At 33.0% G+C, this 122,436-nt stretch overlaps 1 protein-coding gene and 1 long non-coding RNA gene across 2 annotated transcripts; both read left to right on the forward strand.

Moving 5' to 3' along the window:
* Positions 1-11,571: 11,571 nt before the first annotated feature.
* On the forward strand, positions 11,572-121,598 carry LOC145291982 (uncharacterized). The gene is made up of 4 exons (XR_013869518.1): positions 11,572-12,144; positions 98,899-98,980; positions 102,519-102,771; positions 121,414-121,598. It is a non-coding gene; the product is annotated as an uncharacterized LOC145291982 (long non-coding RNA).
* LOC145291981 (headcase protein homolog) lies at positions 20,266-23,476 on the forward strand. Its single transcript, XM_080137936.1, has one exon. The coding sequence runs from the start codon at positions 20,876-20,878 to the stop codon at positions 22,382-22,384; it is 1,509 nt and encodes a 502-aa protein (XP_079994062.1). The 5' UTR covers positions 20,266-20,875; the 3' UTR covers positions 22,385-23,476.
* Positions 121,599-122,436: the final 838 nt, after the last annotated feature.

The raw sequence follows: 122,436 nt of genomic DNA on the forward strand, positions 1-122,436 counted from the left end.
ACAAACAAGTCGGACGAGATATATTTATGGGACAAAAACATGATGGCATACATGTCATTCAAGGAATTTTACTAAAGAGTTAATGGAATAAACATAAACAACTTTTTGGTGTTTTATGAATTCTTCTAGCAGAAATTAAATAAATGCAGAATTTTTCTGTCGGAAGGAGTCCAAGCATTTTTTGTTTTAAATGCAGCGAATGTATCGGAAGAACCAGAACGGAAGTAAAAGAGAACAAAAGTTCTATCGAAGAAGCAAAACAAATCCAATGGTCAGAAAAGTTAGGACAACGTGTTGTTTCAAATTTGGTTCTATTACGAATTTTGCCAAACACTGTACTTGGTTTAGTCCTAAAAATATTAACACTGTTGTGGATTCAAACCAGGTACACCTCTCATTAATTAATTCTGAGTCCTGTTATCGAACATTGATAAATGATTCTAATATAAAAAATGTCTAGTCTTGTAAAAGAGAAACTGGTTATGGCAGTTCTAGAACTGTTACTGGGGAACTTTGGTTTAATGTATTTTTTGGTACATTAAATGACCGAGATAAGCAGTGGTTAGTGAAAACTTTTAAATCCAACAGTTCATTTTGTTTTGCCGATGAAAAGGAAGTAAAGGAGAAGTGCTTTCCAACACCCTGGAAAATCTCATCAGTTTGCCCTGTATTTAAGAACTCAGGTGATAAGTCACCTCCCTCTCACTACAGACCAATAAGTCTCCTGTGTGTCATGAGTAAGTTGCTTGAATCCATATTAAATAGAGAAGTAGTCAACCACCTCAGCTGAAATAACCTTCTTAATGACATGCGATATGGTTTCCGTTCTGCTAGATCTATTGCAGATGTGCTAGCGGTTATATCTCATAGGATTAGTGAATCTCTTGACAAAGGCTTCCTTTCTAGGGCAATTGCTCTTGACATATCAAAAGCCTTCGACAAGGCATGGCATAAAGGCCTACTTCACAAGATTTTCAGCTATGGTATAACTGGAAATGTTTTCTCTATCATTAAATCATTTCTCTCTGATAAGCTCATAAGAGTAGTGGTTGATGGACAGAAATCAGAGGCCCACAGTATTAATGCTGGAGTCCCTCAGGAGTTCATCTTGGGCCCAACTCTCTTCTTGATCTACATCAATGATCTCCCAAAACACATACTTAAATCATTCGTTGACATCTATGTTGATGATACGACCATCTATGGCAACACATCAAAGGCCGTAAATGACAAAGTTCTCTCTGATTCTCTCTCCTCTGATCTTGAGCACATGGTACAGTGGGGGAAGAGGTGGTTGGTTACTTTTAATGCATCTAAAACCAAACTCCTATCTTTACATCATCAACGCTCTGATCCCCATCTGGCATCAATTGAAATGGATGGCTCTCGTCTTGTGGAGGCTCCATGTTTTGACAAGCTTCTGGGATTGACTTTTACTCCTGATCTGAAATGAAACACATCCATCATGTCTGTTGCCAAGGTCGCTAGAACAAGGGTGGGATCCTTCTACCGCTTCAGAAGATATCTCACTGCTGATGCAATTCTTTATCTATATAAAAGCCAAGTACGTCCAAGGATGAAGTACTGTTGCCACATCTGGGCAGGAGCTGCTAAAAATAGCCTATCCTTCCTTGACAGAGTACAAAATAGACTTCATGTCTTAGTGGGGAATCCCCTTTTCTCTTTCCTGCACCCTCTCTCCCACAGAGAGACGTTGCGAGCTTGTCTTTGTTTTAGCGTTATTTCCATGGCAAGTGCTCATCCGAGCTCCAATCTCTGGTCCCACCCTCGCCAATCTTTCATGAAAAACACCCGTCAAGCTGAAACTACTATCAATAATTTTCCCCACTCTTTATCTGAGCCTAAATCAAAACGTGGATTCCATGAACAAAGCTTCTTTCTTAGAAGTGCACACCTGTGGAATTCTGTTCCATTTGCCTGTTTCCCACCTAACTACAACTTGGATGTCTTCAAGTCCAACATAAGCAAATTCCTGATAAACCGCCCCCTTAAGTAAGAAACTTTATCAAATCTCCATTACTAACGATTACTGCGATATTATCCCATTGATTACTGTACATGCAATAACCCTTATCCCAGAGTGGCTTCCAGGCCTTAATAAGTGGTGACTGCCATGTATAAAAGAAAAAGAAGAAAAAAGGCAATTAAAGCAGTTAAATTTCCGATGACTATAGGAGGCGTAAAAGGTGTCAGAGCATACATAGAGGCTGAAATTGTCAAAAATGATTCACACTTGTTATTAAGTCATAAATCAATGAAAACTGCTTGCATGGTACTAGATTCTATAAGTGACAGTTATAAGATTGTAGGCAGATGTATAAAATTGCAAAAGACAATTTCTGGACATTATAGTTTTCCATTGACAAACATGCTTTGAAGGCTGAAAAGTCACCAAACTTTGTGTTACACTGTCAAACTTTTAAAAAAATGCTCTAGAATGGATGAAAGAATGAAGGCTGAAAAATTACATAAACAGTTTGCTTATGTATCAAAATAGAAATTGGTATCATTGGTGAGAGGCAGTAGAGCCTTTCATGATAAGGAGTTTCTCGCTGTTATTAAGGATGTTTGTGATTTGTGTTCAGTTTATTTAAGGCCTAGTAGACCTGCTCTTCGTCCAGTGGTGGGATTGGCTCTTGAAAACCAGTTTAATGACACTGTATGTATGAACTTCAAAGAATTCAGACAGAACCAATGTTGAAATTTACACCTAATTGACAGCTCCACTAGGAACTTTACTGCCCGGCTGATTAAAACCAAGAGGGGTGACGAAATTATTTGCAGCATATTTTTAATGTAGAGAGCATATTTTGAAGTTCCCAAATGCTTCTAAAGTGATAACAATGGTTACAGAGAAATGAATGAAAAACTGAATATTGAAATCTACACTACAGCCGCTGAAAGTCCATTCACTAATGGCACTGTGGAACGTCACAATCTAATATTGGCTGAAGCAATGGAGAAAACATTGGAAGATGAGAAATGTGAACTAAAAATAGCTTTGGCTTGGGCTGTTAGTGCCAAAAATGCTCTTCAGAATCATTCTGGACATAGCCCAAATGAGCTTGTTTTTGGATCCAACATAAACATGCTGTCATTTTTTATAGACCTGTTGCTCACATTATCTGCTTCAACAACCAGTGATATGGTTAGAATAAATTTAAATGCCTTACATTCTGTGAGAAAAAGGGTTTATGGAGGCTGAATCAAGTGAAAAATTCAGAGAGCACCGCGATTTAATATAAGACATTATGCAGATGAACAATTTGTGGCAGGGGACAACGTTTATTATAGAAGACAAAATTATAAAGGATGGTGTGATTCTGCCAAAGTTTTGGGTAAAGATGGTCAATGTGTATTGATTCAACATGGAGGAGCATCCTACAGGATGCATCCATGTCAATTAATGAGAGTAAAAAAGAAGCTTGGAAGGCCAAGGAATAAAGAAAATATAATTCCTTTAAATAAAATGAATGAAGTCTTGGAAGAGGAAGTTGAAGATTAACATGATGAAAATTCCAATATTAACATGGAGGAACTGAAAGACAATATTACAAGGTCGAGTAAAAGGGAAATCGTGGAATATAAAATTATTGGAAGTAATGAGTGGAAAAAAAGGAAAGATTTGAGTACATAACTAAAATCAACTGGAAATTATGGCCATTGGCAGAATATAGAACCAGCATGTATCAATTGGGATAAGGTTGATGAGTGGTGAGAATTTCCCTGAGTAACACAAGGAGATCATGAAGAACATGTTTTCATCACAATTGGACAAGAACAAAATATGTGAAAGATGCAAATAGAAAGAAATAAAAAACATGAAAACTCATGAAGTGTATGAATGTGTCCCTAACATAGGTCAAAAACGCATCTCAACAAGATGGGTGATAACAGAGAAAGTCAAGGATAACAAAAAAATAATGAAGGCTCATCTTGTAACATATAGTTTTGAAGAAAATTCACATAACCTAAATCTAAACTTTCCAAGATGCAGCCCTGAAGTTATGCATCTTGTAATTTTAACAGCCTCTGTTAAGAATTGGCAGGTGGAGACCCTTGATTTCACCTTAACATTTTGCAACGTTATATGCTAGAGAGAGAAGTATTTGTCAGACCATCATCTGAGGCATTTGAATATGCCACAGATGGTGGTCTGAGAAATAGTCACAAATGTGGAAGCTGAAAAGATGTATTTATGGATTGAATGATGCACCCCGTTCATGGTACAAGAGAATTACTCAGGAATGAACTAAACTAAAAAGGAATGATAAGTGCATTTGACAAAGCATTGTTTCTTTGCCATGATTTGATTGGTATTCTGGCAATGCATGTAGATGGTTTTATATTTTGTTGAAATGATTATTTTTTTTTTAAATGTGATTTCATATTTAAAGAAAATATTCAAGGTTGGAAATGCATGAAAATGGGACCTTCAAGTTTCTGGGATTGTGTGCTAGACAAACGGAAGATCATTATAAAACAAAACAATTATGTGCCATCTATTTCTCCAATAGATATAAAGAAAGGAAGATCCTTAAGGAAATATGGTGAGCTGAGTGAAGAGAAGACAGACTTAAAAAGACTAACAGGTCAAATTCAACCTGATGTATCATTTGATGAGTGTAGGATGAGTAATAAATACCAGAAAATCCCATAAAGTGAAGTTACTTTTTGAAGCCAACAAGTTACTATTAAAGCTTAAATCAAAGACAGGTTCCATATCTTTTGCACAGCTGAGAAATATTTCAGATTTGAGCGTGGTTTGCTATTCTGATATTACCTATGCCAACTTGGAGGATGGTTCCTCACAGAGTGGATTTATCATCTTTATTTATGGTTAGATGAATAGATTCGCTCCTATATGCTGGTCATCAAAAACCTGACTGAGTAACAAAGAACCCATTCGCATCTGAGACTCTTGCACTCATTGAAGCTGTTGATGCAGGTGCTGCAGAAGATTTTCAGACTACTCAAGTTGTCTGAAGGACTTTGACAACCCATCTTTGGTAGAGACCTTAAAATCATCAAATCTTGTAAGTGACAGAGGTTTGAGAGTTGATGTGGCCAGAGTAAAGGAAATGTTGGTAAAGAAGAAATCCAAATTGAATGGATCAGAAGACAAGAACAGGTCACAAACTCTTTGACAAAAATGGGAGCCTCTATTGAAATTCTAAGAGACTTGTGTTAATAACCTGTTTTGTTTGTGTTTTTTAGTTTTTGTTCAAACTTTGGCTTACACCTGAGACCAGAAGACACCGGCAATGTTAAAGTTGGATTTATCAAACTTAGTGGCTTTCTTATGTCCTATGTCTCAAGTGGATATTCAATATGGACAACAGTAACAGGTTTATCCTACATCATAGGAAGTACTAAGTGAACTAATTAACATAGATTACCGCAAAGCATATTATCTGGTTCTAAGGAATATATGGAAATATTTGGAATAGCTGCGAATGTGCTAGATTCATAAAACAATGCAAAGTGTCATTAGCATCAAATGGAGAATATCTTGGAGAAGTTCATGTGAAGAGAGGGATTTTTCAGGATGACAGATTGTCATCATTGTAATTTGTTTTAAGTATGGTACCCTTGTCGTTCATATTACAAAAGGTAAATGCATGTTAGGAGTGGGGAAAGAAGGAATACCAGGTAAACTATTTATTATTTGTGGATGACTTAAAGTTGTACGCAAAGAACGAAGACCAGCAAATATTAAAAAAAAATTTTTTAAGCGAATTTGAGTTTTTTTCTACACCTCCTGATATTAAGAATGGCTTTCTAAGATCTCGATTTGAGATATCTCCTTTGTTCCTTAAGACTATTTTTGAGATGTAATCACAAGATTGTCACTCGTAGTTTAGCCATAAAGTTTGATTTTCTTATTTAAAAAGAAAACTTCTTGATCAATTTATGTGATTTTTGGTGTATGATATTTTCTTTTTATCACATCATGCAGATTTTGGTTTATTTGTGATTTTTCATGAGGGAAGGGATTTTCTTCCTGTATATCACGTTTCTTAATTTTTGAGATGACGATTAATTATTCGTATTATTTGGATTCTTCGAATGTTATTTTCATTTTTCGTCCAACTCGTGCATAGTGGTTAAAGTATTTAGTAAAACTCAGTTGTAAAAGTTACACTTTACTGGGCGTCTGAAGATCCAATCTTCAGTGCAGGCAACACTCAAAATACAATTACAAATTACTTAGGGTTTCTACCCAGTCGTGGTTGACGGAATGAAAGCATGCTACCTTCGTGGATTAAATAAAAAGTTAAAAGTTCCATTTGAAATTCCGTGCAGATGCTCTAGTTCGACCAGATACACCTGAAGAAGGTCGGAAATTACATCGATCAAAACGTTGTGAAAATAATACTCAAGATGAGAACAGTAGTCTGAAGAACCCACATAATACGAATTCTTATGGTATATTATTTCGAACATTATTTTTACATGAAACCGATAAAAGAAAACGCTTTAAAAACTAAACAATAAAATAATAAGAAATTTAGAGGGAGGGAAGGGGTGATACGCTCGCCATAATCACAATCAGACTCTTCTTTCGGCCTGGTCGCAGTTTGTTTATAGACGCATGTGTTCGTCTTGCTTGTCACGGTTGACAACACCAGTTATAAACTGGCAAACTGCGTATCACAGTCGTATGCCATTTACAACGAAGGTATAATAATTGAAGTGTTGGTGTCGCCAGTTGCTACTCTACTCACTCTAATATTTCTCTAGCTCTAGTAGCACTACCAATCTAAAAATATAAATACAAAGTATGCCCTCAAGATTTTAGGTCAAGTGGTAAACCAACGAACTAGAAGGGGGGGGGACATTCGTAATTCAATTGTAGTATAAAGACTGTTAAACATCTCATCGATTTTTACTTCGGTATTTGATTGTTGTTAGTAAGTTATGAAAGTATAACTATGTCTATTAAGCTACGTAGAGGCGTACGCGTTTGATTCGCTTAAGAATCCGCCAGACTAACTACTAACTACTTACTTCCATTACTCATAAACCACTATTGAAGTAAATTTTGAAAATACATACATTACACATGCATGCATATATATATATATATATATATATATATATATATATATATATATATATATATATATATATATATATATATAGATGTTTTTCTTTGTTTTTGTTAGCGATACTTTCTTGAATGAATTCAAGTATTTATACGAAAGTGCATTTTTACCTAAATGCTTGTTGGGAATAATTTTCCCATTGACCACTGGTACTCCCTTTTAATGGGGAGCGACATATATATTATTTTTAAAATATAATTATCCCCTGACACGTATGCACACACACACACACACACACACACACACACACACACACACACACACTATAATATAAAATAATACAGGGCCGGCAAAAAAATGGGGAAAAAAGTTAAAAAAAATTTTCCAGAAAGATAAAATCCTGAATTTTATCACATGAAAAGCAAAATAATATAAAACTTTTTCTACAATTTTTAATAGAATTTAAAATTTAAATTTTCCCAAAACCACACTATTCACCACCATTTTTGTTTCGATCGATAAAACAAAAACATTTAAATATTTTTTTAAGGTTTTGGAACCAATTAATTTTTTTTTTTTTTTTTTCTAAATAAGATTTAAGATGATTTATGCAAAATAACATAATCACCTGAATTTCAAATAATTCCAAACTTTTATATCATTCTATAGATTTCGTGTAGCAAAATTAGAAAAAACAAAATTTAATGATAGTTTAAAATAAACTACGGAGGACTAATATATATATATATATATATATATATATATATATATATATATATATATATATATATATATATATATATATATATATATATATATATCTTCCGTTTTCCTGCTTTCCAGCTGACTACAATATGGTTGTCTTCAAGTCTAATGTAAACAAGTTTTTGATGAGCCGTTCCACATAAGTTAACAAATTTACCGAATTTCCATTACTAACGATTACTATATTGTCCAAGTTCTACTGTACACTCTTTAACCCTTATCCTTATGTGTGTGTGTGTGTGTGTGTGTGTGTGTGTGTGTGTGTGTGTGTGTGTGTGTGTGTTGTCTACATAACCTCCGAAATTAAGCAACGTTGAGGCTGGCCAGTCCTAGATGGGTCACCATTTGGGGAAACAACTCCTGCATTTAGTATCACGCTTGATCTACCATAGGTGAATTAACAAGAAATTGTCAAAAGAAATTATCGTATTTTTAGCAAAATGCGCAGTTATTTATCGATTTTTTTTTATCGATTCTTCAAAGCATTTCCTATTTAATTGTATACTAGAAATATTACGCTTACTAAAAGAAAATTATTAATTCATTTTTCAAAGATTTAAAAGTAGTGTTTTTCGTAAAAATAATGAAAAATTTTTTTTTTTCTAATCTGAAAGATAATAATTGTTCAACGAATTTCACACTTCAAAACACAAAAATTGAAAAATTAAACACATTTAAAATTTAGATTTTCAACCTTAAAATCTGATACATGTGCAGTTATTTTTGTTTGTTTGTTTTATCTACAATACTCCCCCTCCCCCAATGCAATATATTTTGTTCAGTTTCGGCTGATTATTTTAAGCATATTTGAATAAAGAGGGGGTAGGCATATACATACATATATATATATATATATATATATATATATATATATATATATATATATATATATATATATATATATCGATTATGAAAAAAATAGTACATCATTATAAAGTTCATTCTTCACTTAATAATCGGTGAAAAATTTGTATTGATTGGATAATTACTTGATTTTTGGTAGATTTTTAAAGAGAAACTGTCAAGAAATACTTACTCTCTCTCCTTCCGTTTTGGCTGTGCCAAAAATAATATAATATGATTTAGTTCTGAAATCAAAATTCTAATTTACTTTTGTTTCGAATTCAATGTTTATTTAATGTAACTTAATATACTCATAAGCAAATTCATTGAACATTAAATATTCTTAGTAAAATAAAAAATAAAAAAAATCTTTGTAACGAAATTTAACATAAAAGCAAAGGTTAAATTAAAACCTTAACAATATTAAGGAAGCTAACCGTTATCAAGAAAAATGCGAAATACCATTCATTTTTCGAGACAAAAAACATAATTTAAGTTTAAACACTTGAGTGAAAGGTAAAGAAAATTAAATAATGGATCTCTCTCTCTCTCTCTCTCTCTCTCTCTCTCTCTCTCTCTCTCTCTCTCTCTCTCTCTCTCTCTCTCTCTCTCTCTATGCGACAAGATTAGACACTAGTCAAAAAGTGGCATTTGAAGGGTCAGTCAGCACCCCCGAGGAACAGGAACAGTACTCTGACCTGCAAAAATGCCTAGGCAGTCTTATTGGCATCCCTCGGAAGGGGTGTCTCGTCTCAGACGATTACGAATAGTAAACTAACTCCTTCTCAAAGAGAGAAGGCAAAAGCCCCATAGGATGGACCTTCTAGAACTGCACAGAACAAGCAACGTACCGCAATCAACAGAAAAATGCAATTTCATAAATGACCTAAACTTTGTTGATTTTGGTGTCGAGGGAAACAATCCCAAGCGAAATTAGATGATATATTATTCCAGCCGGCTGTACGACAATCGAACCGATAATCGTTGACCTGGTTTTGTGATAACGATTACCGTTATGTCACAAAATCAGGTTTTAAAATAAATATTTAATTTATCTTTTATGAGTCAAGACAAAGCAAAGACATATGCGATATTTTTGACAAGATCAGGTAACGTGACTCGTGTTCGCAATAAAGTTGGCTGGGTGTGTCTCGATTGTCAGTTGAATGATGAAGTTTATGAAAACTGCATTTTAAATATAGAATTAATCCAAAGTGAATAAGTATCGAAAATTTCGTGGAAATCTGATAATTAGTTGATTACTAAGCCCTACACCTTAAAATTGGCCACCACTACTGCACTGCATACGTTAATTTAAGGAGTCGATAATGTAAACAAGGTCTACCATTCTCATTATTTTCGTATGCTGGAGAAAAAAAAAAAAAAAACAACAACTTGTCAACAGTTTATTTTAGGCTTTTTATTTTTATGTATTTATCTATTTATTTATTTATTTTATTTTATTAACTTGTTTTTAATGGTACACAAGTTATGACAATAATGTTAACTTATATTAAAAGTTTAAGTTACATCGTGTTAAGGGGTCATTTTGTGGTGCGCTTTGGGGTTGGGGGTACCTAATGAAAAGTACCGCGAAAGGATTGAAAATGATAAATGTAATGAATAAAGTTTAATTACTTATGACGATAAATCGTTGATATTGGATTTAAAGATAACGATGTCGTAGTCTATAAGGAAACAGTTCACTGATAATGTGTTTCTACAAATAGTGAATTCTTGGAAAGAACTCCGTTCATTAAAATTCCGGATCGGTTTTTAATGTGGAGAATACCCTCCCCTTGAAGAGGGTACCCTCAATTAGAACAAAAAAAAGTTTTTTTTTTAAATTGCCTCAGTCGAGAAGGACCCAACTAAAATTGCACCGAAAATGGGTAGTTTTTTTTTGTTGTTTTTTCTTTTAATGCACTATTATGTTCATTTTTACTTTTTTACGTTTATAATGTAAATTTTTTATAAGTTTTTTTTTTTTTGCAACTAAATAACTTATAGTGTAGTTAGTACATGTTGTGTCCGCCGTCGGTGAAGAAATCTTTCTAGACTGAGACAATTCTAACTTTTGAGAGGTAACGGTGGTTTAACAACGACCGTCCAACAACATTGGTATTCTAAGTTGGAATCCAGTTCGTTCCAGTGGAACGACGTTCCACAAACATCACTTTCACTTAAGATATTGACAACTTTCTCGTGGTCCCTCCCATAAATGTCCGATGTCTTTCCAGAAAGAATTCTGACGATAAAAATATCGAGGAAACCAATGCCAACAATAGAATCTTTGGAGGAGGAGGAACAACAACAACTTTTGTCCAAATCCAGAGAGCCCCTTTTAAGAGGAGCTGGATTTTCCTCACATTTTAAAAATTGATATCAACAGAAATTAGACCATTCCTGTTGATCTTGCGGCGGGAGTTTAGTTCTGTGCAGTTCTAGGAGGTCCACCCTCAAAGGTTTTGCCTACTCTCTTTGCGATGGGGTCAGTTTATTGCTAATCGCCTGCAGCCACCTACCTCACCGAGGAATACCCACGGAACTGCCCAGGTACTTTTTGCAGGTCAGAATGCCCATCATTGAGGGCGTTGACTTCTCAATTCCATTTTGGACTCTGATGTCTAAGTTCTTGGAGTGGGGGAGAAATAAAAAAACTAACTCTGAGGCTGCTCTCCTAGACTGGGGTAATATTTGTCTTAATCCAACGTGCCACATTTGGGAGGTTTCAATGTCTTCACATAGTTTGGAGGAGGGTGAATAAGGCAAGCTATTAGTAAAATGGGTAAATTTATACAAACACCGTGACAGCGAATTAACCCTAACCCTAACCCTAAACCTAACCCTAAACCCTAACCCTAACCCTAACGCTGTCACGGTGTTTGTATAATAATACCGTAAAATGATAATCACATCAAAAGTCGACGAAAAGGCATACACGCGCATGCGCGTGCGTGTGTGTATGTATTATTTAATAGTAAATAGTTTAAACAGAAATGACGTTTAAAACTGCTAGGGTTGTAGTATATATTTTTGTACTCGTTCAAAAAAGATGAAATCCTCATATAGTTTAAAGTAACCATTCTGAGGAGAACTTGATATGGCCCCCACATTAAAAAAAAAACCTGTCTGGTGTCTAACTTTGCCTTCGTAGAAAAACAAGTAAACACATTCATTTTTAAAATAAGCAGCATTGCAGTTATATTTGCGACGCTTGTTCATGTAGTGTTCTGACTTTTAAAACATAAAAAAGCAATGCTAAAAAAAGTCAAATACTTTAACAGTTTCAGTTTAAAAGTTTTTTTGTTTTTATTGAATGAATAAGACAAAGCTCGCCTTACTTTAGTGACCCTGACCCTGGAACTGTTTTATTTATTTACGTTTTGAAATAGGTCAATCTGTGTGCTCTGTCTGCTGTGCGAAAACATGACAGTTAGCATTTTAACAGACCAAGTAAAATCAGGTATCTTCCTTTTCGATTATATATTCTGGTTGCTGGAATTATATTTTATTTTGATTGGGAGGGAGGGGGGCTACAACGCTATCGTGAGGGTTTGCGTTTCACATCCATAAAAAGAAATGTGACGTTTTAATTTTAATTTAAATTATAGAAATTAAAAATAGAAGAAATGCTAAATAATGAGTTTTGGAGCGATAGTGCAGTTAGTTGCAGTAGTGAGTGCACAGGGGGTCATTGATTTTCTGAAAACGCCGGATATGCCTCGAGAGTTAAATATTACAAACATTGAATAAAAATACGTAGTAGCTAGGCGTATAAGGACAATGGATTTCTTACGCAATACTGAACAATACATTGTATTACTGCTACTAATAAACATGACAGTCTAAAATGTCGGTTTGAATTGAAAAAGTTAAAACACTAAATTGTCTATTACAAACAGACAACTGTTTTATTGTTTGTTTTTTTTTTTCCACTGATTTATTTTAACTGAGAATAATTTAATTTACTCTAAAATCCATTTAAAATGTTTTTACTTTATCCTATTTCTTGACGCAGCAGCAATAATCATAAGAACAAGAATATTATTATTATTATTATTATTATTATTATTATTATTATTATTATTATTAATAATAATAATAATAATAATAATAATAATAATAATAATAATAATAATAATTTATTTATTTACTTATTTATTTATTTTTTAATATAAACATGAGTCGCTTCTTGTTAACCTGGGCCATGTGCTCGTGATTTCGAAAAATAATGCTCCGAATAGATTTTTTCAAATATTCTCACTCAACACAATAGAAAACTGTCAAACGCTTATTTAAAACAAAAACAAAAAAAAAGAAGCCGAATATGTATGTTGTTTAAAACAGTGTCTGAGTTTTTCATAATAACGAAATATTTTCGTTTGGATTTCACAACTGCTTTGTTTTCTTCTGACGACAGTTGTAAACATGACCTCTTTCTTCTGCATATGATTAAAAAAATGAACGCCATTCGCCGTATTTTCTAGATTCACCACAAATACAAGATGTGAAGATAAAGGTGTTACGTTATTTTCAAACCACAAATGAACCGTAATACTTGTTTTGTATTTTTTTTTTCTTTTTAATTTTTAATTCAAGCTAGAAATTGCTTTCTAATCGACAGTTTAAAACATGGTGTTAGTTTCGGATTTTTGAAGAGTTTAAAACGCAGTTTCTTTAAGAAAAATAGATTAAAAAATGACTGATTTGTTTATTACATCATCATGAATCTATGAAACTTTTAAGCTGGCTTGATTAAAATCTGAATACAAAATAGTCAAGTGTTAATATTCTAACTTTTGTGTTTTTAAACCAAGGAAAACATTAATATTTACACATGACCCTGTCGTATGGAAAAATCTAACATTTTTTTTCCTTATTTCCTATAAAAAAATTATTATTATTTAACTTTCGGAATTAGTTCAGAACAACTTAACAAAAATAAATGTATAATTTTATAATAATGATTTTAGACAACAAATTAAAAGATCCATTTTTAAAATGTTTAAAATAAATTTGTTTTCATTTTTCTGCAGTCAGTTTGCGAGGAGTTTGCAAAATGTAACAGCGTCTATAAAATAAATCTTCATTTTACAAATGTCATGTGAATAAAACATGGATAGTTTTGTTTTTATTTTGTCGATTTAATATTATATTGACTTTTTCACAATACACATGTCACAAATTAAGACTTTATTAAAAAATATAAGTTATAAACAACATAAATGTTATTTTTTTAATCATCTTTAAAATAATCGTTAGTTCTTTTTTTTAACATTCTTTGATCCTTCCATTTTTATTTGCCACGAGGGCAACACAAAATCGGTTTTTAATATATAAAAAAAGTCTATCCTCTCCTCAAAAAAAAAAAAAAAAAAGGCACAGTGGATTAGGAACCACAATAATAAAAACAGATTCTCGAAGGGTTTCTCTTCATTTCATCGAGAACGGAACAGCTTCTACACTTTAATTCCAACCTGAGGTTTTCTCAAATTGATTTTGATTATCGAAATTATAAACGCGGTATTTTTTTAATCTCAGGAAAAATAGTTTTATTGAAAGAAAAAAATGCCATTTAAGTTGTGGAGTCGCGAGTGCTGTTATTGATTTTTCAGTTTTAATGTTTACGTTTTTTAAATGACATTTTCAATTTTTACGATTAAAAGTTAATTTGCCTAATATTAGTAATATATAGAATATATTTACCTACCAAAAACATATTTAATATTTGAGATTGAGTATCCTAAAACGCTAGAAGGAATGGAAGATCATTATAAGTTATATTTATATGCGAAACCAATCTCCGCTCTAAATTTTAAAACAATTGTTGGTCGACCTAGACGAGAGTGCCCAAAATGCCGACCAGGACTGAATGGAAGAAATATCTCATGTATTTAATTTAAGCCGTCGTTTCGTATCTTACAACATCGTATCTTACAACATATACAACAAATATTTTCTGGGTGGACACGAGCTGTTTACTTTGGGCATACTGTAATCCTTTCTCCTGGGTAAAATTAAGGAGAATTTCCATTCTTGGAGAAGTAGCCATTTTTTACAAGCGATACGGTAGAGAGAAGAGTGTTGCCAAAGTAAATTCAAGTGCCTATCAGGGTTGACAGCTTGGTTTCTTTTTCAATTTTGGCTTCAAATTTGGCTTTTTTCTGATAATTTTATATAAATATTTATAAATTATTAAAGATTAAAGAAAAAGTTACAATAAAGTATTTGTTGTATATGTTGTAAGATACGAAACGACGGCTTAAATTAAATACATGAGATATTTCTTCCATTCAGTCCTGGTCGGCATTTTGGGCACTCTCGTCTAGGTCGACCCAATTGTTTTGTTTTTCACGGTGTTCACACATAATTTTCTTTAAAATATAGAATCTCTTTCTCAGGGAATGAAGGGTGACCAATGTTATATTCTCGGCTATTTTAGAGAAGGGAGGGTCCTTTTTCACTGAGGAAATTTTAATTTATTGTGCCAAGTCAGAATCCCCTTTTCGGTGGTTGAATTGGATTTCCCCCTTTCCCGACATTAAAAAATTGCCTTGTCTACCTTTGCCTTGTGCCGAGATGTAAGAAATAAGGAGTGCGAACAAGAGATACAAAAATGGCTTAAACAAAACAAAACAAAAAAACTTTCTAAAAGTATACGTTTGTTGTTTTGGACAGGTTTCAAGGGAAACAATCATTATGATATTTAAGAACTTTCAAAATGTGCTTAGATTATTTTTTCAATTTGTTTAGTTTTTTTTTTTTTTTTTTTTTTTTTTCAATTCAGGCCACTTGCCTCGAGCAATCGGGGTTTATTTTTAATCTTCTTAACTTCTTATCGCCGACGAAAATAGTTGGTTTCATTAATAAAACACAAAAACAACTTTGTATATTGTATATGTTTACATAGGAAGGAATTATAGACGACGTGTTTATCATTTTGTCGTGGTTGCAGACCTTTCTTCTCGGGCCATGCCTTGTTTTTTTTTGTTGTTGTTGTTGTTGTTTTTTTTTTTTTGTTATATATTGCGTGTGAACAGTAACACCCTAAAAAATTTACTGAAAGAAAAATGAACAACAACAATTATTTTAGAATTTAGAGTTGGGAATCATTTTTGTATATAAATTAAGCATAAAATGATCCTCATTTCTGGACCATTCTAAGGCAGTTAATTAATATTTTTATCGTTTACTCCGAGTGGCAGGGTCGTAAAACCACACTTAATCGCAAAAAAATAGACATCTCTCGAAAAAAAAACAAAAAAAAACGCACGTAATTTATTTCGCATAGCCCAAAATTAACTGTCCTAAATTACTAGAAAGCACCCTTATTGGGAAATGCCGACATGGCTAATTTTGCACCCGTCAAAAGTGCCTTTTTTTTAGAAGGGAGGGGAGATTAATTCCTATAATAAAGTGACATTCTGTATAACTTTATCATCATTGGAAGCAAATAAACAAATAATCTTTTTCACTGTCACTCATTGAGCAATTCAATTACATGTTTCTTTTGTTTTTAAATGTTTATCTTTGTTTTTGTTTTTTCTTCTTTTTTTTGCTGGGCAGGTGCTCGTCAGTGGTGTTTGGGACGAATAAGGAGTAAGAAAAAAAATCCGAAAACTGACTCGAAACACTGAAGTATAAAAGAAAACAAAATAATGTTAATAATAAAATAAAGCTACTTAAATACAGCATTTTTTTTTTAAATAAAAAATGTATGTAAAATGTTACTAATTTGACCCCCACGTTGTCAAAATAAAAATGAGATTCTATTTTGTGTGTGTGTGTGTGTGTGTGTGTGTGTGTGTGTGTGTGTGTGTGATTACACGTCAACATTCTGAAAAAAAATTTTAAGCTATATTTTAGACTTTAGATTACTATATTAATTTAACGTTCACCCAGTTCTTGACAGTATAGCATATTCGAGAACGGGTAACCATTTTTTTTTCACTGTTAAAATGGCGACTATTTAAATAACAAATGTTGCCAGTTGTTCTCTCCTATGGTATGTGTTCTTGCTCTGTCCAATTTAAATAAATATAGAGATAAAATTTATAATCTATTTTATTTTTATTTTTCTAATTGACGTTTAAAAGAACATCTAATTTTTATATTAGAAGCATGAGGGCAAAGGGTAAAAATTTATAAAATTGTTCACTTTGAAAGTTGCAAAATAAATAAATATGAAATTCAAAAACAAGAGCAAAGAGTAGTATCTGATCTGATACTACGCTCTACATTTGTTTTTTCTTTTTTTGTTGTTGTTTTTTTTTTTTTTTTTTTTTTTTTTTCATTCAACGCTCCCAATCCACAGTGATACTTTTGGGCTAGCTGGATGTTCCCGCATTAAAAAATGGTGTCCTACTCTGCCCGTGTGGCCGTGTGGGGAGTTAGAGAGAGAAATTCAATTTTATTTTTAAAAGAGGATTAGTTTTGTAAATTAAACAGAGAAAAATAAAAAACAGATTTATCAATAAAACATTGTTATTGTTCCTATTTACAATGCCTCCCCACGGGACAGAGTTAGATACCAGGGTTGTTTTTTAATGTGGAGAAAAGGAATAAAAATAAAAATTTTCTCAGTCGTGAATTGTTCTTCGCAGTGGAAATCCAGGCCAAATGTAAACAATGCCTTCTTTACCGAAGAACTGCCGACATAAACTGCGAATATGTCAATTCGCTTAGAGGTTGATTACGATGGTCTCTTTAACTTATTTCTTTGAACCTCTTTAGAGGAGTACATTTATTTACTGTTGCTTTATTTTAATGACAACCTTTCATCACAGATGCAAATCACAAATAAACAAAAGGTGATTATTCCACTGTTTTAGCGTTCGCATAATAGACACCGAGTACAGCCATGTTTTGCTAATAACAACGCTGATGCAATGCATGTTTCGTTAAAATTAAGGATGACTATACATTTTTTAAATATAAGAAGTATGTCTTTTAAAAATTATATAGATGTACATTATATGGCCCCTCTTGCACTTTAAGGAAATTAAAATAGGAAGAAAAAAAAGGAACAGCAGTCGTCTTACACCGGTTGAAAGAATTGCCATTGATTCGATAGCGAAATTATGACGTCATTTTATAAATAAAATGAATAATGAAATTGACAATACTTATACTTATCTGCCCCAAATGTAATTGTGATATTCGTTTTCAACACCACCGAAAACCTATAAAAGTCGTCATTTTAAAGTTTTTTGAGGAGTTGGAAAGGAACTTGACATTGACCATTTCCGTATAATATCTTTGGTTGTTTGTAAAAAAAAAGAAAAAAAAAAGTGAACTTCATAGGAAACGTGGACCCTGCGTAAACAGTTTTCGTTTAATGGCTGCTCCCTGAAATGCGCAATTTTTTTCACGTTCTTCATATATATCTCATAAACCTGTTTTTTTTTAAAGCTTGTATCCATAAAAAAACGTTAATGCAGACTCCACGTTTTCCATGAAGTACAAAAAAAATCTGTTTTCTAATATTGTCAATTGCAATATCATTTCTTTTTATCATTTCTAATTATTCTATTTATAAAATTAGGTTTTAAAAAATTGTTTTTAAAATCCCTGCATTCATAAAAAACATTTATTAAAAAAAATCATTTATTAAAAAAAATCATTTATTAAAAAAAATCATTTATTAAAAAAAATCATTTATTAAAAAAAAATGTACTTGTACAGTTTAAAAAATGAAAATATCGAAAAAAAAAAAGGTGGGGGTTATATTGTACGTATCCGTTTTGGACTAAAGATCTTCGAAAAAAAAATTAATTTAATTTGATCGAGTAGTTTTTATTTTACAGCAGAAAAACACGTTTTTATGAAAGTGCGTTGAAGTCAGCCATTATGAAATTTGTTGAACACGCAACGGGGAGATAACTCCAGTTAAAGCGCCGACACTCTTACCCCATCTTTTACTAGCTTTTCTTCCTAAAAATCGAACCTTTTGCTCGGTATCATAACAAATTGTTTTTTGTTTTTTTTTTTCGCTGTAAAATAAAAACTACTTGATGAAATTAAGTGAAATCTTTTCTCAGAGAACTTCGTTCCATAACGAATCCGTACAATATAACCATTTTTTTTTTTTTTTTATATTTTAATTTTTTAATGTCTCGATTAAACTGTACAAGTACCCAAAAAATTCTGTTTTCTAATATTGTCAATTTCATTATTCCATTTTATTTATAAAATGACGTCATATGGCATTCTTTCAACCGGTGTAAGACGACTGCTGTTCCTTTTTTTTTTTCTTCCTATTTTAGTTTCCTTAAAGTGCAAGAGGGCCCATTATATTTGAGTTCAGACATCGTTTAATCTCTTATATAACAAAACTGTCATACAGATCGCGTATGTTCATCGTCTATATTTAACTTTATAAACTACATATTACATTATTTTTTTATTTAGTAATCAAATATTTATTGAAATCCAAAATAAAATAAGGAACAATTTAAACTATTCTTTTAAATATTAAAAAAAAAAATGTAAACATGATCCCTATATCGTTTGTGTGTGTGTGTGTGTGTGTGTGTGTGTGTGTGTGTGTGTGTGTGTGTGTGTGTTTGTTTTAAGCCCTCTACCGGGCAACACTGGGTTAATATATAGTAATAGTTAATAATTTATATGCAATTAAATATATTTGAATTTTCTCAGACGTAACGAACAAGATGATCTCCCAAGGGAAGGGTCTTCTTGCCTTCGTATTGTTATCATACATTCAGTATTATTGTTTGTTGTCAGTCAGTGTCACATATTCAGTATTTTTGTTCTTAAATGTCGACGTTTTTTGTTTTTGTCAACTTCTGTTTGCAAATCAAAAACATTGTTAAATGTTTTGTATGTGTGTATGTGTTTTAATTAATTTAAAATATAGGAATTCTTTTCAAAATATTAATATAATTTATAAAAACAAGACAATAACAAACAAAAAAAGAAAAACTTCCTCTTTCTAGATTTACAAATTTAAAATTCAGTTAACGTAATCTGTCGAGTGGTACAAATTGGTGATTATTCTTCACAAACAAATGAAAAAAAAATGGGATTATTTATTGCAAATACCATTAGTCACTAAGGCCATTAAACGGGAGATCTGTTAGTTTTTCATTGATCTTCACACTTCACTCATACATATTGGCAATACCATCCAGCATATGGAAGTATTGGCAAACCAAACCACAATACCGGATTCACTCTGGAGCTACTCGACTTATAATATGTTCTTAGCGTTTTAGAATTTGTCGACTAGTCGTAACCCGTTGGGTCAGTGTTCATTATTAACAAATATTTACAAAAACTTTTCAAATATGTTTACACGTGAATCGTAAAACAGACAAAAGCAAGCAAGAGCATCAAAATAAATGTTTACTTGTGTAGTTTTTTTTTTAGTTGATAATAATGAATTTGGCTGTTTCTTCCTCTTTCTTACCTACATCGTTAAAATTACTTCTGTATGCATCATCCGGCCATTTATAATCGTTCTCTGCTAGCGTTAAGAGTACATTTTATTTTTATTTATTTATTTTTACCTTTATACGAACTTATAAAAATTTCATTTTGTCTGTTTACAATATATTCACTCATACAACCACTTTTTAGCTATCAATCAAAGTTTAAAAAAAAACAAAAAACGAAGAGGTAAAGCCTTGCCGAGCTGTCAATTACGTCAAACGAACCAATGAAAATACAGTTGTTGGGCGTGTCTACGAATATTCCCGCCCACTTTGGTTTTCACAAAAACTGAGTGTACCGGCGCGGTGAAATGCAGAGGGAAACTTAGCGGGCGGGTTGCAGGCAGTCGAACAAAACCTGAGTTGCCGTGCCCGCCGTTTTTCAGTTTCCTCCACTCAAAATCACAACGACTGCTTCTCCTTCCACCATTGCCACTTCCTACAGGGAGTAGCAGGGTTTTCTTGATACTCAACGCATTTAATAGTCTCTTATATTTTTGTACACTATTTTCTTGCTGGATGAAGTTTAAAGGGGTCCACGACAACCCGATGATATATTACAAGGCAGCAGTGTCGTTATATTTTTTTACTCCCTACAATCGACGTCTTCATCTTGAAAAAGAAAAGTTACGGGCTTGAAAAATAATTGTAGCTCGTTTGATTTTTTTTTTTTTTTTTTTTAATTGAAAAAAGAACAAATAAGAATCATTCCCCCATTATTACCTACCTCTTTGACCAGCCGCGATGCCAGCGCACAAACACAACCGCCACCACCGTACACGTGAGGATGAACACAACAACAACCTCTTACTAGTGGAGCAACCGGATAATAACCACCATCAACCACAACAAAATGGTGGATTGATCGGCGGTGGACACGGCCAGGCCCCTAATGACAACCAAACCCCGAACAATCTTGTTCGCTGTTGTGTTCCCTCGGGTTGTAGTGATATTACTGAATTTATCGACCCTTCTGATCCATGCGATTCAGTTAAAGTTGTATGCAACAATGAGAATTGCTCTGTCGGGTCCTGGATGCACCGGTTTTGTTTTGAAAGTTGGGAGCAAGGCGTACTAGCTTACCTCCGCTCTTGCGGTCGGGCCCGCAGCTGGAGCGAAAAACAGCGACTTCAGAACCTGTGGACCAAGAAGGGTTACGACCTGGCCTTCAAGGCATGTGATTGTAAGTGCAGCCGGGGTCACCTGCGTAAGGACCTCGACTACATCCCTCCAGCACAGAATGACAATGCTAATAACTCCAAGAAAGGCCGCAAGAACAAGAAAAAGAACGACAAACCGGTTGCTGTGATGACAAGCAAGGTTGGTATGAACCCTAACAGCCACTGTGGGGGCACCAATGGTAGCAGTCGACCTCGGACAAGTAGCATAAGTACTGGTTCCAGCCCTCCAAACTCTTATCTTTCTTGCTCTCCGTCAACACCGGTTGGGTCTCCATCGTCAATGTCCAATTTGAATTCCCTTTCTGTGAGAAAAAATAGCAAATGCGACAATGGAGTCGATTCTGTTGGAGTCGGCCAGGGCCTTCAAAACCAAACCGGTGCCACTAACGGTAGCCTATTCAAACGTCGGATTGATCTGTCTGCTTTCAAGAACCTCCCTCGTTACAAACAGAACCCGTATTATATCAAGATGGAGGACGACGGTTCTCATGGTAATGACGACACCAGAGTTTTCGTCTTGTCTACTCTCAGCAACCACAAGACGGGCTCGTTACCATGCGTCCTGTGTAAATGCGAGCTGCCTGTCTTCGATCGCTACCCGCTTATCGACGGGACCCTTTTCCTGTCACCCCAAAGTTATCTCCAACAGAATGGGTCTGTTAAGGACAGTAATCTCAGCTACCTCGGATCTGGCGGTGATCACAAGCAGATACCAATTGATTTCGATGGTAAGCAGCATATGTACCTTAACGCCGTGTGTATTAACTGTCTGGACGGTCGGACCGATGTGAGGTGCTCATCCTGCAAAAAGAGATGGGATGGCAGTACGTTGTTGCTGGGAACCATGTATTCCTACGATATATTCGCAGCCATGCCCTGTTGTCCGAAACGACTCACTTGCAAACACTGTCGAAGGGCTGTCGTCGACGTAATAGCAGGCCTTCCCTATTACAGTGAATACAGCCATCTAATAGAATGTCCCTATTGTAAAATTAAAGACTATCACTTCATAAGACCACTACATGAAACATTCTTCGTTAAAACCCCTATATGGAACGAAAAGGATAAGTAAATATTTTTTGTCAAAACATTTTTATTACAAATTCAACATCATTTCATTACTGCTTGCTTTTTACAAAAAAATAAAACCATAAAACTAAAAACAAAGGATGTTTTCCTTATTTGATGGCATTTCCAATGATATTTTTTAGTTTCGGTTTGTAAATAAAATAGCGATGATTCAAACCCCAAACTTTTTTTTTTCAGACGAAAGAGGCGGATCTCTTTTTCTTTGCTCTAAGAGCACAAATGAACCGTAATACTTGGCTAACTCCAATAACAAATCTGTTTAAATGCTTCAAACTCCGTGAGTTTTTGATATCCATGAAGTAAACATCGGGCGACTTTTATCCGCTCTCTCCACCTATTACTGGAGGAGAGGGGGGTAGTTAATATCAAATGCTGGACTAGTTTTGAAAACTTAAGCTATTGATTAAAAAAATAATTTTTAGCTTAGGTGAAGATAAATAGTAAAAAAAAAAAAAAAAAAAAAAAAAAAAGCCGCACATTCTCATCTCTTCTAGTGTGTTTAAATAACAGGATGGGGAAGGACTGTTTACTATTCTGTTCTTACACTCTGGATTAAACTAAAGTACATTATTGTTCATTTTGTCCTCCTAAACCAAAGAAAAATGATTTCTCACGAGTCCCTATCTTATCAAAGATCTAAACAAATCGCTCTGTAAAAACGTTTATAAATCCATCTCTGGAGGGGAAATGAAAATCTGGTCTCTAATGTATATTGTACATTTTTATCTAAAATGTTCCAAGTGAGGGCGGGGCTCAATATTTTCTTTTAATCATTGAAATAAACTTTGTTTCAGGGAAATTTATTTCCACTTAACTATCTGCCACTTTATTTATTTTTTTTTTTTAACTTTAGATGGACTGGAAGAAAAACGAAAAACATTTTATATTTTCATTTTTAAAAATCGTCCTTTATGGCAGGTTCACAAACTGAAACAATTAACTCTTCAAATTATAATTCGGAGTGCTAAAGGAAAATATCCAGTTGTAATGTTTAAAACTTTCGCCTGAAATCTGAAACCTCTTGTTTTTGGAAGAGGAACTTTTTTAAATAAAAACATGTCATGTAAAATGTTAATTCTTCTTGCTGTTCCCATAAAACACGCTGAGCACACGAGTTAACAAGATAATTTGGAAAAAGTAATTTTGTTTTTGCATAACTTGAAGAATACTACTGGTAATCGAGCACTAGTTACAAGCCGAGAAATCTAAAAAACGGGCCTACGTGGTCAAATTATAGTCGCTTAGTGTTCTATCCTTACGGATCTGATAAAATCCTTTTCGACTGGGGCAATTTTTATTTGTATTAGCAGGCAAATAAGAACTTAGCAAATGTTTTCTTTTCGTTTAACGTTAAACACGTGACTAAAATTGTTTTTGACTATTCCAAATTTTAAATTAATGTAACATTTTCGTTTTTTTCTATTTAAAATTTGTATTTTAAAAGGTATTTAAAACACTTTAGTTTTAAGAAACCGAAACTGTCGGCTTTTTATTTAAATGCTTGGAAGTAGTCGTCATTCTTATTTTTATTTTTTGTATTACTGTACACGGATTCGAAAGTTGTAAAAAAAAACAAATATAACAAATGTTATCAAAGGCAAGATAAGTTAATTTTCTACCTAATTTGATATGTTTTTAGTGTTAATGTAACATGTTTGTTCAGCTTGAAAAACAATGTTTACCGATGTATCGGAAATTTTTAAATGGCGGCCAACTCTCTCTTTGACACGGTAAGTTTGGGAAAAGGAGTTATAAATAAAAAAAAAAAAAAATACGATTAAAACTCGCTCAATGTATGTTACCGTGACATAGGCTGACATATATTCGGTGGGTTTTTAACAGTATTTTGCATATTTATTTTTAACTCCTTTTCCCAAACTTACCGTGTAAAAGAGTCGGCCGTCATTTTACATTTTCCAATAATACATCGATAAACACTATATTTTTCGAGATGAATAAACATGTTACATTGAATAAAAACACTAAAAACATTTCCAGTTAGGTAGAAAAGTAACTTATCTTGTCTTTGATAACATTTATTTGTTGTATATTTGTTTTTGACAACTTTTTCGAATCTGTGTACAGTAATATAAACCCGGGTTTTTTTTTTTTTTTTTTTTTTTTTGTTTTTTAGTAATCAATAACCGGAGACAAATCGGATGTTTAATATTTACTTAATGCGAGTTTTAAACCGTATTTTGTCTTTTACTTATAACTCCATTTCCCTAAACTTACCGTGTCAAAGAGATTCCGGCGCCAAACAGTTTTTCAAGCTGAATAAACATGTTTACAATCAATGAAAACACTAAAAACATATCCAGTTAGGTAGAACAGTAACTTATCTTGCCTTTGATAACATTTGTCATTTGTTTTTTGACAACTTTTTCGAATTAGTGTACAGTAATACAAACCCCATGCTTTTATTTCGTGCTAGTTTTTATTTGATTTTTATATTTTCTCCTAAATATGTTACATTTTTTTCATATAGTTAAATAATGCTTTTGGCTTGGGGGGGGGGGGCTCATAGTAACTTCAAAAGTTTTCGTGATTAAATAAACAAACAAACCTTTTGTGCACGCGCTTTCAGATAATCATAAAATAAAACCGTTTACGCAGGGTCCACGTTCTCCCTGAAGTACCGAATATTTTTCTTCGACAGACCAGAAGAGTACTGCTGAGTGCTGCTGCTCGAGTGCTCGACTCTGTTAACAGCAAACCGAAACCGTGTTCTGTCAGATTTAGTTAATATTATGACTTCCTGTTTTGGGTCCCTTACTCTTCTGGTTTGCTAAGTTCTGTACTTATATTTATTAAATTATTAGGTGAAAGTAAAGAATCATTAAAAGATCTCCCCCCCCCCCTAAAAATGTCAGACCGGTTATGAAGTTTAATGTTTACACTACTGCGTTCTTAAAAACTGCTCGCCGTTTTTTTTTTTTTTTTTTTTTTTTTTTGTAAAAGGGTTTTTGTAAGAATTTAAACAAATTCGAATTTTTAAGATGTTTTGTTTTTAGTCTTACACTTGACTCGTTCTTGCCTCGTTTTCAATTTTTAATCCGTGTTGCGTGGATTATTAGTTGCATGTAATAACCAAAAAAAACTGCTATTTATTCTTGCAATTATCAGTTCCAAATGTAACGTAAAAAACGTGCACTTGTTAACATTTAAAAAAAAAAAAAAACCTGAGACATCAGTTTTGGCAGACGTCACGTGCAATGACAGATTCTTCGACAAATAGTCCATTTTTTATTTAATTTTTATAGGATCGCATCCTTCATTTGTTTTAGGCGCAGAATAGAACATTTGGAAATAAACTTTTTCCAGGTGAAAACATACTTACATGCCATGTCGAAATTAGTATAAAATCCAAAAATGATCCAGTAGAGGATGTGCACAATGCACAATTCTCCCACAAAACAAACCTGCTATAAATCGATACTTGTAATTTTTCTATTGGATCATGTTTATAATTTTTTTAATTTATATTCGATATGACGCGTAAGTAATGTTCATTTAAATACGTTTCTTTCAAAATCCATTATTCTGCACAAAAACTTGTTTTAGTTCCCCCCCCCTTTTTTTTTCTTCTCCATAAGTGTGGAGAAAATGGGGTTTTGTTTGGATCCAGAAACTTCGAGAACACATGAACCAACCATTGACTTTTTTCTGCAAGTAAATTCAAGCCAGAAATTACTTCAAATTTCGACGTTTTGTTGAAAACTAGATTTTAATATCCGACATGTGTTCATTTTGTGATGCTGACTGCTGCGAGTTTGTCGATCAGAAAATTCTCACTGAAGTATATTTTTATGGTTTGTGTTTTTTGCTTTTTTTTTTTAATCAGAAAATTGTCTGACGCGTCTCTGTCGTATTAAAGAACCCATGGTAAACCGAATCCATTCCCTCTAGTGACATGCATCTGTTTTGACTAATTTTTAAATTATGTATTTGTTAAACAAAATACGATGCCTCGTAAAACTTACGACATTTAACTTTTTTTGATGTTTGCTATTTTTGTCGGTGTACTATAATTTCGGTTTCGGTAAACTTTACTAATAATGGCATAAATTATTTTGAAGGCAATAGTTGGAAAATTAGAACTAATTGGTTTAACATCTGTAAGTCTTAAATTATCGTAAATATCGGTCGTTCTGGGCAAAGTAACACATGGAAGTGTGTTGTGTGTTGCTAAACAAGATGTTTAACAGCCAACCAGTAACCACCGCAATTTATTTACGCTAACCTACAATGCTTATTGTTTTAAATTTTAACATGAATACCATCTCAAATGAGTAATATCTAAACCGAAATTGTTTTTGCCTATTTTTTTTAACTGTTTCCTTAAAAATAATGTCGCCAATAAATTTAGATTTGCTTTACCCCCACCTCCACCCCCCAAAAACTTTATTTTTTTAAGTAAAGTTCATGAAGACGAGGATTTAAAAAAAAAAAAAAAAAAAAAAAAAAACTCTAGTGCACTTTTATTTTTTACCCAACAGCAAAAGGAGAAATAACTCTGGACATGTTTTTTTTTTTTTTTTTTTTTTTAATCAGTTGGACAATTTTTGAAGTATAAAAAATGATACCGGTGATTTTTTTTTTTTTTTTTTTTTTTTTTTTTTTTTTCCTCTTGGATCCTTTTTCATTAAAAGGCAGCATAATTCAATATTTTGTATCTTTTTTTTTTTTTTTTTTTTTTTTTAGAAAAATTGCACAAACTCTTCCCATTTTTTTGTGTCTGGTACTTAAAACCTTTCCTATGTAACATTTTAAGAAATAAAAGGAAAATGTTTAAATTGAAATTTATTTTTAAAAAATAGAATTTTAAGTTTCTTATGTTTCTATGCTGGCTTGGAAACAGAGGCCGCGTAGTTTCCAGGAATTTTTTTTAAATTGCAACTTAAAGCTAAAATGTTAAAGATGACAGCCATTGAAACAATATTATCTTAATCAATTCTAGTTTTATACAAGTTTTTTATGGTATCGTTTGGGCATTAAATTATTTTAACCAACTTGTTTTAAAACAACTAATTTAAAGATTCTTGTTTCAGTGGCGGCTGGAAAGTTCAAGATAAACAGTATTTCACAAGTCGCGCGAGTACGTACGAACAGGGCGATGTCATATTCCAAAAATCACTTAAATTTTAGTTTAAGCAAATCAAAATTTACGATTTTTATCGATTATTTTTAGTAGCCATTGATGATCGTTTACTTCTGGAGATGTTAAAAGGAAAAATAGTCAATTTGAGTTGTCTGCCCTTGTGATTTGTCCACATTCTTAACTAATATGGCGCCCAGTAGTTCTCATTTAGCTTGTAAAACTACTTTTATATAATAAAAAAAATACTTGATCAATTTACGTGATTTTTAGAATGACATCTTCTACCGTGACGATACGTACATCAGCTTTTTGTATTTTGGCTGAATAAGTGTAATTTTTAGTTGTAAAAATAAAGCACCGAAATCTATAAATCGCTTGCGACAAGACCCGAAGCTGCTCAATTTAAGTAGCTAAAAATAATGCTACTTCACGGTAAAAAAAACGATAAGTGTTGGATAGATTCTGACCCAGAAAAAAAAAAATTGTCCCTGCCCCTGAAGGATTTAATTTACATCGGCTATAAAATCAGAGGTTTTACAATGAAAAAGATTTAATGTGTCATTTTCCTAAACCTGGTAACTTACCAATTTACACCTTTTTATTGTTAATGGAAAAAAAAAAGTGCCTCTATTCTGAAACTCTTTTTTTCTAATGGTCTGGAATAAAATTGGAACTATTTTCAGTCTTTTATGTAGATAGTAAACCGTTTTTATAAAAAGGCGCGTGCAAGAATTTTCAATATTAAGCTCAAGCACAAAACCCCTCTATTTTTGCATTAATTTAACCATCCTCCATATGTTCTATTCGTCAATTTTAAGACTTGAAAATTACTTTTAAAAATATATTGCAATCTGTCTATTTTAATTTATTTCCAATATAATAGGCTTTATTATAAACACTATTCACTTGTTTTTCAATATCTATTGATTGTAAACAACGCATTTGAAAATTCACAACTGTCAAGTAGGAAGTCATATCTGACTTGAAAGTTTACCGGCAATAGTTAAGTTTTTCTTTTCAACTTATAAACCAAAGGAACTCACGTACAAAGTGAGATTTCCCTTATTTCATTGACTTGTATAGCTCTGTAAACAAAGCTGGGGAGCCTATTTAATATATTGTATGAAATTTTAAAAATCGGCTTACACAAACGTTTACTTCATTCCCAGAAGTCCGACATTTGTGCGTGGCTTGTTTGCCATACTTTTACTAAAATCTTGTCGATTGAGATTGAAAGTAAATATTGAAACGATACAGCCGTAATCTTTAAGTGTGTATATGTATATAATTTACTGCTTTCTACTGAAAAACTAATACTTTCGTTTGCTCCTGTCGTATAGAAGGAAATTATTCCGTTTTGTTTTGTTTGGTACTCATACTTATTGATCCGTGCTGAAATAATAACGTTATTTAAAAAGCCATTCTTAACATGGGGAGGGTGTTTTGTACCTATTCTGTACTAACCTTACAAGTGAATAAAAACATATCAAACTTTAATTAAACTTGGAAATACGATTTCAAAAAATAGAGCGGATCAATAAGTGCATTAGCACTTTTTTTTTTTTTTTTTTTTTTTTTTTTGAGAGAGAGGGGGGGGAGATACTTGGCTTGTTTCTAGTTATTTTTTTCTCTCTGGTGAAATAATTTTCAAATTCTGCTGGCTACAACATCAAAATAAAAGGGGGGGGGGGGTCTCGCCGCTGCTACTGCTGTTTTTCCCGCTCTTGTGTTGTCAGTTTCTGAAAATAGGACAAGAGATGATGTCAGATTTAACACTTTTTTTTTCCTCCTCCTCTCTCGTTCTCTAACGACTACATTATGTTCATAATTTATTATAAATTCCCAGTTGTTTACAAATTGTCGCTAGCATACGTACGACGTTCACCACCAAATCTAACGGCTTCAAAAATCCGTCTTTTGAAAGGTTTAAGTTATAGAAATGGAGAAAATGTTTGATTTTAATTTATTTTAGAAATGTCAGTTTGGTAAGAATTGCGTCGAGAAAAATGTTTGTTTTGGGTAACACATTTTAAAGCTGTTTTGCGTTTTCGGTTAATTTATTTTAACGCCACATAGATTCATATTTTTTTTTCTTTCTTTTCAAAAAATATTAAAATTGATTTTAAAATGCCATAGCATTTTTAACTTGAAATTTATTTCTGTATTCTTTGTTTTACACACACACACACACACACACCTTATCTGGCCTTCGATCTACGATCAAAGTAAGGTATTTGTCCTGTTCTCATTTAAGTTTTTGTTACTCTCACATTAAAGACTGACCTTATGTCTAATTAGGGCCTCGTTGGGTGAGGGGTCAGGGCAAATGAGTCCTTGCTAAAGTACGAAACGGTTTTATCCTTTTAAAGGCCACAACAAAACGTAATTATCAAAATTATATTTTCATTATAAGTTTGTTTCAACACTGTCAACAGAAAAAAAACTCTGAAAGTACTTGGATTAAAAAAAATATGTAGCAATTATAAAATTGGATTGTTTCATTACATGAACGTCATATAAAATGATCAATTTCTAGACCACACAGCTTAGGACAGAACCTGTAACTAACTTTGTCTCGCTTTCATTTTTCTGTTGAAGATTTAAGATCTTTTGTCTGCTTTTTATTCTTTTTCCCATTATGTAAAACGTTTTCAAGACATTTCTCCGATTTAAAATTTTCGTTAACAAAGCAAAATTTATCATTCTACTGAATGGTCAGTACTTCGAACAAGTTATTCGAAAAATATCAATTTGATTTCATTACAATTTACTTAATGTCTTTGTAAAATACGAATATTGGCTATTACCAACTTTATATTTGTGCTACGCGTTGGAGTGTCTTCTAGTAAGTGGTCATGTTTAATCTGTTTTCCTTTTGTACATAGGAGAGTTGGAAATGATATCCTTTAAAAGTGGGGCAACTTACACGAAATTCCTAGCATAGAACCTAAACACTTGTCAGGGTAAGTGAAAATATGATGGCCTATATAGAATTACTCAAACTTCATTTTATTATTCAAGAACTTTTGCACAAGAATGCTCTGCAGTCTGTACAGTTGTAGAAATACTATGCTGGAATGACTAGCTGTCTGAAGTCCCTATTTAAATTGGCCTAGAAACGAGATTTGATGGCACAATGTCAACTAGCTAAAATGCCTCCAGTGCAAGCTAGAAAAAACCCTTGATTTTAAAACTCACACTATGCATGTGAGTCTTATTTTGAAAATGCCAGTATAATTCAGGCGAGATAATTGGAATATCTTTAATCTTATTTGGATATATTACCACAAAACTTCTAGAGGATTGTATGTGATAATTAGTTTGTTTTTTGGTCTCCGTATTGCAAAGAGATATTTCTTAATGTTCATTATTGGATACGTTCCAAAGTATGTGTGCACATTCATATCTGAGTTATTACATTACAATCCATTGGAATTTGCAGTGTTGCCCCCAACATCCAGTTTTAAATGACGCATGTAAATGTTTTTATCGGTCCATCAATCTCGATTTATACTTTTCGTGTGATTACTGTTTGCATGCTAATGTAGTTGCAGACCATTGTTATATTTATTTCCCCTTTGTACTTTCATAGCGAATCTTGTTTTTTCTGAGCCGAAACTTGACTACTAAATTATTTTTTGACTTATTAAATAGCGTGTCTAATTTTAATTGGGATTTTGAAGAACTTTCAATTTTAATTTATTTATATTTTTACTAGCAGAGGAAGGGGTTTGCCTGCTTATAAAATATGCTTAAATATATTTTAATTTGTTCAGATTTCATGTGTTTCAGAGCAAATTCTCTAGTGTGTGTGTTTGTGTATATATATATATATATATATAACTAGGGTTGTGACAACAGAATATTTTCATTCTTTTGAGTCTCATGTATATATCCAACACAGTCAATCAACCAAGAACCACATCAGTCTATATAAAGACATAAGATATTAACAGATATATACTAAAGAGTGAAAACAATGAAAAGAATATGCTGTTGTCACAGCCCTTATTATTTCCGATTTCAAAAGTTAAAAAGAAATTGACTTGAACGCCATGAGCTAGAATTCAAACCAAAACCTTTAGTTCTCCAGCTACGTTCCCTACCATTTGAACTATTGCCAGATAAATAAGATTTTATATTAAACCACTTCAAGCTATGAATTTGTGCATGCACACAATTAATACAACTACTATGACATTATTGTTTCCCGGGGAGAGTCACTTGGTTGAGCAACATCCTGGGAATGCAACCAGCTCCCCGGTGGGAATAAACTATATTCCAACAATAAAAACATGGTTCCATGATGATGGCAAAGATGGGTCAGTAATTAGGGTCTGAATATCAAGAGGAAAAGCATACCTGAGATGCTGTGTGTGTGTGTGCCTCCATTTTCTCAAGATCACTCTGGTGGCATTCTGGCTGGAATCTTCTTCCTTCGTCTTTCGGGCCGCCTCATTCAACTCAAGACATTTATGGTAGACACAAAAAAAAACATGACACAATCGCAATATGAAATGTAATTATTTTATATTATAAAATCTATACAATATATATTACAATATTTTAACATAGAATTTGCAATTGCTTTTCACTGTTACTTAAACTAACTACCCTTAACTAGTGTTGAGGGGGGGGTGTACCCCCCCCCTTTCGTTTACAGAAAGGGAAAATAACGTGTGCTTACCCCATGCTGTCCGAAAAAAGGTTGATAAAAGAAAGGGAATTATGAGGCTGCATTTCTGTGTATTCATCCGCCTACGGCCATGTAGGGGGGAAGGTGTTAACAACCAGGGCACTAAGATATAGTGGCACAATATATTGGCAAGTTGAAATGAACAGTTTGCATTTCAACTTGCTGACATATTTCTGTATGTGTTATTCATCGATCCAAATCAAAATTTTATTCATTATAAACCATCCTTGATGTATGAATATTTCCTGTTAATTTCAATGTTATGTGACCAGTAGTTTAATAGTTATATATTTTCATACACGCATACACCCCGTTTTATTTATACAGTAGAATCCCAGGATACGGCATTAAAAATTAGTAACAATTGACAAAACACAGTATATAATACACATGTATATAATCAAATAACATAAATAACACCATTAGGTGGGTCAAATACTGTAACCAGGGTCCGGAAAAACATTGTAACCTGAAAAAAATGTATCCTAGGGCTGCCATATCTCCCATATCTCGGTGGTCTACTGTGTAGACAATTGCTCTTTAATATCTCCGTTCTCATTCCACTGTGATAGTTTCATTAGTAAAGAAAGCAAACTTAAAATTTAAGTGTTTTGTTTTTCTTAATCCTTAACTTTAAATTTAGGACAGTGACAGTGTAGATTTTAATTTTTATTTGTTTGAACATTTTAAAACTTATATGGGAAATAAATTATACTCTATTGCTAGATAAATCCTATATTCTTTCATCAAATGAATTATTTCTTTGATTATTTAAAAATCTTTCATATTCTGTTACCCGATTCAGACTAATGTTTTAAATTGTATGTTATTATATTGCCAATAACATGGTACAACAATGACAAATAGAAATGGGCAATTGTAAGCTTAAATACTATTTGGATTTTTGAAAATCCAACAAGATAACTATTATATTGTCCTCATGTCAAATGAAATCACTTGCACTCTGAATTGAATATAGCTCTTAACATCTACCATTAAGTCTTCTTTTACTAATAGATCAGCACTTTTGAGGATACAAGTTAATGCCATGAAAGGAATGGAATCTACCATGTTTGAATGTGCAAACGTTGCTTGACTTCTAAGTTATTGTAATCTGCAGACTCAACTTTTCTTGCATTCTTTCTAGTTCTAGTTTATCAAATTTCTTGTTCACTAGTTTATAGTTTTGCTTTGATTTAATGCAAAGTTTTGTTTTATTATTTGAAAATAGGATGAATATCTTTCAGGAATGAATAAATATTCAATGGAAATATTCTCTAATCAAGCTTACAAACTGACAGTTTCCGGTTTTGGATTATCTATAAGCAAAGTTGTGCAGGGAGTATTAAATATTAAAAATTCATTCCAATATTCCAATAATAGAAATACTTTCATTTGCTGAAAGTGAAATTAACCATTTTTCCGTGGCTTAATTAAAACTGTTAAAACATCACAAATTAGTCAACAACTTTCATGTATAGTCTCAAAGAATTTTTCAAATGTTATAGTTATAAAATGATTTCACTTAAATTATAGAAAAATCTTTTCTAATTATTAAAACCAGGCTGCAGAAACTTGTTGATTCCAAAAAATGCTGTTGGTTGTGCTTGGTGATCAGTCATTGACAACTACTGCATGTACATGCACACAAATCTTAACTGATTTGGTTTGTTGAAACCCCTTTTCTTTTTAAACAACTTTTTCTTTTAACAAAGTGAAAAAACAGTTGTACTATTTCACATATCTATATATTAATGATAGTGTGTGTGTTATTTTCTGTGTCGTTTAATCGTTATGTACTTTCATTTCTTGTCAATAATTCTACCAAGAATGCTTCATAAGTTTTGGTTTCGATTATATCTGGTGGCACTCAAGTCATGTAATTTTTTTTTATTTTACTAACACTTCTTCATAATTTTGTTTTCGGTTTCAATTATAACTGAAGGAAATAGTTATATATATATGGGCCTGACAATATTTTTCAGACACTGAAAAAAGTACTTCAAGGTGGTTACTAGTGCCAAAAACTTGAGATTGTAAGTACGCATTTGAGTGAAAATCCACCATTAGTTTAATCATTCTTTTTAGTTTGGCTTTCATAATTTTAGTTCTTTGTGATTTTTGCGAAAACTTGTGTGAAACTATTTTTCGGACGTGACAAAATTCCTATTTTATTAAGAGCTATGTTCATGTATATGTTGCTGTATGAAAATTTTCTGCTTGTAAACTTAGCTGTCATCATTGGAATCAATTATCTGTTCTATTCTACTGGCAAAACAAGTTTAATGAGGTAAAATGCATCCAAAAGAAGTAATTTGTTTGGCACGGAAGAAGCGGGAAGATGGCCTCAGCATTAGAAGGATCACCGTGGATTTGGAGATGTCGAATACATGCTGGAGACAAACTTCGAGTAGAAAAAGAGAGGATAAAAAAGATCAATTGGCAAGAGGACTGGAAGGAGAATGAAGAGGATTGTGACACGGCTTTTGACATCTGGAGAAAAAGTTACGGCAAGAAAAGTGAAGGAGAAATATGAATTGGATGTAAACGTCTGAACAGTACAAAGCACACTGCATAGGATTGGTTCGAAGTATGCAAAGGCTAAGAAAAAAATTACACTAACAAAGAAACCCAAAGGAGCAATACTGGAGAGTGCTAAAAGATAGTTAACAAAGCATATTGACTTTAAGGTTATATTTACTGATGAGCATTTCAAGTTTGATGGGCCCGATGGATCATGTACTTGGTTGAGAAGGGGTGAGCCTGTTGTACTGAACAAACGACAGATGGGAGGAGGAGGAGTTATGGTTTGGGGTATGATCTTTGCTAAAGGATATATGTGGTTGGAGTGGCTAAAAGGACGGCAGAACAGTGAAAGCTACAAACAGTTGCTGGACGAGAAAGCCCTACCAAGGATAAAAAGAGAGATGGGGAATGATTTCGTTCTACAGCAAGATGATGGCAGCATCCATTTGTCAAAAGTCATGAAAGAATGAATGGCTAAAGTGAATATGACTAGTTGGAATGGTCTGCAAAAAAGCTCAGATCTAAGTTTAATAGAAAATGTTTGGGAAATGCTTGCGCAACTTGTCTATAATGAACCTGAAATAACGAAAGAGGCTCAACTATGGAAACAAATACTAGATGCCAAAAAACAACTAATAGAAACATGTAGAGATGTTATTGTGCATATGTTTAATCATTATGAAGAGAGATTGATAAAAGTTATTGAGAAAGGTGAAAATACAGACTATTAGCAGTTTTTCAACGTCCGAAAAATAATGTTGCGTGTGTTTTGTAAAAAATGATGAAAATGAAATATTTTCCTTACCTAATCGATTTTATTCCATTTATATTGCAGGTATTGTCTTTATATGTTTATGCTATTCTATTGAATTTTGCCACTCTATGGTACTCGGAAAGTCGAACACTAAAGTGTCCAAAAAATATTGTCGGGCCCCTGTATATATATTCATAAGTTTGTGATTGTTTTGATTCAAGCTGATGAACCCAAGTTATATAGATATTTTTTTTATTTTTGAAATCGCAACTTTATAATATATAAAAATTGATAGAACATTAATTCTATAATAATATATATGAAATCTGCAAGAATAGAACATTAATTCTATAATAATATATATGAAATCTGCAAGAATTAAAATATATTTAAGCATAAATTACGACCTGGTTACGTCAGGTGTCCATGCTAGCTTAGATAAGTACTTTTTGCATCTTTAACAAAAAAGCTAAAATAATATCACAGCGTCTCCAGTTATGCTGAACATGTACAGAATGCCAACATCAATATATTACATATGAATCGGTTCCCTGTGGAATTTCCACAGGTCACGCTAATTGAAGATTCATTAGAAAATCACATGCTGCATGTGTTCTTACTCTATTTTACTTCTATTTCTTCCCTATATGCTCAAGGTTTGGAAGTTCTATGTTTAACACGAGATTAAAACAAAATTTTTACAGCTTGATTCTCTTCCTAACTCCAATTCTAAGAGTATTTTCTCGAGACCCCATCTTGTCATAGTTCTTCACTAACTGCAGCAATGTGCATGTCAGTTGTCAAGAATATAATCATCTGCACAACTACAGAGCCTCTACCACACAGGAACTACTGCTACCCAAGGGGATAACATTTTACTTCTAGATCTGATGTGCTTTGTATATACCAATGCATATTAACACTATACTCCTATAAATCTGGGTTTTATTGCGTATTGATATTCTTATTAAAAACTCTTTTTTTCTATTTATTTAAGAAGAAAATACAACTTTGTTATATATGGATCATGGAAGTGCATTCACTGCAAAAGATTTAACTAATTTGCATATTCTTTTAAACATTCATTTTAATTAATTTCCTATTAGTTTTTTTTTTTTTTTTTTTTTTTTTTTCGGCTTTCTTATGGGATGGTCATCTTTAGTTAACTATTACATGTAATTATATTCTTGCAGGTATTCTACATGATTTATACTTGCATAATATTTGCGTAAAAAAGTTATAGTAAACACAAAGCTTTCTATATATATTTATGTATGCATATATATATATATATATAGAGAGAGAGAGAGAGAGATTTATATATACATATGTTTTAAAAATTTTGCCTATCAAACTGTCAGTTTTTGGTCTACACACATGAAACTTAATATATAGGGTATTCAAATCCACATGAAATTTTATATTTGGGTTATAGCTGAAGAAACTGGTTGTGAAAATTTAAAAAAAAAAAAACTAATTTGCCAGGTGAAAATCAAACGACAGCATTACGAATATACATGCGCAACATAATAGACATTGGTTCATGTTTTAATTTTTAGCTTTGCAGCAAACATGTCTTCACAGCTAAGACATTACCATCAAATGAAAAGGTAAATCGTAAATTAAACGTTTTGGTTTCAATTCTTGGTGGTGGCACACAGGTCTTTTTTTCTTTTTTTTTTTTTTTTTTTTTTTAATCATTACTATATATTGGACCCAGTATAATATAATATATACAAAATCTGCATCAAATTATCATATTTAAGCCTATTTTACAATTGAGCAATGCCAGGCGGCCTGCTAGTAATTTTATAAAATCAACATCCTCAAATCGTTAATCCTCATTCTATCCCAGGCAACGTTGAGTCTCCCCACTAGCGTATGTGTAAATATATATATATATATGTATATATACACACACACACACACGAGGGGGCGTGCAATAAGTAATGCCCCTGACCCACTTCCAGTTGTCTGATCTAGCTGAAATTTTGCATGTGCAATGATTTATATCTCTATGGATTATGTGGCAAATTACAGCTCTGAACTAATTGTGGTTTCTGTCTTATAGGTGTTTGAACTGAGTCAGGTGTGAAATGGAGCCTGTTGAATGTCGAGTAGTGATCCGGTTTTTGTATTTGAAAGGACGCACACCACAGGAGACTTTTGATGAAATGAAAAAAACTTATGGTGATAATGCCCCATCATATGACTTTGTAAAACGCTGGCATCGTGAATTCAAACATGACCGGAAGTCTGTGGAAACAGCTCCAAGACCTGGTCGCCCCCCCCCCCTTCTGCCATTGACAAGGCATCTGTCCGTCAAGTTGAGGCTGCCATTTTGGAAGATTGGCGCATTACTATTCGCCAAATAGCCCAAGTTGTCAAGATTAGTACACAGTCTGTGGAAACTACCATTCATGACAATTTGCATATGCATAAGGTGTCTACCAGATGGATTCCTAGGTTGCTTACACCATTCCAGAAGCGAGAACACGTCGAGTGCTCGAAGATGAATTTGGAGATGTGCCAAGAAGATGAGTCAAAGTTTTTCAAAAGACTGATTACACAGGATGAAAACTGGGTCCATCTCTATGACCCAGAGACCAAAGCCCAGTCAATGCAGTGGAAGCACTTGGACTCACCACCTCCAAAGAAGGCAAGGGTGCAGCCCTCTGCTGGCAAGGTCATGCTCAGTCTTTTGGGACCAGGACGGAGTAGTGATGACATATTTCCTGGCAAAGGGTACCACAATTACAGGAGCCTATTATGCTTCACTTTTGAGGAAATTAAGGGAAGCTATCAAAATCAAGAGGCGGGGCAAGATCAGCAAAGGTACCCTCCTCCTGCAGAACAACGCTCCGGTCCACAACTCGCATGTCGTCAGATCAGAAGCACGGGTCTGTGGTTATGAAATCCTGCCCCATCCTCCCTACTCTCCTGACCTTGCACCCTCTGACTTTCACCTCTTCCCAGCCATGAAGTTGTTTTTGAAAGGAAAGCATTTCCCAGATGATGCAGTCTTGATTTCTGAAGTCTCGTCGTGGTTGGAGGACCAACCTAGTGTGTTCTACAACAACGGTCTCCAGAGATGCATCAAACGATGGGAGAAATGCATAACTCTAGGTGGTTCCTATGTCGAGAAAGACTAATAACTGTGCCAAGTTTTGTTGCTTTACTGCTATGGGAAGTAGGTAAGGGGCATTACTTATTGCATGACAGTCAACGAACCGGTTCATTGACTGTCATGGCTCTTGTGAGTTGCGACGTTGTTTGGCTGTGGAATTTATTATATATAATCTCTCACATTCTGAAAATCGTGTATATATATATATATATATATATATATATATATATATGAAAGACTGAGACAAATTTATAAACTTTATTCTAGTTCCAATTATTCAAGAATAACAATGCGATCTTTTCTAAGATAAGGAATTTAAAAATTTTATTTTTTATTCCAATACATTTCTTCTTCAGTACCTTTTACACAAGCTCATCAAAAAGAATTCAAGCAAAACAAACCCAGTCTTCAAATGCCTCAAGGGATATCTTCAATGATACACTACCCTCGTAGCTGATTTCAAGTTTCAGATCATATCGGTTCAGACAGCAACCTAACCCCGCCCCAACCTGATTCCAGACATCCCAGATTGTCTTATTGAAAGCTTTTATCTATGTGTGCTAACACTACAAAAAAAAAAATGTCTGACGATCTTCAGCCCTTCTTTTAACAACATGTTAACATATATCAGCCAATGAGCTTCAGTAAGGATACATATAAAAAAAAAAAAATTGAAGTTACTTTTGAGTTCATCCTGCATCCAACTTCCTACTAAATGTTCCATGGCTTTGATTTTTTTAACTAAGCCCATTTAGACGCTGATAACACTTTATTTGTTATTTCCTTTAAAGCACAAGCCCTGGCTATTCCCACTATACTTATTTTTGTCAATGCTCTGCATAGTGATTGACCCACAAAATTATGAATTACTTTGTTCTTTCAGAATGCAATATTGTTAGTCTCAACATTGTTTCTGCTAGGAATTTTTTGTTGGGTTTTCACATCTACCATCAAATTTCAGTCTTAGATAGATTTGCTTTTGCCCTCTTTTGTTTCCATGTTTTGACTCCGGCTTGGACGAACTTGGTCAAACTCCATGTCTTCCTGACTGATATTTGTTAGCCTTTACTGCTTACGACATCTTGTTGGCTATTGCTTTTAGGACCTGTTCGTGTTGCCAACGATATTGACCATCATTCAAAGCTTTAGAGCAAATGCTATGAAGATCCTTTCTTTGCACTTCTCACTCTTACCCCATATGTGCAGGTTTCTTAGTATACAACATTCTGCAAAGCTTGAGTGAATGAGGAAGCAAACCTTGTTGAAATCTGACCACGGCTAATCTGATCAGGTAATTCTCTTTCTATCAAAATTCTCCTATTTTGTCCAGGCCCAGACTCCCTGCTGACCAGTTTACAGCAACGATCTTCTTCTACAGTCATGTATACACTAATCTGCATGAGATGGCATCTTCCTTTCCCTTTGGCATTGTTGATTTAAGGGGAGTACAGCCTAATCCCGTTAAACCTCTCTCTCATCTATATAATATGATCTATATTTAGTTTTATGCAAAAAGAGGTTGGAAGCCCTTTCTGAAATTTCAGATACCTTAAAATTTTGTAAAATTTTAATTATATATTCAACATCAATAAATAAATATTCCACAAATTTTAGGGGAATAATACCCCTTAAGCTTAAGCCTCAAGTTTAAAAAATTTTTAGGATCAAAATCATATAATGGATTTTGATAAAAATTGCAAAAGTTTTGTAATAGCGTTCTGTTCAGGGTATTAATTTTAACCATCCATGGAACGTGCTCCTTGAGTACTAATATATATATATGTATATTAATTCGGACCAAATGCTTTGTGTTCAGTGCTAGAGCTTGCTGACCAAGTAAACTAGTGGTAGTGGGAGAAATTATAATACAATCAAGTTATCAAAGAGCAAATCTTTAACAAAGCCAAACTTAAGAAAAGCTCAACACTAAACTCTTAGTAATGTTGAGCTTTTCTAACACACACACGCGCACTCTCGCGTGTGTGTTTCATATAGCTATTCATTTTGTCTTTGTATAGTATAACTTAAAAATATGTTTTTAGTAGTTAGTTGAAGTTCTTCAAACCTGTTATCTTTTTCTGATAATTGAGGAAGATAAAAATGTGTTATCGAACAATTATCCATTGTGTGCACATTTCTGATATTTTTCATTAAAAAAAAAAAAAAACGGGTAGAAATAACATCTCTTTGTAAGTAAAATTAAACGTCCCTGTTCAAAAAGATATCTTTGAATAAATTCATGCAATATTTATTGGATGCACTTCTATGGTGCATCCAATAACCCAACTACAAAAATATGTTTACTTATGTTTTCTAAAATTATTAAAATAGGAAATTAATTGCTCTAAGTTCTAGCCATGACCGAAATGCATCAAATTTCATCATTGTCACCAATCAAAAGTGTTTGTTTTTGTTTTTTCATTTATTTTTGACATATGTTTCTTATTCGGTGGCATCTTTCACTAAATGTGTTTTGTTTTTTTTATACTAGACTAATGTCTTTTGTTAGCTTTATTGATTTTTCTATGATATAAACACACACACACACACTTTTATTATTAATGTGGATCTATTGAATAAATGGTTACATCACATCTAAATTAGGTGAGTAAAAGTAGCAGGAGCCACAAAACATGTTCATACAATAACTTGACATTCTGCTTTAATAAATAAACACAATGTTACTTAAATCTTACAAATGTGTAATTTTGACAAAATAGAACTATTTATTTATGAACTTCTCTTTGGCTTTTGAAGATAGACACCCACCACCACCACTACCACACCCATAATCATATATATATATATATATATATATATATATATAGTCATTCACAAACTGTCTTGGTGTATTATAGCTCTTCAGTATGGCTAGATCAGATCTGTATTCATGCCAAATCGCTATAAAAAGGAAAGACCAATTTTAGTTTCATCTCTATATAAAGTTAGATTACTGTGCACATGTGTGTGTGTGTGTGTGTACACACTAATGAACTTTTATGAGTATATGACTTTTGGAATATATATTCTAAAAAATATGGTAACATGAGCACACTGTTTTTGTAAACATCAATATTTAGGGGATACATTTATAAAATGCATTCTTTTATGAAGCAATCATAGATTTTGAAATATATATTTTCGACAACAGTAATATAGGCACATTATTATTATTTTTTTTTTTTTTTTTTAATTTACCATTTAAAGGGTGCACCCAAATTCATGCCCTTAAAACCTTTTAAAATAAGTTAAGTATAAAAAATTTTAATAGAAAAAAAAGAATTTCTCCACATCAAATTTTGAGTTATATTACATAAGTAAAAAAAATAAATCAGTGTGCATGCCTGAGTGTTAATATGTATGTGCTTGATATTATGAAAAATAAAAAAATAATAAACCTAATATGCTGTTATTAGCTGCAGGCAGGAGGATATAATGCTTCTTATTGAATCTCAGGCAAGGCCAGATCTTACTGTGTGTGTGTGTGTGTGTGTGTGTGTGTGTGTGTGTGTGTGTGTGTGTGTGTGTGTGTGTGTGTGTGTGTGTGTGTGTGTGTGTGTGTGTGTGATAATGGTGATAACATGTTTAAAAATCTAGAATTCTAGTGCATTAAGGAATCCGGGGTTTTAATTTACAGAAAATATAAGCAACAATATATAGACTCCCTTATCCTGTGTACAAGTCTACATTTTGTATCTTGTTTTTTTTTGTTTTGTTTTTTCTTATTTTCTGTAATCTTAAAATTTCACACAAATTTATCTGAATTTTCACAAAGGGCTTCACCCTTCATTTTACCCTCTTTGAATTATACTGAATTAGACTTAATATAACCTATATTATCTACCCTGTATATATGCACATGCAATCACCAAATGTTACAGTTGATAAAACAATAATGCGCTCTTATTACTCACAGTGTTGCCTCAAATATATATTCCAAAATTCATAATGACCCATTCATTAGTTTAGGAGATTATACTGAACATAGAAATATAAATAAAAACTTATAATTGACTTTATATCCTACCAAGTTCTTGTTTTATAGGTTAAAAACCTTTCTCAGATTTATAATCATCATATTTTGTCTTGATTTTAATCACTATCCAAACTTTGTCTCCATAAAATGTGTCAAATTAAGCCCAAAATATAAGGAGATCTATGAATTATAGAATGGTAGTCGACACCGATTACAAAATCAAGCCAGGTACAACTCCATCCATTGTGTTCATTTACACATTTAAAGCCGTATGAATTTACACATCTCCCATTCATGTGTACACAGTTATGTGTACACATGAATGTTGCTCTTCAATGAAGCATATGATATAATTCTTGCTATTTTTAACTGATATATTAAATTTTTGTTTTTCTCAATTTCCAAACATGTTGGCGAAACCAACCAACCTCTAAAAATGTATATTTTTAAGATATAACAAGAAATAAATATCCCTCAATAATTATCGATTGCACATAATGTTGCTACTTGGATGATTTTCTCAAAATGTTTCAAACTATGTAATCTCTAATTTTTCAGGTACATCTTGTCCAATTCAGGAATCTGTACAAAATTTCGAACTGAGCATTTTATTTTATCCACAATGGTAGATTGTTCTTATTCTGTTAGCTATGTGATATTATGGTCGACCTGGGGCCATTAAGAAAGGAAGTCGGAAAACAAATAAATTAGGAAATAGATTTATCAATAGACAATGGACAGAAATTTGTTCTTAACAAAGAAAGGATTTAAAGGGTGGATTTAAATTTGGGTGTGACAAATGACAGCAAAAGGAGTGAGCAATAGAAATATTTAGTTGTATGATGCTAGGAAGTGCCATGGTGTGACAGCCAATGAGTTTTTAACAACAATAGAAACAATTGATTTGACTAATGACAAAGCTGGACTTAATGACAACCAGTGAGATTTTTACGACAGTCAGAGTTTAACTTTGACTACAGTACAAAACAGACCATGGCTTGAGCCAGATTGGAAAAGCTTTGGGAGTCCAAGATGAAATGATAACAACAGATGAGCCTAGTCTCAACAGGACATAGATGTGAATCTTAACATGTAGAAACACATACACAGTTCAATCATGTATCTTAAGCATCAGACTCTGTGTTTTTCTTGTTTCATTTTATTTTCATTTTATTTTTATACTTGTGGACCCATGCGTCCCTATTGATGGTCGCCAGTATGAAAAACACAACGATGACACGACCAGAACGAGAATGATGGAAGATGGAGAACACAACCACAGCACAACATTTGAGGTCATTGAGCTGTTGAACGAGATAGCATATGGTGCCATAGCTATGACTGTATTAAAGTCTATAGTAATTCTTAATTATATCACTAATATCGTCTGTATTGAAGGTTAAAACTTCAAATTCCAGAAGATTGTCACTTAGTATTGATTATTACTTAATATTTCATCTATTTCACGGTAGGTGCAAAAAACACAAATTATCATTCCCTATGTCCAAAATTTGAAGAAATTAAATTACAAAACGATTACAAAATAGTTATTTCATAAATATGCAGGCTGCTAAGATTGTTATGTCTTGTAAAATCTATCCTATTCATACTTTTTAAAATTCATAGGTTTCAAATGTAGTTTTCGAGATTTAAAAACAAAAATTTCTTGAATACAGTTTAATTAAGTATGAAAGTACAAAATTTTAATGCAATAAAAAAGCAAAATATCAAGTTTAAATGTCTTTATTTTTTTATGGATAGAAATGAGTAAATGATTAATCGGAATCGTTAATTGTAAGAATCGTGTATTTTGGGGGGAATCAGAATCGCATCATTAAAAAATACCTTAGAGTTATGATTCTTTCATTACGATTCTCTTATATTTTTAAGTTGGAACTGTTTGCTTGCTGTCAAAAATTTATGATAAAAACGTCATAGAACTTTTCATAACATATTTAATATGATGTATAAGAATTTTATTAACTACTTTAAAGGTAATCTTTATTTATAATGAATTTCGAAATTTCTTGGAATTTTTTTTCTTTCCTTAATTCTTTGAATTAAAAATTTTTTTTTACTTTCAGCTTAACTTGCTTTTACATTTCGTTTTTTAGTAATAAATGCTTCTCTACATTAAAAACCGACCTTGTCGGGAGGCAAGTAAATAGAAAATAATATGGCGGTTGAAAAACGTTTTTCGACCACCATAAAAGCATTACAATACACTTAAACCCCGAAGAATTTCCGCCATGCGCACTTGTTGTTCTAAGTTAACTAGCCACTACTTGTGTTTCAAACTTTTAAAATAAAAAAGCGCTTTAAAATAGCAAAAATACTAAAGCTTTTTTCGTTTTGGAAGGGAGGTTTCGGGCGTCCCTATTATCCCAAAGAACTAGATATGCAAACACTTTGCAATATTTTTCAATAATTGTTTTAAAAAAAAATTCTTTATAATCAATTTTTTATTTAAAATTAAATTATTTTCTAAAATATTTTGTTTATGTTTACATTTTGTTTTTAAGTAAAATTAGGAAATTAATTTTAAAAATATTGTTTATATCCTTCTTCATTTAAAAGGGTTACTTTTCGGTAGCTTCACCGGTTGTTTACCATTGTTAACCTAAGTTTTCCGAATGTCAGAACGAGGCTCGTCTGCCGGACCTACTTATCTAAGCTTCACCGATTTTTGTTATGATTTTATCAGGTTTTTTTTTTTTTTTTTTTTGATGGACATTTTTTTTTTGCCAGAGTTTATATAATTATTAACAGGAAAATTGGTGAAAGTTAAAATGGAATCCACGCTATTTTTAAATATTATTTTCAAGTTTAATTAAAGTTTTACGATACCCTTTTCTTATCATTGTTTTTGTATTCTTTTATTATTTTTATTTATTTTTTTTATTTTTTTGCCGGATTTAACGAAAAAACAAAATTAAAGCAAAGCAAAAAAAAAAACGAAACAAAAAAATTTGATGCTTATGCACTTATGTTACCGTTATTTTTTTAATGGTTTAAGTGCTTTGCCCAATGTTTGAAGAGTTTCTAATTGTTTTTTAAAGGAAAATTAGTGAAAGGTAAAATTAGCACTTGTGGCAATAAACAAAAAAAAAAAAAAAGTTTTAGCATGTACGTACCTATCATGGAATGTCGTAGATCGAAACACAGTGAATTTTGTTTGGTGCTAGTGCACTTATTGATCCGCGCTATTTTTAAATAATATTTTCAAGTTTGATTAAAGTTTTATGATACCTGTTTTTATTAAATTGTTAGGTGAAAGTACTGAATAGGTACACAACACCCTCCCGTCCCCATGTTAAAAATGGCTTTCTGAAAATAATGGCATTATTTCAGCACGGCTCAATAAGTGCATAAGTACCTTTTATTTTCTTGGATAAAATAAAAGCTACTCGACGAGAACACTACTGTTTTTGTTTTAATAATTATTTTTTATTCAAAAATAAAAATTTCAATTGTTCGAATCATGTTTTTTTTTTCCAAAGCTTATTAGGATTTTTTTTTTTAATTACCATATTTTTCATGGACATGCTCTAAAAATGTTTCAAAATTATCTAATATTTGTTCACTTTTCAAGTTATAAGCCTCTCTATACATGGCCTCATCGACATGAGACCATTTCATTTTTCCTACTGATCCCGATATGTATTTTAGTCTTCTTTTAATATGAGACCAGTAGGCTTCAATATTGTTGGTGCAAACACCAGTAAGTGGATCTACAAAATTTTGTGAATGGTTTATAGTACCGTGAACATAATAAAACTTGAAAATAATATTTAAAAATAGCACGGATTCCATTTTGACTTTCACCAATTTTCCTTTTAATAATTATATAAACTCTGGCAAAAAAAAAAAAAAAAATATCCATCAAAAAAAAAAAACAAACAAAAAAAAAACAGATAAAATCATAATAAAAATCATGTGCAAATTTTAAGTCAAAATAAATTTTTTAAAAATCTAGGTCACACACGCGAAAATTCTTTCCTTGTAAAAATAACTTCTCCCTTAGTCGAACAACCTACGACAATGGAGCCGATGCGTATTTCGCTACAGGGATAGCATTCGTGTATAAAATAACTCCTGAAATTGATTATTAATTTCATGGTGCATGTTTAATTCATGGTTAAAATATTTATTTTGACTTATCTTCAATGAAAGAAATTTTACGAAAAAAATTAAATCAGTTTCGAAATTCCCTTAATTGTATTTCCACTTTTTCGCTGTACCAAATTTTTTCACTACACAAAAACTTTCGATTATATAATGGTATATTTCAAAACAACAATTTCATGGGAATCGGAATCGTACTTGGTATCAAAATCAGTAATCAATATTTTCCTGGAATCGGGAAAAATTTAGGAATCGTCCCAACACTAAAACTTACTTTATCTATTAGATGCAGTTTTATCTACGCTTATTTCCACACACTAATGCGACACTAATGCAAAGTAGAATAGCTCGAAATATCAATCCATGAATAATCTCGGTTTTATTACATACTATGCTATCAAACACATGAGTGTTCCAGTTGTCAGTTTTCTGAGAGCGTACAGATTATGGGGGGGGGGGGTATGCATAAATTTTCCTGTGCAGATGTGTTTTTACAAACTGAAAACATTAAGGTTATTTGTCGTGACTGAATAGACATAACATTCTAATCTTTAGGAAATGATATCAATCTCAAATTAGTTTAGATTAATTTACATACTTTTTTTTTCAATTTTCTTATCTTTTGTTTTTCCTGGGGATAGCACATCCTACCAAATGCCAAACATTTATATGCTGTTTCAGAGACTCCAACTGAAAGATCTTTTTAAGATTCCAACTGTTTAAGCATAATTGTTGAGATTTCTCTTGCACTTGGTTCACCAAGTATATTTACTAAGCATTTTTTTTTTATTCTTTTTTATGAGACCAGTTGTTCCTATGATTACTGGACGATGGCGATCTTCCTAAAATTCCAGTTTCTTTTTATATCAAGCATGTAAGACCTCATAAATTCATATCTCCTCACTTTTATCTATGCTTTAAATACACGTGTGCATCCATAGAAACATGGTCATGTTACTAACACGATGAAAAATGAATTGCCTTTCTTTTTTTCATGTGTCTAGCATCAGGCAGATACAGGTTCTTTGTAATGGCTTCCCAACTGGGACACATGCTGATTACAACTTTGTCGTTTTCAAATCCAATGTCAACAAATTAGTTTATACCATTGATCAATGGCAGAACTCCTATAGTGTTCCTCATCTTTTGTTGGTTGTCAGCCATTTCCCCTTTATTAACTCTTATTATTGATAAGTGTTGACGAAGTAGTAAAAAAAATATTTGACAATTTCATTTGAAAGAGATATTTTCTTTCACTATTTCTGAAGTCTTCAACTCAGATCCACATCAACAAAATATCAAATTTGGGGATGCCAATAATAGTATTCATGGGATTCATGAAAATGTTTTACTTCTGCAATATTATTGCATTGTGTGTATGTAGACAAATGTTATTAAATAAGTAAGTTTATTTGATAAACTTTTTAAAATTGAACATCCCACAATTAATAATATTAATTGTGAAACTATTCACAAAATTTAAGAATGTAAATTAACAGTAACAAATTCTTGTTGAATAAGTTCATTTGAATTTTGCACGTAATCACATTCACTTACAACATCTTATCACTGCAGATGCTTATTTTAAGGTCGTATATTATTGGCCATTCAACTATAAAAGATATAGTTGTGAATACACCAACATTAACCCTTCCTGATGACGATCTGATGAATCAAAAATAGACTTCGTGGTTTAGTGGGGAATGCCCTTTTCTCTACCATGCAACCTCTCTCCCACAGAAGAGACGTTGCGAGCCTATCCTTGTTTTATCGTTATTTCCATGGCAGGAGCTCGTCTGAACTCCAATCTCTGGTCCCCCCCTCGCCAATCTTTCACAAAAAACACCCGTCTAGCTGAATCCACTGTGAAAAATTTCCCCCACTCTTTATCTGTGCCTAAATCAAAACGTGGATTCCATGAACAAAGCTTCTTTCTTAGAACTGCACGCCTGTGGAACTCTGTTCCGTCTGCCTGCTTCCAACCTGACTACAACTTGGATGTCTTCAAGTCCAACATTAACAAATTCCTAATGAACCGCCCCCTTAAGTAAACACTTCATCAAATCTCCACACTAACGTACTGTACTTGCAATAAGCCTTATCCCTGAGTGGCTTCCGGGCCTTGATAAGTGGTGACCACCGTGTAAAAAAAAAAATGTGTACGTATATATTTTTGTTAAAAAAATTTTGCCTACCGAACTCCTAGAGTTTTTGGTCTACAGACATGAAACTTCATATATAAGATATTTGAACCCATGCGAAACATTAAATTTGGGTTAGCCAGAGAAAATTGGTACAAAAGTGTGAAAATTAAGAAAAAATGAAATTTTCCAGGTAAAGGTTGAATGCCGGCATTACAAATATGCATGCATAACGTAGTAGCTATTGGTTCATGTTTTAATTTTTAGCCTTGCAGCAAACATGTCTTCATAGCTCCGTCATTCACGGCAGAGGAAAAAATAAATCATAAGCTAAACGTTTTGGTTTCGATTCTTGGTGGTAGCGCACGAGTCATCTTTTTTTTTTACTTTTTAAATCATTACTATATATTGGGTTAAATATAATACAATAATAAATACGAAATTTGCATTAATCAAAATATCTTATTTAAGCGTATTTTATGACCGAGCAATACCGGGCGCGCTGCTAGTTACTTAAAGTTTCAATAAAGTTTTATCTTTATCTTTAAGGAACAATGTAGGATTAATACAATAAAAGGATCTGTTAGGAATATAATTTGGATCAACGAAACTGAAAGAATATATTTTGAAAGAAAGATAAGATATCAAAACTTATCGAGTTAACTATATGAGACGGGTATACAGATTTATGAGTTGGATAGAAAAATCGTTATCAGGATAAAATCTATATATCTATATCACTAAAATCAGATAAACTGATGATAAAAAATAAAAATGAGTAAAAAAAAATAAATAAAGAAATTGAAATTCAACAAAAAAATTAAAATATAATAAATAAAATATCGATACAAAATTAAAAATCGAATAATAAAGAAAAGTAGAGAATCAAATTCTTATATTGATATTATAGAAGATACAAGGAGTATAATCGTGTTTTTATATACGTGTGTGATACTGTAAGCGATATAGTAAGATGTAAAACAGAGGGTATACTTGGCTTTACATCGAATAGCGTTTATATTTAGAGATAGGCATAAGATAAAGCTTCTAACGTCGGTAGAAGTCAAACATGTAAGAGAGTGCTAACGGAGAAAAACGTTCAGTCAATGTAAAAGATTATACATCTAAAAATAAAAAAGTTAGCTATCCTATATTAGTAGATTCATAAGCTATATGATGCCATAAGAAATACAGATCAGAAGAGGAACTAATACACTTTACATTGAAGTAATATGGTTAATTATGTGTAAGGGATGAAGAGAGAGGGGGAAAGAGAGAGAGAGAGAGAGAAAGGAAAACAAAAGTTAAAATAAAATGAGCCTTAATCACAAATCCACCATATTGTAGAAACTAATACGATTTGCAAAATCTAAGAGATGTCAGGTATTTGATAATTTAAAGGCTACGATAGATTGATATGATTATATTTGTACCAGCTTTTATGAATACATGGGAACAGAACCTCATCTTTTTGTTGAGTAAAGGACCCTTGCATTTAATACTGAATAAGGTTTCCTCTCTACACAGTTGCAGTATCTATCCAATGAGCCTATAGTCCGTTTAATTAATTGCCAATTATGGGCGTATAAGGATTATTATTTTTAAAGTACCAGATATGGGTAGCATAAAACGTTAATTTTGATAGGTTGTTCTAAAAAAGTATGTGTGTCTAATTCTATCTATCTATCTATCTATCTATCTATCTATCTAAATATATATATATATATGTATATATATATATGTATGTATGTATGTGCATATATATATATATGTATGTATGTGTGTATATATATATGTATGTATGTGTCTATATATATATGTATGTGTATATATACATGAATGTGTATATATATACATCTATCTGTATATACATACGTGTATATGTACATATATAGATATGTATATATATATGTGTGTGTATATATATATATATTTATATATATTATATATATAATATATATATGTATATTATATATATGCATATATTATATATATATATATATATATATATATATATAATAAAGCTGAATGTTTGTGTGCCTGTATACGAATAGGCTCCAATATGGTTTACTATTATGCTAAACTGACCACATGCAATGATAAAGAGGTATAAACGGGCAAAAACGGCTATGTTACATTTTGAACAGTGGTGATTTATTAAAATTATGGGGTCTGCGTACGTGCCCATTCTTCAAAGAATAGAAATACAAACCAAAACGAAGTTATGACGTGTCATCTTTCCTTCTTTTTCGCAACAAGAACGACCCATTTTTCGATCAGGTTATGACTTGCGATGAAAAGTGAGTTCTTTACGACAACCAGCGACCCTGAGCTCAGTGGTTAGCCGCGAATGAAGCTCCACAACACTTCCCAAAGCTAGAGTTGGACCAAAATAAACTGTTGGGTGGTCTGCAACCGGTCTCACCCATTGTAATTTTTTGAATGCAGGCAAAACTATTACAGCTGCAAAATACTGTCAACAAATGGATAAAATGCATCAAAAACTTCAACAAGAACACCCAGCATTTGTCAACAGAAAAGGTCCAATTATCCTCGACGACAGTGCTTGACATCACGTTGTTAAACTGACCCTGCAGAAGTTGAATGAATTGGGCTACGAAACTGTCTCATCCACCGTATTCTCTAGACCTCTTACCTACCGACTACCACCTTTTTAAGCACTTTGAAAAATTTTTGCATGAGAAATGCTACAAAAACCTAAAAGTTATCAAATTTATCGTTACCGGAACACAAGTTTTTTTACGTTACTGGCATAAATACACTTGTTTTGCATTAGCGAAAGTGTGTTGATTCTGATGGTGCTGATTTCGATCAATAAACTTTTGGTTGAGCCAAGATATGTCAATTTTTAATTTAAAAGTTGAAACCTGCTGGAATTTTCTTGTCAACCTGGTAGTCGTTTATATTAAACTAGCATGGGTGCCCGGCATTGCCCAGGTGTTTGGAGGTGTGTGTCGAGCAAAAAAAAAAGTGGTAGTAGGAAGGCAGGCTCGAACCCATACCAGGAAGGAGGAAAAGAATGGGGAAAAAACGTGACGTCTTTGCTGTTACGACCACTGCTAAAGCGGAAGTAACGTAGGTTTAAATTAAGGCTAGACAATTGATAAGAGGGAATGACTTTCGAAAATATCGGTGAAAAAAGCGACCTCTCTCTGTACAAAAGTGTCCAGTTGAGGATGAAGAAATGAATGTTTTTAGCTAATTTTTTGGTATTTGTCGTCTGAAGGGTCGCGCTTCAAAAAGATATTGATTTTGTGAAAATCTGTCGCCTCTGTCGAAAGTTTTAGGCAGACATGCAAACATACATACATACATTTATATATTGGTCGCTCAAATTTTCGACCCAAACGGATTAAAAAGCTTGCCCTATCTCTGAATGCCCTTTATTTAAAATTTCAAATGTTTAGATCAGAAATTGTCTGAGTAATTTGGTAGAGACCGTAGAGGTCAGTTTTTTAAATTTGACCCCTATTATGACTCCTTAACATTTATTGTTTTGGGCTCAAATCAAGTTAAGTTAGATCCATGTCCAAGGAACCTATATCTAAAATTTCAATTGTTTATACTTAAAATTGGTGGACGAGTTTGGTAGAGTTCTCAAAGGTCAAATCGTTGAACTTTGATCCCTTAACAGCCAAATTTCTGTCCGAAAACGGATTACAAAGATTTTCTCAAATCTTAATATCCTGTATATTAAATTTTTAGTCTGTAGACTGAAAATTGACAGAGTTATTGTGTATGGAAATGTACACAGACACAGACACACACACACACACACACACACACACACACACACACACACAGGCAGACACACAGGCAGACACACACTTTCACTTTTATAAATATATTAGCATGGGTGCCTGGCGTTGCCCGGGTATTTGGAGGTGTATGTTGAGCAAAAAAAAAAAGTATGGTCGATTTTTTTAACTTTGACCCCTATTATGACCCCTTAAAATTTATTGTTTGGGGCTTAAATCAAGTTATTAAGTTAGATCGTTGTCCAAGGAACCTATATTCAAAATGTTAAGTATTTAGACCCAAAATTGTCAGAGAAGTTTGGTAGAGTTCTCAAAGGTAAAATCGTTGAACTTTGACCCCCTTAACAGTCAAATTTCTGGTCGAAAACCGATCACAACGATTTTCCCAAATCTCAGTACCCTGTATATCAAATTTCGAGTCTGTAGACTAAAAATTGACAGTTATTGCGTAGGGAAATGTACACAGACAGACACATAGACACACGCACACACACACGCACGTTCACTTTTATAGATATACTAGCATGGGTGCCTGCCTGGCGTTGCCCGGGTATTTGGAGGTGTATGCTGAGCAAAAAAAAAAAACGGTCAATTGACCCCTGTTATGACCCTTTAAAATTTATTGTTTTGGGCTCAAATCGAGTTATTAAGTTAGATCGTTGTCCAAGGAACCTATATCTAAAATTTTAAGTGTTTAGACCCAAAATTGTTGGAGGAGTTTGGTAGAGTTCTCAAAGGTAAATCGTTGAACTTTGAGCCCTTAACAGTCAAATTTCTGGCCGAAAACCGATCACAACGATTTTCCAAAATCTCAGTACCCTGTATATCAAATTTTGAGTCTATATACTAAAAATTGACAGAGTTATTGTGTAGAAAAATGTACACAAACACACAGACACACACCCAGACACGTTCATTTTTATAGATATATAGATATATAGATATGTGATTTTTTCTTTTTGTTTTATTACAATTGAAGGACTACCATTGATACTGAGTGAAATGCTTGAAAAGAAATTGCTTTTTCAAATGAGACTAAGGTCAAAGTGACCGGAAATTCTCCATTCCCACTGTCCACACTCAATTATTGTGACCACCATACCAAAAACTCTACTTTTAAAGGTTAGAGAGCAGCCTTGTATCAGCGCTCCCTAATTATAGACAGAAAATAATAATTATAGACTTCCTTTTCTTTTCTTTTTTTTAACTACCATTTCTTTATCTTAAATATAAATAAAAAATATATAATTAAATAAAACTTATTTGTAAGTCTAATATGGTCTTATATATTATATTGTTCGGGAAATAGTGGCTGATTTTTCACTACAACTGTTTTTCTTTTAATATTAATGATTTACGACTTACCAAAGCTAAATGCCACTTGAGGATAAGAGTTACTGAGATTTTCTCTTGGATGACAGAACAGTACTCTGAAATGATTATGAACAATTTTTGATTAATTTAAATCGATATTTCTTGACATTGAATTGAAAACGACTCTAACAATTACTGAAGAACAAAACTTACATCAAATTTTAAATCAAAATGTCTAAAGAATTTTATGTTAGCATTTCGATAGTGTCGGACTCATTTGAAGTAACTTGATAAGGTGAAAAAGTTGGATAAATAATGGGATTGTGAGAAGTTGAGTAGCAAGGTGTTTGTTCACATTACATTTAAACTTCTGTATTTCGTCAGTACAGTCAGGGAAGCAGGAAACAGGGATGGAATTCCAAAGTCTAGCAGTTCAAGAGAAGAAAATATTAAAATAGAAGGCTGTCTAGCATTCAGGACATCAACAGTGAAGGGGGGTGATTTTGCTATTTGTTGGGTTAGTCGGGAGTATGTACACATTAATTATTACTTCATATATAAATATACATACAATCATTATTTCATTATGTACATATATACACTTTAATTATTACATCATACATATATACAATTATTATTACATTATACATGTATACATTAATTATTATATTATATTTACAATTATTATTACATCTATAAATATAAAAGCGAAAATGTATGTATGTATGTATGTATGTATGTATGTTCGCTTTTTCTGTGTGTCTACAAAAGGCTTCTTTCAGAGAAGCGGTCGGTTCACAACTTTTTAAAACTTTTTATATCAAATATAAATCGTAATATCTCACAGTTAACAACGAAGCTCGCCTGTCTATTTAATTTGCTCGATTTCGGGAAGATAAATATTCAAGATTTGTCGCTCGCCGCATGTGGGTTAGTCTTTTTCCTATAACATCTTGGGGGGGGGGGAGCGTTCAGCAGTAAATACTATCCCGCAGTCAAACTTGACCTCATTAAATCATTAAAACGGGCACCTGCTAAATCCAAGTAATTAAATAAATTCAAACGTCTTTCTGTTAGCATCTCGCGGTGGGGCAATGGTTAACGTCGTGCGTTTTTTTTCCACACTTTAATTTACAACTTTGCCTCAACGGTTCGGGTTCGATCCTCATACTTACTTTTTTTTAACTCCCCACCCCCCACCTCCAGAGTTTCCACACACACCTCCAAACACTCGGGCAACTCCGGGTACCCCTCGCTAGTTTATATATATAAAAGACAAAATGGCCACACGCGTTTTTGTATATCCAGCAAAGGCTTTTTTCGCGGGGGTTCTCGGGGGAGGGGGGGGTTTACTATTTCTTAGAACTTTTTATATACTCCCTAGATCATAATATCTACGATTTGCAAACGGTCGTCGTCTCTACATTTATTTGGAGTGAGTTAAAAAAAAAAAAAAAACTTGTTTCCAGTGCTTGTTTGTCTTTTTCGTATAAGTAAAGTGATACTGAGTCGAATCAAATCAGCTCGCTCACTGGCCTTCATGGCCGACATGTCTTGAAGGCAGTCAGCTTTGATCAACGTGGGGAATACCTTTCATATCACAATTGTTATTCATTTGAGAAATCCCCCTTTTTGGGGGGAGCTTGGTTTCCCCAACATCGTGGGGAAACAAATATGTGAAAGAGCAGAAAGCTGAACTGGCCTTCAGCCAACGTTTATTTCTACACCGACGTATTCACTTAGCAAGTCAAATATCGTTAAATTAGAACGCTTTTCACTTCCTATGGCTTCATAGCGATAAGATATCACGTTTTCGTTCTTTTCTGCCTTCGGGTTCGTCATGGATTCGAGCTTCCTTCCCTACTAAAACTTTTTTTCTTTTATACCTCTAAACATCCGGGTAACGACGGGTACCCTCACTAGTATATATATATATATATATATATATATATATATATATAATTTTAGTCACGCAATGAATTTAAAAATGTATGACGCGAAATGTTTGAATTTCAAATCAAAAGATTTTTATTGTTCTATGTAAGACAAAGAATACATTTGAAATATTATTTCCATACCAGTTGATTGTTAGATAATTTTATTCTGAAGTCTCTCTCTCTCTCTCTCTCTCTCTCTATATATATATATATATATATATATATATATATATATGTATATATATATATATATATATTAATCATTACATAATATATATACATTTTTCATATCATATATGCAGGGTTCGAGTCTATCGACTGGTGTTAATCGTTACACCCCGCACTGAAGGTTCCCGAAAGGATGAAACACTAGCGTGTGTAGGTATTTAATTATTATAGCAAATAATTATGTCAGCCCCTTTAAGAAACTCGTTTTTTTATCGTTGAGCACTTTCAGTTGAATTAAGTCGGTCAATTCAGCTCTTATGCATAGATCATCATATAATGATTAGATCACTTTGACTGACGTAAAAAACATTAAAAAATAAAATGTTTAATTTCAACATTATTTCACGCAGTTAACGGTAGCCGAATGGATGCGGTCTTTTCTAATCAAGCCCGAGATCGCTTGTGTTGCCGGGTTCGAGTCTATCGACTGGTGTTAATCGTGACATCTTGCACTGAAGATTCTCGAAATGATGAAACACTAGTGTCTGTAGGTATTTAATTATTATAGTATATATATATATATATATATATATATATATATATATATATATATATATATATAGAGAGAGAGAGAGAGAGAGAGAGAGAGGAAGAGAGAGAGAGAGCAGATATTAGCGCCATAAAACAACACCTAATATCGTATGACAAAAACCTACAATCGTCCGACATTAAGAATATCTTAACTAACAATACTAAAATTCTATACCTTAACAATTGTACAGGAAGACTAAAATTACTAGAAGCCATAACAATTAAAAAAAACTGCAGCTCCTTATTAACCGGATCTCATTTAATATTAGGACAAATATATTGTATTCAATAAATAACAATAAATGAGCTAAATAAATAAACTATAAAAATAAGAACATCAAAAATAAAAATAATTCGGCCCACCCCATCCTGCACCCACTTTTATAACCAATTAAAAAAAAAATTAAAAAAATTGTACTAACTATAAATACACCAAGCCCAATAAAGAAAATGACAACAACAGCAACAATCGCCCGACGACGATTGAATGCACCAGTTGAAAGTGCTTGAGAAGAATATGGCCGAACAACTACTGGGTGCCATAATATACAACATGCCAGCCGAAATAAAACGTACCGCCCAGCGAATTGAAAAGTTATCCAACAAAAGCGGAAAAAAGAAGTCAGTCGTGTTCAATCAGATGTGCTTGAATAATGACTTGCTGCCAATATATATATATATATATATATATATATATATGCCTTGTTATAAAAACGTAAACAGTAAATAATCAGACAGTATTAAATAACAGGAAGTCGGAATGTTGCATTTCCACTTAGGTGGGCCGTATTTTCTTAATTCACTAAAGAGGGTTCAACTTTATTTTCTTAAAAAGGCTTCCACAGAAGAGACGTAGCGAGCCTGTCATTGTTCTATCGTTATTTCCATGGCAGGTGCTTGTCTGAGCTCAATTGTCTGGTCCCCCCCCTCGCCAATCTTTCTCAAAAAACACCCGACTAGCTGAAACCACCGTCAATAATTTTCCCCACTCCCTATCTGTGCCTAAATCAAAACGTAGATTCCATGAACAAAGCTTCTTTCTTAGAACTGCACGCCTGTGGAACTCTGTTCCGCTTGCCTGTTTCCCTCCCGACTTCAACCTGGATGTCTTCAAGTCCAACACAAACAAATTCCTGATGAACCGCGCCCTCTAAGTAATGACACCTTACCAATTCTCCAATACTATTACTACACTATCCCTTTGATTACTGTACACACAATACCCCTTATCCCTGAGTGGCCATTGGGCCTTGATAAGTGGTGAACTCCATGTAAAAAAAATAAAAAAACAAAAAAACAGTCACACACACACACACACACACACACACACACACATATATATATATATATATATATATATATATATATATATATTAAAAATAGATATCAACAATTATTTCTATGCCTACAGACATAAGTATTTCATGCTTATGCAATCATCAGTGTAACAAGTTTTAGTCGGGAGATTTGAACCTAGACAACAAAGCCACCCTTGACTTCGTAGGCTGGTAATCTAACTCATAGTCATCAGAAACTAAAACAAGTATTAAGGGAAATTAAATATCTATTAATGCCGAATCAGCAAGCATAAGCAGTAAACTGTCTGAAAGTATTAAATGATAAGAAGCCAGAATATTGCATTTGCTTATGTTGATTGCTTTTTCTTAATTTCCTAAAGAGGGCTCCAATTTATTTTCTTAAAGGAGCTTTATAATCATAATATTTTTTTAATGAACATTACCAATTATTCTTATACCTATAAACACTTGCATTATATGCTTACACAACCATCAGCGTATGAAGTAATAATTACTGCCACTCGATAGATTCACATCCAATCAACAAAGTTATTCTAGACTTGATAGGCTGGTATTCTACTCGCAGGCCACCAGAAATTAACCCAAGAATTGAGAAATATTAATTAGCTATAAATACCAAATCTGGGAGCATACGCAGTATACTGTCTGAAGGTATTCAATGACATGACGATCAGAACAATATCGGTTTCAAATACAGACCTATCATTGGTCTCCTATGTCGGACTCTCTTCAGCCTATTTTATTTTTGCCTTCCCAGAAATAGAAGAAAATCTAGCATAGATCCCCTTTATTTGGATTTGAAACCGACGGTACGGATGATGCCCGAATCACATTATTAAATAAATATTATGCTCTTACTTTTGAATTTTTCTTAATATTCCAGCATTCTGTTGTGGTTCTCTTTTTTCTGTGGTTTTCCTTAATGTAATTTGTTTATCGACAGACAGGCTGTTTATTGTTTCTTTCAACTTATCAAAGCAGTTGTTACTCATTGGTATGCTAACCCGATCTGTGATACTACGAAACAGCTCCTCTCCCCCCTACCATAGGCAAAATCACTTTGAGTGATACTACAAGATAACCGTCCTCTTTCTTTTAGTCTATCGAACTTATGTTAAACTCAAGTGGATAGATCAAATTTAGTTTCCTTTTTATGGGTTGATAGACAATCCTCTGGTCATTTCCTGGACATAAAAATATCAACGTACACAGCAGGAAGAGGTAGACATTAAAAATGAATCTTTCAAGTACTAGGCCATCTAAATAGAGTTATATACTTGTGTTAAAGTTGGCAAGAAGAACCAAAATTCAATTGACCCAACCAGAGATAAATCAGTTATCATTTCATGGCCTAACCTCATTTGTAAACCTCACTATACTTGTCTGTTCGTCTATCTCCATTTTTTTCAAATTGTACTTCCTTTGAAATGATAGGTCGCAGAATTATGCAAGATGGCTCAAATGATTGCATTTTTTGTCGACCGTTTTTTTATGGTTCTATTTGTTAAAATCGTTTTTAAGTTATCAAAAAAGGGTCAAAATTGAAAGAAATCATTATTTGCCAAGCGTGAATTAACTAAAGCTACTCTATATTACTTGTGTTGATCGGACTATTGTTTTCATGTTGAGTGTTATTTTTGCAAGTTTTCGGTCTTTTGGGCCTTCGACCGTCTTCAGGCATGTTGGTTGTTGTTTGAAAAAGAAAGGAGAAAAGTTACTGGCTCCGTAGATATTTTTGTATTCTTTGAGTTAGTCTCTGTTTTATGACTGTGGCTTCGTATGTGTGAAAAAAATTGGTTGACAAAGGGAAAGCAACTCTAATAAAGATCGACAGGGGATTATTTACCTCTCATCGCCAAATTTTAAGGGTGTATAACTTTTGTTTTTCTTACATTTAGAGGGTTCCAAATGCTATTATTTCTAAGTTTGGTATGTTTAGTAATTTTTCTTTTTTTAACATATGTGCTGTCTCATTGAGTCGCCTGACTCTCCATCTTGCATCCCTGTCAATTATTTTGACCACATTCCACAAAAGGAGTGTGTTCATTTTTCTTTCTGTGTGTGATCAGCTAGTTCCGACGTTTTTACCTCTTCTCATGTCACAGCTTTACGGTGTTATTCCAGCCTTACCTTTAGGGGTCGACTGGTCTCACCCTTGTATAGTTTTCCACATTTACATGAAATCTCACATACACAATTTTTGTCATGAGACTTTCAGTTAGGTGTTTGACTCATACTAGGTGTTTTTTGAGAGTCGAATCACTCTTAAATATTGTTGTAATGTCATACAGACTGCATATTTACAAATTTTTTTCGGACAGGCTCTTTATGTATGGTGTGCACACTGTGGCAAGTTTTCGGGTATTGTCCTTTGGAGTTTGATCTAGGTTTTCCGGAGCCGATGTATCGCTCTTTGGATAGTAAATTTGGTGGAGGGTTATTCTTATGTTGTCTAGCTCCTCCTGGTATATGTTCTTATCGCTACATATTGTTCTGGCATGGTGTTGTAAGCACCAGACGATTCCTTTTTTTACGTTATATGGATGGTGGGAGTTGAAATTCAGGTATTGTCTCGTGAAGGTTGGTTTTCGATATATGGAAGATACAAAATTCTGATCCGCGCTGGTTATTTATACATCCAGGAATGCTAGTTTGTTGTGTCCCTTTTCCATAGTAAAACTGTTCTTATATGCAAATTGTTATATATTTTGTACATTTGTTTATTTTTAATCAGTTCATGTCCGATTGTTGATAGTTCACTGGTAAAATGATTACCTTTAAATACGACAGTTTTGCTATCTGTTTTGATTTCGATTCTTGTTGATGATATTCAACAAGTCATTTTTTTACTTTTTTTTTTTTTTACTTTTGAAACCATGACTAGACATTGAGTACACTATCATATGAAATAATTGAAAGAAAATTGACTCTATAATAATATATACGAAATCTGGATAAATGAAAATATCATATTTAAGCATATTTTACAACCGGACAATACCGGGCGCTGATCGAATTTCAGAATGAAAACTGCATCGATTTATTTATATATTTTTAAATCACTACTATAAATTGGGTACAATCTCAACTGGAAAGAATTTACGTGACTGAAATAGGAATTAATTTCTAAAAAATATTTTTCGATCACAAGAACTTATTTGTTTCCTCATGGAAGAAGTAGAACAGAATTTCAACATCATTTGTTCTCAAGTCAAAAGAATTTACCTTTTTTTTTTTTTTTTACACAGTGATCACCACTTATCAAGGCCCGGAAGCCACTCAGGGATAAGGATTATTGCAAGTACTTTACGTTAGTGTGGAGATTTGATGAAGTGTTTACTTAAGGGGGCGGTTCATTAGGAATTTGTTAACGTTACCTGACTCAAAAAGGAATAAATTCCTGCAAAAAATATCGTTCGATCATGAAACACTTTATTTTCATAATCCATAAGATTTTCCAATTCTTTTTGGAAAATGTTTTTAACAAAATTCTTTTTAAGTTGGTTGTACAAACATGTACATATATTTGAAGCAGTTTATGATTCAAAAGTCATATATTTTGTAGGGGAAGGATTCAAGTATTTTTTAAAGGGTTAAAATATTTTAATAAACACATAAAAATAAAAAAAATATTTTACTCATGTAAATTAGAGTAGAAACATTAATAATAAATACAATGAAAGTGGCAATACGGCATATTCATTCATTGTAATCATTTATAAAACTCACTTTGTTTGTCTGTTTCCATTTTTTCTGCTTTAAAAGTTTGCTTTCAATTTTGAAATCATGACTACATATTGGGTGCAACATCATATGAAATAGTCGCTAGATAATTAACTCTATTATAATATGTTCAAAAGCTGGATAAATTAAAATATATTTAAGCGTATTTTACGACCGGGCAACGCCGGCACTCCATGCTAGTATCAATTCGGGTAACTTAATTATGTAGTAGTGCTGACATCTATTCAATGTAGCCATCTTCAGCCTCAATCACCGTGTCGATATTGGTCCAGAACTGGGAGCATGCCTTTTCCACAAGCACCAGTGGCAGCTTGGCGAATACTCGGCAGATGGTGATAATCAGGCTTTGGTGTTGTGAGAGGTTATGTTGTGAGAGGTTATGTTGTGAGAGGTTATGTTGGCGATGTTCTGGATGTATGACCAAATGAAGTAGTCTATTGGGTTCAGGAGGGGGGGGGGCAGTGAGAGAAGGGTACAAAATCATAGCACTCCTTCTGAAGCCAAGCCTGGTCTCTTCGGACTTATGGGCCAACACCGAGTCCTACTGCCATACCCAGGGTCTGCCAACGGCCACCTGAATGCACCAGGGGATCACCACCCTCTTCAGTACATCCAGGTACATTTTAGTATTGATTTTCAAGCATACTTCAAAGATATGAGGTGGCATGATGTGACTCTCACTTGAAACCACATCAAAGACTATAACCCTAACCCGCAAACTTTGTTGAGCTGTGTGCTCAAGTGTTGAACCATCCGGGTTTGTATTTTGAGGGTGCTAGCAATGACCCTGTTGTCATAACTTGGTAGAGAGCATGAGTTGTATAGCCACGCATCTCCAATCTCGCTTGTTGAACATTGTGTCACTTTCACACATGATAGAAGGCTCATATCGCTCTTGAAATTTGTACACAATTGGTCAACTAGTAGATGGTCTGCAACAAAAAATGAAAACCGGTTTTGATCAAACGGAAATGGAATCATGCTGTCTTTTCGGTGACGACAATTTTATTGTTCCACTATATATATATATATATATATATATATATATATATATATATATATATATATATATATATATATATGTATATATATATATATATATATACTTCAACATTTCAATCATCTTTTCTAAATTTTTTACATGTAAAATGTAGGGAAGGCGATTGAAGTGTTTCCAAATCTCTAAGAGCATTCCTTAAGGAGCCTTGAGGGCATAACTCTTTTAAAACTTGAAATATATCCTACGTTGTTGAAATTTATATCACATATATAAAATTATCCGGGGGGGGGAGGCAATGGAAGTGGTCACCGAATCCGTCCGTAACCCTCTATGTGCCCCACCTTTAAAGTAATAAAACCTCCTTAACACTTCAGTTATGTATATCATATATCAAATCGTAATGAAATTTAAACCAGAGCATTTTCCATCATTTCTGCCTCTTTTGATTATATTAGGAGGCAAAACATGAGTAGGAGGACATTAACAAGAAAGAAAGTAATATAGTGTTATGACCATAGTGAAAACATACATAGTAATTGTTCTCATTTAATCCCGAACAAGATTGGGTCTTCCTGCTGGTATATGGTGCTACCAGATCAAGTTGTTAGCAGATACTTGCTTCTTAACCTAAAATGCAACAAACATTTATGCTATTTTTTTCTTTCCTTTCCTTTTGAAAAACTCAATCATGCTCTGCAACAACAAAAATAAAAACAATTTTCTCCACAAAACAACCAAACCAAACACCATGAATAAATATTTGATAATATAAAAAACTTAAAACATAAAACTTTTACCAAAATGACCGAATTTTGCATTACATAACCTGAAAAATAAAAATGCTCTAAAAATGAACACAACTAAATCAAATCAAATCCTGTAGTATATAAGTTCAATACAGCTTCTTACAATTATGTATTGTATTATTAACTATATAAATTTATATGAATTTATTTTTATATATTAATTATATAATTTACTTTCATATTACCTATATATGTAGTAACTGATAGATAGCCGTTTCGTTATATCACATCTCTTCAGTGTAACTAAATTCAAAACTGAAACCCCAGGTGACTTCCAACTGTGATCAGTTTTGTCAGGTATCTTACCATAGTATTAACAGACAGAAAAAGAAAGTTTCACACACGCGCGCGCGCGCACACACACACACACACACACACACATATGAAAAAAAAAAAATATATATATATATATATATGTATATGAATATATATGTATATATATGTATATGTATATATGCTTATTTTTACTATCTTTTTGTTTATTTTACTTCAGTCGAAGTTCTCAGAAATCAAGGGGCCCAAAACCTGGGGCTAACACTGGAACTCTATATAAGATACATAGATAATCGAATGCTCCATTAAAATGCAAGCACTGAGTAAAGAAATTGAGAACATAGTTTTCTTCTCCTCAATTAACAATTTTCGTATATTGTAGTATATCTTACATTTTAGTTTCTTTGTTTTACTGAATTCCAAAACAAGAATCCATCTAGTCTGGTTGAGTATCCAGCTTCATGCTATTACTTGAGGTAACATCACTGGGAGAAGTGTACCATTTACTATATATGTGTGTGTATGTGTGTGTGTATAAGTTGTCATTTTCCTTTTTGTTCTGTTGGATATAGTATAGCAATTCTCAGCAGATTAAACGAATGATAATTCAACTTGTTTGGTATTAAAGATTTTAAACTTTCTCCGCTTTCTTTTTTCTTTCTTTTTTTACAAATACATTCCTAGTATCGAAATTCTCTTTTTTCTTACTTTCTTCAACCAGTAGGATCTCTTGTGTCCGTAAGGCATAGCAATTGATAGTCTGTGTCTATCTTTTTCACCTCTTAATTTAATTCTCAAAACATCAAGAAAACGAGCATGGGTGAGTGATATATGCATATATGGCCGATTCTAGCCGTCACCCATCTTCAGTTGACATTTGCCAATTCCAAAAATCCAACTTATATGAAAGTATATGAGAGGCGTTTCAAAAGTAATCCCTCTTGTTTTTTTTATTTTTGAATGCATCAAAGGGACTTGTAAATTACATTGTTACCATAACTGAACCTATGCATTTATGACCTGAAAATGTAATCTCTGTTGCAGATATTAACGGTGTGAGACTCTAAGAAAGCAACCACTGTCATGGATATGCATCAAAAGTAGGTATGTGTCATAGAATTACTGGAAAAATGCATTAAGAATGGTGGTGAATATGTAGAAAATTGAATTCTGGAGCTCAATGGTCGCTTGTTTTAATAGTACTATTCCTGTCTTTGTAGCTCTTCAATATTTTGAGTTAAAAAAAATAGGAGGTTTTACTTTTGGAATGACCATCATATTAATATTAGCTTTTATTAGAATTAATTAATTTTCTTAGTACCAATATGTTTTTATAACTTTTGAGAGGATTGATTGCCTAAATGGAAAATCAATTCTCAGTTGTAATTTGGAATTTGGGCATCATCAGTTTATCACGTATATGTGATGGCTATTAAACATGCATTACTATTACTACCAATGAAAGATTGTCCATAGTTTTTCATGACCGAACGATATTTTAGGGAATTAATTCCTATTTCAGTCACATAAATTCTTTCGAGTTGAGAACAAGACGCAGAGCCGAGTTATGTTTTGCTCTTTTTTTTTTCACCCATTACGAAACGTTCACTTATTCACCTAAGCAGCAGCAGCAGCAGCAGCAGTCTTTTCCTTCTTATCCCCAACTACACAAAGAACTCACACGTGAATGAAGCAAGATTCAAAAACGAAAAGACATCAGTGGAACAAAAAAATAAATAAATAAATAAAAATGTCAGAATTTCTTCTCACTAATTCATACCAACTCTAAAACCGGAATTCACGACACCAACTCTCAATATCTCTTGCTCTCTTTCGACTGTTTAATAGCTCAACTGAATGTTCTTTCCGATTCGTCTCTTTCATCGCGACTATTCCCCTCGTATATAAAAAAATTTATCTACAAAATTAAATTTTCTTTCCTTTTCCTCCCCCACTTCCTGATCCCGTCTCCCAACAGGCCAAACAGAGGCGCGGTCGTTTGTGTGAATAATGCCTTCTATTACAACCAAGTTGAGTCACAGCATCCGAAGAATGTCAGTTCTCACATTACAGTTGGCACAATTAGATTAGATGTTCGATCAACTTTCTGTTGTGCAGTCTTCTTTTGACATATATAATATATGAGCACTATCCATGTGACAGGATCACAGGTAAAATAAGCACTGGGACTAGTATGGTCACATACATCAAGATAATCATGAAAAAAAAATGATACTAAACAAATATAAAAGCCGTGGGGCGCAGAAGAAAGATTTAGGAGTCATGATACACAGGAGCTCCTTTGAAAATCAATGTAAGGAACCCAGCCGGCATCTTGTGAATGTCGACCTTGCTTATTTCAGGTCACAGACTACAACAGACCAAATGCAAGTAAATAAAAATAATCATCACGAACCAAAGATCACAAAGATACAGAAATGGACAACAAAAGCAAGTAATTTACAAAAGCAATCCTCACACTAAGAAGATCTTTTACACCAATAGAACATCATGCCAAAGTTATGCCATCGGTTTGCTAAATACCCTGTATATAAATCAAATATGTAAATATGTGTTCATCATCATCGCATGCATAAAAAATGACTTTGATTAATACTCAACTCTTTTTCCCCTAGTTGCGGATAAAATAATAAAGAAAACAAAACTCTCAACTGGGATAAGAGAATGAAAACATCTGGAATAGCACCAACAACCGGTCAAAAATTTGGTCAAATATTTTCCGCTTGTTATTTATTAAATTAAAAATAAAACTCGACTCACGAGTGGACACTAAACACTTGTGTTCCGTTTAGTCATCTGCAGTTGTAATCAGTATCACATGTTTGTAGCGTTTAATTCCCCCACCCACCGTGCCATGGGAGGTCATTTACAACAATTGACCCATTATTAGATACAATCGCTCTGACTAACAATGCGACATAAGTTAAAAACAAGACAAAAAAAAAGGCTGTTGATAAATATGCAATTATGTAGTTAGTAAAACTGACAGAGAATAATATGCAGCAGACATGTTTTTTTCATTGACCAGCATTAGGCCAATACCGACTGTGTACCTAGCAGAAGCGTTACGTTGACAATCGCTCATCAGTATGTATACAGTGGTGTGAATGTTTACAAACATTTTTATATTATGAGCAGAGGAATACATTCTGCGCGAGAACAATAAAAAAATCGCTACAAACATTTGTTTAAGGGCAAAGTGTAGTGTCTGTTCTGATCTTTTTCGTCCTTGATCAGTGTAGGAGAAATTATTCAGATTGAGGCGATTTTAATTTTTGTCCCAATTCAAAGTGCCCTTTTAGAGGGAGTTGGATTTTTCCCAAGTTAAAGACAGACCTTGTGTTTGATTCTGCCCTCGTGGGGAGGCAAGTAAACAGGGACAAGTATAATTGTATCTTTGATGAAAAATCAATAATCATTTTGACCTTGTAATAATGTTGTACATAGGGCGCCCGAACAGAGATCTGATGATGTCCTGGCGATGCCCTTGTGTCATCTCCTTGATTCTATGCCCTAAAGACTCAAGTACCCAATACCAAAACGGCACTCACTTTAATTGGGTTGAATCGGATTCCTCCAAAGGAGGAAGTTTCATGGCAATATCATATTCACAAATGGTCCGTAGTTGCTTGTATATGCCCATCAGAGGAGATGACATTGTTAAGTTTTTGCAGTTAGTTTTGTAGGGGCGTGTTAATGCCCTTCTACATACAGTGCCTGGTACTGGCCAGGCTCAATGTTACTTAACTTTGTTAATCCAACGAGAATATGCCAAAATGCATACCAAAATGTTTTACTTCTGAGATTAAGTTTTCTTTGAAAACGAAATTCATTTTGATTATTCAAATTAGCTGTAAATTGTAATTAACTGAACAAATCTCTTTTAGTTATTTATGAATTTCTCTCCCCCCCCCCCTCACGATCTATTGATTCAATCACTCTGTAACAGTTTTTAATGTCATTGTGAGTATTTAGAGAAAGAATAACTCTCTCTTCATTTAATTTACATAGTGTGTTCATACACACCGTAAACGCATATGTAAATTAGATTATAAAACCCACTTCTATATTATCTATAGCAATAATCTAGAAGCAAAAGAGATTTATTAGTTCTAGTTATGCAAGAAGACTTTCCTCACTGATATATCAGAGTTTATGATAAATTTTCGAATGAAATCAAACTGGAACAAATAATGCAGTAGTTGTGACCCAACGGGTCATGAGTATGTCTTGTAATAGCAAAAAGTAAAGAAAAATGTTGATTAAGGTTGATTATATTATAATCGATCATTGTCTGTCTGCCTATCGATCATTCGGCCACATATTTTTCTGGTATATATAATGTGTTTAGTTTGCTAATTAAGAGTTCCTATTTACTTTTCCTCCCCACGGGACAGAGTTAGACACTAAGGGAGTAATGCCTGGGAGGATGGTCTCATAATAAAGAGCAGATACGACCTTATACCCCTTTAAAAAGAGGAAGGAATAATGTCTAAAGCATAGTGTGATGACCACAGATATTACACTATGCCCCCCCCCCTAAAAAAAAAGAAGTGTATTTTGCCTGGGAGAATGATTTGACGAAAGAACATACACTACACTTCCACCCCCACCAAAGGAGAAGATGATACCTGGGAGGATGGTTTCATGACAACGGAACAAATACTACACTACATTTCCACTCGAATTATATATTGAAAGGTAGTACAATGGTACATTGATGGAAGTAATAGTAGCGTTTCACTTCAGACAGACAGATACCAAATCGCCATTAATAATAGTAATATGATTTGGGCTTAAATAATGCAAAAGATTGCTGAAAGACAATGATATTAGACAAAAGAAAATGGCACAGCAAGTTTATTTTTATTAACTTCCTTCCATCTAGAATTTTAGTTTTAAATATCTCTTAACTAACATTTATATCGATGAGGCTATATGTTTCCAGCTAGTCTATCACAGCGTATTGAATAAAAGATTCAGTTCGAAATTCTTGGCAGTTTGCCTTTTACGACAAAAGACACTTGAAGAAGACCGGGGAGTACAATAGACAAACTACTTAAAAATAATAACAATTTTATAACTGGAATAAAAGAATAAATTACAATGTTTTCTTTTACAAAAAAGAAATCGTTGACAACATAATGTCATACAAAATGAGAAATTTGATCCTATTCAAAACTTTTGTCGTGTGAATAATAAAAAATGGAGGCTTGACGGAAATTGAAACTCAAATGTTTTCGGTTTCGTTCAATCGAATCTGGTTGCCCCAATTATTATTACGTCCGCTTGGGGTGGGGGTGATATTGGTGTCATTCGTGTTTGTCTGCTTGTTTGTTTAGTGGATTACATCAAAATTGCTCAACTAATTTGTGATTTAATGAATAGAAAATGGAGAACCGTTTATGTTCGTTCTTTTGGAAAGTAAATTAATTTTGATAGAATACGATTTCGCTTCTTCTTTTTTCTAATTATCCTAATTCATCTAGATTAATTACTTTTTTATTAAAGTGTTATCACTTATCAAGGCTAAAAAACATTCAAGGATAAGCATTAATGAGTTTCAAGTGGACGGTGAGGCAGCACCGTGATGATTGGCAATGATGGTGGTGTTTGAGCAAAATTTCATTATTTAAGAGGGTGGTTCAACAGGAATTTGTTTATATTGGACTTGAAAACGACCATGTATAGTCATCTTTCTAGATGACTATACAACACGGTCAGTTCCTGTAAAAAAAAACTTTGTTCATAGAAGTAACGTTGGTAGGTAGGTAGTTAGGGAGAGAGAGAGAGAGAGAGAGATAGAGAGAGGGGGGGTTATTGACAATGGTTGTACCTATTTACAATGCCTTCCCGTGGGACAGAGTTAGACACCAGGGTCGTTTTTAATGCGGAGAAAAGGTACAAAAAAAAAATTGTCTCAGTCGTAAAGGACTATTCCTCCACCGAAAGAGAACAAGAAATGGAAGTGCAGCATCTGAAGAACAGATACTACACTTTGATCTTGACCAAGACGAATTGTCATTGTGAATGTTTTACAGGAGGAAACTATAGCTTAAAACTCAGTCAAGTATCTACCATTAAAAAACCGAAGAAAGACTAACAATCTATCAATCGCTTTCTTTCTTATTCTTATTTCTCTTTCTTTCGTTTTTATTTCTTCTTTCCTATGTTTCTTTTTTTCTAATTTTTCGTTCTTCATTTTTTTTTTCACTTCCTTTGCTTTTTCTTCCTCTTTCTTTCTATTATTTTTTCCTTCTTTTTTCTTACGTTTTTACTCCTTCCTCTCTGATTTCTTTTTTATTCTTCCTTCTTTCTTCTCTTTTCTTACTTTCTTAATGCAAACGACAACACCTTTACCTCAATTGACTTAGGTCATTCACAAAGTTAATGTGCCATGATGCTCATTGCGATCAGAAGATCTATTTTGAGATGTTAGTGCTTTTCTACAAAAATATCTTGATTGTAATACGCCTTCGTCATTTAACTTTTGGGGTTAAAAGAAATACTTCTCCCGAAATAAATAACAATACGAAAAATAAATAAATGAGAAAAAAAAAAATTTAAAAAAAAATAAAAAATAAAATAACATAATAATAATAATAATAATAATGATGATAATAATAATAATAATAACAATAATAATAACAATAATAATAACAATAATAATAACTAGCGGAAATTCATCTTCTTCTCTTCTCCTCTTCTAGCTATTCTTTTTCTTCTTCTCTTCTATTTTATCTTCTTCTTCTATTCTATCTATATAAATAAAATGAACTTATTTTTCCCCTCCAACTTTGACCTTAATAGGATTAAAAATCATGACATAACATGCAAATGTAATGCATACAGACTGTAGCACATTATCTGAGATTTGCTATAGGCCTATTACCTCTACAGTTCCTCGACAATGGTACATTCCTATATTTTTCCGGTGAGAGTCCACTGCCAAAATCGCTTAGATTCAATGGAACAGTACGAGGAAACACCGGTTTAGAATTGTACAAAGTTACTTATGCCGTTTTTTTCTTTCTTTTTTTTTTTAAATATTTTTCCCCTGATTTATGTTCTCTTTTTTTCCATAATAAAATAGAAATAAAAAAATAAAAAAATAAAAAACACGCGAAAACGCGATTACTATTATTGTGTTCTTTGTGCTTTTTTCCGTTAGTGTAAGACGCAACCTGCGGGACTAACCGAATTTTACTTCCGGTTTTAATGACTCTAACGGTGAAATCTAACTATGACCTTAATTTATTAGTACTTTTACTTTGAACTCAACATTTATTTTTACACAAATATTACAACGCAACGATATCGTGAGTTGACTTGCATTACACTTAAATTAAAATTAAAACAAAAAATATTCATTTAGAATTCGTGTGTGATGTGACTACTGAAACTAAACCAAAACAAACTTCACTGCGGAATTAATATTTGACCTAATTCACCTTTTAGTTAATTCATCACGTTTTTGTTATTGTTTTTTTTTTTTTTTTTTTTTTTTTGCGCTTTCGCCTCAATGATTCGACTTCGAGCCAGCCCCCCCTCTTCAAACATTTTGGGGATTTTTCAAACACTCGGGCACCGCCCGACCGTTCGTATTGCATCACGTCCATTTTTTTTAATTGTTTTTTTTTTCAAAGATTTTTTTTAAATAGTTTTTTTATAATATTTAAACAGGGTTAGGACTTCACTTTGTTTTCATTTTTCCACCCCCAACAACACACACCTCTAAGATCTAGGGCAACGCCGGGTACCCCCAACCCCCCGCTAGTATGTAATATATTGATGTTGGCATTCTGTAGATGTTCAGTGTAAATGGAGAGGTTCGTACAGTACGCTTAAATATGATATTTTAATTCTTGCAGATTTCGTATATATCATAGAGTTAATGTACTATCGATTTTTATCTTCTCTATATAAATAAAATGAACTCATTTTTTCCCGTCTGATTTTGACATTAATAGGATTAAAAATCAAGATATTTCATGCAAATATAATATGCACAAACGGCAGAACAATATCTGAGGTGTGTTATAGGCTTATTATTTCTCAAATTCCTCGATAATCTTAGATTTCTATACTTTTTCTGCTGAGAAGTCACGGCCAAAATCGGTTAAGATCAATGGAAGTGGTAAAATATTTTCTCTCTAATAAATTCCTCCTCCCCCTGCCACCACTTAACACCGTTTGGGGATCGTTCACAAGGAACAGTTGAGAAGAGAACACTGGTTTGGCTTCGTAGTTCTTTCATGTGAAGTTATTTAAAATCACTAAACTGCAGTGCTCTGTGGCGTAGTGGTTAGCGTGCTGGACAATTCACATTATATTTTCACGTTCGCGCCGACCTACCGTAGTCGTTTTTTTTTTTTTTTTTTTTTTTTCCTAAACAACTGGAATGAACTTTTCTTGGTGGCCGAACTGTTAACGTTGCAGATGTTTTTTTGTTTTTTTTCACACTTTATTTTCCTACTTTTACTCATGACTCCGGGTTTGATCCTTCCTACTTACCTACCATAACATTTTTTAAAACTCCCCCCCCGTCCCGGAAACAAACACTCGGGCAACGCCGGGTACCCCCGCTAGTATATTATAAAGTTTCGATTTCAATATATATATATATATATATACACACACACATATATATATATATAGACGACGAAAAAGAATGTTTTTTTAATGATAATTAAATACCAAAGTGTTTTTTTTCTTTTTGTCCATAAAATCATCTTTCTTCAGTCAGCGTTAGTAAGTGCCACTTCTATTGTCTCATTCAAAAATGAAAGGATTTCTATAAAACATGATTGACAGGTGATGCATGAACCAGAGAATAATCCAATCAATGTTGGTGAAGATCCAGATATAAACTGGTTGATCCATGAAAGTTTAATAATTTTATTTCATTTTTACACGTGGATGTTTTTTACATAATAGTTTTATCTAACAAAAATATGCTCCCCCTCTGGTCACATATTTTTACTAGTATATATATGATGCAAGTGTTGAGTTTCAATCAATTGTGACAATTTCTTGTTAATATATGCCTCCTCCCCAAGAGGACAGGGAGTAATGCCAGGTAGGATAACAGGTATCCTGATAATTAGAGAAGGGGAGTAATGAGGCAAGCTCGCATTGTTCAAACTTTACTAAGTTATAATTTTGGACCGAAAAGCAAAGACTGGCTTGGTTTTTGTTTTTTTTTTTGTTTTTTTTAATAGTTCAAATACTATTATCTCGATGCAATAAAACCGTTTCACATCATTCAAGGCCATTTAAGTGTTTATCAAGGGTATTTTCTCATCAGCATATGAGGTGGGGTAAATGAGTCAGCTTTTAGATTCTGCACAAGATTTGAGGAAACGGCCGATTTTGGACGCTCCCCAAGATGAAAAAAAAATACCAAAGACTGTGTAATAGATAATCAGAAATTTTATTTCAGCATTAAAAGTTATATGGATCTGTAAAGTGAATGCAATTTACGAGGGCCGTTCTAAAAGTAATGCCTCCTATTTTCTATTCCATCTGAATGGATCGGGGATTGCAAATTGCATTGTTATGATGACTGAACTTCAAGTTTCACCTCTCTTTGTTGCAGATATTGACGGTGAAAAGAAAGCAATCCCTGTCATGGACGTGCGTCAGAAGCAGAGATGCGTCATTGAATTGCTGGCAAAAGAGCATCGAGAATGTTGGTGACTATATAGAAAAATTAATTCTGGAGCACAAAAGGTCGCTTGTTTTAGTAGTACCACTCCTGTCTTCATATTTCATCAACTATTTGAGTTACAAAAAAAATAGGAGGCTTTACTTTTGGAACGACCCTTGTATCTATGTATTTACCTTTAACAGAATATATATATATATATATATATATATATATATATATATATATATATACATACATATATATAGATGATGATGATGATGATGATGATGATGATGATGATGATGATGATGATGATGATGATGATGATGATCTCCTCCAAAATCAGTATCAACTGGAATGCACTTAGAGTATCAGTACTCATAACAATCACGCTTGTAGCCCTCATCATCACTTGATGCTGTCCTATCAACATATTTTTGATATTTTGTCTTAGCAGTTTTTTTTTTCTTTTACACATTTTGGCATCTGACTGCTGCCTTCTTCGATCTGCAATAGCCTTGCAACTTCTTGAGTCGCCAACATCTATCCATGACTTGCCTTGATTCTCTCCCACTTTCATTTCAAATTGTTCAGGCGGCTCTACATTTTAGCGAAATGTTGAGGTGTCATTTCAGACACCCTAACCTCGTGGAAGCTATTGAGGAGTACTCGTGATACTCTTGCAGGGATGATCAATGGTTACACCCATAGAATGCTATTGCTGTGTAATGACAGTTGAAAGTGGTTGACTATCCACAGGGTTCCTACTCTCCCCCACATCAATTTCCAGGCATTTATTGGCAGTCACAAGTACATCATTAAAAGACCATGAGTTAGATCTTCCGAACACGCTTACAGATTTTCTGGAGGCATATATTCCCATAGCTTTTTTAAATGTATTAAGAATGACCTTTTATCAACAGTAATCCCTCTCACTTATCTGTTGCTATATGTTGTTGCACCTTCTGGATCACAGCCAACGTAACAAATATAGGCACTAGTGCACTTTAACTAGCCGGAAATTTTAGTAGTGAAAAGGGAGACAATCCAAATTTTACCGATTTTCAAACCACACGTTTCTGATAATTCAAAACAAGTTCAGTGAAGTAACAAAGGAGCACTACAGAAAACATTACTTATCGAAATATTTATTGAATTAATTTAAATTGTTCAAAATTACTATATGATCAACAATATTTCAAAATAAATATCTTTTTAAAGTTTACAAATGAAACAAAACACTCTATATTTCAAAACAATTTCAAAATAAAGAATTTGTTTAAATGCACAAATAAAATATATCATTTAGTTTAGAATAGTATGAAATGGATGGAATGTATTTTTTATATAACTTTATTTAAGAAAATTATTGTTTACGTCCATTTTCGGAGGAATTATTCAACCAAAAAAATCATTCAAATTTGGATTATCTCCCTTTTTCCCTTCTAGAACTCTTGTGAAAATAAAAACAAAACATTCTTCCAGTTAAACTGCACGCATGCGCAAATACATTAAGACAGCTAGCAGAAAACTTTCAATTAAACTGAAAATGCCACAACAACGCAGATTTGTGACTGACTCCTTGTGTCCTACTTGCAATATTGAAGTACTGTTTGCTGATTTTTTTAGAAATTCAGGCATCACATGAAGGCATGTTATTGTCCAGATATGAAAAGAAGGCAATAGTTTATTCAGAGCAAGGATATCAATATTGAAAGATTCAAAACTCATGAAAAAAATGAAAACACAGTTTATCTGAAAAACATGTTCTGTTCAATCTTCTGCCAAACTCTGCCGCAGAAACAATAAGCAAATGTTCTCACTGAGTATAAATACATGAATTTTTTTTATGGAAGTCACTCCAGACAAAGCATGAGTCAACTTGACGCAAGGAACTAAAGATTATATATATATATATATATATATATATATATATATATATATATATATAGTGAACATTTCTGTAAAAGTCTGAAGACGCTACAGACGGCCAGAAAAACGGCCATGTAGCCAAAACAATAATGTAACTTAACAGAAAGATACGGTAATAAAAAATAAAACGCATATTTGCTCTACAACAGTATTGAGCACTTTCTTTAGTTTTTATTAATTACCATCTCCACTAAACTATATATATATATATAATTATTTTTATACTTACAACCACTAGTGTTTCATGCTTTCAGAACTATCACATCACACTGCTGCTGGTCAAGGGATTCGAACCCAGCTACGAAGCCATCTCTGACTCCATTAGTAAGAAACATAACCCTTGAGCCACCATCAGCTGCAATGAGAATTAAGTGAAATTTAACATTCATAAAGCCAAATATTGGTGTAACATTATTAAGACAATCTACAGTGATCAAGCGACAGGGAAAAATCACAATTTCGCACAAAGGCCAGCTGACCATCTTTTTATTTCACAGTTAGTGCTCAACTCTTATGAATTTACATTTTAAAGGAGCGGAAATAATTATAATTGTAAACAATTATTTTTTTTTTGTTAGTATCTTCATAATCAGAAGCGATTGCTTAGATGGGTAGATTTCAACTCAAAAAACAACAATTCTTCACTTTTTGTCAGAAACATCAGTCATGTTATGTGAGGACTAAAAGATAAAAACAAAATGAAGCTGCTGAAAGTAAATGTCGGTCTATCTATTGGGATTAATGCAATGCATACTGGCATCCTTGGATAAATTGGACAGAAATTAAACTAAAATCTTTGATTGCCACATTGTGTCTCCTGCACCCCCCCATACTCATTAATAAAATTAATTCATCAAACAGAACAGTTTTGCACCACTTTTATGTCTCTTTACAAATATTAAAACAAAGATTTAAATGCTACTAAACCTGTTAAAATCCATCAGAATATTTTTCGGTTTATTTGGAAACAAGTCAGCCATTTCAATCTTTTTTTTAATAAGTGAAAAGAATACCATTTAATTTGTGATACCTATTTTTCGAAATTCAAAAGGAATTTGAAGTCATTTAAATTTTAAAATAGAAATTCATGTTGGGCTTTTAAATTCTTAGCAAATCTTCATGTGCTTGGATATTTGAAAACTATTTACATGAAATAATTTTAAAAATCGAGCTTAAAACATTAACTTAACAAAATTAATTATGGTTTTATAATAATTTGGTTCAATTAATAATTTAATAACCAAATGCTAGGATAATTTATATATAAAGTGACTTTGTTTGTCTGTCTTTCTGTGTGAGAAACGGTTTCTAGCAAACTTCTCTCACAATTTTTGGTCTACAGACTTGAAACTTGATATATAGGGAATTCGGACCTGAGGAACAAATTCGATTTGATTTTTAGCCGGCAAAATTACCGCTGAGAAGTAAAAACTGATAAAATTGAAACTTAGTTGGTGTAAATCGTCTTAAAGTGTTTCACTATGCATGCACAAATATACATTTAAATGTTAATGTCGGTTAAGTTTTCATGATCTGTTGGTAGCTCAAATGGCAATGAGTAAGGCCTATAGGGTTTGGTTTCTATTCTAGCTGATAGCGCCAAAGTCATCTTTTTACTGTCAAAATCATTACTATATATTGCGTACAATATAATAATCAATAGAGTATTGGTTCTATAATAATAAATATGAAATCTGCATAAATTAAAATATCATATTTAAGCGTATTTTACGAGCGAACAACATGTTTGTAATAAAGTATAACCTTTAAAATCCAAAAAAAAAAAGATTATAATTTGATACAAAACACAAAAATATAATTTAAAAACTCGAAAGGAAAATCCAATTGAAATGACAAAAAAATAAAGCAAACATGTTTCAGTTGCCATGCAGGGAAAGAGTAAAAGAAATTTGTCTGCAAGAGGATACAGTAGTCGAGCACCTGGCCAATTTCGCCTTGAATGATTGCATCGTTGGTGCATATATTATCTCACTTGGAATTTCATTCCAAGGTCCAGGGATCCTGATTGAGAAAGTGTCTCTCCTCCAGTTCCATCGAAATCAGCAATAAAATTTTTCTTGTGGTATCTGCATAGACCTCTTTCTGACACAGAGGTGAATATTAGGTCTAGTGATGTCTCATAATGACTAGACCAAAATAAGATCAGTACGTAATCGTCAACATTCAAGGATAAACATGTAAAGTTTTTTTAACCAACTTTCATATGTCAGACCCCATAGATCCTGGACTCTTCGATTTAAGCTTTGAACTCTTTCCAGATGCTAGATATCACATCTTACATATAGACCAGGGGCCTGGACACCATACTCTATCAGTAGTCTGATGTGAAAGGCATAAATAAAAGAATCCCTTGGCAACACCAGGTACGTACAGCACTTAATAAAATTGTAACTAATAAAGAAATGAACTTTTTTCGTCTATGATATAAAGGGCAGTTGTCTGTGTGTTTGTATGTTTGCATGTCTGGCTAAAAGTCCAAAATTACTATCCAAACACACACAAAGTGTATATTTTCTTGATCAACGTCTAAAATTTAGAAATTCATACGAACATATATTACACTGCTCTACCTCAAAAAAGGAAGTAGTGCTTGAAATGATGGTCTCATATTCACAGAACAGATACTATACTATCCCCTCCCGAAATGAAGAGATAATGCCTGGGAGAATTGTCTTATTTTTAAATCATTATACTTTTACTCTTATTGGCTCCAAACAAAGCACAACAGGCTACTGTGATTTGGGGGTAAATTCATAAAGGGCATCTTGAGCTGGAAGAAATGGTGCATCAAGATGTTTATTCACATCACATTTAAATTTCTGCATCTTGGTATAGTCAGGGAAATAGGGGACAGGGAGGAAATTTCGAAAGTGAGCGGTCTGAGGAAAAAAGCTATGAGAGTAGGAAACTTTCTAGCATCTGGAGACATCTACAGGGAAGGGGTGGGATTTTGGCACAGCAGTAAAACTCTTACACATTGTGATATGGTTTCTAGTTTTCTCAGGTGCCTGTGCATTATTTCCTTATTCAGAAAAATGGTTGGTTTATCGCCAGAGCCCGAGGCGCCCCTATTGAGGAATGTTAATTTTTTTCCTCAGCTATTTTTTCCTGAGGGAACTGGTATTCCCTAAGAGGGGAATGGTATTCTACATATCCCAGCCTTCTGCCACATTTTGCAAGAGTGAGAAGCAAAGTTTAATACAAAATCAGTTTTTTTTTTATGTAGGAGTAACCAGCTCTCCCCACAAAGGGGCGATCTGGATTGGGTACAGCAATAAAAATTGACCCAGTTGTGAAGGATCTCTCTGCCTTCTCTTGACTAAAGAGAAAACAGATACGATTCTTTAATCCAAATCCGAAGGCCCGGAAGTTATTATTCCAGAAAGCCGCTTAATACAATTTTAAAAACTAAGTATATCTTCTATTTTCATGCTCGGCTGGTTCTGCTCAACCGAGCATGCTTACATAATAACAATTGTTGTTGTTGTCGTTGTTGTAGTAGTAGTAGTAGTAGTAGTAGTAGTAGTAGTAGTAGTAAATTTCCGTTCCGCATGAGAGACATGTGACCACCAGCTGCTGTTTTCCGACTTGTTGTTCACTCGCCGTTTCCCACACTCTTACAAGTTGTAAGTCACAACTAAATAAAAAGAACACTTCTAAACACTAGCAAACATATGTTCTCTCCAATCACACATTTTTGCTCGATTAGGACGATGATATCATGGCCAACGAGCATATAGTACACTGACCCACAAAGGAGGAAGTAATGGCTAAAAGGATGGTATCATGACAGCAGAATAGACAGTACACTAAACCTCCCGCCCAATCCAATCCAACCCAGCGCGGCCACAGCCAAGATTGGACTCACTACACGAGTTTGTTCTGTACCTATTTACTATGCCTCCCCACGGGACAGAGTTAGACACCAGGGTCGTTTTTTAACGTGGAGAAAAGGTACAAAAATAAAAATTGTCTCAGTCGTGAAGGATTTCTCCTCCACCGAAAGAGAACAAGAAATAGAAGTGCAGCATCTGAAGAACAGATACTACACTTTGATCTTGCCCAAAAGTTTGTTCTGTAATTGTCGGTAGCTGAATACTTGAAGGGCTATCAAGGGTATTTTTTTATCGTGACGCTATCACGCTTAAAAGAGTCCCATCTATCCTCAAGAGAAGGATAGACTGCGCCAGTTTCTCAATTCAGTATTTTACCTCGCGATACATACAGTGCCTCGCTTTCCCAAATAGTCACTCATAAGCACCGACATTTTTAAGATTTGTATTTCGGGGAGGGGGGGTGACCGAGCAAATATACAGAGGAAGGAGTCGGGTTGACACCATTCTTTCACTTTCAGTTGAACATGTGAACGATGCGCACGCACGTTCAACCTTTAAACAAAATATCATTATTTTAACACTCTCGAATATGCTTACCTATGATGACGAAAACATCTCCTCCGCCAAGTTCAACCCTAAGTCCGTGATAGAGGTCGCAACCTCGAATTCGTTTTCGCCTCATGTTTCGATTAGTAGATGGGAATGTAAATTCAACTTTTAACCAATTATGGTTAACCTGTCGAGATATCGAATATAAAATATACGACAAATAAATTTTATCGAACACAAGAAAATATCATTTTAATCGACCTGCATAGTTTTCAAGTGTGGAAACTGTTTGTAAGATTTATTATTTCTGAATATGTTAACGTCACTTTCACTTAGCCAAACACAAGTAAATCAAAATGGCGATCCATTTTGTTTTTAGAGTGTCACTAATTACAAGCTTCAAAGATAGGAAGAAAGAGTAAGTTCAGAGGTGTAAGTCGGATTCAAGGTCAATTGTGAGATAAGTCATTTTTAAAACTATTTCTTCAAGAATGAAACAATAATCACACGTATCATGGTTTGGCCAAGTTAGATTTTTACTGTTTTCAAAAAAGACAAATCCAACGCAACGTTATAACGAAACAAAAACTTTAAAACACTCTCAGAAGGAAAAAGCTATGCATGTAGGTAATGATGTAACAGTTATTGCGCTTGGCAACAGTTATTATTTATATCAAGTAATTGCAAAAGTTCTATCTGAATTTTTACCTTTGTTTTTAAATTGAACGAAACTTAAAAATTATTGTGCATATTGTGTATTTTTTTTACATTTTTCTGTTTAGATGCATTTTAACTAATTGCAATTTTTACAGAACGATAAAATTTAAATTTGCTTGATTACAATCCTACTAACATGGAAATGCCTAAGAATCATTTGAGGCATATAATGCTTTATGAGTTCAAGAAAGGAAACTCAGCAGCCGAACCGGCTAGAAATATTTAACTTTGAATTGTTACCACCTAATGCAACAATTAATGCTCAAATCTACTGCCAGCAATTAGGGCGTTTGAACCAAGCTTTGAGGGGAAAAAGACCTGCTCTAGTGAATCGAAAAGGGGGTGATATTTCATTAGGATTCATTAGGTAATGCACGACCCCACACAGAAGAAATCAGTTCACGAAAGGTTGATTGAGAGAACATCCCTCATCCACTTTATTCTCCTGACCCTGCTCCTTCAACCTACCGTTTGTTTCGTAGCTTACAAAATCATTTGAAGAAACAGCTTTTGTAACGCAGAAAGATGTCGAAACTGACATTTGTGAGTTCTTCGAATCAAAGCCAAAAGGATTTTACAGTGATGGAATTAATAAGCTTGTTAATAGAAGTCATAGACGCTCAGGGAAAGTATATTGATGATTAAATATTTAATAAAATGTAACATTTGGTCACTTCTTTTCTTTATTCATAAAATCGGACAGAACTTATGGGATGACCTGATAGATTTTTTCTCTGTTTTGCGCTGGTAATCACACTATACTTTTGACTTCAAATTATCTTTGTCACAGAAAGGTGGGCCTGCACCAATCGTGGAAGTTAGTATCGTCTTCTCTAGCAGGAGTAAATCACTTTAAAACGATAAGATGGCCTGGCACTCTGCCCGTCTTTCGTCATAAAAGAAACATTTCTGATAAACATATATGGAAGAATGCTATTTGTTGGAAATGGTTAAAAAAAAACATACGCCTATTATTGTTGAGACTGCAATAATCCTATCTCTTTCCTTGTCTTTACAGCGGACTAATTTTTATGGGGAAAACAAGCTATTAAGTAACTACTAATAGTTACGATTAGGACAGTTAAGGCTAGAGTCTGACCTGTGTGGCATATACAGTATATAAATACTTAGTGCTTCTTTGTTATTAGAGCGAAAATCGAAATATTGAATTTATATAAAAACCAATGCTATTTACTTAATTGTCAAATGAGTAACATATCCAAAAATGTAGAAAAACGTTGAAGTAGAATATTAATTATTAATAAAAAAAAAAACTAGGGTGACCTGTGGATATTCCACAGGGGGGTACTTATTCATATGTAATATATTGATGTTGGCATGCTGTAGAAGTTCAGTGTAAATGGAGACACTCTGATATTATTTTAGCTCTTTTGGTTAAAACTGCAAAAGTATTTATCTTAGCTAGCACGAACGTGCGGCAAAGCACGGTCGTAAAGTATGCTTAAATATGATATTTTAATTCTTGCAAATTTCATATATATTATTATAGAGTCTATGTTCTATCGATTTTTATATATTATAAAGTTGCAATTTCAAAAATAAAAAAAATATATCCATATGACTTGGGTGCATCAGCCTGAATTGAAACCGAAATGAATAATGAATATATAAATATATAACTTGAGTTCCTTCAGCCATAATCGAAACCGAAACCAAAACTTATGAAGAATTCTTGATAAAATTATTTATAAAAAATAGATGACTTAAGCGACATCAGTTATAATCGAAACCCAAGCCAAAACTTATGAAGAATTCTTGGAAAAATTATTTATGACAAGAAATGGAAGTACATAACAATTAAACGACCCGGATATAAGCGTGACACAGAAAATAACACACACGCTATTGTATTAATATATAGATATTTTTCGAAGTAATTTTCCAGTTATACATAAATAAACAACATGAAGTCAGGGAAAGTAACTGCAGTCCGTCTTGTTTCAATGGCGGGTATCATTGAATTATAGAATAATTCAAATACGTTTAATATAATAGTCCCGTTGTATTTAAGTATTTGCGACATGCCAATTAAGTATAAGATTGACAAGAAAGTTCCTGCGGTTTTTAACTTTTAAATTCAGATGAACATATCTCAACCAAAAGTTTATTGATCGAAATCAGCACCATCAGAATCAACACACTTTTGCCAATGCAAAACAAGTGTATTTATGTTAGTAACGTAGAGACATTGCGTTCAGGTGAAGATGAAGTCGCTCAAGGTGTTTTTGATATCGCTTAGGTTTTTGAAGCATTTCTCATGCAAAAAGTTGTTGAGATGCTTGTAAAAGTGGTAGTCGGTGGGTGACAGGTCTGGAAAGTATGGTGGATGAGGCAGAGTTTCGTAGCCCAATTTATTCAACTTCTTTAGGGTTGGTTTAACAATATACGGTCGGACATTATCGTGGAGAAGAATTGGCTCTTTTCTGTTGACCAATGTTGCGTGTTATCAAAGTTTTTGATGCATTTCATCCATTTGTTGACAATACTTTTTCGCCATAATGGTTTTGCTTGGATTCAAAAACTGTGATGGATGAGACCGGTCGCAGACCACCAAACAACCAGCATGACCTTCTTTTGGTGCAACTCTGGCTTCAGTAAGTGTCGGGGAGCTTCGTCAGCATTTCACCACTGAGCTGAGCATCGCCGGTTGTCGTTAAAGATCTACTTTTCATCAAAAGTCACAACACCATCGAGCAGTGGGTGGTTCTTGTTGAATAAAAGAAGAGAAGATTAACCTCATAATGGTGTTTCGTTTGGTTGTCGTTCAGTTCGTGTGGCACCCATATCAAGTTTTTTGTTTTTCCAATCTTTCTCAAGGGGTTAGAAATCGTCGTATACGTTACGTCTAATTCAAAAGCAAGTTTTCAAATAATTGCGCGTGGATTGGCTTCAACTAAGGCTCTTAATTGATCGTTGTCAACATCCGATGGCCGACCACAACGCTCACCATCTTTATGACTCTCGCTGCCGCCACGAAATTTCTTAAATCATCATCGTGCTGATCGTTCAGTAGTGGTTCTTGGGAAAAACGCTTCGTTGATATCACAAACTGTTTCAGCAGCTTTTCGGCCTAGCTTGAATTGAAATAAAACTGTGAGAATTTGCTTTTTTTCATCTTGTATTCAACATTCTGAAAAGAAGACATAATTTTAAAACGATCGTAATTTAAACCATTAGATAAAGCAGAAAATGCTCTTCAAAATAAAATAAAAGGTAAAGATATGACAAAAACTTATTAGAAAATACATGATTTGAAATCAAAATCATTTTAGAACAAGCAACCAGGAAACGAATCCAATCCTTAATATATATGTATATATATTTTTTACATGCACTAGGCGATTGGGTAAGAGAACTCCGAAAAAAATAAAACTGAATATAGTAAATTAAAATGGTCTATACTTGGAAGGGCAAGTCAATATAAACCGTGTAAAACAAAAAGATATAACCTTTGTATTCTTGAAGCTTAACATATATTAACATAGGAGAATGATTTACTAAATAAGCGCCAAGACATAATTCAAGAATGCTGACATAGGAACAGATACTTGTTGTCCCGGCTTAAACCGGATTAAATACAATAATTTAAATTAATTAGTGTTAGTGTACAGGCTAATCAAGATCGGATTTTAGCATTAACTCAACTCATAACAACTAAGTAAAATATGATTAAATTATGTCAACCAAGTATTTTCATCTTAAACGTAAATACATGTTAAGTACAAAATAATATAAAGATATACAGCAGTAAAACCGTATATAGAACAAAATACATAAGATTCAAGAAACACAATAGAATGAGTAAGTATCATGAACATATAGGACCCTGAGATCCATAATTTACCAATGATAGATGATTCCATAACTTGATAAATTTTAAATTCCTCATCCAATTTTAATTTTGAACAAATCATAAGGGCGGTGTGTTAGGGTCCAAATTTACTTTTTGGGGAGCAAATGAATCCCAGCGTGTATACAGTCCCGTAAATGTAGATTTGCGATATAGTGATGTAAGGTAACTAGATGGTGTTCTTGTTATCAATATATCAAGGAAAGCTATGGATGAGTTACATTCTTTTTCATAAGTATATTTTAACGTGGGATGCATTTTGTTGAGTAGGGAGAAAAATTTTTTTGCCTCCATTTGGTTATTGAAGAGGCAAAATGTTTCGTCCACATATCGAAAGTAAACTAATAGTTTCATAGATCCAGAAAGTAATTGCTCTTCATGGAAACCCACGCAATGAATTAGATGGTGCGAGCGTGTGGGCTACACGGCTACATGTATACGACTCATGCAAATTTATAAGCTTATATGCCCCAATATAACCCTATTGATTTCTCCGAATAAACCTAACAATATTAATCGCAAATAACAATAAGACATAATACACAAAAAACAGAAATCCAAGTAAACTCAAATAAATAAATACATTATATAAAAAAAAGTTACTAAAACACCCGAAATAACTTTAACCACTTCGTCATAACACATTGCATATATAAATAAATAATTATAGTTACTTGGTAATGTAATTAAAGATACAAGAATCCATAAATGAGTATATATACACTACATAACGAATTAAATAATATACCCCCAGAATGAGAACAACATCACTAAAATAAAATAAATAAGCAAACAAATAAACACACAAAAGTAATACAACGTTATACACCCGAGAAGAAATATTGGTAACGATTATCCCCCTTAGAACAACCCATCGAGTAGTCTCCCTTGACCTACCGACTTATTCTAAGCCTACGTCCACCCCCACCACCAAACAGAATGCAGAAACACACAACAAATAAACTAGTTAATTAAATCTCCTCAATATAAACATAAACTACTATAAAAAAAAAACAAATAAATAAATAAAATAAATAAATTAAAATAAAAATAAGTAAAAGAAAAGCAAACAAACTCAATCACATTAAATTAAAAAGCCACCAACAATGTCCGGACAATTATTTAGCCCGATGCTGTTACTATTTACTGTTTACAACAACACGTTTGAACCAAAGATAAACTATTATAAAAAAAAAAAAAAATAAATAAAATAAAATATAATATAAAATAAATAATTTAGAAATATAAAATAAGAATTGAGAAGAAAAAAAACTAACCATATACTACCCACAAGTCCCGAGCAATGATTTGCTGCGGTATAGTCACTGCTTACAACAACACGTTTGTCAAAGTCAAGTAAATATCTGACGAAGAGATCTTTCTCGAAATATTATATTACACGGACATACCACCAGACCGACTTTCCCAGGTAACCACTGTGCAAATATAAATATACTGCGTATATGAAATATGAATATGTACACATGTATTTATAAGTTGTATTAATAAATTGCTCACCTGCTTCAACTTGTGTCTTTCCGTTACTTCTGCATTGTACCGCCTTCTACAATTCCATTTAACTATATGTATATATATTTTTTACATGCACTGGGCGATTGGGTAAGAGAACTCCGAAAAAAAATAAAACTGAATATAGTAAATTAAAATGGTCTATAGTTAGAAGAGCAGGTCAATATAAACCGTGTAAAACAAAAAGATATAACCTTTGTATTCTTGAAGCTTAACATATATTAACATAGGAGAATGATTTACTAAATAAGCGCCAAGACATAATTCAAGAATGCTGACATAGGAACAGATACTTGTTGTCCCGGCTTAAACCGGATTGAATACAATAATTTAAATTAATTAGTGTTAGTGTACAGGCTAATCAAGATCGGATTTTAACATTAACTCAACTCATAACAACTAAGTAAAATATGATTAAATTATGTCAACCAAGTATTTTCATCCTAAACGTAAATACACGTTAAGTACAAAATAATATAAAGATATACAACAGTAAAACAAAATACATAAGATTCAAGAAACACAATAGAATGAGTTAAGTATCATGAACATATAGGACCCTGATATCCATAATTTACCAATGATAGATGACTCCATAACTTGATAAATGCTGATACACTATAGGTAGGATAAAAAAGTTCAATTCATTCAATACAATCGTATGGCAAGTTGAACATCTCAACTGGAAAACCATAAATATATAATAAGAATTTTAGGTAAAATTAATATAAGGAAACTGTGAATTGAGATGCACATTATAAGTTGTGAAATAATAATTAATAGTTAGTATGGTCAATTAAATTGAAAATAACTGAATGGACGCCAAACATTCGTAGTCTTTAATCGTAAATCGAGTCACCATAAGAACATAAAAATAACTAAATATCTCAGGAGAAAGAAATTAACTTAAGAAAATGTCAGTTTGTAAAATAGATATTAAGTACTTAAAATAACGAATTTTTGATCGATACAAGTCTGAATATAATTTCTACCAGAATTTACAAGTATAGAATTAAATACAAATAAATACCTATCAACCAATGACAAAACATTAAAATTAACCATACTAATAATTAGGTAATCATGAATCAGTATCAATTAAGGTTAAAAAAACACAGACACATAAGAAATCTTAGTGATGGGAAAATGGAATTATAGAAAATTAATAGAGGGACGTGGCATGAGTGGAGTGGAGTGGAGTAGGGGGGATGACAAGATGACAGGAAGAAATGAATTAAGATATAGTCGTATTAACAAATATGGATAAATGGAATTAGGTTGACTTACAATAATAAGCGCATTAAATTAAGAATGTAAGAATATTTAACCGTGAAGAGATCCAGTTAGTGTAAATGGGTTTATTAAGGAGGTTATTAAATGAGTATGAATAATATCACACAAAGTGAATAGAAAATATCAGTTGGAAAAAAATTGTTATAACATGCTGGGAGGAATCAAAACACTTAAGTTCAATAATTCGACTAATATTTGAACAAAGATATATAGGAGAAAATATGGAGAAACATGAACAATAGATTATAAATGTGAATATAATATTGAACTTAAAGCAGCAAAGAACATACAAAATGTAACATTAATTAGAATAGTTTAGCAAAATCAGATTACCTAAGGAAATAATACATGACTTCAAATTTAGTCAACTGAAATTCCATTTAAATAAAAAAAACAAGATGAATAAGATTCCGAGATATTGAGTTTACAAGAATTACCTCCCTTTGATTGCCAATACGGTTAGGATAGAAAGATAGAATACTTGTACTTCTAATAATAAATATTTAGAACACTTAGCCAACACAACGTAAATAAAGTTGATATAAAAAAATTCTAATTTAAATACATATACATATAACAAATTATATGTGACAATGTTAACAGAACTTGTGGAATTAATTTAAATTCAACTATTAACGAAACCTTCGAAGAATGTAAACAAAAGAAGGCAAAAAATCAAAAACAACAATTAAGTTATATCACTTAAGACTATTCCAGTAAGACTATTTTTAGTCTTACTGGAAAATGAATCATAAGTATAATAATAAGTATATAATAACAAAAAATAAATCATAAGTATAATAATAAGTATATAATAACAAAAAATAAATCATAAGTATAATAATAAGTATATAATAACAAATGGAACTGAAATAGAACTCGACGAATGATAACATGAATAAGAAACAAACGAAAAATACTTTAAATAAATTAAAAATAACAATAATAATTCATAACAAATACGAAAATAATTGAGGTTAAAATAAATATAGCACAAAGGAACAGCAATACGTGTCGCTTGTATGAATCATATAAATTTTCCATAGTTGTGTTTTGAAGGTAAACATCTGACGAGTACGTGACTAAATATGCAGCAACAACATAATTTTAACGAGTCGCAATACGAAACAATATTGTAATAGCTTACTTTTGAAAAGTAATAAATGACTCACTGAGAAAACTTGATATTCTGGAACTTAGAAAATTATAATATTACACCACATATGTTCTGAAATCCAACAAAAAAGCCATTCATTGAGGTTGGAGTTTTTCAAAATTCTCCAAATTTTTATAAAAATATTTTTTTATAAAAATATTTTTTTTAATAAAAATCTTTATTTATAAAAAGGGTTTTTAATACATTACATTTGGTATAAACTGAGTATGTGTGTGTGTGGGGTGTGTGATAATTCTTTGTGGGCACAGAATTTAAATATTGCAATCATGAAGGGTAGACTTTTAAAATTCATGATTAAAAGTAAAATACGTAAAATACGTTAAAAAAATTAAAGAAAAGGGGCAAAGAAGGGGAAAGAAAAATAAAGAGGGGGGGATTCAGTTGATCGGTTTCGCCCTCGCTTTCTCAAAGCTGTATCGAGGGATTTAAAAAAGAAAAATCGAAAAAAAGAAAAATCGAAAATATGTACATTATTAAAATATACTTACGTTGCGTAATGGGTGAAAAAAGAGGAGGAATCGATTAAAATAAAGCAACGACTCAGGATTGAAAATGAGTTCGTGCTGAAGTTTGCTGCACATGACGGATTTTAATGAGATGGTCAGTTATTGAAGGCCTGTATGTGTTGGCAAGTGCGTCTATTCCTCGGTATGTTCCATTTCTGATTTTGCTCGGTACGTGCTATTGGACTCTCTCATTCAATATCAATGCTGTTCGGCCCACATAGTTGGCACCGCAACTACACTTAAAATTATAAATTACATTATTATTATGCTGGGGGTGGAGTAGAACATCTTTTCGAAAGGATGGCATTAAGCTTTTCGTAGAGAACACAACACGCACATTTGAAGCAAAATAACATTTGTTTGGCGACTTTCTTACTGTCCCCAACAACGGTAAACGAAGATATATTGGACATTTAGTCACTGTTTGAACTTTAGTTTCAGAACACTCAGTTATTTTACTGTGCATAACTGACCTAATTACACCCAAAGGGTACCAATTCTTGGATAGGGTATCAGTAATTATTTTAAATTCCTCATCCAATTTTAATTTTGAACAAATCATAAGGGCGGTGTGTTAGGGTCCAAATTTACGTTTTGGGGAGCAAATGAATCCCAGCGTGTATACAGTCCCGTAAATGTAGATTTGCGATATAGTGATGTAAGATAACTAGATGGTGTTCTTGTTATCAATATATCATGGAAAGCTATTGACGAGTTACATTCTCTTTCATAAGTATATTTTAACGTGGGATGCATTTTGTTGAGTAGGGAGAAAAATATTTTGCCTCTATTTGGTTATTGAAGAGGCAAAATGTTTCGTCCACATATCGAAAGTAAACTAATGGTTTCATAGATCCAGAAAGTAATTGCTCTTCATGGAAACCCACGCAAATATTCGCCATTATCGGCCCCAGAACAAAGCCCATGGACACACCTTCTATTTGCCGATTTGAAACTGAATTCAACAGATGTAGTGGCAAATTTTACACACACACACACACACATTATATATATATATATATATATATATATATATATATATATATATATATATATAGTCCTGGTCAAAATTATAATACCACTTAAGAAAGTAAGCGTTTACGAATTTTTAATCAAACAAATGGCTGAAACCATTGCCAAAAGGGAAAATATGCGTAAACGCTTAAATTCCAATTACTATTTATTATTTTTTCAAGAATGCATAAAGTTATATGGATTATTTGAAAAATTAATATAGAAATGGTCATTAGAATTTTTAATTCCATTTTACACACACAGACACACACAGACACACATATATATATATATACGTATATATACATATATATAGTTATATATGTATACTCTGTTGTTAAAAATTAACGTAATATCGAGGTTTTACTTTAAAAGTTTGATTATTGAAAAATACAGACACGTATATTCATTGATTAATTAAGTTCAACTATATTGATATATGATCTTAGAACCATTTTTAATGCCCATTACAATGTAGAACTTCATGAAAAATAAACTGATATAAATATTAAAACAGCTTACGTGAGTTAACCAGATTTTAGATGTTAATACATGTCCTTCGTGTTGTAAGATGAACTAAATATTAAATTTTAAATTGTTCCCAAATATATCAAACAATAAAATTGACCATCAAAAAAATAAATAAAGAGATAATAAGAGATGAGTGGTTGAGAGTAAAACTTTTCTGAACACACCATGACCCTCAACCAACAAACATCAAATCTTCCTTGTAGCTCATACATAATGGAAGAGTCTAGACGTCATTCATAAACACGCAGAAAATACATGCATATCACACTGTAAGCTTCAAACTTTAGTATTCACATAAGTGAAACTTTCAACGTGTGATGTTTTGTATGTTTCAATTTAAACTTCAGCCGTCAATTATATTCTTACATAAATGCATAAATTATTTTAAATCCATTAGCATAAAATAATGCAAAGTGTTGATATGCCGTAAAACAGAGAACTAAAAAATAAACTACATTTTTTCTGGTGTGTTAAAATTATTAGTTGCAATTGATTATTTTTGTTTATATGACATGATGTGATAAAAAATTTTTTGTTTTTTTTTTCGTATAATGATTTAACGGGAATTAAAATTTGGATCTTTTTACATGTCAGAGGTAACATAGGGTCGACGATTATCCCCGATTTACGCAGCGTTTAGCAGACGAGTGGCATATTTTTCCAGGAGTTCAGTCTGTCATTTAAGCTGGTATTCATGTTAAATAGTGTTTTCACCCACTTATGTCACGTATTGCTCTCGTGGGGAAGCAATTAAATACCAATAGTGTTCAGTGGAAAGGTTTAAAGATCAGAAGTCAGCCTAGTAAATTTCAAGAAACTACATTATTTCCGAAGGAAGCTTTTTCTCCATCTTAGCTGGCGAGATTTCAAGGAAGAAATACGTGTTTGCTTGTTGTCCCAAAAATGGGGGCAGCGAGCAAAACGTAGCTGAGTGTCCATTTATTTTTCTGCCTATCTGTTTTGTCTGCCTCTCTCTCTCTCTCTCTCTCTCTCTCTCTCTCTCTGCCTCCTCTCTCTCTCTCTCTCTATCTCTCTCACACACCATATACGGATATGAAAATACCCTGTTTTCATGATTGACTTCTGTTTTAAATAAACCTTATAAAAACTGAACATTGGGTTCCGAATAAATCTTTCTCCATAGATGATCCACAATTGAGTTCGACCACGACAGTTGAAATAAAACTAATTAGTTTTGTTATAAAGACCAGTAACATATCGACCGGAAACAACTAGTGGTTTATTAAGACCTCTGATGTTTTATTACATCATGACCGTTTAATTGCATGATGGCTGATTAATCATATCATGCCTTTTCATGCATTTTTACTTCCGTCCTCACACTTCCTATTCATAGTCTCCTAATCTTTTAAAAGTCTCCGACGACAGATCTTGTTTTTTAATTTTACCAATTCATTTGCGCCCGCTTTTAATAGCATCCACCCGACTATTTTACATGATGTAAATGTCATGAATCCCCTCTTCACCATTTACATGATGTAATAAGTGATTTGTGTTGAACAAATAAATTCCATCGTTTTCATCCTTCGTTTTTAAATCCCTCATAGTTCATCATATAATCTATCATCGAGTGGCTTTTGGCTTTGTCAGTTGGCGACTCATTAGTATTAAAAACAGTTTTCTGGCCATATGATTGTTTCAACTCTATCCAACGCGACCGTCATCCGAGTGACTTAATAATGAAAGAAATGATGAGGCAACATCTTATTCATTATTGTGCTGCAACGTTTCATTCTCTCAGAAGAGACGTTGCGAGTCTATCTCTGCTCTATCGTTATTTTCATGGCAAATGCTCAACTGAGCTTCAAGCTATGGTTCTCTCCCTGCAAGACATTCGCAATAAACACTCGTCTAGCTACAACCACTGTCAACAATTTCTCCCATTTTCTATCTGTACTTAAATATAAACGCAAGTTTTATGAACAACGTTTTTTCCTAGAACTATCCCCCTGTGGAACTCTGTACCGCGAGTCTGCTTTCCAGCTGACTACAATATGGTCTTTTTAAGCTCAATGTAAATAAGTTCTTATTGAGCTGTCTCCTTAAATAATAAAATTCTACACTATTTCCACCACTAGCAATCATTGCGGTGTAATCTCACTATCATAAACACATTAACCCTTATCCTTGAGTAGCCTCCAGACCTTAATATGCGGCAACTCCTTCGTAAAAAAACGAAGAAAAAAGAAACAACGAAAACTTTTTTGTCGTTATATTGTGACATCATATCAAAATGGCAGATCTGAAATCGGCGTATTTACTGTTTGGTTTAACCGAGTTATGAGCTCTGATGAACAGCAAAAATTTGGTCCCAACTGGGAATTGTGAGAAGCAGATGTTTAAACTGATTCCGTTGCTGAGCTGTGATCTGGACGAGATAATTTACCAGAAAATATAAGTAAAGGCTTAAGTAAATAATTTTGAAGAAAATAATGTTTGTGTTGTACAATAGAAGCGAACCGGTTCCTGGACAAAAAAATGAAACCCACCCGCCATTGATAAAATGAATAACAAGTTCTTTGTAATTGACATTCATTCGGCTTTTACATCTCTTTTTTACGTTTTTCCCTACTTGCACATAAGATTAATATCCTCTCTCTGTCTGTCTGTCTCTTTATATATATATATCTGGTGGTTTTTACTCTCTCTCTCTCTCTCTCACACACACACACACACACACACACACACACACACACACACACACACACATATATATATATATATATATATATATATATATATATATATATATATATATATATATATATATATATATATATATTTCTGGTGGTTTCGTACGGGATTAACCGCTTCCCACGCCTTTCTATCTTTACACCAAAGCTAAAACAGTCATTCAAATGGCTTGTTCCTTGTTGACTGCGGTATGTTGCTGGTTCTGTGCAGCTCTAGGAGGTCCACCCTCCCAGGCTTTGTCTTTTCCCTTTCGTGAGAGGTTAGTTTATTGCTAATCGCTTGAGGCGCTCCTACCAGAGAATGTCGACGGAGCGGTCAAGGTATTTTTGCAGGCCATAGTGCTCTTCATCTAAACCACTGGCTCTTCTATCCCACTTTCCGACCCTTGTGTCACATCTTCTCACAGTGGGAGGAAGATAAGTAAATAATATTGTTTGACTACTTATCCCGCCTCTGTACATGTATTTCTAATGTTAATGTAACTTTAATTAAACACTAAAATATTATTAATTTAATTTTAATTTTAATTTAATCTATTGAAATAAAATCTCAATAGCATAAAAAAACGAAATTTAAGACATTCTTTTTCGAAGAATTATGAAATTAAATTGACAAGAATGCATTTCGGTTTATTCGTAAACAAATCGGTCATTTTATCTTTTTGTTTGTTACAGAGGGGAGCGAAAGGTGCTTAAACAAACTGGCCGTACAACTAATAATAGGCACAAAGACAAAGACGAAATGACAAACAAAGAATGTTCAGTTAAAAAGGGCGATAGGAACCGTCCTCTTTTATTTACAACCAAAAACGAAAGATCGTCAGGCAAAAAAAAAAAAATCGTGATAGAGTATCAAGATCGAGAGCTGGACGTCAGTGGACACTAGAAGGTAACCGAACATTGATAGGCTTTGGAGTGTTTAGCTTGACGTTGACCGGCACCGGAAAGCTACTGAGTCTGCAGTAGTCGCTGGAAAGGCTGCAGAAAGCTGCGGAGGGCGCTGAATGACTGCTGGCAGGTTGCAGGAGGTGCTGAAAGCAGCTGGTGAGTAGGAAGGTATCTTAGAGTGCAGGCAGTGATTTGTTGAAGGTAGAAAAAACTTTCGGAATTTTGTTTGTTTGTAGAGAAAAACTTTCAGAAGTAGCCCTGAAAAGGGCTGTTTGTTGTAGTGATAAACTTTCGGAAGTAGCCCTGAAAAGGGCTGTTTGTTCGTAGTGAAAAACTTTCGGAAGTAGCCCTGAAAAGGGCTGTTTGTTCGTAGTGAAAAACTTTCGGAAGTAGCCCTGAAAAGGGCTGTTTGTTTGTAGTGAAAAACTTTCGGAAGTTAGCCCTGAAAAGGGCTGTTTGTTCGTAGTGAAAAACTTTCGTAAGTAGCCATGAAAAGGGCTGTTTGTTCGTAGTGAAAAACTTTCGGAAGTTAGCCCTGAAAAGGGCTGTTTGTTTGTAGTGAAAAACTTTCGGAAGTAGCCCTAATAAAGGCTGTTGAATAACTGATGCTGCTGAGAGTTTTGACTGGGCCCGTCACCCGTCAAAGTCGCGTCTGTAAAGATTCCTTGCTCCCCCACCGAAAGTACATTTGTGGGCAAAGTCTTTGGCATTTATGAAAAGCTGTTCACTCAACAGCAGCAGGTCCAATACACGAATAAAGAACTAAAATTAATTTAAGCTGATATTAATAATAGTCAATTGTGTATTGATGTTAGTTGTTATTTACAATTATTTTAGCTTGGAATTAAAGTCTTTTCTTTTTATTTCATCGAGAACAGATTAATATTTCTTTACCGAGTCATTTCGGACGAGAATAAACTTGCAGTCCTGGAGCTTTTGAGGAACGTAGATAGTTGGCGAGGGTTGCCTGGGTGGTGCATATTTCAGCTGGTCATTTTATGGCGTAGTTCCTGAGTGAAAGGACTTGCAGAAATGAGATTGGGTATGGTGTCATCGAAAAATTGGCTGGGTAAAGAGAGTGCTGTATCGAAGACTATTTCCGCTGGAGAATATTCTAGGTCTTCTTTGAGTGAGTTGAATATAGACAAGAATATTAAGGGTAGTTCATCTGCGATAAAAATGTACCATCCCTAGGAAGCGTTGCAGTTGGTTTATCGACGTAAGCATTAGGAAATCCTGGATAGCTTTTTCAGGCAGAGAAGTGATTCCACGACCAATACACGAATAAATGACTAACATCAATTCAAGCTGGCACTAATAATAGTCAATTAATAACAGTCAGTTAATAACAGTCAATTAATAATAGTCAATTAATAATAGTCAATTAATAATAGTCAATTAATAATAGTCAATGGTGTACTGGATGTTAGCTGTTATTTACAATCATTTCAGCTTGGAAGTCTTTTTTTGTTTCATTGAGAACAGGTTGAATTTGTGTTTTTTTTTTCTTTTCTGTTCGAAACGAGAAAAGGGTTGTCACTATTTTTACGCACGTCTGTAATGACGGTTGTCTGCCGTCAAGCGGCGTATGAGATTGTTTACAAATGATCTGCGTAGTAAATCCACACCACAACATGTTAATAGATGAATGGATTACTTTGTGACCCTTTTTCAGTATCTGTAAGGAATTTCGAGGCTTTCAAACTGTGGAATAAAACGAAATTTTCACCTTTATAATTCTTAGCAAATCCTCATTATTAAAAGATTGAAACATCCGAAAACTATTTACATCCAATGATGTTAATAACTACCAACAACTTAGTTTAATTAATAATTTCATTACTAAACGATTAAATTTAACCATCAACATTGGATTAAAAAGGGTAAACATTACTAATGACAACATAATTTATTTGAAAAGAAATACAGTTTAAAAATTTATCAAACGCAACATATTTTTGTTTTAGTTACTTATTTGTTACCTATCTGCGTTTAAAACAATGCGATTTAATGTTTAAGAGAATTTGTAAGCATTTTAACTACCTTAAATACTGGTTGCGATTAATGTAATCGTGCTCACTACCTTAAATTAAGGCACGTAACTGGACCGGAAATAAAACAAGCGTGTTTACATTTTAAACTTGAATTCAGACTATTAAATTAAACGTGGATTATTCCGGTTCGGTTACGTATATTGCTCACAATCAACATTTACGATAAGTAAAATGCTTCTAATGTAGAATTGAAGTCAAGAGTATTATTTTAATATTTAAAAAAAATGTTGAGTTGCATTCGTTAAAATGTGCATTAACGAGAAGAGTATTAGTAAATGAATACATTCATGCGTATGAACGAAAACTAAACGTTAGAAAACCCACGTGGTGTTAAATAAATGGATGAAAAAGAGTTCATGTATGAAGTTATAGAGAGACACGCCACGGTTGGCTTGTGCCACTGTAGAGACGCACTGCCATTCGAACCTGGAAACCGTCTGACACAAGAAATAAGACGAAAATAAGATTAATGTAAATTTTGGTGATGTTGAGGTTTGAGTGTCAGCATAAAAAGACGTTGTTTTTTTATAAATTTTATGTGAGAAACGCTATCTTGTATACGAGAGAGTTCACTGTGAAGAAGAAGAAGAAGAAGAAGAAGAAGAAGAAGGAAGAAGATGAAAAAGAAGAAAGGGAGGGGGAGAAGAAGCAGAGAAAAATTACGACTGCTACTGAGAAAAGAAGCACCGCAGCACTTAGCAAGTGGTCTTTTATTAACGTGGTACCACTCATATATAATGAAAAACTTCCGCAGTAAGGGATTCAGGACTTTCTCAGAGAAATGTGTCGTGAACCTGAAATATCGTGGCGCATATGTCCTCGCCGGGGCTGGCAAAGCCTGGCATAGCTTAGCGGTGCCACTGTACTGTTAAAAGGATCGCGACCAAGACATGCTGTACTATACCAGAGGGTGTCCACTGGTACAATGTGATCCAAAAGACAGTGAGTCCTATTTGACCGCGCCAGCCAATGCCATTTCCTGTTATGACGTTCGGGTGAAGGGAGGATGTTATGTTACCATCGGCAGGTCCTGAGCACAGTCCCTAGCAGGTTGGAGATTGTGTTTGGGTGAAGGTATCGGAGAGTCGTAGTATTGGTGAATAGGATGCATTGATAAGGACTGGCACCTCCACTATAGTGTCCTCTTGTCAGAAGATTCTGACAACAGAACATCTTCAGAGAGCAGATTAGAGAGTTTAGCATACGAAAACGAAACAGAGTTGGACGATTTTCGCGAGGAAGAAGTGAAAGCGCATGCTTCTGAAGGAGCCCCACTTCTACGATGTAGTATTTGACAAAAACGACCGCCTCCAATCAGAGAGGGGTGTGATAACGGTAACACAGCAATAAGCTCCCATGGTTGGCGTGCGTTCACTGTAGGGACGTACTGGCATTCGAACTGGGAATCCATCTGACACAAAAAATAAGACCAAAATAAGATTAATGTAATTTGGGGCATTGTCGGGTTTCTAGCGTTAGCATAGAATTTTTTTTTTATTTTATTTATTTATTTTTTTTTTTTTAAGAAATGATATCTCGTGTACAAGACCGCCATGAAGAAGAAGCAGAGGAAAAGAAGAGGAAGAAGAGAGAAATTATTTTATTGACGCGAAGGAATAGTTAGAAAATCAGAGTTGAGTCAGGTGTAAATAGTTGCGAAATGTTTCTAAATCGTGCCCCCCCCCAACTCTATTAGGAGTCAAGTACCAAAAAAATATGAACTTGTTCGCAAGAATTTCAAATCTAACAATCACTGGAACCCTCACAAAATGTACGAAACATTCTAAATCCTCCCAGAAGCGAGAAAAAAACCCCTTAAATAACCAATAATCGAGAAGCATGCTAATTAGAAGGTATCCGGTTCTCCTCTGATCACTAGCAATCCCACTACACGTAAATCACTTACTTTTTTTTCACGCACTAGCTATTAGACACCTGAACTATAGCTTTCGTCCGATTTTCTCCTTTACTTGTTCGTATGTGAAGGAATCAACTAGTGACCGTTACATTGTTGATGTTTGTCTTTATTCCAAAGATGACCACAGCTGTTACTTCATAACTGATCCTCGGATGTGATTTCACACACAAAGTTGGTGACTCAACGACGTTGAATATGACTTACCTGTGTTAAATGTGAAAGGTGTGAGGAATTAGATAATCCAGGGTTTTCAAAAATTAATTTGTGCGTGAGCTGGAATGGTCGATGGTTAGATGTAAGTATTTGTGGGAAGCCAGGGAGGCGATATGAACGGAAAAAGTTTACTAACTTGTATGACCTACTTTCTTTCTACGTTCGTTTAGCTTACGCTTTCCTTTTTAGTTCTTTCTTTCTCTATCGAGTGTTGATGAAATGCAGTCAAACCAATCATTTCGTATTACGTTCACTGTTCCTGAAATAAAGAAAAACATAATTTCGCATAAAGGTGTTAACTCGACATTGTCCAATCAATGAAAATGACTCCCATTCGTTCGGAATGATAAATTTAGCGAGCCTGTGTGTGACACCAAATTTTAATTAAAACAGCAATGCAATAAAAAAAAAAAATGAAAACTCTTCGCTCAAAAATCGTAAAAACTTACACACACGACTCTTCTGTTAAGTGTTAAGAATGACATCCGTTTTTTACTGCTTGAAATTCAAACTATTGCTTACCGTCAATTACATTTTATAAATAAAGCCGACCTGACGCGCAATTTTTTGCTTTGTATTTTGATATGTATTTTAATTCTATTCTTATTCTTCTTCTTCTTCTTCTATTATTATTATTATTATTATTATTATTATTATTATTATTATTATTTCAATTTCTTACACAGGTCATCATCAGAGATTACTCACTGACAACAACTGGTGGTGTTCCCTGGAGTCTGTATGATACCAAGCCTCCTCAGATTTCCAGTACGCGCCACCTCTTTTGATAATCGATGCAAATGTGTTTGCCTTATCTTAACAGTCGTTAGCCATTGACTTCTCGTTAACAACGACCATTGAAATTTAGGTGGCAATAATCCTCCCCAAGTCCCCAGTTGTCTTCGCACTCATCCAGGAGTGTCAGAATTCGCAATAATCCTCCCCAAGCCCCCAGTTGTCTTCGCATTCATCTAGGAGTGTCAGAATTCGCCATTAAAAAAGGAGTGATTATGTAGACTCGCTATCTTTCGAAGCTTATAACAATATGAATCATATAATTTAAACCCTAATTTTTTTCAATAAAAGAAGCAAAGACCAAACTTTAAAATAATAAAAAGTTTTATCGAAAATTATACAATATTTTTTTAATCGGTTTTCTTTAAAAAAGATTTCACGAAATTCAACGAATTTTAATTTTATCTAAGCATAATAAATATATATAAATTTCAAAAAATCACTTACCTATATAAAATACTAATCAATGGATGCTTCCATTCTTCATTTATGAGAATTTGTCCATATTTATATTTTAAAATGTAAAACAACTATTTGAAAAGACCGCCATTACGTAAACATTAGCCGGTGTTAGTGAAGCGGTGTTTCTTCCTGCTTTGAAATACGGATGGACAAAAGGACGTAAAATCAACACATACGCGTAAGCCGTGAAGCCTGTGCGTGAAGAAATATGTGTCAACGTATATAAAAAATAATCACATTTTACTTATCAGTTTTTGCCTTAAAAAAATAACACTCGACGAATTTTTTTTTTCTTTTCTCAAAGAAATACATGAGTTTTTGATTTAATATATTTTATTACTTCTTTATGGAGTGAATTTTTTTTTAACTATCTAAAAAAACATTGAATGAAATAGAAAAAAATGTCGTAATTCTACGAAATTTTCTGGACACTATAACAAGATTATAAGGTTTCACCTAAAAACATCAACGTGGTTAAAAAAGGGGGTTTTAAACTTTGGACTTTACAGGTAAATTTGCAAATAACTGTTCTTGTTTGTTTTAAATTAGCTTATTTTATTTATTTATGTTTTATCCTCAATTTGTGAGAAAATTAATTATTTCCATTTGAATAGACATTTCAAAATGGGGGGAGTGAATTAAAAAAACGCTTGTCTAGAATATTATATTCAGTTTATTGGAAAGAGCATAAAATTTCATAAGAAAAATTTTGAGAGATTTTTTTAAGTTTAAAAGTTGAAAAATTTAACTCGTAAAATTTAATTGATTTCATTACGTAAAAAACATGGCTGCATGAACGCGATCAGGCACTTTGTAAACACTGTTTTTTTAAAAATAAAAAATAATATTTCTATTAATTTTAAACAATTTTAATAGTTTATTTTGGAAGTATATTCCATGAAGAAAATAAACAACCCACGTTAAAAAGAGAAATTACGAGTTTTTTACATTTTATTCGCAGTTTTGTATAAAAAATTCCCAAAAAATTCTGACACACCTAGTGGTTAGTGCTTTTTCTCCTTGGTCTTTTTTTATTTTTATTATTATTATTATTATTATTATTATTATTATTATTACTATTATTATTATTATTATTATTATTATTATTATTATTATTATTATTATTATTATTATTATTATTAGCAGCAGCAGCAGCAGCAGCATTAAAAGCAACAGCAACAACAACGTTAGAATATCTACCACTGTTTTGCGTTTTTTCATCGACATTCTTTTCTTTTGAAATAATGTGATATTTTGCGTTTTTAAATAGTTGCAAATTTAACTTTACTTCAAAGCTTTAATCACTGGCGGCAATCGCTTACAATAATAGATTATGAGCATTCCAATGTCTCTACGCTTAATTCATTTTGTTATCTTATAATTACATTGCCATATTCATCGCGTTTTCGTAATTACGTTTCAATATTTTCTGGAATTTTGTTAACATTTTTGTTTTTAATTGAATTTGCTATATTTTCTTTTTTTTAAATCAACGTTATCTGACCGAACAATGACATCAATCCACATCAATTTAAACTAATATTTTGATTTGGATCCATAACAGGTTTTTAATTAAACATTTTTTATACTAACTATATAAATTATTAACATTTTTACTACTAAACCAATCATATTAAACCAAACAATATTAATCCAAATGAAATAACACAAAATTAAGCATATTTTTAAATTAACTTTTACATCAGTTTATTATTATTATTATTATTATTATTATTATTATTATTATTATTATTATTATTATTATTATCTAATCCCGGTCATAGTTGCTACACTAGAAGTAGTATCGAGTCGTCTGGAAGGACAATTGACAAAAACTACAAATCCCCGATGTTTTAGGCGGCCTTCAGACCTCTGCAGTTGTAGGTACCGCCAACATCCTTAGGAAAAATCTTAATCTTTGAAGCTCCTGGTTTGAAGCCAGGATTAAGGGAAATCCTCTGGAAATTAATCATATCCCTTTCCAGAGAGACGTTGATAAACGAAATCAGAATTATTATTATTATTATTATTATTATTATTATTATTATTATTATTATTATTATTATTATTATCAAATTCATTTATTATTATTATTAGTAGTAGTAGTATCAAATTCATTTTATTATTATTATTATTATCAAATTCATTTATTATTATTATCATTATTATTATCAAATTTATTTATTATTATTATTATTTTTATTATTATTATTATTATTAGTAGTAGTAGTAGTAGTAGTAGTATTAAATTCATTTTATTATTATTATTATTATTTTTACTATTATTAATATTATTATTATTTTATTATTATTATTATTATTTTTATTGTTGTTGTTGTTGTTGTTATGTTGTTGTTGTTGTTGTTGTTGTTGTTGTTGTTGTTGTTGTCGTCGTTATTATTATATATTTAATTTGAGAACATTAATAACTCTGTCAACGCCAGATAAACTGCTAATCTTGAATCTTAAGCAAAATCCAGAATTTTCTTCAATTTTCTTTTCTTTTTTTTTTTACTTAAATTGCTTTAATAACTAAAGATACATTTAAAATATTTGTTTTTTTATTGATTATGAACCAATTATTGGTTCATGTTTTGAAAACAAATTTCATTCATTATTAATCGATTTCATTCATTTTAATTATCAGACGATTTAAGTAATATTTAGAAAAAAGGGCAGCGGAGTTTCCAACTCTTAGTCATATTTTCTCCCATTCTACATATTTTCACTGGAAAAACTTTTAATAAAAGTCGTTAACCATATTAACCGGTACTGTGATAACCAGATAAAAAGATTCACAGAATTATATTTCATGAACACAGTTTGCATTTTTCACGTTATATTTGGACTGGTAACTCACTGTCTCATTTGAGGGTTCTTCATTGAGTACAAAAACGTATCTGTAATTTGATTGGTCCAACGATTTATTCTTTTCTGTAATCTCTCTCACACAGACGTGATGTTGTTAGTTTTAGTATTTTGTATAAATACTACTATGACGTATGTTCTTGAGAATTATCTTATCTACATTCTGCTTGCTTTATTCCAGTTCGCTTGAATCGTGGGTTTCGTGCTCTACATCAGTTCGCTGTTCTGATGCCTCATTGTCAAAAGCTTCCTGTTCCAGTTGCTAATTTCCAAGAACTTTTTGTGGAACTCTCTTCCTTCTACCAATTGGCTTGATCTTTCCAGACTAAGGCTAATAGGCATCTGTTTTCCTTGCGATAATTTTCTTTCGTTCTTGTTAATTGCTTACATCAAATGGTTTCACGTCTTGTCTGGAGCAATTTCCATATAAAAAGGTAAGAATACAAATTGCAATATTTAGGCAACATACAAGATTTAGAGAATGTCAAATCAAACACAATCTTTTGCTTGTTCATCCAAGAATATAAAATGTTTTTAAGATGTTTTTAAAATGTTTTAAAAATGGATTTTCTTTTTTACTTCATAGAAAAGTAATTAACGAACAAATTTCTTTCTTATTTATCAAAACGGACACAACACCTACGTATTCTGTTTTTAAACTATTACTTAATTTCCTACAGTAAGTATTTCAGAAGCGACCACATAATATTAAATTTGCTTTTTAATGGATTTTACGTTTTTACTTCGGTTTATTGGTTTAGTTCAAACTAAATAGATCTTTTCTTTATACCTCTGGTAGTGTGGGAAGGCAACTACATATTCTATTGTGAAGGTAAAGCCGGTAACGAATTACAGAAACAAACGAAAAACGACCACTCAAACGTATACTTTTTCATTATGTAATATTTATACACTTTTAATGAATAGGATTGTTTTAACATTCTCACCAACAACATTGACCTTTGTCAACAGATTTTTATCGTAACTACTACTACTGCTGCTGCTACTGCTGTTGAGCACCATTCATCGATTTTGAATGAATCAGATTATTATTGATCGTTTCCACGATATCTTTCTAGAAAGACATCGAGTAGTTACGTGGAGGTTGCGAACATCTAAGTAAACGTGTTTCTGTGAAACTGAATTCAAAGTTGGTCGTTCATCACTTAGCGATCATCACCTCCTTACTGGTACTGCTGTTTTTTTGTTTTTTTTTAGTGTTATCTAGATTATGCAACTAAGAACATTATTTGATTTCTTTTTTATCACGTTTTAAAAGTTCCCTAAATATGACCTTAATCTTTGACCTTGACCTTGAGAAATGGTGTGCACCATCCCTTGGTCATCATGTCAGGTTTTCTCATGATCGGTCCAGTGGTGTGAGCTGTAGGAGAGTTGTACACACAGACACACGTATATACCCACGAACGCTACTACTTTATAAATATGGATTAATAATTAAATAGCAGATTAATCCGATAACAAAAGTAAGTCAATGTTTTAATCGTCGCTAAATTCTAATGATCATTCCTGTACTCCTTTGATGGTGTCTAACCAAGATAATGAAACGTGTTCTAAACTGCAACAGTTGTTTATGCAACCTATTTTGACGTAAGTGTATATATATATATATATATATATATATATATATATATATATATATATATATATACACGAGGGTCGTGCAATAAGTAATGCCCCCTAACCCACTTCCCATAGGAATAGGCCAACGAAACTTGGCACTGTTATTAGTCTTTCTCTACATAGGAACCACACAGAGTTATGCATTTCTCCCATCGTTTAATGCAGCTCTGGAGACCGTTTTTGTAGAATACCCCAGGTTGGGCCTCCAGCCACGACGTGACTTCTGAAATCAACGCTGCATCATCTGGGAAACGCTTTACTTTCAAAAACAACTTCATGGTTGGGAAGAGGGTGCAAGGTCAGGAGAGTAGGGAGGATGGGGAAAGGATTTCATAACCACACGCCCGTACTTCTGATCTGTTAATACTAATTAACAGTATTTTCATTATTATTATTGGTAGTAGTGGTGGTGATGTTGGAGGTAGTAGTAGAAGTATTGTTACTACTATCTTTATTATTATCATTATTATTACTGCATTGTTTTTAACGCTATAACTATTGTATTATTATTGTTTTTATCAATATTATTATCATAATTATCATTATAATTGCTGTTATTATTATTATCCCCGTTATTATCCCCGTCATTGCTACCATAACCACTACCATTATCTCCATTTTCACTGTTATTAACATTAATTTTGAATTTACTTCTATCACAACTATTGGTAATATTATCTTTAATGTTTATTTTTAATGCTTACCTTTAATTTTGTCTTTATTTCATCTTTATTTTTATCTTCAATTTTACTTCTATTTTATTTTCAGCTTTATTATTACTACTATTATTTAATTTTCATGATTATTATCTTTCGTACTATTATAATTACCCTACTATTATTTGGTATATTTTTACCACTCTCATAAGTAGTAATGGTTTCCTTACTCTTCCACTTTGACATCAATATGTATACTTAACCTTTTACATCAAATTAAATGCAGTCATAGTCATTGCCACCCTAATCTCCGACCGCCCCCTTATGATCATAATCCCTATATCATAACAGTATAAACTTATAAATATATTGCCGCATATTACCTTTCAGTTTTGCAACCCCCACCCCCAATTATAAGCTAATTTATAGCCGCCATTTGCCGTTTAGGTGGCACCAATCAAAATCAAAATTACCCAATCCGTAGAAAATAGACACCCCACAAACCGTTAAAATAAATTACCACGCAGCAACAATACACTCCCTATTTAACCATAATACATATACCCCTGAATCTCAATGCTATGTTAAAGACCATATATAATCTTATATATCATACTATATATAATAAGCTTCTCCTTATTTATTTAAAATTCAATAAAGCTTCCCCCAATATTCTATAATTCCTCTTAATCTCTTTCGTCCCTAATGAACCTTACGCTAGACGCCGCATCCCCACCATGCTACCTAGCACCTTCTCTACTCTTCTGATGAGAAGCATTAGGCTTCGAAATGCCCTGCCATAAAGAGTCCCTTCTATCCCCCAAATTTTGCCTGTATTCCATTATTAAATAAATGACCCATTCTATATCTACCCATATATAGTTTTGTGTCTTCATTTCATACTCTTGTTGTCCTATATATATATATATATATATATATATATATATATATATATATATATATATACATACATATTTATATATATATACATATACATATAAATATATATATATATTTATATATATACACACATATACACACATACACACACACACATATATAAGTCAAGAAGTAAACATTAAGTTTACAATCCAAAAGTCTCTGTAAAATGAAAGCGAATGTAAACATTAATATTTATATACTAATCCCAATCAAATAAAAATCTCAAAATAGTAAATATAGCTTGTCATAGAAGAACACAATTTATTGTTCGACTCCAAAAAAGAAGATTTCCTTAATCCGCGGAATTTCAAGATATTACCAAATGATAATTATAGTTAAGCTATGGATTTTCTGGTACTTGCATCAATTGAAACTGCATTAAATGAGTCATATATGTAAAAAAAAAATTGTTAATGTAAAGAAACCATAAAAAGAAGAAAAGAAATGAAAAATGAAAAAAAAAATAAATTGAAGATTAAAATTCCAGATGAAAGGATATGGAATGGTTGATATTTCCAAAGACGAAATAATTATGAATATTATTTAATACTAGCGGGGCTACCCAGCGTTTCTCGGGATCATATAAACAATGAGAAAATTGAAGTTGATTTTGAATATAATTGTTATTCTTTGGAGAGAGGAATTTTTAATGTATCATTTGCTATTTCGAGCAAAATAATATTTTACCTACGCTAGAACGGCTATTACACATGTGTGAAATAATTGAACCTTCTCTAGGAGAGATAATTTACAGAATGTACATGAAATAATTTTACCTTTTTGGGACGGGTAATTTACAACACATATTTAAAATATGTTTACTTACCTTCGGACGGGTAATTTATATACATGTATGAAACAATTTGTTATACCGACCTTCTTTGAACAGAGGAATTTACACCGATTAGTACTATAAATAGCGCTAGTAATTCCAACACCGGTGAGAGAGATGTGACTGCACTTCAACTGCTAACCGAGCGCCCAGCAGATATACATGCTTTCCTACCTTTGTACATTATTGTTAATACACTTATTCCTTAACCGAACCTCGACGTGATTGTTCTTATTTTCACTGTTGTTCCACGACACAACAGATGGCGACAAGGAATCGAAACGACCAACACTACAGAGAATCACCAAAAGGGATTGAAATAAAGATTCATAAAATCTTTACGGCAGAAAACCTTCGTCATTTCAACAGATATTTGGATACCTAAGGATTAACAGCGAAAAAATTACTACAATAGTAATTTGGCGACGGGAAAAACTTGCTACCAAAATCTAAAGCGAAAAACGCGAATGTTGTCAATTATTTAATAATTGAACACACTTACCAAGTGTTTTAGAAAGGGAAAATGGGTTGATTTTTTTCTTCACTAGAAGCCATTTTGCCTACGGTAAGAATTTTTTTCTGCAAAGTTAAATGTCCAAAACCAACTAGCAAATACCGTGTAAGCTTATCGTTATTTCGATAACATCTGGGATTTGAAAAAAAAAAAACACTTTGTCAAGAGAAAAAGAGGCAGACCGTGAAAAATAATTATTCGCGTACGTCATTTGTGCTTAGCAAACACGTAAAGAATTAAGTCATTTTTTGCAAAAGGCAAAGACGGTAACCCCCCCCCCCAAAAAAAACTAAAAGTTTCCATACGAATTCGTCGGATATTTAAAGCGACGGATTTTATTTTTGCTACGTAAAAACGCGTGCAAATAAAAAAATGTTAAACAAATGTTATTTCGCTTGATTGTTTGTAGTAAGACTAGAAATATAGCGTTCAACAAATTAAGTTACAAAAGAACTGCTAAACTGTTGTTCTTCAAACAAAAGAATTGGGAAAGAAAACTTGGTTGATGTTTTGTTTTTGTTTTTACTAAGGAATATTTCTTTAATACAAGCGTAAATTGTAAATTGAATTCGTATGATGGATGCGAAATTCAAAGATTCACTGTTGGAATTGTTCCAATTCCAGGCAGAGCAAAATGTCGTGTTGCAAAAGCAGCAAATTCAACAACAAGTAGAAAGAGAAGCGATTCAAACAAGTATTTGAAGAAAAAATGATTCAACAACAGAAACGCTTCGAGGAAATATTGATGAAAACACAGGAGGAACAAAGAAACATTCTGGAGGCGACACAGTTAACTAAAGCGGATGATAATCATATCGCATTTTCTCAAACAGCTGTGTGGGCCGCTATTGAAAATTTCAATTATAATCCAGAAGACGATGTACTATAGACGATATGAGAATATTTTTATATCGGATTGCAGTACCTGGTCAGACGCGAAAAAAGGTAGGCTCTTGCTAAAGATATTGGGAACAGCCGAACATACAAAGTTCGTGAATTTTATTCTTCCAAAAAAGACCAGTGAGTTGAGCTTCCAAGAAACAGTTACGCTACTTACAGAACTGTTTTCTGCAAAAACGTCTCTTTTCCATAGGCGATATAAATGTATGAATGTTACTAGAAGAGAGGAAGACGACTACACTACTTATGCAAGTATAGTGAACAAGCATTGCGACGATTTTAAACTGGAGGAATTATCATCAGATAATTTTAAATGTTTAATATTTGTGCAAGGGCTGGTCGCTGAAATCAGAACCGAATTTAAAAATACAAACTTAGCGGAAGACTGAACGGTTTATTGCGTTGAAACAAGACAGTCGTGACATAGTGGAAAGCAGAGTGTCGCATATTAAAAAGATCCATCAAAAGAAAAATTCGACTTCAAAATATAACCAGAGAAAGAAACAGGTAAATATCCACCTGGACCATGTTGGCGGTGTGGAAATAAACATTGGTACAATGAGTGTCCCTACAAATTCAAACAATGTGACAACTGCCAACAGAAAGGGCATAAAGCATCGCATTGTAGAAAAACATATGATAGAAAAACATCCATTACACTTACGAAAATTGAACCTGAGGAACAAAATATCCGGAAATTTGTACAGGTCAAAATGTTTAAAAAGAAAGTAAGCTTGATAGTGGGTCTGACATTTTCATTATTAATGTACAGACATGGAAGAGGCTGGGAGACCAACTATGATTAAATCACATAAAACGGCGAGAAGCGTCAATGCCGAAAAAATTGCCTTCGAAGGAGAATTATTGACGAATATTTTTTTCCAGAACGGGGCCGAAAAAGCAAGAATTTTTGTCATGCGAAAATCAAACAACCTCTTTGGAACTGATCTGTTCGAAAAGTTAAAACTATGGGATCTGCCTTTAAGCTCATTTTGCCAAAAGATTCGAATGTGGAGGCAGAAAAACTTAAGAGGGAGTTAAAAGAGAATTTCCCAGACGTATTTTCAGGCGGTTTGGGAAGGTGTACAAAAGCGATAGCAAAATTTGACGTAAAAGTAACTGAACGGCCAGTATTCAGAAAGAAAAGAAATGTTCCATACGCCGCTATGGAACAGATAGACGGTGAATTAGAAAGACTCGAAAACATGGGTGTCATCGGAAAAATTGATCACAGTAAGTGGGCTGCACCAACGGTTTACATCAAAAAGAAGAGTAAGGAGATTCGGGTTTGCGCCGACTTCGCGACAGGCTTAAACAGGGCATTACAAGATCACCATTATCCTCTTCCGAGCTCTGAAGAGCTATTTGCGAAAGTGAGTGGGGGGAAATATTTTTCTAAAATCGACCTCAGTGACGCGTACTTACAAGTTCCAGTCGACGAGGAGTGTTCAAAGCTGCTATGTATTAATACCCATAAGGGATTGTACAAGTTTAACACACTTCCTTTTGGGGTCAAAGTCGCTCCTGTGATTTTTCAGCAAATTATGGCCATTATGTTAAATGGATTGGATTTTGCAGTAGGGTGCCTGGACGATGTGTTAATGAAAAGCTCTAGCAAAGAACAACGCAAAACTCCTGTAAACCAAGTATTCAAAAGGATCCAGGATTATGGATTTAAAGTAAAACAGGAAAATGTACATTTTTCATGGAGAAAATAAAATACTTGGGGCAAATCATCGATAAACATGGAAGAAGGGCGGATCCAGATAGATCGAGTGCAATAAAGAATATTCCTGCTCCAGAAAATATTGCGTCTTTACAAAGTTTCTTAGGTTTGGTAAATTACTACAATGTATTTGTGCCAAATATGCATAAACTAAGGTCGCCTTTAAATGAACTGTTAAGGAAAGACTAAAAATGAGTCTGGACGCAAGGGTGCGAAGAAGCATTTCGGGAAATTAAAGAGAGGTTAACGTCTGACTTGTTTCTGACACATTATAATCCCAAGCATGAAATTATAGTTGCAAGCGATGCCAGCTCCTGTGGCATAAGAGCATGCATTTTATACAAAATGGATTATGGAAACGTGAAACTTATAGCACATTCATCCCGATCACTTTTGCCAGCCGAAAAGAACTACTCACAAATTGAAAAAGAGGCGCGGTAAAGAAATTTCATCGTTTCCTGCACGGTAAGCAATTTCTGTTACAAACAGACCGCAAACCATTATTAACGATTTTCGGATCGAAAAAGGGACTACCTTAATATACGGCGAATAGACTCCAAAGATGGGGCACCATACTTCTGAGTTACAATTAAGTACCATCTAAAAAATTTGGTCATGCAGACGGGTTATCGAGGTTAATACCTAAGCAGACAGAACCATTGGAGGATATGGTAATAGCAGCCATTCAAGCGGAAATTGAAGTAAAAAATATGTTATGTGACACAATAAACTTCCAGTAACGCTTGATGAGATTAAGAATAAGGCAGAGGTGGACGAATTTATTATACGCATGAAAGAAAGGATCAACAATAACGAACTGGATGAAGAAATTTATTCAATTTGCGATAACGTCCTGTTATATAGCGAAGGGTCGTAATTCCTTCGACATTACAGAAAAGAATGCTCAAGGAATTCCATGTAGGACATCCAAGTATATCAAGAATGAAAAGCCTTATGCGCTCTTTCATTTATTGGCCAAACATGGATAAGGATATAGAAGGAAAAATCAGGGAGTGTAGAGGATGCGTATTAGCTATGAAAGCTCCTCCGGCTCAATTCGGATCGCGGGCAAAACCGGACCGACCTTGGTCTAGGATTCATTTAGATTTTGCAGGACCGCAAGATGGGTTCTACTATCTCATTGTTGTAGTCAGCCTATCTAAATGACCGGATGTAAGAATCCCACATCCGAGGTAACTATCAACTTACTGTATGAACTATTCGCTAGGTTTGGAGTAGTAGACTGCATTGTTACAGACAATGGAACGCAATCTACATTTACCGAATTTAAACATTTTTGCGAGGATCATCTAATCGAGCATATAACCATTCCGCCATACCACACAAGAAGTAATGGACAAGCAGAGAAATTCGTTGACACGTTCAAGAGAGCTCATTAGGATTTCCAAATTAATACATATATACATTGTGTTGGTTAATGAGTTCGCAACACTTGCTTCACCATAAATTTCAACATTACTGCGTTTCTTTCCTTCGTCACTATCGGCATTGTAAGAAAAATTATGTCATTTTTTGAAGATGTCTCAGCAGGATTTTAAAATTAATGCATAAATACATTGACACAGTTAAGTGATTAGGCAACCCTTGCTTCATTTTCAAATTTCACATTACTCTGTTTCATTCTTCCCCACTACCGACAACAAAAATTTTTGGAAAAAAGACGTCATTTTCGGAAGATTACTCGGCAGGCTTTACAAACAAATAAACAAATATGTTGAAAAGCTTTGTGATTAGGCAACCCTTGCTTCACTACAAAATTCCACATTACTATGTTTTTTCCCTCCCTACTGCTGACACCATCATTTTAAGTAAATTGATATCATTTCTTGACCATAACTCAGCAGGTTATCCAAATAATTACATAAATTCGTTCACGCGAATGTTCATTAGTCAACTTTTACTTTACTACAATTTTCAATATTAATATAATCACCCCCCCCCCTTACTACCACAGCCGCCAACAACACATTAGTAAGAGAAATGATGTCATTTCCGGAATATGATTCCATAATTATTCCATATTTTTGGAATATGACATTATGGGAGATTGCATAGTGACCCTAAAATGGGCATTACACTCTCCAGCCTCACCCCAAAAGTGAAGGTTTGTTAATTCATAGAGAACTTCAGAGCAAGTTAAAAAGCAACATAATCATGTGTCTTAATACTCACCACTACAACTGTGACGTCATTTCCCGGAGTTAACATTGAAAATTCAGAAGAAAAAAAATTGTTGACCACCTACAGAAAAAGATAAATTATCTGGGTTTATTATTTCATTACAAACACACTAATCAACTAACTCACATTTCATTATTTTTCAAAGTTCTCGGATACGTTACTAATTTTGACAATCATTTTTCATAATTTTAACCCATATTAGTGCCCCCCACTTACGAAAATAACTTTGCTATATTTTCTGGGCCAATTATTAAATTACAAACGCACCAATAAATTTATTAACATTTTATCATTTTTCATAATTTCTGGATATGTTACTAATTTCGACAATCATATATCATAATCCTAACCCACATTATCTCTCCCCGCCGTACGAAAATAATCACTTTGATATATTGTCTAGGTTTATTATTTCATTATAAAACGCACTAATCAATTAACTCACATTTCATCATTTTTCATAATTCTTGGATATGTTACTAATTTTAACAATCATTTTTCGTAATTTTATCCCACATTATCGCCCTCCCTACTTTACGAAAATAATAACTTTGATATACTGTCTGGATTGATTATTTCATTACAAACACACCAATCAACTCACATTTCATTATATTTTATAATTCTTGGATATGTTACTAATTTCGACAATCATTTTTTATAATTGTGACCCACATTGTGTTCCCCGTTGCGAAAATAATAACTTTCATATATTGTTTGGGTTGATTATTTCATTAAAGAAAACAACAATTAACTCACATTTTATCATTTTTCATAATTCTTGGATATGTTACTATTTTAGACAATAATTTTTTATAATTTTACCCCACATTATGCCCCCCTTACGAAAATAATAACTATGTAATAATGTCTGTTTAAAATCTACATAAAATACAGTAATGTTTAAATCATAAACTGTTTCAGCCGTTTCCAGCACTGACTTCTTATCCCCCACCCCACTGTTAAAAACATACATTAAATAAATTAATGTCTAAAACGTAAAATGCTGCAGCCATTTCCGTGACTGAATCTATATCCCAACCCCACTGTTAAAAATATGAATGGAATATAGTAATGTTTAACCGTAAACGGTTTCGGCCATTTCCCGGACTGATTTCATATCCCCACCCCACTGTTAAGAACATACATGAAATAATGTAATGTCTAAATCGTAGACTGTTTCAGCTTTTATATATTAGATAAAGTAATTTTGAGATCGTAAACTGCTTCAGCCGTTTCCGGACCTGACTCCGTATCCCCACTTCTTTGAAAAATATATATGAAATAAAGTATTTTTGAGATCATAAACTGCTTCAGCCATTTCCGGGACTTTCCCCGGTTTCCCCTCCCCACCTTTTAAAATATATGCTGTGTCGATTATTTTGTATTTTCTAGAGGGAGGTAATGCTTGGTAGAAAACTATATTACGCTTACTTGGCTTTTTGGCTAATATCAAAGTGTAGTATCTTTTCTGACGCAGCATTTCAGCGAAATCATCTACTGCCTTCTTCTCCATAAACAGAAAAGTAGTGGTAATGCATGGGAGAATGAACAGGTACTAATTCACCACACCCCAACCTCACTTAAAAAAAAAGAAGGTTTGGTAATCCCTGACGGTCCCAGAGTACTTTTTAAAGCAACATAATCGTGCTTATCCCCCACCCCCACATGACGTCACTTCCGGAAAATAACTCAGCATTTTTTCAAAATACATGATTTCATTATGAATTGTTTGTATTTGTTAATATGGGACCTACACTGTAGAAGCACCTTATTTAAAATTCATGCTACTCAAAAAATAAATATTTCAAAGTGCAGTTAGTGATTAGGCAACACTTGCTTTACAATAAACAAATCAAGAAATTGGATTGAGAAACAGATGTTTAATACTAAACAAAAATAGAGATAATGCATGTCAGTTTCTTATTTAATAATTTGTTAGGTGAAAGTACAGAATAGTTTAAATAATGCCTTCCCCTCCCCATATTAAAAATAGTTTTCTCAATAATAATATTATTATTTCAGCACGGTCGGTATTCCGTGTGTCTCCCCCCCCCCTCCTCCGTCGTAAAATAATGTATGAAATTAAGTAAAAATGAGATCGTAAAAAAGATAGATAGGTTTGTTTTCATATTTACACATTTCAAACCGCGAATAAAATGTACGTATGATTTCGGGGTTTTTTGTTGTTGTTTTTTTTTAATACAAAAACATAAAAAGATGAGTTGGTGTCATCAGTTAGAATTGAAATTAAAAAGAACCGAGCCTGAGAAAAAAAACAAAAAAACCCAAATGTACGCGCATGCACACAAAAAAAACAAAATGTCAGCTAATGTTTAATGAACATTTTACATGTAAATTTGCCGATGTCTGTATGCGATATACATGCATGTAAGCAAAGATATTATTCGCTATAAACCACCCTTGGTGCATGAATATTATTTCCTGAGAATGTCAGTGCTATGTGACCAGTAGTTTAAGAGTTTACCTGTTAGATATTTACACACATACATACGTCTACTGTTGTATTTATATATATTTCTTTTTGAGTATTCTGTGCACTTGCAGTTTAGCCCTGCTTTGCTCGGGCCCTATGTACCGTTCATAAAATTATATATATATGTATATATATTAAATGTTTGACCAATGTCCACGTAATCTACATCTAAAATTTCAAGTGTATAGACCCAGCGGAGGAGTTTGGTAGAGTCTGCAAAGTCAACTCTTTCAACTTTGATCTCCTGGCAGCCAAATTTTCGCCCAAAAACTGATTAAAAATCTTGCTGTATGTTTATGTGAAATTTTAAATGTTTAGATCGAAAATTGGCTGAATAGTTTGCTAGAGACCGCAAAGGTCAAATCTCTGGAACTTTGACCCCTGACAGCCAAACTCTCGACGAAACACTGACTAAAAAGCTGGCTTTATGTCTGAATACACTTTATGTAAAAATTCAAATGTTTAGACCAAAAATCAGCTGAGTAATTTGGTAGAGACCGCATAGGTCAAATTTTTAAAATTTTGACCCTGATTTTGACCCATGTACATTTATTGTTTTGGGCTCAAATTATATTAAAAAGTTTAATCCATGTCCAAGTAAGCCAGACCTAAAATCTCAAGTGTTTAGACCTAAAATTGGCGGAGGAGTTTGGTGAAGTTTTCAAAGGTCAAATCATTGAACTTGGACTCCTTTACAGCCAAATCTCTGGCCGAAAACCGATTAAAAAGATTTTTCCAAATCTCAATACCCTTATGTCAAATCTCGAGTCTGTAAACTGAAAATTGATAGAGTAGTTTGGTAGAGAAATGTGCACTCACACAGGCAATTTCATTTATATATATTCCGTACGTAAAATACGCATAATGATTATATTTTAATCCGTACAGAAATTTGGACCTGTGCACGCGAGTATTATGTTTGAAGTTTATCATTGCTTATATCAGGTCAACACTGCACCTCCTTTGATTTCATTATATATATATATATATATATATATATATATATATATACACACACACATACACAATTTGAGTTTATATGCTCAAATTTTATTAAAACGAATCATTTTTCAAAATAAAAATGTATTGTTTGAATCAAATAGTACAATGTTTAAATTAGAAACCTTAATCCATGGATTTTCAATGAAAGTGCATCTCCTCAGAAAGAAAAAATTTGACAAAATACTAATATTAGTTCGAAATAATTATGCTAAATAGCACACACAGAGAAAATAGTTTCACTGAAATGCATTTAAGTGACAGAGAAAGGGAATGATTTGAAAGCCCAAAAAGCATTTTATTCTTTGGTTCAAACAATAAGTTTTTATTTTAAAAAGTGATTCTTTTTAAATGAAATTTGAGCACATAAACTCTAATTTTATTTACTCTGTGTAGTATATGAGCAATTTTTATTCGGCTTGGATTGTCTTATATGAATATTTCCTTCCAGTAAATAATGTTTTATAATAATAATTCTCCTTTGTATAAGACTTGAAAACAGTAGATGCACTCATCCGTACTCGAATTCATTTCAATGCGTTAAAGTCTATCTTATATAAATATGTATGGATACAAAATAAATACGAAAAATATATAAGTGTTTATATCTTTTCTGTATTTATTTCTATATGTGTTCACGTGTACGAATGCAATAAAAAATCAATTAGGAAAGCAAAAAATATAAGCAGACTAAATCTACTTACATACAAATGACTTGTATTCCTACACGTCAACACCTAGGAAATAAATACAGAAATTTATATTTATATATTTTTCGTATTGATTTTTTATCCATACATATCATTTATATCAAAAGAAATACACGTGGATAAAACAATTAAAATCTCTCTCTCTCTCTTTCTCTCTCTCTCTCTCTCTCTCTCTCTCTCTATATATATATATATATATATATATATATATATATATATAACAAATAAATGACTAAAGTCTATATTCCAAATTTCAAGATGTTGACCATCTTACTATTTATTTCTTTATTTGTGCATGTCAACATACTTAAAGATAATGGCTGTATAGCTTAGTTTCCTAAACGTAGATCCACTGTGTTTATTAGAAAGTGCTCAATGAAGGACCGAGCATGGCATACATGTTTCAGTGGTATTTCAATTTAAAGAGACCCACCTCATCAGACCGAAAAGGGGAGCGATCCTAAAATGAAAATGTTCATTCATTTTGTATATAAAAAAGATAACTGGGTGTGATTAAACCCTGGAAAAAAAGAGGTTATTTAGTTCGTGAGGGCGGGTAGGTGGGTTTAGTGGTTAAAGGTGCGGGAAAGACAGGGAATATGTACTGAGAGGGAAGACAAGAAAGGAAAATATCATCCAGCCTGGTCAATGTATCTCGGCGAGGAGGGATTACAACTATATCCTGGTTTTAATACATAAATTAATACATTTTGATCTGAAGTGCTACGTAGGGTGGTGTTTTTTTTTTATTCTCATCGGGTCTGTTTCTTCATTCTAAGCTTTCTATCTATTTTTGTGTTTACTTTGACGCATTATTTATCTCCTTATTTTACTGATAAACATTACTTATTTCATTTATTGATTTTTTTTTAATAACATACATCCTTTTGATCAAATTAAGAACGTGTAACGTATATAGAGTCATTTTTATGTTATTTAAATATAGATGATATCATGGGAGTTGCATTCCTTATATTAACGTCTATATAGTAATTAACCCCTTAAAGCCTGATGTGAACGCTTAAGCGTATGCACGTATCTTTTCATATCTATAGATAAACTTTATTTCAATGGTTGTTATTTCATTTGTTTTTTTTTTATCCTTTCCTCAGTACTAGAATATTTAATATATATTTTGTAAATTTACATATTTCCTTATAGAGATAAAATTTCCTAAATGCATACATGCAAACAAATATATAATAGTGTAGATGCATCCATATCGGTAGACTTCCCAGTTCACATAAAACACCGAGTTAATGTACTTAATTATTGCTCGAAATCAATTATGTGTTTGGCTCCATTATGTTTTATGATAATAATTCTCCTATGTATATATCAACATTCTAGTTATAAACATGTTAGCCACGTAGATTATTTTAGTTAATCGTTTTCGGGTATATTATTTGTAAGTAGGCAAAGTGCACTCATCTTTTTCCAGCCAATGGTATATTGTGTTGTCATTCGCTTATTTTAGTATTAATCGAAATGAAATGGTGTTATAGGACAGTTAGAGAGTGGCCTCATCATTCGCTTGACTAAATTGTTTATGTAAGCATATTCATCGATGTTTCTAAGTTAATATAGTTATTAATTATAGATGTACTGAAACAACTTCGTATCCTTTCAACTTTTCATTGGGTTTATTAATAAATTTGTGAATTAACATATCCTTGTGTGGAGAATGAGGTATGGAGAATGAGGCGTCAGGAATTGTAATATTACTCCAATGAAAGAAAATAGTTGTTTGTTTTTACAGTTGATTTAATGCATATCGCCTAAAATGTTTGCAGCTTTTAACATTTAATACTTTTCCGTGTTTAAAGTTTCTCTGTTAAACATAAATAACAGGATGAATTTAATTAACTACAGACTTCAATCTTTCTAAGTATCTTCTATTCGACTAGTCTTTTGTCCGTTTCGATTAAATTCCAGTAGTGCACCGAGAGTGAGGTGTCCGTACCATATAAATATGTACTGTATTATTCATTGCCGTACCTTTACCACCTAACCACGCCTGCCCGCCCTCATAAATTAAACAGACCCTTTTTTCCACTGTTGGAATAAATAAATCTTGATTTTCGTTTCAATGACGCTCCTTTTTTGGGTCTGATGATGTGGGTCTCTCTAAATTTATATTCCACTGAAACATGTATGTATATATGTAACCAAAATGTTTATATAACAAACATACTATATATATAATTATTACTATAATTATTTTTTTAATTTTTTATTTTATGATAATTTAAGCTCAGCCGTACAAATATATATATATATATATATATATATATATATATATATATATATATATATATCGCCTAAAATATTTGCAGCTTTTAACATTTAATAGTTTTCCGTGTTTAAAGTTTCTCTGTTAAACATAAATAACAGGGCGAATTTAATTAACTACAGACTTCAATATTTCTTAATAAATATATATATATATATATATATATATATATATATAATTTGAGTTCCTTCAGTTAAAATCGAAACCGAAACTAAAACTTATGAAAAATTCTTGATAAAATTATTTATTAAAAAAAATATATTACTGAGTGCCAGCAGCTATAATCGAAACTGAAACCAAAACTTATGAAGAATTCTTTGTGAAATTATTTATAAAAAAAAAAGATCGCTTAAAAGCCATCAACTATAATCGAAACCGAAACCGAAATCAAACTTTGAAAAAATTCTTGGTAAAATTATTTATTACAAGAAACGGAAATCCATAACAATTTCATGACTTTCACGCGAATGTAAGCGTGGCACACAAAATACATAACACAGACGTTATTCTATTAATAAAAAAAATAATGTAGTTCATCAAATTTGTGTTTGTTTACACTATCACGTCATATTACGTCATATTAAGCTTGACAATAAATGCCCTGGAAACTCACTCCTTATTAATGTTTAGTTTTAAAATATGCAAACAAAGAAATAATTTGCGGCAATTTTAAATGGTCCCTCTTTTATCGTAAATTAAATTCATTAATAAAAATAAAATAAAATGGTGAGGTACGCCCGGGCTTGAACATAGGATCATTCGAGCTGTAGTGGAATGCTCTGGCACTGAGCCATGTTTTCAGATGTCAGTGGGTTTTTTTCTTTCTAAGAAGAAATTATTTGTTGAGATTTTATTATAACCTTTGCCGGTGCTACCTAAAATATTCCTCTGTAAATTATTTTTATCTATTAGAAAGAAAGACTACTTTCAGGATCGGATTCTTTCGATTTTCGATATTTATCGGCCGAATTTCTGTATAAAACATATCTAAGAACACTGCCAGAGACACTGATTAGCTTTGTGTGAAATTTGCAAATAATAGGCTCAGCCGTTTCGGAACGTATAAGAAAAGAACTTACACACACAAACACACACAAACACACACAAAGTGACTTTTATATAATAGTAGAGATTTAAATAACACTGGCTGCAATTGTTAAGTGCCTTTTTTATAGTTTAACCATAAAGAAGAAAATTTTACAAAGAAAAGAAACCCAAATACACTTCTAAAATATTTTTTCTTGTCTTCGTTTTTCTCCTTAGCTCTTATTCAATGTTTAAAAATATAAATTAAACAAAAGGGGGTAAATAAAGTGTGCGGTAGAAAAAACTATCAACATGTCTTAACACTGTTCAAAATGAACGTCGTCAACGGGGGTGGGGGACATCGTTTAAAAACGGAGTCCAAGGACTATAAATTACCAGCGAAAGTAAGAAAAAAATAGTATAGAGAAATGGAAACAATTTCATCAAACACTCACGAGTTCCAAATTATGGGTCTGCTCTTTTTGTTTACACAGAGACGCAAATTAATAAATACCACCTCGAGAATCTTCAAGTGAATTTTCAAGCGAGCACTGTGTAAGATAGAGACAGTTCCATCCGTGCATCCTTCAGTGCAGATCTGGCACTGCAATAAATGTTCACCGATGGCCGACTTATAAGTCCGCACACGTCCGAATGTTGGTCATTTTTTGTGACTACATATCGAAGGGGGGGACATGTTGGGAAATACTAACCTTCAAACGCTGAATGGTATGTCCCATGTAGTCAGCCTCGCACTAACCGTTAGCACAATAAACTGTCATATTGTATTGAGTGGTAGGGATACTAGCCTTTCGAAAGGAGGGGAAAAGCATTTCTCTTCCCAACACCATTCAAACCTTAGTTGCAAAATAGCAACGTGAAACGGTTGCAGAAATTTTTAACATCAATCTACGGGAGCTTCATATATATCGGACAATTTTTGAGGGTTCACAAGGGTTCCACTCTTAAACGCCAGGATTCTTATCCTTACACATTTTCCAATTGTGTGTAAATGATAACCATTGGCCACAAGGATCTAAGTTATGCTTTGGAGTTCTGCATCTAGTTTAGTACTATAGCAAATCAATAAAACCTATCTACTAAGATTTTAATCAGATTTATTTTTCGGATTTTAGGGGAGAACGAAGCCCAACGAATGTATTGACCTTTAAAGGGTAGGTTTCCTATATACGCTGGTGCTACTACTACTACTACTACTACTACTAATAATAATAATAATAATAATAATAATAATAATAATACATGATAATAAAACTAATAATAAACAATGATAAATAATAAATATTTTTATTATTTTATTATTAGAATTATTATTATTATTATTATATTTTTATTTTATTTTATTACTTATTCATTTTATTATACATTTATTTATATTTTTTATTATTTATTTATTCATTATTTATTTTTTATTGTTTATTTATTCATTATTTATTTATTTATCTAACTTTAATCGCTTTTTTCCACGGCCTTCGTGTTTTCAGAGGGTGTTTTCCGTACCCAAACCATTCCCTGCTAAATATACGTATACACATGTGCGTGCACGCGCGTGCCCACGCACCCCCCCACACACACACACACACGCACCCATGTACGCTTTCTAAAAACTCCCCAAATCACCACCACCACCACCACCACCACCACTCCATCACCCTACTTGGTCACACCTACCTCCCTTCCGTAAACAGAATCTCTTAGCGTCGTTTACTATCTTTAAAGCAGGGACTTTGAGCAAAGACACCGCCCGGTGTTTATTTCTCTGTTTATTTTTCCGTTTTGTTTCTCTCTTTCCACCGACACTGATGATTTGTATTATATTCATATCAGCCACAAATGGCTGGACCAATACAATGAAACCGCTGGTCTTTCTTTGGAATATGTATACATATTTTTTTTAATAAATATTTGTATTTTAGCTCTCACATTCGTGATCGAGCACTTTATTTTATCTATTTTCATCGCATCTGACACGCTATATATATGGAGAGATAGAGAGGGGGGGGGGGAGAGAGAGAGAGATCTTCCCTCTCTCCCATCTTGAAATAATTAAATAAAATCTCTTTTAGTGTCTTTTGGCATTCCATAATTTCTTTTCTATTTTATTTTTATTACAGATTTCCTCTTTGGCAATTTTGACGTGTTCCAGATTGCAACTATTTCTACCAAACTTGGATTTAAAAAAAAATAAAACACAAACAACAATGTTCAGAGAATGCCAATTTGGAAGGCGTCGCCTTATTTTTTTTTTAATTGTTTTTGTTTTACATAAAAATCATAATAAATACATATTTTTTCAGCATAATTCACTACTTCTTCCAACACGTACACATTTTTCTTGCGTAAACTTAAAAAACAAATGTACTTTATTGTTTTAAATGATTTTTCTTTCATTTTCACGATTAAACATCAACAGAAGTGCACCATTTTAAGTTAATCATGGACGTTTATCACGCTCTTGTGATTGACGGCTAGTACCTTCCTGGCGAGTTTGTAACTGCACCAAAATTTACACATGGTAAAAAAAATACAACGACAATTTAATCGGTAGCCATTACATGGCGAAGGGAGATTGCTAACAGTTGGCTTCGGTTTGATCGTCAGCGGAGACACGAGCAATTTAAGGTCCACAATTCGATTTTCATCTTAGAAATTGACCATTCCTTGAACGTAAGCTATAACTAAATTTAAGACACACACAAAGGATATAAATATGTTACCAGATTTTCAATTTGAGACCAAAATATTTTCTCAATTTATCAATATTTCATTCTGAATTTTACTTAAGAGTATAATTTTAGATTAAATGTAGGATCTCTAAGCTTTTTGCCTATAGATAATTCGCAAAATCACACACACAGCCAGACGAATATTCACTAATATATATATATATATATATATATATATATATATATATATATATATATATATATATATATATATATATATATTTATGGTAAATCCCTGTTAGGGGGTTACTAAGAAAAACAGAATGCTAAAATAAAGTAACAAAATGTATTGCAAAGCAAGGTGGGTTGAGGGTCATAACCGACGAACGACCTAGGTTGATCCATTGGATATCGACTGGTTATTTATTTGTTTCTCACGAAACAAAAAGTGACACAAGGTCATTTTTGATG

Source organism: Euprymna scolopes, chromosome 13, assembly GCF_053919585.1.
Source record: "Euprymna scolopes isolate OS-2025 chromosome 13, ASM5391958v1, whole genome shotgun sequence".
NCBI lineage: Eukaryota > Metazoa > Mollusca > Cephalopoda > Sepiida > Sepiolidae > Euprymna > Euprymna scolopes.

Excerpts from the sequence above, each read along its gene's own strand:
- LOC145291981 (XM_080137936.1), top strand. The coding sequence starts at position 20,876 with ATGCCAGCGCACAAACACAACCGCCACCACCGTACACGTGAGGATGAA.